The 144179-nt window shown below is 41.7% G+C and overlaps 5 protein-coding genes and 1 long non-coding RNA gene across 14 annotated transcripts in view; 5 read left to right on the top strand and 1 right to left on the bottom strand.

Annotated features, from left to right (window-relative positions):
* Nucleotides 1-10617, top strand: part of LOC111961299 (uncharacterized) — a 10983-nt gene extending 366 nt beyond the window's left edge. Inside the window, exons 2-7 of one of the 2 annotated variants that reach the window (XR_002876991.2) lie at nt 1-29; nt 603-707; nt 895-967; nt 2233-2278; nt 6519-6665; nt 7591-10617. The exon at nt 1-29 is cut by the window's left edge and continues 151 nt beyond it. This is a non-coding gene — a long non-coding RNA (uncharacterized lncRNA). Of the gene's footprint in view, nt 30-602; nt 708-894; nt 968-2232; nt 2279-6518 lie in introns of both variants that reach the window. The other variant, XR_002876990.2, reaches the window with a different exon arrangement.
* A 13748-nt stretch (nt 10618-24365) lies between these two features.
* On the bottom strand, nt 24366-61096 carry LOC111961296 (hippocampus abundant transcript 1 protein-like). Of its 2 annotated transcripts, none has more exons than XM_023983456.3 (12): nt 60937-61096; nt 48139-48237; nt 44133-44195; nt 43597-43724; nt 35897-36011; nt 35014-35232; nt 34713-34826; nt 34042-34113; nt 33551-33663; nt 33088-33185; nt 32456-32619; nt 24366-28877 (listed from the first exon to the last, which is right to left on the bottom strand). In XM_023983456.3, exons 1-12 carry the CDS (start codon nt 60937-60939, stop codon nt 28635-28637), a joined length of 1431 nt encoding a protein of 476 aa, XP_023839224.1. In that variant the 5' UTR covers nt 60940-61096; the 3' UTR covers nt 24366-28634. The 2 variants fall into 2 exon arrangements, with proteins under 2 accessions (XP_023839224.1, XP_023839223.1); XM_023983455.2 differs by lacking the exon at nt 60937-61096 and adding an exon at nt 50073-50422.
* Nucleotides 60460-86516, top strand: LOC111961298 (spindlin-W). 4 transcript variants are annotated; one of them, XM_023983458.2, is made up of 7 exons: nt 60460-60607; nt 67164-67223; nt 67772-67890; nt 78024-78069; nt 79776-80035; nt 80282-80515; nt 80881-86516. In XM_023983458.2, the coding sequence occupies exons 3-7, from the start codon at nt 67836-67838 to the stop codon at nt 81078-81080; spliced, it is 795 nt and encodes a 264-aa protein (XP_023839226.1). In that variant the 5' UTR covers nt 60460-60607; nt 67164-67223; nt 67772-67835; the 3' UTR covers nt 81081-86516. The 4 variants fall into 4 exon arrangements, with proteins under 4 accessions (XP_023839226.1, XP_023839225.1, XP_070296809.1 ...); XM_023983457.2 differs by having other exon boundaries at nt 67164-67254; XM_070440708.1 differs by having other exon boundaries at nt 67164-67890.
* A 246-nt stretch (nt 86517-86762) lies between these two features.
* Nucleotides 86763-88138, top strand: LOC111961068 (nucleoredoxin-like protein 2). The gene is made up of 2 exons (XM_023983191.2): nt 86763-87302; nt 87664-88138. Exons 1-2 carry the CDS (start codon nt 87001-87003, stop codon nt 87833-87835), a joined length of 474 nt encoding a protein of 157 aa, XP_023838959.1. The 5' UTR covers nt 86763-87000; the 3' UTR covers nt 87836-88138.
* A 4127-nt stretch (nt 88139-92265) lies between these two features.
* Nucleotides 92266-128983, top strand: LOC111961295 (chondroitin sulfate N-acetylgalactosaminyltransferase 1). Of its 3 annotated transcripts, none has more exons than XM_023983453.2 (9): nt 92266-92657; nt 99138-99254; nt 104555-105924; nt 114270-114486; nt 117367-117468; nt 123595-123773; nt 123954-124048; nt 124155-124236; nt 126904-128983. In XM_023983453.2, the coding sequence occupies exons 3-9, from the start codon at nt 105198-105200 to the stop codon at nt 127194-127196; spliced, it is 1695 nt and encodes a 564-aa protein (XP_023839221.1). In that variant the 5' UTR covers nt 92266-92657; nt 99138-99254; nt 104555-105197; the 3' UTR covers nt 127197-128983. The 3 variants fall into 3 exon arrangements, with proteins under 3 accessions (XP_023839221.1, XP_023839222.1, XP_023839219.1); XM_023983454.2 differs by having other exon boundaries at nt 99135-99254; nt 104661-105924; XM_023983451.2 differs by having other exon boundaries at nt 99135-99254.
* A 13912-nt stretch (nt 128984-142895) lies between these two features.
* LOC111961293 (phospholipid phosphatase 1) overlaps nt 142896-144179 on the top strand; it is a 39107-nt gene continuing 37823 nt past the window's right edge. For both annotated transcript variants that reach the window (XM_023983449.2, XM_023983448.2), the window contains exon 1: nt 142896-143404. In XM_023983449.2, coding sequence (XP_023839217.1) covers nt 143347-143404 — 58 coding nt within the window. In that variant the 5' untranslated portion in view covers nt 142896-143346. The remainder of the gene's footprint in view (nt 143405-144179) is intronic.

Genomic DNA, 144179 nt, shown 5'->3' with positions numbered 1-144179 from the left:
GGTCTTACCCTTCATCAGCCTCACTGGAAGTAAGTTGGACATTAATTGCGTAACATTACTGTTATCAACCTGCATGGCCTCCAGAAACTCACTGCAGTGAATTTGAGTTCGACTTTGGGTGAATTTATTCGGCTTTGTAATACGATTTCTTTTCCCTCTTTATCACACATTCGTCTACCCTGCATCATTTGTTTGTTTGTTTGTTTGTTTGTCTTAATTCACCAAAACAACATAGCCTAAGCCTCAGTCAAGCTGTTTCCTCAGCTGTTATCGCTCTGTCATTGAAAACATGGTTCTGAAGGAATGTGTTAAAACTGTGTTGCCAGTCTGCTGGCCAGCATTCTGGACAGTGTCTCCAGGGCCATCTTCAGTAGGCAAATGTTGTGAAACGTTGCGGATAGAAATGGCATGAATAGAACCAACATGATTCCTTATTCTACATGTCAGAGAGGCATGTCTGTTCTACATGATATATTTCTACCTGAACGTTGTACAACGCTGTGCCCTGCTGAACGCACCCCGGGGCTAAAGCCTGAGTGTAAATACAACACTCACAACATCCATATTAAACTTCTACCCTATGTCTTTCTCTTTTCCCGAAGGTCCAAAGCAGAGGCGAAACTGTTGTAAAAATGGTGGCGCCTGTATTTTGGCGTGCGGCGGGCATCCGTCATTGGCCGGAGCTGTGAATACGACGAACGCGTCGGGTAATTTAATTTCCCAATAATTCATATCCCAATATTTCTAGCCCTGTTTGACTGTGGAGGAAACACATATTTGAAGTCTAAAGTGATGTATCTAGCCTGTTTTGACATGTATCTCTCTGCTCTGCTCTGCTCTGCTCCCTGTCCCTGCGGGTGCTGTGGYATCATTCCCCATGGAGAGTGGATGCAGAATGGCTACTCATACTGCAGGTGTGGATTTGGGGTCCTGCACTGTTTCCCTCAGGTGTTCCATGAGGACTGTGGTAAGAAGACACTTTATGACACTGATAGAAGTTTTAAAAAATTCTCTCCAAAAACACACTGGCTTGTGCTTTTGAGGCTCAGATAAGAGAGACAGACCTTGTGGTGCAACTGGCATCAGTTGAAGAACTGTGCTCTCCATTTCATTTATGGCATTCCTATTGTAGCCTGCTGTTTGCTGATTGTAAACTAAAAATGGCATCATTCACATTTAAACATTAGCTAGCCGGTATAACCTCAATGGTATATCTGCTTAGGCCTTCTTACTTAAATGCTCCTGAGTGGCGCAGCGGTCTAAGGCACTGCATCTCAGTGCTAGTGGCGTCTCTACAGACCCTGGTTTGTATCATAACCGGCTGTGATCGGCGCACAATTGGCTCAGATTGGTTAGGTTTTAGCCGGGGTAGGCCGTCATTGGAAATAAGAATTTGTTCTTATTTGACTTGTCTAGTTAAATAAAAAATCAAATAAAAGCACAATTGTCTCAATTCATATCACCCAGACATGGTCTGTGTTGATRACAAAAGGAGTGGTCGAGCAGGTACCTTTGCTAATGCCTTTGAGAGGGGCAGGTATTATCAGAGGTGGCACTAGTTTGGCTGTGAATGGGTGATGATAAAAACCATTTGCACCTCACTGGGCAGCCAAATGGGCTCCTGTGGATCATCACAGGTTGCTGTTCTGCCCTGAAAAGCCACAAAATATTATTCCGAGGCCTGGTTTTCATGTCTGACTGTACGTCGGGAGCTTCATGAAATGGGTTTCCATGGCCGAGCAGCTGCACAGAAGCCTAAGATCACCATGAGCAATGCCAAAACGGGTCTCCCTGTCACCACCTCATGAGTCTCCCGGTCGCGGCCGGCTGCAACAGAGCCTGGTCTCGAACCAGGATCTGTAGTGGCACAGCTAGCACCACAATGYAGTGCCTTAGACCACTGCGCCACTCAGGAGGCCTGGAATGAGATGTTTGACGAGCAGGTGTCCACAAACGTTCATGTAGTGTATGTTTGTCTCTGGTAGTACACATTGTGACCAGTATTATTGCTTATTTCTTTACTGTTTTAAATGTATTCTCAGCAGAAACAAAGTTTCACTTTTTAACCAAGTTCTCTTTGACTTATTCACTTTGAACCATGTTCTCTCTGACTCATCTTATTAGTCGTATTTGCAGTTAAAACATCTGTTTACTGTTCCTATCTACAGGGACTGGGAGAGAGCTTGCGCGACCTGTGATTGTTGACCTTTTGCTTGTTTTCCCTTTTCTAAGATAAACGATTAGACCAGCCAATTTTTCACCAGCGTTGACGTTCCAGGTTGGTTTGTTAAAACTTGATTTTATTTTATTAATAGTCGCTGCTTGGTCAAAGCTGTTTGTATTGGATGTGATGGGAATGAAATGGGTTCATGTTATTAAAATTCAGATAACTTGATATTGACTGTTTATTTGTGCAATCATATTATCATAGAAAAACTGGGAATCTGGTATGGCTGATAAGGTTGACCAATAACCCAGGTTGTTTGATAGTTAACCTATACAGTATAATTTGCTGGCATAATTAATTGGAATGCAGGCAAACCAACAGAGATCCTATTATTGGATTGTRTAATTGTATTGTCAAACCCATAGAAAAAGTGTTTAATGTGTCATGGTAAAACAAAATAAATGGACTTAATAGTAATAGCATTTAATAGTAAAGAAATTGTAATGTGAATCAGAATGCCAGAGAATATTTTTTAATAATTGAATCTCAATTTTTAAGAGTTGCAATTAAAACTCGTTTCAACAAACAAACTTCCAATTGATTGGTTTTGTAAACCTCATTTGGCCCATTGTCTCTCCCAGCCAGTGCTGAAACACAAGGACTCCTCAAAGCTCTATTTTGTTATTTTATTTATCTCTGTTTTAGTTTCTGCAGAACATAACACAGATTAGATTTGGCACTGAGTTGTGACACAAGGGGAGGGAGAATAAAGTAGACTTTAAAGTTAATCAAACGTTTGTTGTCTTTGTGCTGCTATGCCCATGTCAGGACTGAAGGTCCACTTCCTGCTCTTCCGCTGTGACAGGCCGAACAAATCAAGGGGTCAGCCACTGAACACTCTTCAGAAATAGAAAGGGACATAGTTAGAACTCCCAGCTCACTGATGGCTCTCCTTCCCTGGCTCTTCCTCTGTCTACCAGGTCAACTGGATGTTGGTTCAATCAGCCTCAGCCAGACAAACCCAAAACCACTGATGGCTCTCCCTGTGTAGTGTGTACCAGGTCTGAGTAAACAGCCTCAGCTTAGACAAACTCTAAATCACTGATGGCTTTCCCTGTGTACCACGACTGAATGTTGAGACAGACAGACAGAGAGTTTCAGCGCTAAAACAGCATTTTGACTTACTTTCTTAGTGACAAGGAGCATTTGTGTGCCAGTTTCATAGATAGAGATTAAGCCTAGTCCCGGGCAGTCGTTTAAAGTATTTAAGTACGGCAGGTAGCCTAGTGGTTAGCGCGTTGGACCAGTAACCAAAAGGTTGCTGGATTGAATCCCTGAGCTGACAAGGTAAAAATCTGTTGTTCTGCCCCTGAACAAGGCAGTTAACCTACTATTCCCTGGTAGGCTGTCATTGTAAATAATAATTTGTTCTTAACTGACTTGCCTAGTTGAAAACATTTTWTTTTATTTTTTTATTTTAAGTAGTGCTTTAAAGTATTTTTGGGGGGTATCTGTACTTTACTTTACTATTTATATTTCTGACAACTTTTACTTTTACTTCACTCCATTCCTAAAGAAAGAATGTACTATTCCTAACATCCAAAAGTACTTGTTACATTTTGAATGCTTAGCAAGACCAGACAATGGTCCAATTCACGCACTTATCAAGAGAACATCCCTGGTCATCCCTATTGCCTCTGATCTGGCGGACTCACTAAACACAAATGCTTTGTTTGTAAATTATGTTRGAGTATTGGAGTGTTCCCCTGGCTATCCGGAAATAAATAAAAACAAGAAAATGGAGTCGTCTGATTTGCTTAATATAAGGAATTTGAAATGATTTCTACTTTCATTTTAACTTTCTATACTATTTAAACCAAATACTTTTAGACTTTTACTCAAGTATTATTTTACTGGGTGACTTTCACTTGAGTAATTTTCTATTAAGGTATCTTTACTTTTACGCAAGTATGACAATTGGGTACTTTTTCCACCAAATGTCCTGGACAAATAAGCGTTGTCAGTGAAGATTATTTTTGAAAAGGTGCTTCTTACTCGAGGACCCATGAAACTGTCTCTGTAATGCAATGGGGATTGTCACATATAAATTGACAGACTGTATAGGAGGCCCATGTCTTACTCTTTGTCATGATGGGATTGACTTGCTGGTAAAGAGATGGTAGCTAAATGCCCTGGACTAATCCCTCCATCCAACACATTGATTTATTGAGCCTCTCTCTCTCTCTCTCTCTCTCTCTCTCTCTCTCTCTCTCTCTCTCTCTCTCTCTCTCTCTCTCTCTCTCTCTCTTGATGAAGAGGATTTGCCTCTTCATCAACAACAAATGGTGACTCGAGCGCAGTGGAAGTCTCGACACGTTTTGGAATACCTGATGGTCAAATATCGACCTTTCCACCTCTCGAGGGAGTTTTCAGATGTTATCTTGACTGTTCTATAAATTACACAAGAAACAAGTAATATAGAATCATCAAATGAGCTAAAGGACCTCTATATCAGGTGGTGTGAAAGGAATGCCAGGAAAATCTTTAAAAACTCCAGCCGCCTAAGCCATAGACTATTTTCTCTGCTTTCAGGCCACTGTACTGGGGTAAAACTAGGCCCTCAAAAGAAGGCCTTATGAAATATACATAGTCTTAAACAATGCAATTTTAATGGCAACATATTCACTTAGGATCTCACTTGGTGAAGGCCAGAGGACTGAAAATGAATGAACACAACAACCATGTCTCTGTCAGTAGAAATCACAGTCATCGGTGGTACTGGTAACTAAAATTCATTCGAAAGGCAATATGAAAATACATGAAATATGCAAATAAGGCTTGAAACCCTACAGCAGGGCCATTTAATTCCGGTCCTGGAAGGAAGAAACATTTCTGGTTTGGGATTTTTGTATGGTTTTTCAAAAAAACATCCCATTTATGGTTCTTCCGAAAATCCGACCCTAAAAATGGTTCTCCTATGTCATCGCTCTCAAGAACCTTATTTGGTTCCAAATTCCGTCTTTATTTTTCAGAGTCTAGAACAGGCCCTCCTGAATCTACTGGGCCCCAACCAATGCCTGCTGACCTGGGAGCATATAGACTCAATACCCAGCAATGCTCGTGTCTGGATCAGTCTTGACAAGTCACGGCCAGATCTCATAACATGATAACACACATACCCTATTTAGGCCGACAGCTATCCYCACAAACATCCTTATAAACTCCTCGCTATTATAATGGAGATGGAGTCACAACTGATCCAGATTTTAAAAAAGGGGATTTTCTAGTGAGCCAATAGTAGTGAGATTCCACCATGCTAGTTTTGAGGACGCCGCCCACAATTCAGAATAAGACTTTAATCCATGTAGTCCTTCTTCAGAGATAGTGTATTATTTTCTTTTATCTCCTTCGCCCCACTGGCAGACAGGGGCGGAGTCAATGACCCTACTACACGTAATCATGAAAAGCTCTGAGATGAGATGAGATGAGATGAGGTGTGTGTGTGTGTGATGTGTGTGTGCTCGTGCATGTCTGCGTGCCTGCCTGCTTGCGTTTGTGCATCTGCGTGCCAGTGAGGGATTTAGTTTTGAAAGTGAAAATCAACTGAGTTTGTAACAGATTGAAGATGCCTAGGATTACAACCAAGAAATCTTTAGAATCGCATGGAGATGGACTCTTGCATGGGCAGACTGATCTCTCTCCTTCTGATTCAATGTCCTCTGAGGCAGGAGTCCACGGTGCAGTCAATAGATACATGTCAAGACTTGTAGAAACACATTTTATACAAGAATTCATGTGATCCATAAAATCGGTAAAGCATTTTACAGTTGAGATGTGAGCTGCACACTGCTTTATGAAAGGCAGAAGAATCTGCTTCTCCAAAGAGAATTGYAATCTTTCTTTGTGTATGATRTCTTGATTATTCCATAAGGGTTGAAGAGAGCATTAAATGAAAACAAGAAACATTAAATGCTTCTTCCTTATCTGTTATGTTTTGTAGTGTTTTATACCAAGAGCATGCGGGATGAAAATTAAATCGAAAGGAAGGGAAGGGAAGGGAAGGGAAGGAAGGAAGGAAGGAAGGAAGGAAGGAAGGAAGGAAGGAAGGAAGGAAGGAAGGAAGGAAGGAAGGGTAATCTTTACGTTGAAGATTCTCCTGTTACAGAAGTGTTTGTTTCATTGAACAACAAATATCAATGTACACAATAATTGATGTTACATTTTCAACATTCTCTAATGCATTTTCTAGTAGGCCTACATTACACATGTATTAAAAGCAAAGACCTTACACTTTCTTGACTTCTTTGTAAGGCCTGAACCCTAAAATGTATATTTTCTCTCCCTTCTTTAGGACAGTTGAGGGAGTTATTTGTGGAGGAGAGACGGTCCTATCTGGACTTGATAAGACAACATGAAAGATGCTTCCGTATCACCTCTGTAAGTGGCAACCCTTAGTCACTGGGCATGAACTCAGTGCTTCAAGTGGCTGAATTCTACAGTAAGTTGTGCTTCTCTTAGCAAGGTTAATAGGGGGTTTCGGAACTTAGCTGCCCTCCTCTAACCTCACCTCACAAACCCATTTAGAATTKTGAAATAAGCCCTTTGTCTTTGGTGAATTAATATAGGCCATATTGGATCTAATTCAGTGCACATTATATTTTCTTGTGAAAGCACATCAAAATGTTTGATTTTCAGAAGAGAAAATGATGCAAATGCTGTATTAATGCTTCTCTTTCAAATTGTAATGCGTTTTTAATCGGATCCATTTATGAGAGAGAAAGGGTAGCATCTAAATCTCTCTCTCACACCCTCTTTTCATCCCTATCCTCTCACTCTCTTTTTCTGGAAGGATCAGAGTGTCCATCCATTGTGACAGAGTGACAGTGGTGTATGTATCTGTTCTGTGGCAGTAAACAGAGGCAGAGMTTTGTAAACAGACCGGCTGGCAGCCAGGGGATGGGATGGGGCTGGCCGGTGGGAGTTCATCAGGCGCGGGGTCTGATKGTGCGTCCCAAATGGCACCCTATTGCCTATATAGTGCACTACTTTGACATGGGTCCATAGGGTTTTGGTTTTTAAAAAATGCACACTACATAGGCAATAGGGTACTATATAGGAAAAAGTGTGCCACTTGGGATGCACTTTAAGACGGGAWTCTAAACAACACAAGGAGGAGAGGATGGGATAGCAGGGGAGTGCTRTGTGACTTACACCCACACAGCAGACAACATTATACATCACACTGGCAGGGGACGTATTTACCCTTAACAAGCTGCTGGGGAAGGGGTTGGAGAGGTTAGAGAGAGAGGAGAGCGAGGGCGGGGGGGGTGTAACCTATAATGAAATTAAACACTTTTCCAAGATACTGTACTGGAATCTGTTTATGACCGCCCCCCCTCCTCTTGCTATCCCCTTTCTCTGAGGGTGAGGTCTTTATCTGTGCTCCCCTCCTTGAGGGTCCATGCCAGGCCCTGGCAATACTCCTCCTCAGGGCCATCTGGTTTCCTTCAAGATGCCAGCGGCTCCAGAGAAGAGGACCGTCCAGGGGAGGAAGAGAGAAGACCAGAAGGCTGTCACCAATTCTTAACCCCTGTATAGACAGAGACTTGTCAAAGAAACGCAATTTGATGTTATTTTAAAGGACAAAGAAATGTGCTTTTCTTTCAAAAACAAGAACATTTCTAAGTGACCCCAAACTTTTGAACAGTAGTGTATATTTGACAAGCACGTCCCTTATTCCACCACTTGGCACTGTGCGTACGCATGGGCACGACTGTACATACATTTATGCACACTCTCATGCAAACGGTCATATTGATACATCTCCCTCTTTGCGTGGAATTTATTTCAGGCATGGTTAACACACAGATGTGTGCCTATGCATGATTGGTAAATGAAACTCTGGTCTGCCCTAGAAAGCCTATGTAAATGACGGTCGCCAGAACAGCGAAACAAAATCAAATAAATGAGCCAAATCATAGGAATACGTGGATGATTTCAGCGCTATCACTATCTACTGGTTTTAATGTATATGGTATTGTCAGACGTAATGAATAGGCTTGTGGGTAACATGCTGACCCCACACCACTCGGGTCRCGCACGYGCCAGTGWTGCAAAATAAATGTACACATACATGTTATTCAATCATTGCACCCACACTGCTCGYGCGCCTCAGCGAGCGTCTGCGTGGCCAGGCGTTAAAATAGAAATTGCTTCTATTTGTGACGCTCAACACGCTGCAAGTCCGGCCTCTCCYATCTCCTCATTGGTTTTTAAGAGCATATACCCACGTGRGTGATTGAAAGATGAACTTAGGTCCACACTCCGGTCGGTTGTGGTAATGCTGTAAAGTTGGCTGCCAGCCGCCATATAAAGTCCAAGGAAGAAAAAGAAGCCTGAAGGAAGGAGATGACTAGAAACAAATTCGGTTTACCRTTTTATCTGTGGATTAATTGTCAGAGTAGAGGACCTTGTGCATTTCAGGTAAAATAACAATCCAATGTTTATATACCAGGAAAAATTTGCTAGCAACAGCAAGCTAGCTAGCTAAATTGTAATACATGTWTAATGCTTTTTGACCTGTCCCCAAATTAATATAATTGGTTCAGAGTTCGTTTTAATATTTCAATCTGCGTGTCCTGATCGCTTCTGGTGTGGGTGAACTAAATCAACGTGTGTAACGCGATGACRCACGTGCGCGACCAGTTTGGTAAGCATGTTACAAAGTAAATGGAAGCGGAATGAGAAAAAGGGAAGTTGTGGGAAACTAGGTTTTTGGTTTCACATTGGTTGTGTAAACGAATCCATGAGTTTCCTGACTGGTAAAACRGAATGTTTTATACACATTCTGAGAACTGAAGTGGAAGGGAACATTTCTTTTTTGGTTGCAGTGAGGTTCTGAGAATGTTTTGCTCTGGGTCCTTGAAAGTTKTCCTGTAAGGTTTTATTAACGCTCAGAGAACGGAAATTATAGGTTATTGGAAAGTAATTTAATTGAACATTACTAAAGTTTTTTCTTGTGGTTTTTATGTAACGTTTTCTTTACTAAATTKAAAGGTTATTTGGAGGTTTTTGAATAACCATCTTAAAACTTTCACCGGATTTTTCAATAAAACTTTAATAACACTACTAGCTCAGATACAGTAGGACACATTAAAATGTATTTGCTTAAGCATGCAAACATTTCTCATCAGTGAGCTTCAAACCTATGATCTTCTGTTCTCTATCCCTGGAATCAGTCTACTGTGCCACCAGGATGGAGCTAGCATGCCATGTGTTTTTATGCAAACAAAGCTGTTCATTTTAATCTATTCAACCAGACCCTATTTCAAAGGAAACAAGCACTCATTGAGAGCAGGTGTGGCCAATTAGTGGGCACGGCCAGCAAACCTGAACACACTTAACCAAATAGAGGATAGAGAGAGTTTTGTTGACGCTGAGAACGTAATGTATGTTTTTAATAAATAACATTCTTAGAACATTTTCTGAACATTACTAACATTTCTTGTGTTTTTTATGGAAATCTTTCTTCATGTTCTGAAAACGGGATGTACATGGYTTAAAATAACATTCTTAGAACGTTAACTGAAAGACACTAACTGTTTTTGTGTTTTTTATGGAACGTTTTCTTCATGTTCTGAGAAYGGAATTTAGAGATAATTGATGTTAATGTAGAGAAGTRCATTTTTTGGAACATTCCMAGAATATTGCCAAAATCTGACATAAAAGGGAACCATAGATTCTTTGAACGTTCTGAGAACATCGCTTAAATCACAGCATTTTTGGAGAACGTTCCCAGAATGTAGTAAAAATATTACATTTTTGTAGAATGTTCTGTGGAAGAACTGAAATTCCCACAGAAGAATGTTGTTTCTACTATTTGAGAACAGTCCCAATGTCAAACCAGTTGGAGAATGTTCATAGAACATTACCAACAATGAAATGAAAGGTGCAATATGCATAAATCGCTCCGCTATTTCCTGGTTGCTAAAATTGTAATAGTTTGCCTAACCTCACTAGGGTAGTCCCACCTCGTCAACAGCCAGTGAAACTGCAGGGGGCCAAATTCAAAACAACAKAAATCCCATAATTAAAATTCCTCAAACATACAAGTATTTTACACCATTTTAAAGATACACTTGTTGTAAATCCAGCCACAGTGTCCGATTTCAAAAAGACTTTACGACGTAAGCACACCAAACGATTATGTTAGGTCAGAGCCAAGTCACAGAAAACACAGCCATTTTTCCAGCCAAAGAGAAGAGTCACAAAAAGCAGAAATAGAGATAAAATTAATCACTAACCTTTGATGATCTTCATCAGATGACACTCATAGGACTTCATGTTACACAATACATGTATGTTTTGTTCGGTAAAGTTCATATTTATATCCAAAAATCTGAGTTTACATTGACGCGTTATGTTCAGTAGTTCCAAAACATCCAGTGATTTTGCAGAGAGCCACATTCATTTACAGAAATACTCAATAAACATTGCTAAAAGATACAACTGTTATGCATGGAATTTTAGATCCACTTCTCCTTAATGCAACCGCTGTGTCAGATTTCAAAAAACTTTACGGAAAAAGCACACCATGCAATAATCTGACTAACAGCGCTCAGAGACCAAAAACAACCCAAACAGATATCCGCCATGTTGTGGAGTCAACAGAAGTCAGAAATACATTATAAATATTCACTTACCTTTATGATCTTCATCAGAATGCACTCCCAGGAATCCCAGTTCCACAATAAATGTTTGTTTTGTTCTATAATGTCCATCATTTATGTCCAAATACCTCCTTTTGTTCGCGCGTTTAGCACAGTAAACAAATTCATGAGGCGCGATCTCTAGGTGCAGACAAAAAGTCAAAAAGTTCCGTTACAGTCCGTAGAAACATGTCAAACGATGTATAGAATCAATCTTTAGGATGTTTTTAACATAAATCTTCAATAATGTTCCAACCGGAGAATTCCTTTGTCTGTAGAATTGCAATGGAACGCAAGCTACTATCACGTGAATGCGCATGGTCAGCTCATGCCTCTCTGGCAGACCTCTGACTCAATCCCCTCTCATTCGCCCCACCCTCACAGTAGAACCTCAAAACAAGGTTCTAAAGACTGTTGACATTAGTGGGAAGCCTTAGGAAGTGCAATATCACCCCATAGACACTGTGTATTCGATAGGCAAAGAGTGAAAAACTACAAACCTCAGATTTCCCACTTCCTGGTTTGGATTTTTTATCAGGTTTCTGCCTGCCATATGAGTTCTGTTATACTCACAGACATCATTCAAAAACGTTTTTAGAACTTCAGAGTGCTTCTATTCAAAATTACTTAATTATATGCATTATTGGCGAGTAGCAGGCAGTTAATTTGAGGGCACGCTTATCATCAACAAATCCCAATGCTGCCGTACCCTAGTGAGCTTTCAGTTGTGGACAAACTCATGTAACCATCTAAACCGCTTGTGAAATATTCAATAACCAAATAATTTGTGTCGTGACATTACTTTATATTAATCTGATGACTGCTATCTCTAATTAACTATAACTCTGTTTAATTGTTACCCGATTAAATTATCACGTAACAAAATCATTAGGTTTGGGCACCACAAGAAGAGGTTGTTTAAAGAAGTTACCATCTCCCGAATAAACTCTATAAGTATATATCTTATTAAATTGAATAAACCGTTCCAATCTTATTAATTCATTACCCTTATCATCTCATCTTCTGAAACCAGTCAAACCTTGGAACTACAAAAACCCTGGCCCTTACTAACGATTCAGTACTACACAAATTGGTTCATTATTTATTTACTAGCTAACTAAATAATAACACAGAATAAACATACTCCCTTAATATATGAGACAAAGGTCGCTAGCAGAGTCGCACAATATTGTAGCTTTTACACAATGACATGGAGAGCGAGAGAGCGAAAATAATACACTTATCGTCGATACATTTCATAACTATTCTCACAGTAATCATACAGTTTGCACACGAACTGCCGCCCGATTGGAATAAGAAATCATGAATCTATTTACGTGCGAGTACCTTTGTTCGCTGTTTATCTCTGTCTGAACCAGGCCTTCATAGGAAGGATGTGGGTTGGCCTTTCAGCGGCACGCTTGTAAGGTTCTGATTGTCCAAAAGGGGTCTCCCCTTTCCCGTCTTCTACTGTTGTTCACTCTGGAAGATAGCTAGCTAGTCAGCCGTGCCGACGGTTGCCGACGGTTCCCATTGGTGATGAGTGTAGTAGGATAGTCTCAGCTAGATTTGCTTTTCTAGATATTTGACTCAAGAACGCTAATCAGCTGTACAAGTGATTGTCTTAAAGGGGAGTTTGTTTTCCCCCTCGTGTCGGTATTCAGGATTTGGATCACTTTGGACATGAGCTGCAGCTCGCCGTCTTTCTGGTCTAAAGGAAGGTGAGTTTATTTCTTCACCTCGTGTTRAGGTTCAACGTTCCAACCATTTCAAACGTGTAGCTCCCGCCTTACGTTTCCTGGTCTAAAGGTTGATTTCTCTCCCAAGCCTTTATGCACTCTGGTCAAAAGGTAACGGTTCCGTCAGTCTGACACGCTATCTGACCTCAMTCGGGGCGTGGCTATTAACTATGCACAGTTTATAGGAGATAGATTGTCTTATACCTCCTAAAAGCACATTCATATCTTAACAAAATTGCGTTAATTATTTTTCATATACAAAGTTAAGGATGGAGGCTTGATACCTTTAGTGTAAATACTTTAAGTTACAGTATTTCCTCCATAAACCTTTTAATGACATCACAAATAAAAACCAATATGACATTAGTTTTCTATAGATCATCTCCAACCATTCCCCACGTTGTTATGTTAGAAATATTGTTCCAGTATTCGCTTTTTGAATATGTTAAGAGTTTAGGTGGGAAAAAGTCTGTTAACAAAGAACATTCCTTGGTGAATTTTACTGGAGGGGGAGAAAGAACCCYCTTCTCCTGTAATTTACAACAGGGTGTGAACTGTCAAACCGGCCCAGTWCCCTCCTCCCCTCTTCTGTGGGTGAGAGAAGGTCTGGTTATTGTCAACCATTGCTAAGATGATCTGACCCATTGTGATCCTCACAGGACAGTCATGACAGTTGGTCCCATGTTTCATGAGCTGAGATAAAATATCCCATAAATGTTCCATAGGCAYAAAAARCTTATTTCTCTAAATGTTTTGCACAAATGTGTTTACATCATTGTTAGTGAGCATTTCTCCTTTGCCAAGATAATCCATCCACCTGACAGGTGTCGCATATCAAGAAGCTAATTAAACAGGTGCACCTTGTGCTGCGGACAATAAAAGGCCACTCTAAAATGTGCAGTTTTGTCACACAACACCACAGATGTCTCAAGTTTTAAGGGAGTGTGCAATTGGCATGCTGACTGCAGGAATGTCCACCAGAGCTGTGTCCAGAGAACTAAATGTTCATTTCTCTACCATAAGCCGCCTCCAATACCATTTTAGRGAATTTGGCAGTAAGTCSAACCGGCCTCAGAACCGCAGACCAGGACCTCCACGTCTGGCTTCTTCACCTGCGGGATCATCTGAGACCAGCCACCCGTACAGCTGATGAAAATGTGGGTTTGCACAACTGAATMATTTTTATCCCCTCTTTGACGGGGATGCTCATCTGCGTACTCATCGTTCTCACCAGGGTCTTGACCTGACTGCAATTCAGCATCATACCTGATTTCAGTAGGCAAATGCTCAACTTCGATGGCTGGAGAAGTGTGCTCTTCACTGATGAATCCCGGTTTAAACTATATTGGGCAGATGGCAGACAGCATGTATGGCATTGTGTGGGCGAGCGGTTTGCTGATGACAACGTTGTGAACAGAGTGCCCCATGGTGGCGGTGTGGTTATGGTATGGGCAGGCATAAGCTACAGACAACGAACACAATTGCATTTTATCGACGGCTAATTGAATGCACATAGATACCGTGACAAGCTCCAGAGCTTGTCAGAGCTTGAGAAAGGTAGTTAACCCACTGTTCCCTGGGTGCTGYGGATGTTGATTAAGGCAGCCCCCACTGACACATTTCAGTTGAATACATTCAGTTGGACAACTGACTAGGTTATCCCCTATTGTCGTGCCGTTCATCCACTGCTATTATCTCATGCTTCAGCATGATAATGCGAAGATCCTGCAACCATGGAGCAGAACATACCTGTCTATTTATGGAAAAATTACACTGATTAGCTCCTTAGTCATATTTCTGTTTACTCACTTACRTATGGCGCTGCCTACATGTACATATTACCTCAATTACCTCGACTAACCGGTGCCCYTGTATACCTGTACCCCCCYGAATATAGCCTCGCTACTGTTATTTTATTATTGCTCCTTAGTAATTATTATATCTTTTTTTACTTCAGTTTATTTTAATGAATACTTAACCMACAATGCAGTTAAGAAAAAAATTGTTAWGGGCTTGTAAGTAAGCATTTCACTGTATGGTCTACACCTGTTGTATTCGGCGCATGTGACAAATAACATTTGATTTGATTCCTATTTAGCAGATGTTATTGCAGGTGTAGCGAAATGCTTGTGTTCCTAGCTCCAACAGTGCAKTAGTATCTAACAATTCACAATAATACACACAAATATAAAAGTAAAAGAATGGACGAGCAATGTCGGAGTGGCATTGACTAAAATACAGTAGAATACAGAATATACACATGAAATGAGCAAAACAGTATGTAAACATTATTAAAGTGACTATAGTGTTCCATTATTAATGTGACCAGTGATTCCATGTCTATCTGCATAGGGCAGCAGCCTCTAAGGTGCAGGTTTGAGTAAACGGGTGGTAGCCGGTGTCACGACTTCTACCGAAGTCGAAGCCTCTCCTTGTTCGGGCGGTGCTCGGCGGTCGACSTCACCGCTCTTCTAGCCATCATTGATCAATTTTTGTCTTGTCTTCCTACACACCTGGTTTCAATCCCATTCATTACCTGTTGTGTATTTAACCCTCTGTTTCCCCTCATGTCTTTGCCAGAGATTGTTTTATGTTCAGTATATGTGTTTTTGTATTTGGTGCGCGACGGGTCCTCGTACCCATTTTGTTTCATTGTATTACATGGTTTTGGAGTTAAGTGTTTTATGTTATTAAACTACTCCATTTCACCACGTTTTGATTCTCCTGCGCCTGACTTCCCTGCCACCTATACACACGACTGTGACAGCCGGCTAGTGGTGGCTATTTAACAGTCTGATGGCCTTGAGATAGAAGCTGTATTTAGTCTTTACCTTTACTGACCTTGCCTTCTGAATAGGCCGTGGCTCGGGTGGCTGATGTCCTTGATGATCTTTTTGTCCTTCCTGTGACATCGGGTGCTGTAGGTTTCCTGGAGGGCAGGCAGTGTGCCCACAGCGATGCATTGGGCAGACCGCAYCACCCTCTGGAGAACCCTGCGGTTGTGGGCGGTGCAGTTGCCATAATGACAGAATGCTCTCAATTGTGCATCTGTAAAAGTTTGTGAGGTTCTTAGGGGCCAAGACAAATTTCTTCAGCCTCCTGAGGTTGAAGAGGCGCTGTTGCGCTGGGATACATGCCGATATACAGTATATAATGAATATGACATGGGTGGTGTGCAAAGCTGTCAGCAAGGTAAAGGGTGGCTACTTTGAAGAATCTCAAACATAAAATATATTTGATTTGTTTAACACTTTTTTGGTTGCTACATGATTCCATGTGTGTTATTTCATAGTTTTGATGTTGTCACTATTATTCTACAATGTAGAAAATAGTACAAATAAACTTTTGTCCAAACTTTTGACTGGTATTGTACATAAATTCTGTTAAGTTTTAGTTTTGGGGTTTTCAAGCTTTTTTTTCGAATGGGGTTTTCGAGCTTCTGAATCTGGTTGGTAAATTCTGCCAGTAACTGCCGATGTTTCAAATAGGCCTAGCTTGTGCATCACTATCACTAGCTATCATTAGCGAACAGGGAAGAAATACTGAGCACGGATTGTGACTGGGYCAAGCTAGAACAGCTTGTGAAGATTCTGGAGCTGTTCACAATCCACACTGACCAACTTCAAACTGATAGCCAGTCGTTGTCTGATGCCGTGCCATCTCAACTTTGAGGCACACTTGCAGTCAACTACTGTTGTAAAACAGTTGGCACAGGTCCTCCTGAAGTGACAGCACGAGTGTTTTCGCATGCATAGGGCAGTTTAAAACTCTGCTGTTAAATGAGTTCACTGAGGTGTGCAATTGTTTCAATTGATTATTATAACTTGTTGTAATAACCTGATGTAATGTATTTATAGCTGTCTTGTAGTTGTTTTTTATATTTTTTTGTTGTTGCTGTATTAATTAATGTACTTTCTGTCCTCAGGGCACCATTGTAAATGAGACAATGGTCTCAATTGGGTTCCCCTGAGTAAATACAAGTAAATCAAAATATATGGGACTTTGAGCAAACTGTTGCTGGGGACTTTAATAATATGATTTAAAGAATCCCAGAATTTCACCAACACATCGCCTGTGCCACAAGGGGAGAGAAGATGCTTGATCACTGTTATTCTCCCTTCCGAAATGACTACAAGGCCCTAGTAACAACATGAATTTGTGCATGAGACATAAAAAATATGGTGTGACTCGAGTTGACATCAACTTTGCGGAGGGGGGAGAGTTGAGGGACAGTCTGACGGTGACAGGCGGACCCTCTGATGCTCTCCCTCCGCTGAGACCGGCCACCTGATGCATGCACCATCAGTCCAGTAAAATAAAGAAACCAAATAATTTCAATGTATGCTCACTTATCTATGCATCACAAGTAATACAACAAATTGTGATCTATTAACAGTGTGATCACATACCTCAAGTTTTGAAATATAATTTCTAAATGGTTTGAGAACATTGGCAGGGCAATTCAAGCGTAGACAATATGCGGTGATAATGTATCGGGTCTATAGCCTACTGCACAAACCACAATGCTACCGAAATTGTTCATATTGCAAAGACTGGTTTTTAAGTGAAACCCTAACCCTAAATCTGAGTGGTAGATCTCAGCCTGCATTTTGACTCAGAAAGTGATCTCTGCTCAGAAAAGTTGACCACTGGCATAGAGGATGTTGTTCCTATGAAAGGCAAACCAATCACGTCCTCAGTGCATGCACAGACCAGCTGGCTAGAGTGTTTACAGAAATATTCAACCTCTCCCTATCTCTGTCCGTTGTCTCCATTTGCTTTAAGATGTCCACCATTGTTCCTGTACCCAAGGAAGCTAACTAAACTGACTACCACCCCGTAGCACTCACCTCTGTCATCATGAAGTGCTTTGAGAGGCTAGTCAAGGACCATATCATGTCCACCTTGCCCCGACACACTAGACCCACTACAATTTGCATATCCCCCCAACAGATCCACGGATGATGCAACCATCCTCCCCCACATGGACAAGAGGGATACTTATGTGAGAATGATGTTCACTGACTACAGCTCTGCTTTCAACACCAAAGATCACACCTTCACCCGGAGAGAGCACGCCACAGGGAAGTATCACCATTGTCCTCTGGGTCTACGGCTCCCTTGAATGTCTGCTTGCTCCTTAGGATGTATTTCCTCCCCTCTACAGATCCCGACCCAGCACCAGCCCAGGTTCCCGGTTCCTGTTCTCTCCAAGGACCGTGGTCCCAGCACCAGACCCAGAATCAGCCCGTGGTTTTCCAGCCCCGGGTCCATCCCAATCTCCAACCCGGCCACAACACCAATCCACTGCCACGCCCAAGCCAAACCCTGCCATAGCCAGTGCCATTTCCAGTTCACCACTAAGTGTGTTGTTGATGAAACATGTTTTACTAGCCTGAGGTATAATACTCTACACCGTCATTCATTTTTCACATTGTGAATTTAAAAAAGAAATCGAATTAATTGTGTATTTGTATTTATTATTGATCCCCATTAGCTGCTGCCAAAGCTACTCTTCCTGGGGTCCGGCAAAATTAAGGCCAGATATATCATTTTAAAAAGTGTGTGTGATTGGTGTAGGCTTACCTTGGCCTGATGTTTTTGATAGCCGGATGGTTCTCTCTCGGGAAGTTGGGAGTTCCCTGTCAAGAGAAGAGAGACAGAGGCCTGGCTGGCTTAGCTAGCCTGGAGCCTCAAATGGAGGATGCTAACAAACGTTTTCAACGCTGCAGGAGCTGTGTTTTATTTTGCTTTATTCCGGGACAATGTGGACCGCCCGGACTTTCAATGTAGCAACAATTTGCTTGCAGAGGACTACAGGGGTGAAGTGGTTACTCTTAGCAAACAAGTAGCAAACCTACACAAGCTACTGGGGAATCCACGTAGCCGAACGCCACTCTGGCCTGGTGGAAGTGTCGCCGCAGTGTCGGCTCAACAGCCAACTGGCCGGTACTCTGCAGGGATCCCTCCCAAAAGGGGTCTCCCCCTTCCATGGAGAATGGAGCTAGTAGGATGCTCCTGGATGACTTGGTGGATGTTCCTGTTCTCGATCCTACCAACCAGCCATGGAGACATATCACTCGCCGTGGAAGTCAAAAACTGCATCCTCTGGCAACGGGGGCCTCCTTGGAGATGTTAAGCCCAGACCGAACACAGACCAGAAACAGTTTCGCCACCCTGGATCAAAAGGTTCCGGTGCTGCCTTCCCTGGGGGCTTCCGATTCGAGGTCGGATCCGGAGGTACCTGCGCCTTCGTCCMCTGTTCTGTCTCCCTCTCTGGTGGCTTCTACCTCGGGTTCAGATCCTCATCAGACTTGAGACTGTCTGAGTCTCCGACCAATTCATCATCCACATTGGATACTACAGCTGGCTCTGGTCCATCAGGCCCACMTCCTCAGCCATTGCACCAGCTGTCATCATTGGTAGTTCTATGGTAAGAAACATTTTGGGTCCGGGGCAAAAACCCTGTTCTATCCTGGACCACGAGTACAGGACATTACAAGGCTGCTTCCGACCGTTCTACAACAGATGCCGGGAGCTGACGCTGTCGTAGTCCATGTGAGGTCAAACAACATTCGGAGGGCTAGCTCGGAACTTCTGAAAATGGATATTGAAGAACTAATTCTAGCACTGAGATTCAAAAAAGCGTAATAAAAAAATTATGTCAGGTCCGGAACCATCATTGGGCCACAGGTGTGAAAGATTCAGCAGGCTACTGGCATTACACACATGGCTAAAAGATTACTGTACCTGTTGCAATCACTTTTATAGATAACATCGACACCTGGACACAGAAGATGGCGAAGTCCAGTCAAATCATCTTGGCTCCTAGACTCTGTCCACCTATTTCAAGGCTGCATTGAGACAAAAACTTATCAAAGACCCAAGACCAGCTCAGTTAATCCCTACCATTGTGTCGCTGAGATGTCATAGTGCTGCAGCAAATGTACATTATCACAGGGGCGTTGGCAGACACAATGTAAGTAACTGAATTTATGTCCCTCTCACTGCCTCTGTTGATCCTACAGCTATTGTATGCAGTAATCATGTGCCTATGAACCAGCGTTATGCTGTTAGCACTGAGACAGTGTACGCTAGTAGGAAGTCCACTGTGTGCTGCTCACCCTGCACTATAAGCTCAAACATAAATAACACGAGCATGTCTACTTCTGATAAGCTTCCCAGTAAAGCATTAAAAACAWTCAAGCATCCCAGAAAAGTGCTACAAATAGCACACATTAACATATGTAGCCTACGAAACAAGGTTCAAACTATAACCAGTGCCTGCAACTTGGTTCAGGTTGTCAGTCAACCTACCAGGGTAGTTATAAACAGCACAGGAATGAAATCATCAAACATGTATTGATCACATTTTTACTAATGCGGCAGAAGTGTGCTTTAAAGCAGTATCCAAATCCATCAGATGTAGTGAACACAATATAGTAGCCATATCTAGGAAAACCAAAGTTCCAAAGGCTGGGCCTAATATAGTGTATAAGAGGTCATACAAGAAGTTTAGTAGTGTTTCCTATATTGATAACGTAAATAATATTTGCTGGTCTGTGGTGTTTAATAAGGAGCAACCTGACTCTGCAATTGACCCATTTATAAAATTGATTATTCCAGTTACTAATATGAATGCACCCATTAAAAAAATAACTTTAAAAACGGTTAAATCCCCTTGGGTTGATGAGGAATTGAAAAATTGTATGGTTGAGAGGGATGAGACAAAAGTAACTACAAATAAGTCTGGCTGCACAACTGAATGGAAAACATACTGCAAATTGAGCAATCATGTGACTAAACTGAATAATAAGAATAAGAAACTATTCTATGTAACAAGTCTCCCAGTCCCTGCCACTGAAAAACATATCCACGATTCTGCCACCACCATGCTTCACCGTAGGGATGGTGCCAGAATTCCTCCAGGCGTGATGCTTGGCATTCAGGGCAAAGAGTTCAATCTTGGTTTCATCAGACCAGAGAATTTTGTTTCTCATGGTCTGAGAGTCTTTAGGTGCCTTTTGGCAAACTCCAAGCGGTCTGTCATGTGCCTTTTACTGGGGAGTGGCTTCTGTCTGGCCACTCTACCATAAAGTCTGCTGCAGAGATAATTGTCCTTCTGTAAGGTTCTCCCATCTCCACAAAGGAACTCTACAGCTCTGTCAGATTGACCATCAGGTTCTTGGTCACCTCCCTGACCAAGGACATTCTCCCCCGATTGTTCAGTTTGGCAGGGCAGCCAGCTCTAGGAAGAGTCTTTGTGATTCCAAACTTCTTCCATTTTAGAATGATGGAGGCCACTGTGTTCTTGGGGACCTTCAATACTGCATAAATGTACCCTTCCCCAGATCTGTGCCTTGACACAATCCTGTCTCGGCTCTCTACAGACAATTCCTTCGACCTCATGGCTTGGTTTGGGACCTGTGGGACCTTTCCAAATCATGTCCAATTAATTGAATTCACCACAGGTGGACACCAATCAAGTTGTAGAATCATCTCAATGATGATCAATGGAAACAGGATGCACCTGAGCTTAATTTTGAGCCCCATAGCAAAGGGTCTGAATATATAAATAAGGTATTTTGAGTTATGAAAAAATATATATCTATAACTTTGAAAAATAATCTAAAAACCTGTTTTTCTGAATACTTTCTGAAGGCACTGTCTGTAGTGGTGTAATAATGTTATATGATGTACTGTTTTATCTTTAGTTTTTTTTGTGTGATGTAAGTGCCTTAATGTGTTTGGACCCAAGGATGAGTAGCTGCTGCCTTAGATACAGCTAATGGGGATCCCCAATAAATACAAATACAAACCCAGGTTTAACATTTAAAGCATTAGACCTCACTAAAGGCATTAGTCATACAAAAGTTATACTTAAATCTGAACTGGTTCTCTAGTAAATTAGTAAGAATGTCTCATCCCATGTTCAAAAAAACAAAAACAGGAGCTGATCGTGGCCTACCGGAGACAGAGGGAGTGGAGAGGGTGAACAGCTTCAAGTTCCATGGCTTGAAATGGTCCGACCACACCAACACCATGGTGAAGAAGGCCCAACAGCGCCTTTACAACCTCAGGTGGCTGAAGAAATTCGGCATGCTCAGCCACCCGAATCACAGTCTATTTGCTCTGCTACCATATAGCAGAGACAGTACAGGAGCATCAAAGCCGGGACCAAAACACTGAAAAACAGCTTCTATCTCCAGTCCACAGACTGTTGAACAGTTATCGCGACATTTCCTGTAGTAAGAGACAAAGAAAGACTCACTCACACAAAATGCACACACACACTTCATACACACGCAGACTCCTGCATTCACATATACACTCACAGGCGCATATGCCCATGCCCACAAACACACAAACTCACAGCCAATGCTGCTGTCCCATGTATATACTGTAGATACATTAAACACTGAAACGTTTCTATTATACTGCGTATTCATATAATGTATTCTTCACTTAGCTCATTCTAATATATCAACTACTGTACATTGCATTTTGTTACACTATTTACAGCTGAAGTCGGAAGTTTACATACACCTTAGCCAAATACATTTAAACTCAGTTTTTCACAATTCCTGACATTTAATCCTAGTAAAAATGCCCTGTCTTAGGTCAGTTAGGATCACCAGTTTATTTTAAGAATGTGAAATGTCAGAATAATAATGAAGATAATTATTTATTTCAGCTTTTATTTCTTTCATCACATTCCCAGTGGGTCAGAAGTTTATATACACTCAATTAGTATTTGGTAGCATTGCCTTTAAATTGTTTATCTTGGGTCAAACGTTTTGGGTAGCCTTCCACAAGCTTCCCACAATAAGTTGGGTGAATTTTGGCCCATTCCTCCTGACAGAGCTGGTGTAACCGAGTCAGGTTTGTATGCCTCCTTGCTCGCACACACTTTTTCAGTTCTACCCACACATTTTCTATGGGATTGAGGTCACAGCTTTGTGATGGCCACTCCAATACCTTGACTTTGTTGTCCTTAAGCCATTTTGCCACAACTTTGGAAGTATGCTTGGGGTCATTGTCCATTTGGAAGACCCATTTGCGACCAAGCTGTAACTTCCTGACTGATGTCTTGAGATGTTGCTTCAATATATCCACATAATTTTCCTGCCTCATGACGCCATCTATTTTGTGAAGTGCACCAGTCCCTCCTGCAGCAAAGCACCCCCACAACATGATGCTGCCACCCCCATACTTCACGGTTGGGATGGTGTTCTTCGGCTTTCTTCGGCTTGTTCTTCGGCCCTTTTTTCCTCCAAACATAACRATGGTCATTATGGCCAAACAGCTCTATGTTTGTTTCATCAGACCAGAGGACATTTTTCCAAAAAGTACAATCGTTGTCCCCATGTGCAGTTGCAAACCGTAGTCTGGCTTTTTATGGGGTTTTTGGAGCAGTGGCTTCTTCCTTGCTGAGCAGCCTTTCAGGTTATGTCGATATAGGACTCGTTTTACTGTGGATATAGATAATTTTGTACCTGTGTCCTCCAGCATCTTCACAAGGTCCTTTGCTGTTGTTCTGGGATTGATTTGCACTTTTCGCACCAAAGTACGTTCATCTCTAGGAGACAGAATGCGTCTCCTTCCTGAGCGGTATAACGGCTGCGTGGTCCCATGGTGTTTATACTTGCGTACTATTGTTTGTACAGATGAACGTGGTACCTTCAGGCGTTTGGAAATTGCTCCCAAAGATGAACCAGACTTGTGGAGGTCTATAATTTTTTTCTGAGGTCTTGTCTGATTTCTTTTGACTTTCCCATGATGTCAAGCAACGAGGCACTGAGTTTGAAGGTAGGCCTTGAAATACATCCACAGGTACACCTCCAATTGACTAAAAGTATGTCAATTAGCCTATCAGAAGCTTCTAAAGCCATGACATCATTCTCTGGAATTTTCCAAGCTGTTTAAAGGAACAGTCAACTTAGTGTATGTAACTTCTGACCCACTAGAATTGTGATACAGTGAATTATAAGTGAAATAATCTGTCTGTAAACAATTGTTGGAAGAACTACTTGTGTCTTGCACGAAGTAGATGTCCTAACCGACTTGCCAAAACTATAGTTTGTTTACAAGAAATTTGTGGAGTGGTTGAAAAACAAGTTTTAATGAACCTCCAACCTAAGTGTATGWAAACTTTCGACTTCAACTGTATATACTGGACTCTCATAGCTCACTGTAATATATCTTCTGCTGTACATATCATTCTTTGTATATCTTTTTGGTGTATATACGCGTAGATTGTATTTCAGTTGTTAACTGAATTCGTTCTGCCATTCATCATTTCTTGTTTCTAGTTGTTTGACATTTTTGCTGCACTGTCAGGAACTAATAACACAAGCATTCTGCACCCACTATAACATCTGCTAAACTGTGTACGCGATCTCTAAACTTTGATTTGTGTACCAAGCTGCGATCCTAAGTCTGTCACTTCATGTGACCAGCAGTCACCACGGAAAGGAATGTGAAGAGAGAAAGCTGTCACGTTACTGTTGCACCAAGATTTTTTAGGCGGGAATATAATTTCCTCAACTGATGATCTGAAACATAACAACTATCCTCAGCAAGGCATCATACATGTGTCTGCCTTGAGGGCAAACACCGTCCAAACAGACATTTCACACTGGCAGCACAAATCTCCGATCGGGGTTTCTATTGGGAAAATACAGTAAACTACACAGCACACCACTGCCACCAAGTGATCAAAATATGAACACACAGCTTTAAAAAAAAAAGTTAAGAGTACATTACTTCCGTCATGTTTTTTTTATTAATAATTAAACCATWTTTTTTTTTTAAGACAAGACATAAAATGTATACATAGCCCATGTACATCTCATTTGTTTGTGCTATCATGAGCAATAACATCCACTCCATGTACACCGTTAGTATTTACATATGCTCCGTCCCCAAATTGCACCCTATTCCCCATATAGTGCACTACTTTTTGACCAGGGCCCATAGGGCTCTGGTCAAAAGTAGTGCACTATATAGGGTATAGGGTGTCATTTGGGACGAACTTATAGTCATTTTTCTTATCTTCAAAAATGAACATGTTTACTTGTTAGGCACGTTTTGTATAATAACCCTCTCGTAAAGATGCTGGGTGCAGATGCAGACACAAAGAACACACGGTGGAATGTGTTGTCTCGTGGTTAGAAACCATCCTGCAAACAAAACTACGAAGTTGATGTGTTGTGATGGTAGCAAAGTCATGTTCTAATCATTTTACACCACACAAAACAACAAAAGATACTTCATGGGTGCATTTTAGATTTGTGGGCAATAGCATTCTTAAACTRTTCCAAAACTATAGCGGTCCTAGAGATATGTACTACAACCATTCCCAAGATACTTTCCCATAACATATACATTACATTACAATGCAATAGTCTTCATCATCGAATTCCTTATACTAATATACTGTACATAGTTCATTTTACTGTTACAGGCTGGTTACAATATAACACTGGAGGAAATTAAACAACAGTCACTCTGACTGAAAGTAGGGGAGAGCGGGGTAAGTTGAGAATTTCTTTACATTCCGCATCACTCCGGCAAGGGAAATATACAGTAGTGTTCTAACTAACAAAGATATCTACATATATTTCAGGATGTTGTGTATCCCTGGAAATAATYAGAATTMATGTAAATATTACAGTTTCCAAAACATAGCTTGTCCAAAGAATGTGGTCTCTTGGTACAATTTACACCAGGTATGGGGTAAGTTGAGCCACGGGACAGTGTGTTAAGCCGCTTTTAAATGTCTTTATTGAATTAAATGCTAACACTACCTTTTTAAAACCAAGTCTATGTTTATTTCCCAAACATAAACACAATCACCATAGMTTTTTTTTGTCTAGTAATCGTTTWAAGCATATTTTAACACAGGCTTAACACCTAACAAATACATTGACATAGGCCAGGCCCTGTTGTTATCTCATATCCCAGCGAAAATGCGTTGCATTAAACCTGTCAAGAAAACACTTACATTTGCTCAACTTACCATTGGATCAACCAATGGCTCAACTTACCCCAAGGCAAACATTTTGACTATATTAGCCCACACAGCTACAAGGATGCACTTTCATGCTTGTTTTAGGACCTCATATTGAAGCTTATAGAGACGCCAACTGATGTATAGAACAATCTTAAAATGATCTACTTTGCTTTAGATATAAGCATTATGAAACCTCGAACAATAAATTCCTTTGACTTCTTGAAAATCAGATTTTTTTTTATCTAGCTTGCTTATCACCTTTTCCATGTGGTTTCTTCCTTCACAGACTCCATTAAATTATKGCCTCTTCCTAAATATTTGGTAAATGATACATTTGTGTATGGTTTGCTAGAAACCCCTTTGGTTCAACTTACCCCCACTGTTTAACCTCCTTCTGACATCAATTTATGGATTCTTGGTCAAGATACTTCATAACAGGATTGGGGTTGGAGGTGACAGATGGTAAAGCTTTACCTTCTCCTGCTCACTTCAATAATGCGTACAGGTCCCATAGCATAGAAAACAAGGACATGACTGGCAACCCGTAAGGGCAAAGCAGAAGCACTGACACATTCTAATGTCTGGGCACAGGCAATAACCAATCAATTGTCTGGAATAAAACGGTATACCTAATATGCTGTCCATCATATCATTTCAGGGACAGTCAAGAAGACATGCTGTATGTGTAGCTGTGTCTTCCTGTCCCATTGGCCACTTTGTTTGAAATATAAATGCTTTGAAAAGTTCACATACAAGTATGACACATTTTTGGAACTTTCTAATATTATACTCTTTTCAAAATCCAGATGTCCCATGGACAGCTATTTACTGTTCATGCATTCAAACAGGAATCTCCTTCAGTAAATACTCAACTTAACACTGGCATGAGCCTCTTTAGATAGATAGGTCTAGAGTGCACATCTACTTCCTCATTCACATTAGGGAAAACAACTTGGCGTTGTTTTTCACGTGGGGGGAAATACTAGTTTCAAAAGCCTAACTTGTAGGAATACAGGACTACTACCCTTAAAGGTGCAATATGCAGAAATCACTTCGCCATTTCCTGGTTGCTAAATTTAGAATAGTTTGCCTAATTTCAGTTTATGTGACAAAACAAGCAACRCACAGTGTGGAGAATCATTGCACCATCTAAACCRCTGTGAAAACAGAAAAGAGAAGGATGATTGTGTACAATAATAACGTGCAACTCGTGTATTTGATCGGATGAAATAGCTTTCACTTCATTTATATTTTATAAACCCTGGGTTAGTTAAATTTGACTCTTGGGGTGTGAAAACTATTTGAGCTAACGATGGTTTTGCAGATRTTAAAATCAGACTTCAAAATAAGGAATTTGAAAGCTGAGGTAGCTAGTAACACTTGGACATATTTATTGAAGGAAAAAAAACAATGATTGAAATTCATGATTTTGTCACCCAAATAAAAAAAGGAAACCTCACCTTATATCCACCCCTATAATATACTTCAGAGTAAGGTTATACTTAAAAGACAATGAAGAATCCTCCCRAAAATTACAAAAAGAAAACCAGTAAAAATGTGTCTCACTCAAAGTTGAATATAATATTTTTTACTACCAAAGTAGCCTAGACATTTCGGTCAATATGTTGCAGAATGTTAGCAATATTATTTTTACAGCATGGATAACAGGGTTGGGTCAATTCAGGAAATACACTGAAATTCAAACTCGAATTCCAATTCTCTTCAATGCTTTTCAATGAGGAAAATGTGGAATACTTTCTAAATTGACTGGAATTGCCCCCAGCCCTGATGTATAATATCAATAAAATACATCATAAATACATCTTATAAATTATATTCTTCAAGATAAAAAACKTTTTTATACAGTAACAATCAAGATTTCACAGAATGAACAGAAACCGCAGGGCACTGCATGAAACCATAACCCTCAGTGACGATCATGGCATCATCAACACCTCAATTCTGCCTCCTGACATGAGGCGACATCCAGTAAGTATCCTACATACTGTAGTTCCATGTTCTCACCATACAGTAACACTTTTAGCAGTTTCTCTAGGAGCGGTGGTTCAAGTACCGAAACTCTTCACAATAAAGTGTGAGATGAGATGAGATCTTGGAGTAAAAAATTACATCAAGATCTCATCTTCCTATGCCAACTACTCTACCATCCTAATCCCCCATGTCTCCCCACAACCTTATAAGACAATGATATGATAAGTGCTCTCTGAAAAACGTGAGTTGTTGTAAGGCTTGTGAACAGAAGATCCCATGAAATATCGGACTAATATCTGAGCCCTTTTATTATGTCATAATCCTATGGCTGCTCATAGTGACATAGTTCCTCTATGAGCAGTCTTCTAAAGTAAATATGTTAAGTGTTGTTGACTACTGGCACAAGTTCTCCTTCTTGTATYGAAATGATGCGCAGCGGAGTTTGAAAATGCGTTGAAGCAATAAAATGCAGGGCACAGCAAGCTCTTTCCCTTCTACCTCCATTAAACATAGTGCTAAAAAAATAAAATAAAATCACTCAACCTCCCCAGCGGGCAAAGCTGGTTGAAATGGCATCATTACAACCAGATTACAACCAGTAACCAGTTTTGCCCGCTGGATCCACTATCTCCGCTATCTCTCCTTTCAGACTCTTACAGCAAAACAAGGTCCAGAGTCCTATAGGTGAAAAACTAAAAACACTGGGGTAACCATCCCCCAAAAGATCACAACATCATAAACAGTTTATCAAATCCTCTTAAATAAATAAATACTAGTTCCTATGGGGTAAGGGCGGAGACAGGGGCGTAGACCAAGGAATTAATGGTTGGTTGTGCAGTGCAGAGTTGCACACAAGATTGAGTTAGGTTAGCTAGGCCTCTGTCCCATCCCTATGCCCCTTTCTCTCTCTCCTCCTCCTCCATTGGGGATAGATAGGCTACATAATTGGCGTGTTGGGGTAGTTCCCATAGCTGGGTGTAACAATACCAAAGCCGCCTGCTGCCCTCCCTCAGTCACACGACGCTGTCCTGCAGCAGGGGCTCAAAGTCCTCATCGCTGGTCGGCACCTGCGTGTCCTCGTCGCTGCCCGGTAACGGGGTGTTGATGTGGACGCCGGCTAGCGTGGAGGTTTCCTTGGTATCGGCGCAGGTCACAACTGGAGGCTCAGTGTGTTCGGGTATAAACAAGGCTACTAGGAACGCCACGACAACCGTGCACGAGCCCAGGAGGAAGGGAGGGCCGGGGATCAGTGATTTCTGTATGGAGAGAGACAGTATATTATAGATATGAAGAGTTTGATTCCAAAAAACGATATAGCCATTTTCAGACATGTTGGCAAATTGACRTGAATTAAAAACACATCTTGTGAAAGACCTAGAGCTATAATTTTTTCATCTTACCATGACATGAGTTAGTGAAAACCCAGACATGACTTTGACCAAGTATACACCGACCAGGTAAATCAAGGTGAAAGCTATGATCCATTATTGACGTCACTTGTTAAATTCACTTCAATCAGCAGAGATGAAGATGAGGAGACGGGTTAAATAAGTATTTTTAAGCCTTGAGACAGTTGATACATGGATTGTGTATGTGCCATTCAGATGGTGAATGGGCAAGACAAAATATTTAAGTGCCTTTGAATGGGGTATGGTGGTAGGTGCCAGGCGCACCGGTTTGTGTCAAGAACTGGACRCCGCTGGGTTTTTCACGCTCAACAGTCTCTGGTGTGTATTAAGAATGGTGAACCACCCAAAGGACATCCAGCCAACTTGACACAACTGTGGGAAGCATTGGAGACGACATGGGCCAGCATCCCTGTGAAATGCTTTCGACAACTTGTAGAGTCCATGCCCTGACGAATTGAGGCTGTTCTGAGGGCAAAAAGGGGGGGTTGCAACTCAATATTTCGGAAGGCGTTCTTAATGTTTTGTACACTCAGTGTATACTGCAAGGTCATTTTATTTTAGAGTGACAAAATGCTATATATCCACCCCAAACAACAGAACTCCCGATTGGGTTTTAAACAGTTACATGTAATAAAGTAGGCCTATCTATACATGAATGAATATTAAATGATCCCAAACAGTAAGTCTGATTACATGTAAAATAGCCTTTTGAGTGACTAAAATATAACCCATAATCTTTTTGGGGGCTGGAAATGTTCAAACTAGCAGGAAGTTTGAAAAGACAGGCTGGGTGTGCGGGGAGGTTATATTYATGAGCTCGCCTTGACTGACAGCTCTTTGAAACGCCTATGTCAAGGAACTTGGATGCAGGGAGCAGTGTTGCAGTAAAATCGTCTCAAGCTAATTTGATGATACACAAACCAACTCAAACAACATTGAAATTGCATCTGTGTCAGAGTTTTAAACGATCCTTCGCCCCCTTYTGTTCCATGCTGCCTGAAGACCTAGCTAGCCAGTAGCTAGCTAACACCAGACACAGATGAAAGGGGAGACATGTATCTTTGCCATAGTTGAACAGGGCAAACCATTAATTATATTTTCTGACACCGTACAGTCAAATTTTGGCAGCAGTAGAGTAGCTATCTAGTAAAATAAACCACGCCCTTTCGCAAACACGCCTTCTCCGATGTTGGTTAGAATGTGGTACTTATTTAAATTAGGTAAAAGAATATCATGTTACCATTGGTGTATTAAAATGAGAGTTAGGGTGATGTCACCCTATCCCCTTAGTTGTCCCGCCTCCTGAATCCAACCAAGAATTTGACATGGGGGAGGGAACCAGTAACTTTATGATCAAACTTTATCAATGTAGAAGCAACAGTCTTGTTTCATACTTTGATCTGGTATCTTCCAAATATCATCCAATTTCATGAAAAACATGGTTTTGACTGTTCATGAACTTTAAACTAATCAATTTGATTAAACTATATTTTGCAAAAAGCCTATCACTGTCACGTTCGTTGTAGAAATGAGCGGACCAAGGCGCAGCGTGCGTAGAGTTCCACATATTTATTAAGGTGAAACTTCAAACAACAAATAAATAAACSAACGTGACAGAATATCCCACCACTACAGGACCAAGCAGCGTGCCATGGAGGAAAAGGAGAGCTGGACATGGGAGGAAATAATGGCCGGATGCGAGACCCTTCCTTAAGGAGTAAAAAATGTAAAAATGTGCTTAACAAGTCACATAATAAGCAGCATGGACTCACTGTGTGCAATAGTAGTTTAACATGAATTTTGAATGACTAACTCATCTCTGTACCCCACACATACAATTATCTGTAAGGTCCCTCAGTCGAGCAGTGAATTTCAAACTCCGATTCAACCACAAAGACCAGGGAAGATTGCAATGCCTCGCAAAGAAGGGCACCTATTGGTGGATGGGCATAAATAAAAAAGCAGACATTGAATATCCMTTTGAGCGTGGAGCATATGGATGGCAGGTAGCCTAGTTGTTAGGGCATGGGCCAGTAACAAGAAAGTTTCTGGATCGAATCCCCAAGCTGACAAGGTAAAAATCTGTCGTTCTGCCTCTGAACAAGGCAGTTAACCCCCTGTTCCCCGGTAGGCTTTGTGCAATTAACAAAAGTTTTGATGCATGCTTGTCTGCCCTGCGAAGATAGGGAAGGAGCACACTGGCTGAGAACGGAGGAGAAAAGCGCAAGGAAATCAAAAGATAGCAGTGGAAGATGTACAGATAACTCATCCAAACACAGCAGAAAGCTTACACAATATGATGCCCCGTCACCTTACTAATTTAGTAACTTACGTAGATAGCAAGCGAAACTTAGGAGTCACGTTAACGCAGAATTCGGGTTTTTTTAACACAGGAAATAAATATTAAATGTGTAAGAAATCTCTTGCCGCGTTTTGTAAACGCAGATCTAAAATGCTTCTTATTGTAATTTCTGCCCAGCATCAGACATCGTGCTTCTACACCTGCATTGCTTGCTGTTTGGGGTTTTAGGCTGGGTTTCTGTACAGCACTTTGTGACATCAGCTGATGTAAGAAGGGCTTTATAAATAAATTTGATTGAATGATGAATACTGTCTGAAGGCACTGTATCTAGAGAGTTGGGCCAACTTTTTTTTTATTTTTTATATTGTTCTAATTCTAGGCATTCAGAAACATAGCATTTAAAAAAAAAAAAAATCCCTGTGTAATGATAATCGGATGCTAACATGTCTGCCATAGAATGTTGTCGTGTCATGTAAATGCATCATAATGCAGAAAACCCAATGTCCCAACTCTCTATACACATGGCTCTGGATATAGCTCGTTTTGGTATGAAACAAGTGTGTCGCATATCGCGTTTAGCAAAAAAACAAACATTTTAAAGAACATCTAAAGTAAATGTTATAGAAGTATGAGAACAACCATAATTCATACACATAGACAGGGATCCCTGAGCATTCATTTCAGACAGCGACCCATGAGCATTCATTTCAGACAGCGACCCATGAGCAATTTCAATTCAGACAGCGACCCATGAGCATTCATTTCAGACAGCGACCCATGAGCATTCATTTCAGACAGCGACCCATGAGCATTCATTTCAGACAGCGACCCATGAGCAATTTCAATTCAGATTTTGTGTTTATCGTGTTTTGGGAATCAAATCCTTCAGACATAACTTATTTTTCTGCAGGAACTTGATTTCACATTCATATAAACACAAATAATATAATCCATCTCTGAMTAAAGAAACAGAAGGATTCAGGATTACAGCTAAGGAAAGATTGCAAGTGCTTACTTAGAAATAAATATGTTTTAAAGCTAAAGAAGATAGATGTATATGGCTAGTCTGGCTGGCCCTAGAGGCAGAATGAGAATGTGATATTGGTTTTAGTAATCCATTTACCTCAGCCGGTGGGTTTATAGGTATAGGGTCGATGGGGTATTCTCCCTGGATGGGGTCAATGGTGTTCAGCTCTACGTTGAACATGAAGAAGATAAGGCCATACAGTGCTGGGCCCAGACCGTTACACAGGCCCCGGATACCAGTGATCATTCCTTGCACCAGACCTGAGGAGAGAAAGGTTAGTAGTTTATTTGTCAGTAACGATATGTACCACATGTAGCTACATAGACCATCTGYGGTTCGTGGGCAGAACACACAAACAGCATGACATCACAGAAAACACAGCATATACCTAAACATCCATGAGGGTCTGTTTCTGATAAAAGTCTATTATTAAAAACAAATTCAAATGGACAACAGGATTTGTCTGCTATGAAATAAAACAGTCAACGTTAAAAACATCCATGCATTTATATGCTGTGATGTGTCTTAATTGAAAATGTTAGTAAAAAATGTCTCCAAAAAATAAATAACATTTATTCACTATCAAAAAAGGACAACAGAGGAGGAAAGGCAGTACTGTAGAGAACAGGATGAATGGATAGATTACATGGAGGAAAAAAGGGAATGACTTAGAGCAGGACAAATGGATAGATTACATACAGTAAAGGGCAAAAAGGGGAATGTTTTACCCTGCTTATCTGGGTCTGCGCTGTGGGACACCAGGGCGCTCACTGCAGGAAARGTGATACTAGACATGGCTGCTACTGCACCCGCAGCCCACATCATCCTAAAAACCACAGCGAAAGAGACACAGAGGAGACCGTGGTTAGCTACAGACWCATACAGTATGATACATCACTTAGCTAAATGGACCCACTCTAAGGAGTCGCACCCTCAGGACCAGCCATACAGAGCATGCTCAATGATCTTTGACAAAATCGATTCCCGATCCTSCTTCTCTTTTCTTTTCCTTTTAGATAGATTCTAAGATGAAGGAGAAATATATACCAGTAGCTACATAAACATATAGATTTTACATGTAAAACATTACTTAGTCGTTAGAAGAAAAAAAAATGTTTTGCTAACTGTATGTAGGACAGCTCTGTAGATCACACTCATACCACAGTGAAGAGAGAGTTAAAGGTGACCCACCATGGTTCTGCCGCAAAACCGTACCAGGCCAGCTGTAGAATCTGGAAGCCCAGMCCCAGTAGAACTGTGTTCTTGTTTCCGATCGTTCTCATCAAGACTGTCAGGATAAGTGTCTGCAACAACAAACAATCAATTAATCAAACAAATGTATTTATAATGCCCATTTTATAATCAGAAGTTGTCATTAGTGCTTTACAGATTGCTAATTCGTTTCTTCAGAAATATTGTATGCATAGGAATGACACGAGTTGCTACATTACATTAGAATGCTTTTCTTATAAGTAGGATAGAGTAGGGCAGCCTCAGGCTATGTCGACATGATTTACATCTAAACGTGGAGCTAGATTAAATACATTCCAAAGGACAGTCACACATTTGAACTGAGACACATGCTGTTAACCTAAGAACGGACTGTTCGTTAACACATTGCAGTTCCCCACAGACACAGTTAAATGGACTAGCAGAAGATCACCATTGCGTCAGATACATACCTGGGCTATGATGGAGAGGATTCCAACCACCCCGATGAACACCGCGATCGTTGCCGAAGAGAAGTTAATGACCTGAGTCGGGGTAGAGAGAAAAAAAGAAAGAAAGAAAGCGAGAGAAAAAGAGAGAAAGAGAAAGAGAGAGAAAGAAAGGACAGAGAGAAAAAAGAAAAAACGAACGAAAGAAGAAAAACAGCATTAGCGTCTCTTTCTCTCTTTGCTCCAAGGGTCAAGGGCAAAGTAACAGAACTATGCTAAATGACTAGCACTTGAATGTGCTCAATGGAGATAGAGCTGTACAAGTGGATCTAAAAAGAACAGCGAAAGAACACTCTCTCTAAAATTATAGTCGCTGTACTAAAACGAACTGAACCAGAGGTACTGAACCAGAGGTACTGAACCAGAGTTACTGAACCAGAGGTACTGAACCAGAGGTACTGAACCAGAGGTACTTTCAACACTGTGTCCTGAAATAACTTTGCTGTTCTTCATCTCTTGTTGTTGCACTTGTAGTTTATGTAGATGATGTTATCATTTGCAACCTGGCATGTCTTTCTTAATTGCCCCTAAGGGGATGAATAAAGTTGAATTGAATCTCATGTTTACTGCCAGATGGTGCAGGTAAATGTAGAGGAGTTGTCCTGCCTAAGATACGGGACAAGCTGGATATTTACCTGTCTAAGGTAGAGAAAAAAGCTGGAGTATTGGCCAGCTTCAGGTAGGTAGGACAGGAACACTGTTATACAGATGAGAAGAACCGTGGGATCCTTCCCCACTTTCCTCATCGACTGCAAACGAGATAGACCAAAGACTTTTAAACAACAGAGAGACAACAACGTCTTTTAAACAACAGAGAAACACCAAAGTCTTTAAAACAACAGAAAGACACCAAAGTCTTTTAAAAAGGACAGACCCTCATGAAACCATTAGCTGATGTAGCCTTCTCAGCCTAGGATGCCATGGCATAGCACTCACCTGGAAGGGGTCGGCCTGCTCCCAGGTGATGGGTGCACCCCAGGTGTTGAGCCTCATCTTCTCCGGGAGGGACTCTGGCACGGCCAGCAGGATGAAACAGATGTCTGCYAGAGCAACCAGTGTAGCCACCAACACCACCAGGTTGTCACCATAACACGCGGACAGGTACGCCCCGATGGCTGGACTCGTCACCAGGCTGGCAGCAAACGTAGCCGATACCTAGGGGACACAGGAGGAGAATTTAGTTTCAAACACACAGTTGTTTCGAGGTCAGTTTATATTTCATCATGATAGTCCACTCAGTGACAATTGTCACTGTTTTCCATCAAGTCCTTGTCGTATGTTTTGTGTTGTGTGTTTTTTAGAATTGTATTGGAGCCAATAGCTGTCAACGGCCCAATTGTCAGGGATGCAGTCATTTYTCACAAGTGGTTGAGCTACAAAGGAAACGGAATTTATGTTCATTCAAGGCCAGGGCTCAAAATACAAAGAGAAAAGGATGGGAGAATTCAATGGGATATGTTATACAACGAGCATTTGGCTGCACCTGCTACCATCTACTGATCTGTGTGCACAACCAAATAACTTTGATTTGATTYACTGCATGCTGTGACCTCAAGGGACCCATCACGACACAACAGTATTAGATATGAAAACCACCGTGTGAAGGATAGGCTTGCGGAAACATGACACTACCGGCATCTATTCTCAGCACAAAAGAGCACATTGCATGACCCTTGTAGAATTACGGAACTTGATCTTTACTCACATAACTGTCAGATAGAAAGGTAACATTATCCACCACCCTCTTCACCAATCAACATGGGAATCAAATGAGAAAGATACTGGATTTCATAATGAAAACATGTAAATAACTTTTTACCAATCCGTATGCTGTGCTTCTCTCATGCTCCTCCGTGACATCAGCGACATAAGCGAAGATGACAGAGAAGGTGACAGAGAAAGCCCCTGACATGGAAATCGCTGCAAAGTACCACCTGAGGGAGGGAACATTGTCAGTTAGACTCTTTTCAAACTGCCAGTCAGTCACATTCAAGCAAGTGCATTTCACACCATGTCCTTGACAAATAACATCAACAAATACTCATTCAGACTCTAAAGATAGAGATTCCGTGACCGATTCCATGACAGTCTTAAAGTGTTAACCAATTACAAATGCTGACTAAAATCTGTAAAAAACGATATGGTGGTGTGTGCATATGAGGGATAATATAGTATTTGAATCTAAAACAGCACTGTTACATTTGGACAAAGACTACACTCTTAGACAAAATTTGCGAGGGATAGGGTTCTACCWYCTGAAGATCCCTTTTTGGAAGACAATGGTTCTTTGTAAGGCAAAGGGTTCTACCTAGAACCTTTAATTTCCTAAGAACCGTTTTTTGGAAAAAGGGGTTGATGATTCTTTGTAATGTAAGAAAGATTCTTTGGAAGGCAAGAATTATTCTTTGGAAGGCAAGAAGGGTTCTACATACAGAGCATACTGAAAGTATTCACACCCCTTGACTTTTTCCACATGTTGTTGCGTTACAGCCTTATTCTAAAATGTATTAAATTCTGTTTTTTTYCCAATCTACACACAAWACCCCATTATGATGAAGTGAAAACAGGTTTAGACATTTTTGCAAATATATATAAAAAATAAAAAAACWGAAATACCAATTTACATAAGTGTTCAGAGCAATACTCAATACTTTGTTGAAACACCTATAGCAGCGACTACATCCTCAAGTCTTCTTGGGTGTGACATTACAAGCTTGGCACACCTGTATTTAGGGAGTTACTCCTATTCTTCTCTGCAGATCCTCTCAAGCTCTGTCAGGTTGGATGGGGAGTGTTGCTGCACAGCTATTTTCAGGTCTCTCCAGAGATGTTTGATCGAGTTCATGTCCAGGGTCTGGCTGGGCCACTCAAGGACATTCAGAGACTTGTCCTGAAGCCACTACTGCRTTGTCTTGGTATTCCTGTTGGAAGGTGAACCTTCGCCCCAGTCTGAGGTCCTGAGCGCTCTGGGGCAGGTTTTCATCAAGGATCTCTCTGTACTTTGCTCCATTCATCTTTCCCTTGAGCCTGATGAGACTCCCAGTCCCTGCCGCTGAAAAACATCCGTCCTCAACTGGCAGCTTCATTAAATACTACCCGCAAAACACCAGTCTCTACGTCAACAGTGAAGAGGCGACTCCGGGATGCTGGCCTTCTAGTCAGAGTTGCAAAGAAAAAGCCATCTCAGACTAGCCAATAAAAAGAAAAGATTGGAAAAAAGTGTTACGGACAGACTAATCTAAGTTTGAGGTGTTCAGATCACAAAGAAGAACATTCGTGAGACGCAGAAAAAATGAAGATGCTGGAGGAGTGCTTGACGCCATCTGTCAAATATGGTGGAGGCTATGTGATGGTCTGGGGGTGCTTTGGTGGTGGTAAAGTGGGAGATTTGTTCAGGGTAAAAGGGATCTTGAAGAAGGAAGGCTATCACTCCATTTTGCAACGCCATGCCATACCCTGTGGACAGCGCTTAATTGGAGCCAATGTCCTCCCACAACAGGACAATGACCCAAAGCACAGCTCCAAACTATGCAAGAACTACAGTGGGCTCCAAAATWACTGGCACCCCTRGCTGGCAATGCACAAACAATACTTWAAAAAATGTAAACAATATAATTATTGGGATAAACTCAAAATACCAACATGTGAGAAATATTGTACTTTATTAATGTTTCAATGGAACCAACCAAAATAATTTATTGATTTTTATCAATGTCCTCCAAATCAAGGTTTCACAATTAATGGCACCCTTAAAGATTATTGTAAATAACATCTACCAAAATTAAACCACAAATTTAATTCTACTTATTTAAGTTTATCTAAGTCTTAAGGAACTATATTGAGCCATTACATCACTTCCTGTTTCAGTACGGTATAAAAATTAGGTGACACATGCATTTGCCCACAAAGCACCTCTGCGCCACTGTAATATGCAAGGCATAAATGTATACTGTAGCTAAGAAAGTAATACTAAGTGTATGTTGTGTAGTAAGCTGTTAGTAGCCCATGTGTCTCACCCTAATAATTTGGTCTANAAAATGTAAACAATATAATTATTGGGATAAACTCAAAATACCAACATGTGAGAAATATTGTACTTTATTAATGTTTCAATGGAACCAACCAAAATCATACAATTATTTAATACAAAATAAATTGAACCAAAATCAAGGTTTCATAATTATTGGCACTCCTCATTTAGTACTTAGTGCCACCACCTCTGGCAAGGATAACAGCATGGAGTCTTTTCCTGTAGTGTTTGACAAGGTTAAGGAACACATTTGGAGGGATTTTGGACCATTCCTCTATGCAGATCCGTTCAAGATCCTTCACATTCTTGGGTTTGCGCTTATCAACTGTCCTCTTCCACTCAGCCCACAGGTTTTCGATTGGATTGAGGTCCGGCGACTGAGATGGCCATGGCAGAACATTGATTTTGTTTTCACAGAACCATTTCTGTGTGGATCTTGAAGTATGTTTCAGGTCATTGTCTTGTTGGAAAGTCCACCTACGGCCAAGTCCCAGCCTTCTGGCAGAGGCAACCAGATTGTCAGCCAAAATTACCTGATACTTGGTGGAATTATTTATGCCGTCAATCGTAACCAGTGCCCCTGGACCTCTGGAATTAAAACAACCCCAAAACATCACTGACCCCCCTCCATATTTCACCGTGGGTATGAGGTTCCTCTCCTTGTATGCATCTCTGTTTCGACGCCAAACATGCTGAAGCTGTATCTGACCAAAACGTTCAATTTTGGTCTCATCTTACCAGAACACCTTCTTCCAGTCATAATTTAAATGATGTTTGGCAAACTCCAAGCGCTTGCGTTGGTGTCTTGGGGTCAGAAAGGGCTTTCTTCTGGCAACCCTTCCAAAGAGCCTGTGGTTGTGGAGGTGGCGTCTGATGGTGCTTTTTGAAACCTGGTGACCCCAAGGCCTGCAATTCTTTCACAGTGATTCTTGTGGATTTTGTTGCTTCTCTCACCATCCTCCTCCCTATCCTGGGGGGCAAAATGTATATGCGTCCTCTACCCGTGAGGTTTACAACTGTTCCATATCTTTTGAAATTTGTAATAATTGCCCTGACAGTGCTCAGTGGTATATTCAATTGTTTGTGGATCTTCTTGTAGCCATTACCAGATTTATGAAGGTCTACGACCATCTGTCTCTTTTGAACTGCCAGTTCTTTTCTTTTCTTCATGATGTTGGATGACAGCGGGATATTGCATGTGTGTCACCTAATTTTTATACCGTACTGAAACAGGAAGTGATGTAATGGCTCAATATATTTCCTTAAGACTTAGATAAACTTAAATAAGTAGAATTACATTTGTGGTTTAATTTTGGTAGATGTTATTTACAATAATCTTTAAGGGTGCCATTAATTGTGAAACCTTGATTTGGAGGACATTGATTTTTAATTAAATCAATAAATTATTTTGGTTGGTTCCATTGAAACATTAATAAAGTACAGTATTTCTCACATGTTGGTATTTTGAGTTTCTCTCTATAATTATATTGTTTATATTTGTTTAAGAATTGTTTGTGCATTGCCAGTCAGGGGTGCCAGTAATTTTGGAGTCCACTGTATTTAGGGAAGAAGCAGTCAGCTGGTATTCTGTCTATAATGGAGTGGCCAGCACAGTCACCGGATCTCAACCCTATTGAGCTGTTGTGGGAACAACTTGACCGTATGGTACGTAAGAAGTGCCCATCAAGCCATTCCAACTTCTGGGAGGTGCTTCAGGAAGCATGGAGTGAAATCTCTTCAGATAACCACAACAAATTGACAACTAGAATGCCAAAGGTCTGCAAAAAAATTGCTGCAAATGGAGGATTCTTTGACGAAAGCAAAGTTTGAAGGACACAATTATTATTTCAATTAAAAAACATTATTTATAACCTTGTCAACGTCTTGACTATATTTCCTATTCATTTTGGAACTTCATGTATGTTTTCATGGAAAACAAGGACATTTCTAAGTGACCCCAACCTTTTGAACGGTAGTGTATGTGTGTATATATANTTACGGATTGCCTCTTATCTACTTGTCGTTCACTTATGCCATAGTTTGTACATCTCAATTGTCAGTAGACATCACATTTGTTTAAGTAAGTCAGCTATATCAGCTATGTTTTTTTAAAAGGCAGTAAATGAGGCTGATTTAACTGTTTCACTGCCAGACAAGGCTCTGCTGAAAGCCAGGTGTAGCAGTGGTAAGGTGTGGGGACTCTGCTGTTGGGACTCTGCTGTTGGGACTCTGCTGTTGGGACTCTGCTGTTGGGACAGCTTTATGTAGGCCCTAACAGTTTGTGGGCACCATTTGTCACCGTTATAGTGCAATTAATGTATTGTTTAGTGTTGTGTTGTGTTGTGTAGTGACTTTGCTGGCTTGCATCCCACATTTTTTTGTTGCCCCACCAAGATTTACATGCTAAAATCGCCACTGACCTGAGCTCAATTTTGAGTCTCATAGCAAAGTGTCTGAATAATTACGTAAATAAGGTATTTCTGTTTTTAATACATTTGCAAAATTGTCTAAAAACCTGTTTTCGCTTTGTCATTATGGGGTATTGTGTGTAGATTGATGAGAATTTGTTTTTTTTAATCAATTTTAGAATAAGGCTGTAACGTATCATAATGTGGAAAATGTCAAGGGGTAAAAATACTTTCCAAATGCACTGTATGGACATACGATTAGGATGCTGTGTATAGCATTTTAAGATATTACAACAAAATATATAAATAATATTTGTCCAGCCTTTGCTGCTATGCTTGCAGATGTGCATGATATGCTGCGCCCCTAATCAAAAAGTATTTAATAACGTAAAATAACCAAAATGTAGCTATAGGTTGTTGTAACATTTAAACTAAAAGCATGTTTTACATTTTTTTGCACTGCATGGATCACTTGAGCGGTGCAAGGCAGCATCGCTGTATGGTGCACTCAAAACGTACTGTAGTTGAGTAGCCAACTTAGGCTACTGCTCAAATGTTGCTGTCATAGGCTTACATTTTTCTCTTTTGCATTTGTTTTGCTGCAGTTTAAAAAAATATATATATATATACATTCTTAAGCTTTAAAAACTGAAGCCAGTCTGCAACATTTTAGTAGCCTAGCTAGGACTGTGAGCGTGTGTCTGTACACTTTCCCTCCGCTGAGCGCTGTAAACGGGACACATGAAGAGCAGCACAGTTGAAGTTGAATTATGATACGAACACATCAGGCTGTAATTTCAAAAAGTARAACTGTTGACTCATTTATACTCGCTTGCTTGTGTGTCCTACTTGGCCCGCAGGCCTTGTGTTTTGACACATGTRCGCTAGCCTATCTGCCATGTTATGACTGACTTGTGATCATTGCCCTTGCTAGTGTGATTGTATTGTATCTAGTTAGAGTCGTCCGTTTTTGTTAAAAATATTGACTCACTGAAACGGTGTAACCCGAATGGGTGGTGGCAGCAAACAATGTACCAGGCCAGCTGTGATTTACAACCTGATAGCAAAAAAAAATTGGACTACCAAGAAATGTGTTGGTGAATTATATTAATCATGCATTGAACTGCATCGATCTATTCTGTCAATAATGCCTTACTGTACTGGGAATTTGATATTTTTGACTGATATTAGGATTGTCTGTTTCATACTGTATATGCAAAGTAGTTAAAACACTGTCAGTTCCAGTTTAAATACTGCCTAAGCAGTCGTATTTCCCTCAGTGTTTCAACCGTAACATCAGGAGTTTGAGTAATCTGRTYAATTTWAAAAGATARGTGTGAGAATGTTTTAATAAGCAGAGTTGAGTGAGAKTGTGTTACTTTTACTAGAGTAAAAGACTCTAAACCATGCCAATTATTATCATATTTCCCAGCATGCTSTATTGCAGGTAGRTTTTCAGAATTGTTWGTTTCAATATCTGTATTTTTGCATGTACAGTGAATGGTTGATTCATATTATGCTAAACAAAGATAAAAAGCATGCATTTTTATAAACTAATCCAAYCTGTTAGTAGTTGGATTTATTGTACCCGTTACTGAGATGATTGTTCCAGTTTAGAAGATTTATGTAGACTCTTCCCTGCCTTAGCAGTAATTTTGAATGCAGACTGCTAGTGATGTTACGTTTGATAACGGAGSYCTGAGACATGCGTCKAAATTGTTAAGCAGTTTACTTCGAAGCAGTGTGCCGGTATCAATTTTTCAGACTCACGTGATCAATGACGYCCRAAGCTTTGTTTAGTCAAACAAMCACCTGAATGCTTTGATATTGGTTTCGGTAGAAAACATAAAGGCTACCCTGCGTACGGGCTGCTGTGTTTGGGATGTCATCTATAATAATTTGGCTGCTCTAAATTCTTTTGACCAGCAGGTGCCACTAGTGTACACTGTGTTGATCAAAGCCTTGAGTATAAACCTATTTTCGACACAATGGGCTGGATAGCCTCAATGCTTCAAGAAGCTTAGTTTCCYCATCACTAAAGATTGAGGGTGATCAAAAGTTTCAATYGTGAGATATCCTCACTCTGGCTGRATTCCAACAGGRATTACACTTCACTTTCCAAGTGAGCATAACGTGCCTTGCAGGCCTGATGTGGCCTGTAAACAAGGAGTTTCCTAACACCAGTGTTAGGGTATAACTAGGCCCTCAAAGATAAGGCTTTTGATATACGTAATTTATTGTCATAAAGACTTTTACCTTTAAAGGCTAATACGGCTGGTGCAAGCACTCAGAGGGTTCTAGGAAGAACCCTTCAAAGATTAAAGGGGTCTTAGTAGAACTGTTAATATCAAACCAAATCAAATTTTATTGGTCACATGCGCCGAATACAGGTGTAGACCTTACCGTGAAATGCTTACTTACAAGCCCTTGACCAACAATGCAGTTCAAGAAATAGAGTCAAGAAAGTATTTACTAAATAAACTAAAGTAAAAAATTAAATAAAAAGTAACACAAAATAATAACTTGGCTATATAAAGGAGGTACCGGTACCGAGTCAATGTGCGGGGGTACAGGTTAGTTGAGGTAATTTGTACATGTAGGTAGGGGTAAAGGGACTATTCATAGATAATAAACAGCGGAGGGTGTCAATGTAAATAGTCCGGGTGGCCATTTGATTAATTTTTCAGCAGTCTTATGGCTTGGGGATGGAAGCTGTAATAGAGGGTTCTAGGAAGAACATTTCAAAGATAAAAGGGCTCTCGTGGTACCTTTCATCAAGATTTCTAGGGAGAATCTTTAGAGGATAAAAGGGTTCTAGGTAGAACCCTTCAAAGATGGTTCTAGGTAGTACCATGTACAGGGGGTTCTATGAATAACCATACATAGAGGGTACTAGGTAGCACCAAAAAGGGTTTCCCTATGAGGACAACCCGAAGAACCCTATGTGGTTTTACTTTCACTTTTTTTCTAACTGTAGATTTCATGTTTAAATGTGCTTATTGTTTAATTCTAATCAGATAAACAATGAATACTAAACCAAATCAAACAGTGTTTTTTTCCTCAGCAGAAGGGCTGTCTTACCAGGGACTCAGTCTCATAAGCGGGATGGGGGCGCAGGTGAAGAACACAGTGACCAATAGGAAGGGCCGTCTTCCCCACACGTCTGACAAGGCACCAATCAGAGGGGCGCTCATGAAGGACAGAAGACCCTGTTGAAGAGGAGGGTGAAGAGAGGAGGAGCCTCTGTTAAAATTGTCATGGTTACCGGGAACCCATAATGAGAAGCCTCATTCTTCTTTAGTGGAAATGAGAGCGAGTTTGATTACAATCATGTTGCAGCACAAAAATGGCTYGTTTCATGGCATCCTGAAATGACCTATAATAAACCTACAATAAACATGCACTTGATATGAAATAATAAGACACTGAAAAAAGATCAGCTAGAGTACACAGAATAAAGAATGTGCAGCTTTTGTTCAACTGCTCAGGGATGCAACTCTATGGGGGGTCCTCTGTAGCATAGAGGTGATCAATAAATTACATAGTTGGTTCATTTTTGGGGAGATATACTGTTCGTAGTCTTTGCTAAATAGTTATTTCTAAGCATGATATCTTACCTTCACCCCTTGAATGAGACCATTCATCAGAAACGTGTGCTGTGGAAAAGTTTCATGTAAAACCTGCAAAGAACAGAAAAACCACAAACATCTTAAACAGGGCTGTTCGATGGAAAGGCTGCCAAGAAACCATAACAGTCACAGACACACACACACAAGCATTTTAACAAGCCAAGAAACCTACCCTAAAAAACAACACAGGTGCGTTTTACTAGACCATTCCATAGGGAAGGTAGACAGAGAGGGAAGGTAGACAGAGAGAGAAAGCGAGTACAGAAAGATGAAGAGGAAAATAAGAGCAAGAGAAGGATGACTGTGTAGTGTCAGAAAGAACAAGATAGAGAACGATAGAGAGAGACCTATAGACAATTAGTATTTCTGTAATTCCTCATAACCTTCTTTCTCGCCTCCTTCTCAACCGTATTGTAGGGAAGGGCCCTCGGTCCCAATGWGTTTTGAGAAGATTTATCTCAGTTAACCCAGAACACTCTGGGTCCATATGTGTTAAGAGAAGAGGTAGAATGAGGATCGGAACGGAATAGGAGTAAAAAGCTCCACCCTGTCTCTTTGCAAGTTACGGGCAAGTCTATGGGCCAAATGTCCCCTCCTTTCCCGAAATTTGGAAAGATGCTAACACCTGCGAAGTCATGATTTGTCCAAAGCACCAGAACAAATGCTGCTACTTATCTCACGCATTCCCTTGTATCGTGACAGACCTACGGTACCATTTACAGTTGAAGTCAGAAGTTTACATACAGGTTGTAAACTTTAAAACTCATTTTTCAACCACTCCACAAATGTATTGTTAACAAACTATAGTTTTGGCAAGTCGGTTAGGACATCTACTTTGTGCAAGACATAAGTAATTCTTCCAACAATTGTTTACAGACAGATTATTTCACTGTATCACAATTCCAGTGGGTCAGAAGTTTACATACACGAAGTTGACTGTGCCTTTAAACAGCTTGGAAAGTACAGAAAATTAAGTCATGGCTTTARAAGCTTCTGATAGGCTAATTGACATAATTTTAAGTCAATTGGAGGTGTACCTGTGGATGTGTTTCAAGGCCTACCTTCAAACTCAGTGCCTCTTTGCTTGACATCATGGGAAAGTCAAAAGAAATCAGCCAAGACCTCAGAAAAAAATTGTAGACCTCCACAAGTCTGGTTCATCCATGGGAGCAATTTCCAAACGCCTGAAGGTACCACCTTCATCTGTACAAACAATAGTACGCAAGTATAAACACCATGGGACCATGCAGCAGTCATACCGCTCAGGAAGGAGATGCATTCTGTCTCCTGGAGATGAACGTACTTTGGTGCGAAATGTGCAAATCAATCCCAGAACAACAGCAAAGGACCTTGTGAAGATGCTGGAGGAAACAGGTACAAAAGTATCTATATCCACAGTAAGATGAGTCCTATATCGACATAACCTGAAAGGCCACTCAGCAAGGAAGAAGCTACTGCTCCAAAACCGCCATAAAAAAGACAGACTACGGTTTGCAACTGCACATGGGGACAAAGATTGTGCTTTTTGGAGAAATGCCTCTGGTCTGATGAAACAAAAATAGAACTGTTTGGCCATAATGACCATTGTTATGTTTGGAGGAAAAAGGGGGAGGCTTGCAAGCCAAAGAGCACCATCCCAACCGTGAAGCACGGGGGTGGCAGCATCATGTTGTGGGGGTGCTTTGCTGCAGGAGGGACTGGTGCACTTCACAAAATAGATGGCATCATTAGGGAGGAAAATGATGTGGATATATTGAAGCAACATCTCAAGACATCAGTCAGGAAGTTAAAGCTTGGTCGAAAATGGGTCTTCCAAATGGACAATGACCCCAAGCATACTTCCAAAGTTGTGGCAAAATGGCTTGATGACAACAAAGTCAAGGTATCGGAGTGTCCATCACAAAGCCCTGACCTCAATCCTATAGAAAATTTGTGGGCAGAACTGAAAAAGCATGTTTGCAAGGAGGCCTTACAAACCTGACTCAGTTTCACCAGCTCTGTCAGGAGGAATGAGCTATAATTCCCCCAATACATTGTGGGAAGCTTGTGGAAGGCCACCCRAAACATTTAAACCAAGTTAAACAATTTAAAGGCAATGCTACCAAATACTAATTGATTGTATGTAAACGTCTGGCCCACTGGGAATATGATGAAAGAAATAAAAGCTGAAATCAATCATTCTCTCTACTTTTATTCTGACATTTCACATTCTTAAAATAAACTGGTGATCCTAACTGACCTAAAACAGGGAATATTTACAAGGATTAAATGTCAGGAATTGTGAAAAACTCAGTTTAAATGTATTTGGCTATGGTGTATGTAAACTTCCGACTTCAACTGTATGTTTACGTAGTCTGTCCACAAGATATTATGAAAAGACGGATGCGAGGAATCAAGGCCATTTTGTTTTAGAAAGAGCCCTACACTCTTAAAAATAAACGTGCAATAGGAGAACCATTTGAGGGTGTCTGAATGAACCATAAATTGGATGGTTCTTTGAAGAAACATACAAAAATGCAAAACCAGACATGTTTCGGCCTTCCAGGACCAGAATTCAATAGCCCTGCTGTAGGGTTTCAAGGCCTATTTGCATATTTCCCACGGTGCCTTTCRGGTGAATTGAATGAGTTAGCACCCATGACTRTGTTTGCTATTGACAGAGACATGCTTGTTGCACTTATCCAATTTCACCCCTTAGCCTTTTCACCAATTGAGATCCTAAGAGAATATGTTGTCATAAAAYGTTRTAAAAAAATKAAACATATTTCATAAGGATTTWTTTTTCRGGGCATAGTTTTACCCTAATACAGTGGCCTGAAACTCTTGGTATACAGGCCACATTAGGCCTGCAAGTCACATTATGCTGGCTTGGAAAGTGATGTGTGATTCTGGCTTGCAAAGTGATGTGTAATTCCCATTGGAATCGAGCCACAGTGGGGCTAACCAACATTTGGGATCTTTTTATCCATCTGCAACCTGCATCCAGAACTATTTCCAGGGTTGGGAAGACTAAAATATGAGACTACCTTAAACATCTAATCTGGAACAACCATTTCAGTAACAGATGCAATAAGTCCAAGTAACAGATTGGAATAGTTTAGAACAATTTTTGTTATTTATATTTGAGTAGCTTGATATCAATTAATCAATCAATGCACATGCAAACACATAGGTATTGAAACAAATCATTTTTTTTTAAATCAACCGTATAGATCATGCTGGGAAATATGATAATGATGTGCATGGTTTTGGTTCAACTCTGGTTATTAACACCAGTACTGAGGATATTTTAACCCACTGAGTGTTAATTTAAATCTTTATTGAATTCTTRAATCAACACAAAAAAATTCAACAACCTTTCCAAATTCTGAAGAACCCGTAGATGCCACATCAAGCACCCCACACTTAACTCAAAGGTTATTTATCGGACAAGTGTTCTTAAAGGAACCTTAAGAGCTGAGGAAGAAACATTTAAGAACCTTAATTGTTTTCAGTGTAGATCATTCCACGGAGGGCTGAGTGTMAGCGRGTTTTCACTCCTCCCTTGTACYTGATTCATTCATTAAATTCACTAATTAGTAATGAACTCCCCTCACCTGGTTGGCTAGGTCTTAAGTGAAAGGACAAACAAAAAAGCTACAGAAAGTAGGCCCTCCATGGAATGAGTTTGACTCCCCTGGTGTAAATAGACCTGGATAGACCTAGCTAGCCCAATTCTGATATTTTGCCAAATTACTGTCAAAAGAGCTTATCTGATTCATCAAAATACCAATTACTGGGAAAAGATCTGAATTAGACTGATGTGTAAATGGGAAAAGATCAAAATTAGGCAGAGGCAGTCTAATTCTGAYGTTTTATTACACTMATTTGTCTTTTGACCAATCGCATCAGATCTTTTCACATCAGCTCTTTTTCAAAGCTGATCTGGTTGGTCAAAATACCAATTCGAAAGATAGGCAGATAGGCAGGCAAGCCAGATAGAGATGGAACTCACTGTCAGCATTGGAGTGGTAAGGAGACCCCAGGCAAAGAACTCCAGGAAGATGACCACCACAGCATGGGAAACACTGGGTCTGCCAATACCCTGGCCCGGCTGCAACACACAGTAAAGAATGTCAGCCATTTTAGAACATATTGTATTCCATGTTAAAACATACACTATGGAAATTAGTAGCTCTTACAGTGTTAGAAAAATGTAAACAGTGTTTCAAAAAGGTAAAAATGATCAACAACCACCATTTCACCATAAACACAAAGCATATAAAAAACATTATCAGGACCCTGTGAATGGGGTTGCTGTATTTGAATGCCTGGACTTATTTTGACAAATGCAGTCTATTCTTTTGGGAASCAGAAATACAATATGCACTATTAGGAAACCAATTTACTAAGGCAAACATTTATTGAGCTACACTCTATACTGTAGATCGTTCTTCTGAATGAGATGGTCAAGAGGAGTCCAAACACAAAAATGATCAATAAAAAAAAACACTGCTTCTCTGTTAATATGAATCAGTCACTTTGCTATTTGAAGACATCCACGTGGCCATTGTCTCCCAGGACATCCCTGAGCAAGGACAGACAGCAGTGGTATTTGAGGAAGGCAGTGGCATAGAAAAGATAGATAGATTAGCACAGGCCCCTAGCTACTTCACAGCACAGTGTGAGGCAGCCTGCAGCTTGGGAAGCTTGGGACATGGCCGTTACATAACAGTGGAGACGAGATGGGCCCSCCAATTCCCTATTCCTCACAGTGAGTGCACCAAGTTTTCTGTGTGTATGTAATATGTATGCGTGAGTGAGGACTGGAGGAGATTGAGATGTGGTTGTGTTCTCAGCTCGCTGTCACGCAAAGAGCAAATCACGTCATTGTCACCTAGTCTAAACTGAGAAATTAGACGTACATTGTAGCCAGGCCTAATGGAGATTGAATCACTGTTTGCTTACCATGCTGTGAAAAATAGACTTAGGCCTAAACGTTAATTTGTGTTGTTTGCTACAAATAAAATCACTGATCTAAAATGAATATCCCAATCCACTTTGCTGTGATAGCTCAGATTACATAATAGAATAGAATCTTGTTTATTTTTATATTGGGCCATCTGTAATTTTGTTTTTGGTCCAGGTCCCCTTTCCTTTCCAAGGAAACACCATGGTAACACCTTCTATGGCCCTCACAGCTGGCTATTGGCTAGTRTTCAGCCTATGAGGAGGTTTAAATCCGAGGGCACTGTGGGATACACAACTTGCCTGGAGCACCTCCAACATCATCAACACCAACAGTTCATGAAAGGATAGAGGTCACTGCAATAAAAAAGTGTTTTATTTTTATTGCAGGGGATCTGGACTCTATTATCTATACCTATAATAAACAAATAGGCCTTAAGCATTTTTTTCATGGCAATATCATGATTATGCACCAGTCTATGAATATGAKTATGGAATTATCATGCAAACAGATTGCGTTGAGAGGCASCCGGGGATGTTATGTAATACAGTAGGCTAATGGCAGCGGCAGKACAATGTTATACAGTCTTCATTCAATAAGCTATCTGCAGCTAGGCCTTCTGAAAGACGCAACCCCGATATATTACCGGACGCGTCCTTCCAATAGAGGTTGCAATGTACCCATCTCCTATCACTATTGATCATCTATTAACAAATTGATACAAATGTCAAAGCTGTTTGGCAATAGCATTACGGAAAACTGTGGTGCACTGTACGCTGACAGAGCCGTTACATTTTTCACAAGGTACAGTATCTCGAGTGCATAATGTCCGCTTATGTCATAACCTGCCGCTACCGCAGGCGCACTCACAGCTGATGTTGCATCCTTTGCCGTTTATGTGAAAATCGGTTACATTGTTACATACACATTCCCGGTTACAATTGGTAGGATACCGAAATAAAGACGATTAATTCACATACCGTGGGCCCATCTTTCATGATAATTTTCTTGACCAACACTATACGGTTGGTACCCTGATGATCTTTCTCTCCCGGAGCCATCTCCTCATTACATTTTACCGGAGTTACATAGAATCCATGCTGCGTAGGGATCTTCGGTGCACCCGTTTCGTCCAGGATGCCTTCTGATTTAGCCTTGAAAGGCTAGCGGTTATTAAATGACGTGTTTATAACCCAGTAGCACCAACCGAATTGACAACACCGGCAACTGTACAAAATGGATATTGCACACGTCAACACGTCCTCTCGAATCCCTCTCTGTGCCGAGGACAGCGCACTATGCGATTGAATTTTAGAGAGGAGCTGAAGGACTGACTGCGGATCAGTGCGCGGTTTAATGGCGTCATTTTATGCATCGGCTTGATGTCGGCTGAAGGTTGGAAAAGCTGGTCTGAAATCAGATTTATGSCTAAGCAGCGCTTCTTTCTGCAGCCACAGTAGACTACGGGGAAACCACGTGGCACTTGTCTATTARGGTTTATTCTCCCTCTGGTACAAATAAAACATTAATTTGTGGTTAAATGTATTGAACTGAAAGTACATGACCTAATTATGGCCTACTCTGAGAAAACATGAGCTGTGATCAATTATTCAAAATAATATAATTGGGAGGCTATATGACGACTCTATGAAATATGCTGCATGGAATTCTATTGTTGTATTCTTACATTCACTGTCAAAAAAAAGGTTATGCGATATCCACTTGCATTCTATTGACAAATCATGCAGTGTCTGTTTTTCTTCCATGTTTTGAATTGTAGGCTATCAGGTGTAGCATTCACAAGGTCATTTTTTCTTCTGATATATTTCTATTCCATGCCCATGAAGTGTGTACTAGGTGGGTAAGTCATGYGAAATAAATTGCTTTACTTTGTGCTCCATGGGGTCTGTTTGTGGTCATTGCTAGGGTTTAGCCAGCAAACTCTACTAGGATCACCTAAGGCAAATTCCTTCTCCTCCACAATACGTATGGTAAAGCAAATCAAATAACATCTTTAGACCCACTTGTGTCTGTTTCTATAGACAGAATGGCCTTAGCAAGTGGACACAGGGTTGACAAGGAAACAAAAGGTGAACCGCCAAGCCCCAGGTAAGTAAGTGTCTCACGGACGGACGGACGGACGGACGGACGGACGGACAGACAAAAATGTATTCCTCCGTCTTCTGTAGGAGGACCTGTCAGTATATCTGAATTACTTCTACATGCTCACAGTTTCAGTATAATTCTACTCTATGAGCTCAACAAAACACATGCAGGCTATGACTAATACCCTTGGTGATGGCTTGGTTAAATCATAATTCCAGCCTTCTTAAAAATGCACTGTGATATGATTATATGCATGATTACTCACTTCACTTTACAAGTTGAATTGTGTTGTAGTTTCACCCACTCACATCACATGGGAGGTGATGCCACAGAATGGTAAATTATATACTGTATACAGCATCTGAACAATTAAATACAATTGTCAGACCACGCTATTACTGTATGCTGTTTGTCTTCAAATCAATCACGGACATATTCATTGACACATCAGTTGAGATGTACTACATACCTTACACAGCCATATACTGTACATATATCTATTATCAGATATATATATATATATCTGATATCTATTCTCCCTCCACAGTGGGGTTAAAGGCAAGCGCTACCTATTTGGAGGAGATGTCCAATCTGCAGGCTGGAGAATGTCTTTCYGCACTCTTAAAATAAAGGTGCAAATTGGAACCCAACTCCAGTCCTCRAGTACCTCCTGCAGTACACATTTTATTGTAGCCCTGGACAAGCACACCTGRTTTAACTTGTCAACTAATCATCAGGCCCTCAATGAGTTGAATTAGGTATGTTTGTCCGGGGCTACAACAAAAATGTATGCTGTTGGGGATACTCGAGGACCGGAGTAGGGAACCACTGCCATAGGGGAACCATTTTACGGTCTCTGAAGAACCAGAAATGGGATGGTTTCTTTTTGAAGAACCATACTAAAAATCTAAGTCAGAAATGTTTCTGCCCTCCAGGACAGGAATTGAATAGCCCTGCTTTAGGAGTTTAAGCCTTATTTGCGTATTTCCCGTATTTTGCGTATTTTGAATTAATTTTAAAGTTACCAGTACCACTCATGAGTCTGTTTGCTAGTGACAGAAACATGGTTGTTACATTCATTCATTTTCAGTTCTGTGGCCTTCACCAAGTGAGATCCTAAGTAAATACATTGTCATAAATGTTTTATTCTTAAACACAAAGCAATACATATTTCATAAGGCCTTCTTTTGAGGGCCTAGTTTTACCCTAACACAGTGGCCTGAAACTCAGTTTACAGGCCACATTATGCTGGCTTGCACACTGAYATATAATTCCTATTMGAATCCAGCCAGAGTGGGGATATATTACAATTAGCATTTTTAGTGTCCAAGCTGCAGGCTGGCGAATGTCTTCCTGCATTCTTAAAAAKAATTACTGCCAGAGTTGGGTACACAACAACATGAGACTACCTTAAACATCTAAACTGGAACAACAATTTCAGTAACGGGTGCAATAAGTAACAGATTGGAATCGTAAAAAGAATTATGCTATATACTGTATATTTSAGTAGCATTAGATTAATTAATCAATCAATGTGCATGCAAAAACATAGATAATGAAACAAACAATTCTAAAAATCAACCTCCAATAGAGCATGCTGGGAAATATGATAATAATTGGCATGGGTTTGGTTCACGTCTGGTTATTAACACCAACACTAGGGTTCTTTACACCACTGAGTGTTAATTAACTCTTTACAGTGTTAATTTGACTTCTGAATCAACACTCTCTGCTACAGCACAGCTAACGGTACAGGAGCACCAACTTTGGGACCAAAATGCACCTGAAAAGCTTCTACCCCAAAGCCATAAGACTGCTGAACAGCTAATTAAACGGCTACCCTAACTTTCTGCTTTTCACCCCTTACCTACATGTACATAGTACTTCAATTAATCACCTAACCAAACCTACATGTACATATTACCTCAATCAATCTCCCAACTACCTCGTACCCCAGTACACTGACTCAGTGCCGGTACTCCTTGTACGTATATAGACTGTATATAGCCTCGTTATTGTTGTKTTATTGTGTTACTATTTTATTTGTATGTATTTGTTAATTTTCTTATTTTTTACTGCATTGTTGCGAAAGGGCTCGTAAGTAAGCATTTCATKGTAAAGTCTACACTTGTTGTAGTCTGTGCATGTGACAAATAAAATATGATMATTTTTTTAGCGTTACACTGAAAAYYAACACCAGTTTATACTGGCCAATTTCCTGTGTACTATGAAAKGGMCACCTCTGTAGGYTTCCAAACATTTCAAGAACCTTTAAGAATTCTGAAGAACAGTAGATGCCACGTCAAGAACCCCACACTTRACATTTTTTCAGTGTGGAGTCTACTGCTTTGACATAGGTAAGCTTACAGGACAGGGCAGGGAGTCTAGTCTGTCTACTCCTGGGTTGATAAAGGGAAGGAGTGTAGACGATAGGAAGAACACAGCCTCAACTCTCAAAGATGAAGGCTAAAATAACTGATTAAAASCCAGCTTCTTTGCTACTTCATTTTTGCCAATGTCAACGGACGGGATGRTGGATCTTAACTCCCCAAATGAATGACAGCAACTTTGAAAGAGTAGTACCCATAGCATTCATTATTTCCACGGGCCTTGACCCATATTCAGGATCTTTAGGGTGGGATTGTAATGTTCATTACTGAGTTTGCTGTACAATTTATCATTGCTAAAACTATACAGTCTGATACACAGTCACATTATACAACGCCTCTCCCCCATGTGACCTACTTGTTGTGTGTATGTACTGAAATGTATATGTGTAACTGATAGATGCACACGCGACATAGAAATTCTACCAAATATAATTTACAGAAACTTGTTACAAATGACGGAATCATCCATGATTCACCCAAATGTACAGTTGAAGTCGGAAGTTTACGTACACCATAGCCAAATACATTTAAACTCAGTTTTTCACAATTCCTGACATTTAAACCTAGTAAAAATKCCCTGTCTCAGGTCAGTTAGGATCACCACTTTATTTTAAGAATGTGAAATGTCAGAATAAAAGTAGAGAGAACGATTTATTTCAGCTTGTATTTCTTTCATCACAGTCCCAGTGGRTTAGAAGTTTACATACACTCAATTAGTATTTGGTAGCACTGCCTTTAAAATTGTTTATCTTGGGTCAAACGTTTTGGGTAGCCTTCCACAAGCTTCCCACAATAAGTTGGGTGAATTTTGGCCTAATCCGCCTGACAGAGCTGGTGTAACTGAGTCAGGTTTGTAGGCCTCCTTGCTCACACACACTTTTTCAGTTCTGCCCACAAATCTTCTATAGGATTGAGGTCAGGTCTTTGTGATGGCCACTCCAATACCTTGACTTTGTTGTCATCAAGCCATTTTCCCACAACTTTGGARGTATGCTTGGGGTCATTGTCCATTTGGAAGACCCATTTTCGACCAAGCTTTAACTTCCACACTGATGTCTTGAGMTGTTGCTTCAATATATCCACATAATTTTCCTCCCTCATGATGCCATCTATTTTGTGAAGTGCACCAGTCCGTCTTGCAGCAAAGCACCCCCACAACATGATGCTGCCACTCCCGTGCTTCACGGTTGGGATGGTGTTCTTCGGCTTGAAAGCCTCCCTCTTTTTCCTCCAAACATAACAATAGTCATTATGGCCAAACAGTTCTATTTCTGTTTCATCAGACCAGAGGACATTTCTCCAAAAAGTACGATCTTTGTCCCCATGTGCAGTTGCAAACCGTAGTCTGGCGTTTTTAATGGCAGTTTTGGAGCAGTGGCTTCTTCCTTGCTGAGCAGCCTTCGGGTTATGGCGATATAGGACTCGTTTTACTTTGGATATAGATACTTTTGTACCTGTTTCCTCCAGCATCTTCACAAGGTCCTTTGCTGTTGTTCTTGGATTGATTTGCACTTTTTGCACCAAAGTACGTTCATCTCTAGGAGACAGAACACGTCTTATTCCTAAGCGTATGACAGCTGCGTGGTCCCATGGTGTTCATACTTGCGTACTATTGTTTGTACAAATGAACGTGGTACCTTCAGGCGTTTGGAAATTGCTCCCATGGATGAACCAGACTTGTGGAGGTCTACAATTTTTTCTGAGGTCTTGGCTGATTTCTGTTGATTTTCCCATGATGTCAAGCAAAGAGGCRCTGAGTTTGAAGGTAGGCCTTGAAATACATCCACAGGTACACCTCCAAATGACTCAAATGATGTCAATTAGCCTTACAGAAGCTTCTAAAGCCATGACATCATTTTCTGGAATTTTCCAAGCTGTTTAAGGGCCCAGTCAACATAGTGAATGTAAACTTCTGACCCACTGGAATTGTGATACAGTGAATTATAAGTGAAATAATCTGTCTGTAAACAATTGTTGGAAAAATTACTTGTGTCATGCACAAAGTAGATGTCCTAACCAACTTGCCAAAACTAGAGGAAGCAAAATATTTTAAGCATATGTTATCATTTCAGTCTCCTCCATCTCCACTAACTGAAGTTAATTGTAAGGATTTATTTTTCTATTAATAACGTCAAATTAACAGCTGTAGAGAGAGACTCATGTGAAGGCCAAATTACAKAGGAGGAGTTTGTTGATGCAATTAAAGCCTTTCAGTCTGGGAAAACTCTGGGGCTGGATTGAATACCATCTGAGGTGTATCAACATTTTTTCCATGAACTCAGAGGTCCGTTTTAAGCATGTTTTAACCACTCCTATAAAAATGGTAGACTATCAGATACTCAGCAAGAAGGTACATATAAAGATCCAGTCCACCTAAAAAACAGGAGGCCCCTTACACTTCAGTGTTGTGATGCAAAAATTMGAGCAAAATGCATAGCGCATAGAATAAAAAAGCATTGTCGGATATTATACATCCTAATCAAGTTTTTTTACATGGACGATACATTGGAGATAATATAAGACAAGTACTAAAAACAACAGAACACTATGAACAAATTGGGAAACCGGGCATAGTACGAATAGCTGATTTTGAAAAAGTACAACTAGAATTTATGTATTTGAATTTGAATACCCAGCAACGATGCAGTTCTTGACACAAACGGGTGCGACTGGCATCTACTACCATACCCCAATCAAAAGGCACTTAAATKTTTTGTTCACCCTCTGAATGGCACACATACACAATCCATGTCTCAATTGTCTCAAGGCTTGAAAATCCTTCTTTAACCTGTCTCCTCCCCTTCATCTAACTTGATTGAAGTGGATTTAATAGGTGAAATCAATAAGAGATCATAGCTTTCACCTGGATTCACCTGGTTAGTTTATGTCATGGAAAGAGCAGGTGTTCCTAATGTTTTGCACACTCAGTGTACGTATTTGGTGGGAATTTAAAAGATTTTTAATACTTAGGTACTTCTTTGCAATCCCATTACACTTTTACATCTTTCTTCAACTTTAGCAATGTGTTATTCCCTCTCTGGAATAATGGGCCGGGTGCAATGCACGCTGACACGGTCACAAGGTGTACGGTGTTTCCTCGTGACACATTGGTGCGGCTGGCTTCCGGGTTAAGCGGGCATTGTGTCAAGAAGCAGTGCGGCTTGGCTGGGTTTTGTTTTGGAGGACGCACGGCTCTCGACCTTCGCCTCTCCCGATGAGACAAGACTGTAACTACCAATTGGATACCACGAAATTGGGGAGAAAAGGGGGTAAAAGTTWWWWWWAAAWTWWTTAAAGGTGATAAATCTGACAATGGGCCTTAACCCTAATTTGCCACATGGGCACCGTACTACTATGCCTGTCCCTGTAACACAACACAGTTCACTGCACCTATCCAGTGTGTGACAGTACAACATGTATTTATATTTGTTATCCCAGGAAGAATGACGAAAGCTTTGTTTGTGGTTTGGTATTGCAGGAACTACAGGAAATGCTTGAGAGACACAGAGCCCAGAACGAGACCTGGCTATGTGCTCAGGCAGAGGAGAATGACAAGGAGAGAAAGGAGCTGTGTAAACTCAGGTTTTTTTGTGGTAACACCACCTTCACACCCAGCAGTACAAACATAAACAGACATGTAACATTTCCAGGCCATTCTAAATCTTGGTACGAAACATAAGAGACAGATTATGAAAACATTTATTCTATTCAGTTTTATTTATAGTGGATTATCGGCATTATCGGTCTTTGGGGAGWGTGTGACAGTCGTACCTTCCAGCACTGGGCTATAAGAAAATACCACTTGTTCAGAAAAGGTAGCCGTCCATCTATGAATACATCAATGTGCTTTTAAACTGAGGTATACTGTAAAAAGCCATGGGGCWATCGTGAATGAATTTTCCTTTTCGATTTTCAAGTAGGAAGTTGTGCATGAGCAGGAGAAACTGAAAGAAGAGCAGGGAAACATCCAGAAATGYAGTGATCAGCTCCTATCCATCATGCAACAGTTCAAAGGTATGTAAAGACATATGTTTCCATGGCAACCACCTGGAGGAAGCAGATTGCCCATGTTTGTGAGTGTGAAAATGAAAAACCAAAGGGGTCAACTCAAAAGTCTCTGTGAAAAGGAAATGTGACATTCATTTGTCTTTTTCCACTGGTGTGTTTAAATAGTTAGCATTTTGCCCATAGCTGAGATTAACTTTTGTTGTCTTTTGCCAAATAGTCATAATATTTTAGAGAGATGTGGGACAAAGGGATTCTTTTGACCCTGTCAAAAGAACAAATCACTCATGGCATAACGTTTAAATCTTTGGAATTCCTAGTTGGGCATTTCAAAGTAGGTCTGTATCATAATAGGCCCAGTGGCGACCCCTCATTCAGGACAGGTGGAGCGGCAGCCAGGGGAAAATACAGAGCATAGGCGTTGGTAATGTTCTCTAGTTGCGCCGTGATTGGCTCAGTGTTCTGCCACTCATGGAGACAATACGTCACCGCAGAATCTACAGGGAGTGCTAGGCAGTTCAAGTCGCCTTGGGTGCTGCCATAGATTTACATTAGAAGTGCCCATCCATAAAGGCTCAAGGTCATTGGCCACAGATAAAGTGACGTCAAATCACATTATATCTACCATAGCTTTGATTGTACTGATTTTGTCAACATCATACTTTCAAAATCTCAGCTAGCAAGCTAGACAAGCAGTCATCATCATGAATCAGGTCGACAATCTCCTGGGAAATCCTTTTCAATCCTTGTCATATGATGAGAAATGATTGATTAAACATATCGGTGCTCATCGGCCATTGGACATACAGTAAACATTACACAACAAGTTGGAAATCGCAAATTCAACAATGAGTGGTTTGGTAAGAATCAGTGGCTAACTGCAAGCGTTGCAAAGCAATCAATATTTTGCTTCCCCTGCCTGCTATTTGGTGGAGAGGGTGTGTGGTCCAAGTCTGGGTTTAAGGATTTAAAACATCTGTCTAAAAGGGTCTCTTTTCCAAGCTTAAAAGGACAAACATTCACACGCAACACCATGGGCCWGAAAAGTTTGAATACATTGACCCTGTCAATCCAGCATGAYTTCTGCCACATTCAAAACAACTGTAAACTCGGAACTGGGAAATCTCAAGACTTCAGTGAGTTCAAGACAACTGGGAACTTGGAAAGAAACCGGCTCCGACTGGGAAAATACGTTTTGAACGGTCATCCAACTCGGAACTTGGGCCTTCTAGAGCTCCGACCTGAAGATCACTGACGTCATGATTCAACCTTGTTTTTTTCAAAGTTCCCAGTTGTCTTGAAAGCACCATAAATCCAGAAAAAGACATTGATGACAAAATCTGCACACAAGAAGGACCCCTTCCTGTTCAAGTGAGCACAGCACAACGGTGAATCCAAAAATGTCTTGTATGCTGCTGCATATATGATGTAATATGCTAGAGAGTTATGTATACTGTAGCTAAGAATGTAATACTAAGTGTATGTTGTGTCGTAAGCTGTTAGTAGCCCATGTGCCTCACCCTAATAATTTGGTCCCTTTCCCCCTCCGAACTTAGCCTACTGTTCTCACTTGGTGGTGCAAGCTTTCTTTGTCTGCTAATATGTCCCCTTTATGTATCCTATGGTTCTGACTTGGTGTACAGGGAGAAACTGTAAGAACAGMCCATGTTCTGAATTCTGTCACTGTACATCTCAAAAGTTGAAAAAATAATTATATTGACTTCGTCTATCTTAGCTCGCTTATTAATGTCTTAATCAAAATTACGGATTTCCTCTAATCCCCTCATTGTTCTCCTATGCCATAGTCTGTACATCTCAAATGTTATAAGCCTTTTGCTTATATAATGTAGGTCTATCTCATTAGTATCTTAATCATCATWTTAGGCAACGTTGGAATGATTTCATTGTTTTCTTTACTTTGTGTATTATAATTAGCTTGTGTTTTTCTTGATGAGAAGGAGATACTATATAATGTTGTTGTGTCTGTAACCATGTTTGCAAGTGACAGTCTCTTCCCATTCMAAAAAWAAWAATCAACAAAAAGTTCAGTAATAGACCCATGTAATTCCAGTTGATATTGTGAGGTTGTTTTGTTTGTGCAATGTGCTGTCTGTGCGTCGGTATATTGCATATAAAGTGAATCCTCATGATTGTATTTTCCTTCCTTTTTAGACAACATAGGCCAAATAAAATACCTCAAATGGTAGGCTAACCAAGAGTCTCTCTCTCTCTCTGTGGTGATTTAAARAATAGYAAAGTTAAGGCCATATTTCAGAATTTATCTGAACTAACATCGATCTGACTTTCTGTCGGTGTCCATTTTGAAAGTGCTGACCGAATAGGCCTACCTCATTGCAGCTTGTTTGCTTGCACTTGCTTATAATTAGAGCTAAGTGTTAATGATATAGGAAKAAACATTAWGAATTTACTGAACATAAATGTAATAATGTTTGTGTATGGTTCAAAAGTCAAAACTAGTTTTGGCGTTCATTATTATTGAAGGAGAATGCGGTTCTTATCGACTTACACAAATCCACATGGAGTCAGCAGTAACCATATTTGTTTAAGCAAGTCAGCCATATCAGCTATGGTTTTTAAAAAGGCAGTAAATGTTGGGACAGCTTTCTTAGGCCCAAACAGTTTGTGGGCAGTTTGTCACCGTTATAGTGCAATTAATCAATTGTTTTGTGTTGTGTAGACTGGTTGTCAATTAAATAGTTTACTCAAATAGTTTTCTTGTCCTCAAGTTGTTCCGAGCCCTGTCGCAGTCACACATGCGCAGGTGCAGAGCTGTCGGTTCGGGGAACGCGCAATGACTCACTATTTTGCAGGAAGATGGAATTTACTGCGCAAATTGTTTCTCGTGCTGTAACACTATTTGGCAGCGGAAGAAGAGGGGAAGGTTTTTGGCCGTAGAATCGGTGTTGCCATCAAACGGAGACTGGCTTGGCACAGGGGACAAACGGGAGACGAAAATATCCTTCATATCTTGCTATAATTTCACAATAAAGCGGGTAAGATATCCCGACAGACAAACATCTATTGTCAGACAGGAAGCCAACCACAAATATGCATTCGAAAAGGTCTCTATGCGCGCGTAACATGGGTTTTCAAAATTGGGGTGGAAAGTAGGCTGGTTTGAGTCATTTTTGTTTTCACTTGAAAATGTGTTTCTTGTCAGCCAGAGTACAGTACATCCTTTGKTCGACTGTGCGATTTTAGTACTTACTCTCCCCTCTGCTGCAGGGAATGTAAATAATAGTAATACAATATGGCTGCTGCAGCCACTAACGTTAGCTAGTGTAGCTAATTRTGCGCTGTTTGCAGACTGCATTTTTCTTACCATTTCAAGACAATGACCACGTTTACATGCGCACAGTATTCCTGATAGTAGCTCATATCCCGCTTAAAGTCAATTTAGGCTTGATCCGAAAATGTGGTCGGAGGCTTAGTATGGAGGGCGTGACGCAATTGCGTAGTCATGCAGAGGCAAGTCAAACTCTGTACCGCATCGCCTTGCCCTTCCGAACTATGCGGAGTGCKCCGTATAGTCCGCATCGACATGATTGGTTGACGGTAGGTGGGGGCGGTACATCCTGTATAAACACTAACTTCCCCGACAACTTCCTTCACAATTGCTCTGCTCTGCTAAGCGCAAGAAGTATGAAAGCCTTGACATCTGTGGAGGCTGCATCTCAGTAAATGCYGTACTGCCACAGATGTCTGATTGACCAATCAGAGCCTTTTAAGGTCATATTCGGGATAAACTGTTTACATGAACCTTTGATATACTGTTTACATTAACCCTTGATATCCTGATCATGAGTATCCCTGTAACCATGAATAAACAGAATTTTCCTAATTTAAGTATATGGGTTAAATTTAATAGTAACTGATATATGGACCCTGACTGTTTGCCTATAACCTCTCACATGTAACGTAATATAACATTAACTCCTCCTGATTTATCCATTTCTTGCAGAGAAATTATATAACAAATGTTAATTTTGTCTTGGGAACAGGAGTGGAGAAATATATATWTTTWTTTTCTTTCAGCATCTCTTGAGAACATGTGAATGAGTGTGTAATGTGTAATCATTGACACTGTTATGCAAGCAGACAGTATTTCAAATAAAATTTTATTGGCCACGTACACAAATTTAGCAGATGTTATTAAGGGTGTAGCGAAATGCTTGTGTTCCTAGCTCCAACAGTGCAGTAGTATCTAAATCTATTCACAACAATACACACAAATCTAAAAGTAAAAGAATGGACTTTAGAAATATATACATTTTAGATTGAGCAATGTCGGAGAGGCATTGACTAAAATACAGTAGAATAGAATACAGTATATACATATGAGATGAGTAAAGCAGTATGTAAACATTATTTAAACATTATTAAAGTGACTAGTGATTCCAAGTCTATGTATATAGGGCAGCAGCCTCTAAGGTGCAGGGTTACGAAGCCGGCTAGTGATGGCTATTTAACAGTCTGATGGCCTTGAGATCGAAGCTGTTTTTCAGTCTCTCGGTCCCAGCTTTGATGCACCTGTACTGACCTTGCCTTCTGGATGATAGATATGTGAACAGGCCGTGGCTCGGGTGGTTGATGTCCTTGATGATATATTTGGCCTTCCTGTGACATTGGGTACTGTAGGTGTCCTGGAGGGCAGGTAGTTTGTCCCCGGTGATGCATTGGGCAGACCGCACCACCCTCTGGAGAGCCCTGCGTTTGCAGGCGGTGCAGTTGCCGTACCAGGCGATGATACAGCCCGACAGGATGCTCTCAATTGTGCATCTGTAAAAGGTTGTGATGGTTTTCGGGACCAAGCCAAATTTCTCCAGCCTCCTGAGATTGAAGAGGCGCTGTCGCGCCTTCTTCACCACACTGTCTGTGTGGGTGGACCATTTCAGATCGTCAGTGATATGTACGCCGAGGAACTTGAAGCTTTCCACCTTCTCCACTGCGGCCCCGTCAATGGGGATAGGGGCGTGCGCCCTCTGCTGTTTCCTGAAGTCCACGATCAGCTCCTTTGTTTTGTTGACGTTGAGTGTTTTGATTAGTGTTTTTAGTGTTTTGATTAGCCTAGTCCTGSTATCTAATGGTAAAATCTGAGTGACATAGGGTGGATGGTAACAAAACAGGCTTCTCCTTCACCTTGGCGATCATCACTTCAATGTAACTGACTACATACATGGCTTGGATACATTCCAATAATACACATGAAATCAGTGTCATCAGGGTCTCTCACTGTTGCCATGACATCCTCACACCAGTGGGAAGAAAGAGTTTTTTTTTTTTTTAGCTACAGTACCAGTCAAAAGTTTGGACACACCTCCTCATTCAAGGTTTTTTCTTTATTTTTACTATTTTCTACATTGTAGAATAAGAGTGAAGACAACAAAACTATCATGTAGTAACTAAAAATGTTAAACCAATCAAAATAGATTTTAGATTCTTCAAATTAGCCACCCTTTGCCTTGATGACAGCTTTGCACACTCTTGGCATTCTCTCAAATAGCTTCACCTGGAATGCTTTTCCAACAGTCTTGAAGGAGTTCCCACATATACTGAGCACTTGTTGGCTGCTTTTCCTTCACTCTGCGGTCCAACTCATCCCAAACCATATCAATTGGGTTGAGGTTGGGTGATTGTGGAGGCCAGGTCATCTGATGCAGCACTCCATCACTATCCTGCTTGGTCAAATATCCATTACACAGCTTGGAGGTGTGTTGGGTCATTGTCCTGTTGAAAAACAAATGATAGTCCCACTAAGCGCAAACCAGATGAGATGGCGTATCGCAGCAGCATGCTGAGGTAGCCATGCTGGTTAAGTGTGCCTTGAATTCTAAATAAATCACTGACAGTGTTACCACCAAAGCATCCCCACACAATCACACCACCTCCTCCATGCTTCATGGTGGGAACCACACATGCAGAGATCATCCGATCATCTACAATCATCTAAGACATGGCGGTTTGAACCARAAATCTCAGATTTGGACTGAAGATTTCCATGAAGAGCATGGATTTAGTTTTACTAGCATTTAAAAGCAATTGGAGGCCATGGAATGAGTGTTGTCTGGCATTGAAGCTCGTTTGGAGGTTTGTAACACAGTGTCCAAAGAAGGCCAGATGTATACAGAATGGTGTCGTCTGCGTAGAGGTGGATCAGAGAATCACCAGCAGCAAGAACGACATCATTAATATATACAGAGAAAAGAGTCGGCCGAGAATTGAACCCTGTGCACCCCCATAGAGACTGCCAGAGTTCCGGACAACAGGCCCTCCGATTTGACACACTGAACTCTATCTGAGAAGTAGTTGGTGAACCAGGCGAGGCAGTCATTTGAGAAACCAAGGCTATTGAGTCTGCCGATAAGAATGCAGTGATTGACAGAGTCGAAAGCCTTGGCCAGGTCGATGAAGACAGCTGCACAGTACTGTTTTTATCGATGGCGGTTATGATATCGTTTAGGACCTTGAGCATGGCTGAGGTGCACCCATTGGTTGCTGCAGGGAGCCTCCCGGGTTGGCGCAGTGGTCTAAGGCACTAGCTGTTTCACCAGAGACTCTGGGTGTCGAGCCCAGGCTCTGTCGCAGCTGGCCACGACCGGGAGGCCACGGGGCGGCGCACAATTGGCCTAGCGTAGTCCGGGTTAGGGAGGGTTTGGCCGGCAGGGATATCCATGTCTCATCGCACACTAGCGACTCCTGTGGCGGGTCGGGCGCAGTGCACGCTGACCAGGCGCTAGGTGTACAATGTTTCCTCCGACACATTGGTGCGGCTGGCTTCCGGGTTGGATGCGCGCTGTGTTAAGAAGCAGAAGGCGGCTTGGTTGGGTTTTGTTTCGGTGGACGCATGGCTCTCGACCTTCGCCTCTCCGAGTCCGTACGGAAGTTGCAGCGATGAGACAAGACAGTAACTACTACAATTGGATACCACGAAATTGGGGAGAAAAAAATAAAGAATTGCCAGGTGGAAAGCATTGCCAGCCGTAGAAAAATGCCTATTGAAATGATCGATTATCGTAGATTTATCGGTGGTGACAGTGTTTCCTAGCCTCAGTGCAGTGGGCAGCAAGGAGGAGGTGCTCTTATTCTCCATGGACTTTACAGTGTCCCAAAACTTTTGGGATTTAGTGCTACAGGATGCAATTTTATGTTTGAAAAAGCTAGCCTTAGCTAGCATATCGATGGGGCATATCGATGGGGCTATTCGATGCTAATATATATAAACATCAAGATGTCGCTCTTGCTGCTGGTGAGTCTGATCCACCTCTACGCAGACGACACCATTCTGTATACTTCTGGCCCTTCTCTGGACACTGTGTTAACAACCTGCCAGACGAGCTTCAATGCCATACAACTCTCCTTCCGTGGCCTCCAACTGCTCTTAAATACAAGTAAAACTATATGCATGCTCTTCAACCGATCGCTGCCTGCACCTGCCCGCCCGTCCAGCATCACTACTCTGGACGGTTCTGACTTAGAATATGTGGACAACTACAAATACCTAGGTGTCTGGTTAGACTGTAAACTCTCTCCAGACTCACATAAAACATCTCCAATCCAAAGTTAAATCTAGAATTGGCTTGCTATTACGCAACAAAGCATCCTTCACCCATGCTGCCAACATACCTCATAAAACTGACCATCTTACCGATCCTCGACGATGTCATTTACAAAATAGCCTCCAACACCCTACTCAATAAATTGGATGCAGTCTATCACAGTGCCATCTGTTTTGTCACCAAAGCCCCATATCTACCCACCACTGCGACCTGTACTCTCTCGTTGGCTGCCCTCGCTTCATACTCGTCGCCAAACCCACTGGCTCCAGGACATCTACAAGACCCTGCTAGGTAAAGTTCAGCCTTATCTCTGCTCGCTGGTCACCATAGCACCCACCCGTAGCACGCGTTCCAGCAGGTATATCTCACTTGTCACCCCAAAGCCAATTCCTCCTTTGGCCGCCTCTCCTTCCAGTTCTCTGCTGCCATTGACTGGAACGAACTACAAAAATCTCTGAAACTGGAAACACTTATCTCCCTCACTAGCTTAAGCACCAGCTGTCAGAGCACTCACAGATCACTGCACCTGTACATAGCCCATCTATAAATAGCCCAAACAACTACCCCTTCCCCTACTGTATTTATTTATTATTTTGCTCCTTTGCACCCCAGTATTTCTACTTTGCACAATCATCTACTGTCAAATCTACCATTCCAGTGTTTTAATTGCTATATTGTATTTACTTCGCCACCATGGCCTATTTATTGCCTTTACCTCCCTTATCTCACCTCATTTGCTCACATTGTATATAGACTTATTTTTCTACTGTATTATTGATTGTATGTTTGTTTTACTGCATGTGTAACTCTGTGTTTTTATATGTGTCGGAACTGCTTTGCTTTATCTTGGCCAGGTCGCAGTTGTAAATAAGAACTTGTTCTCAACTAGCCTACCTGGTTGAATAAAGGTGAAATAAAAAAAATACTAAAATAATGCAGAACGCCACAGGATGTTTTTATGCTGGTCAAGGGCAGTCAAGTCTGGGCCTGATTTATGCAGTCTCCTCTGAACAGTTGATGTTGAGATGTGTCTGTTACTTGAACTCTGGAGCATTTATTTGGGCTGMAATTTCTGAAGCTAGTAACTATAATGAACTTATCCTCTGCAGCAGTGGTAACTCTTCCTTTCTTGTGGCGGTCCTCATGAGAGCCAGTTTCATCATAGCGCTTGATAGTTTTTGGGACTGCACTTGAAGAAACTGTCAACGTTCTTGAAATTTTCCATATTGACTGACCTTCAAGTCTTAAAAGTAATGATGGATTTCTCTTTGCTTATTTGAGCTTTTCTTAACATAATACGGTCTTGGTCTTTTACCAAATAGGGCTATCTTCTGTATACCAACCCCACCTTGTCACAACACAACTGGTTGGCCCAAACGCATTTATAAGAAAAGAAATTCCACAAATTTACATTTAACAAGGCACACCTGTTAAATTAAATGCATTCCAGGTGACTATCTCATGAAGYTGGTTGAAAAAATGCTGTCATCAAGTCAAAGGGTGACTATGGCTACTTTGAAGAATCTCAAATATCAAATATATTTAGATTTGTTTAACACTTTTTTGGTTACTATATGATTCCATATGTGTTATTTCATAGTTTTGATGTATTCACTATTATTCTACAATGTAGAAAATGGTACAAATAAAGAAAAACCCTAGAATGAGTAGGTGTGTCCAAACTTTTGACTGGTACTGTACATCTTGATGATTTAGCCCACAATATTTGGGGGGTCTGCTTTGGTATGAAATGGATAACCAAACACAATGTTTTTCTCTTTTTTGAGATTATGTGCAAAATTAGTCTTTTAAAGTGACTCAATAGAATTAAGCAATAAGGCACGAGGGCGTGTGGTATATGGCCAATATACCATGGCTAAGGGTTGTTCTTGGGCACAACGCAGAGTGCCACGGCTGTCAGCCAATCAGCATTCAGGGCTCGAACCACCCAATTTATAATCACCTTTATATAATAATTTATTTTGGTTTGCAGGTCTTCGCAGAGACCTGATGTGACCGTCATCCCTGAACAGAGACATCCGCCTGCTCCGAAGTCAGTCCTCTACCATCCGTGGACAATCTGRGTTGAATACCATAATCCGTCCCTATCCCTTTTTTCTGCTTTCACTGGGTATCATAGATAGACGCTTTACTTTTTAACTCCCTCCCTCCCACTGGGCAAAAACTGGTTGAATAAAAGTTGTTTCCACTTCATTTCAACCCCAAAAAACAATATATTAACGTTGAATCAACGTGGAAAACTGATTGGATTTGCAAAAAGTCATCAACATAAGAGCATTTTGTAATTTTTTCACTCAACTTTTAACCTAAATCCAATGACATGGTGACATTTTTTGTTGGTTTCATGTTAGTTGACAACTCAACCAAATGCAAATCAAAACTAGATGTTGAACTGACGTCTGTGCCCAGTGGGCAGTTTCCATTTTCTGAATTGGTTGCCATATAGATTTTCACTTTCTCACTTCCTCTGACTGGACCCACTGGATTCTATTAAGATTTATTCCCTGGCTGTTGTCCATCTCTCTGGGCTATTACATAAATCATTAATGTTTTCAKTACATTCATATTTTTATACCCCAGACTTGGTACCATAGATATTTTCACCCTAGTCTGGCAGCTCGGCTGCTCCCCTATATGCTGATGAATGAAGACCCAATTCAGGAAGAGCGCGCCGGGCCAGCGATCCAGAGCTGATGCAGGTTAGTTTGGCTTTAATCAGGCTCTTTATAGATTTGTTTGCGGCATCCCAAATGGCATCCTATTCCCTTTATTACTTACTTACTTAGCCTGCTCCTTTGGGAGCATAGACCATCAATGACTCCTCTCCATCGCACTCTGTTCTAGTGTTGTATGGTAAGCTGAAATGTCTGTACTTTTTTATACTAGAACATGAGAAACGGTTCAGTACTAGAATTTGTATTATTTTCGGGTACTTCTGTCAAATGTCGTCTACTGATTTGAAAGAGGATCAAGTCTGTCTATCAGCGCAGTCGAGGTCCCCTTATAGCGCGAGAGCACCGTGCCTGCTCCACTTACTCATTGCTAGCTCTARCCTGTCCTGAGGAACCACTGAACTCACTGAAGTCTGGGCTGCATCATGTTAGCTCCCCACTCATTCGGCACAGATGTTAKCACACTTGAATAATGCAAAACGGCATTTAGAAATGTTGCAACTGTTTTGCGAACTGTATTTAACAATGGCATTACAGGCGAGAGCACTTTAAAAAATACAATATTGAAGATACCGGTAGCTTCCAGCTTTGTAGGCTAACTTCCCTTGCTAGCTTACAGCTGAAGCTAACATCAATTCACTGCCCTAGTACTTAGTTTGTGATAATATGCCAAGCGTAATGCAAAATATGCTGATTTCAAAGCTGATTGTCAACACAAACCATAGCTACAGTCATTGCCCAAAACTTTATTCACTTTGTCTCCCTCGCCTGCTACGCTAGGTTACGTCTTTCCTGTCTCTCTCATTGTGTGTGTGAATGTACCACCTCAAGGCTTACTATAAAGCAGGTGACAGCGCGCCTTATTTGGTAATGGTCTTGGTAAGTGGAGTGTGCCAATATAKTTTTGCTTGATGCTTCCTTGACTAGACTACTGACATTACCCAAAATTCAAAAGGCAGTAAGGCACATTTCCGCATATGACCAAATTCAACATTCTTTCTTACCCTTTCATACACATCTATGTGCTTTTGCGAAGAAAAAAAAACATGTAGGCTATGAGGATTATACCTTTTATATTCGTAGCTACATCCATCGTAATAAGAAATAGATGACAATGGTAGTCATCTCAATTCCTTGTATTTTTTATCAACTACTATGACTGATTGGTGGCGCAGTCCGCTAGGACAGTTGGCTCATAGTTCAATAGATGGGTTAGCTGACAACGTTACGAAAACTATATGCACGCTTCAATGGGGCAGAAGTCAGCATGTTGTGACTGGATGGCCAGATTGCTAGAAAGAATGACAAGAAACTGCCATGTGGGGAAATCGTAAGTGGCTCGTTTCATCTTGTTTTTGATACTAAAGCTGTGTTCGAATACAAATACTAACATACTGTATACTACATACAGTGAGGGGAAAAGGTATTTGATCCCCTGCTGATTTTGTACGTTTGCCCTCTTCTAAAGAAATTATCAGTCTATAATTTTAATGGTAGGTTTATTTGAACAGTGAGAGACAGAATAACAACAAAAAAATCCTGAAAAACGCATGTCTAAAATGTTATAAATTGATTTGCATTTTAATGAGGGAAATAAGTATTTGACCCTCTCTCAATCAGAAAGATTTCTGGCTCCCAGGTGTCTTTTATACAGGTAACGAGCTGAGATTAGGAGCACACTCTTAAAGGGAGTGCTCCTAATCTCAGCTTGTTACCTGTATAAAAGACACCTGTCCACAGAAGCAATCAATCAATCAGATTCCAAACTCTCCACCATGGCCAAGACCAACGAGCTCTCCAAGGATGTCAGGGACAAGATTGTAGACCTACACAAGGCTGGAATGGGCTACAAGACCATCGCCAAGCAGCTTGGTGAAAAGGTGACAACAGTTGGTGCRATTATTCGCAAATGGAAGAAACACAAAAGAACTGTCAATCTCCCTCGGCCTGGGGYTCCATGCAAGATCTCASCTYGTGGAGTTGCAATGATCATGAGAACGGTRAGGAATCAGCCCAGAACTACACGRGAGGATCTTGTMAATGATCTCAAGGCAGCTGGGACCATAGTCACCAAGAAAACAATTGGTAACACACTACGCMGTGAAGGACTGAAATCCTGCAGCGCCCGCAAGGTCCYCCTGCTCAAGAAAGCASATATACATGCCCRTCTGAAGTTTGCCAATGAAAATCTGAATGATTCAGAGGACAACTGGGTGAAAGTGTTGTGGTCAGATGAGACCAAAATGGAGCTCTTTGGCATCAACTCAACTCGCCGTGTTTGGAGGAGGAATGCTGCCTATGACCCCAAGAACACCATCCCCACCGTCAAACATGGAGGTGGAAACATTATGCTTTGGGGGTGTTTTTCTGCTAAGGGGACAGGACAACTTCACCGCATCAAAGGGACAATGGACGGGGCCATGTACCGTCAAATCTTGGGTGAGAACCTCCTTCCCTCAGCCAGGGCATTGAAAATGGGTCTTGGATGGGTATTCTAGCATGACAATGACCCAAAACACACGGCCAAGGCAACAAAGGAGTGGCTCAAGAAGAAGCATATTAAGGTCCTGGAGTGGCCTAGCCAGTCTCCAGGCCTTAATCCCATAGAAAATCTGTGGAGGGAGCTGAAGGTTCGAGTTGCCAAACGTCAGCCTCGAAACCTTAATGACTTGGAGAAGATCTGCAAAGAGGAGTGGGACAAAATCCCTCCTGAGATGTGTGCAAACCTGGTGGCCAACTACAAGAAACGTCTGACCTCTGATTGCCAACAAGGGTTTTGCCACCAAGTACTAAGTCATGTTTTCCAGAGGGGTCAAATACTTATTTCCCTCATTAAAATGCAAATCAATTTATAACATTTTTGACATGTGTTTTTCAGGATTTTTTTGTTGTTATTCTGTCTCTCACTGTTCAAATAAACCTACCATTAAAATTATAGACCGATCCTTTCTTTGTCAGTGGGCAAACGTACAAAATCAGCAGGGGATCAAATACTTTTTTCCCTCACTGTATTACATACTATTAGTTCATTTTAGTATATTGTAAACGAACAGTATCCTTTCAGTTGATCATATTAGCGCTTCGCCTGTCTACCTGAAGTTGATGCTGTTGCTATGCAACCTATTGCTAGCTTGTTAGCATAACAAATTACTAGCTAGATATTTTACGGTTTCGGGTTTGTTCGTAAATTCAATCCAGAGCGTTGTCAGATTGTCCATTTGCAAATTCAGAACGTTTCGCTCTTGGAGCGTACACTGGACGCTCTGGCCGAGGAGTTGGGTTGATCCGAGCGAGTGTTCTCACCTCACAACGGTAGTCAAGCACCCAAGTTAACGTTGGCTAGCTTGCTAGCTACTTCCAGACACAAATGAGAGAACACCTCACTCTGACTATTTTACTCGCCCTAGCAGAGCTGGTTAKGCTGTTTTAATGTTATCCAGAGCGTTGGTGACTGTAACTGTGCTGCTGGCAACAATTTAATTACGCTTGTTTTTGCAGACGTTTACTGACACTGGCCATTTTCAATAGGCGTTGAGCGTTTGTAAATCCTTCAGTAATTCTGCGCTCTGGCACACTCATACGAGAGTGCTCTGAAATCGGAGTAGATAGCCAAAATTAACAATATCCATTGAGAACTCACAACGACTATACCACTTAGCTAAGAATGACGTGAATAATCAAATCAATAAATGTTGAGTAGTTAGTTAGCATATAGTTAATATACTGCCTGGCTGTAATGACTTTCGTCGGTGGAAAGAGAGGAGGACCAAAGCGCAGCGTGGTACGTTTCCATATTTATTGGAATACTTTTTCAATACGAACAAAAACAATAAACAGACGAAAACCAACGGAGCTACAGTCCTGAACTAGAGAACATAGAACACATGAATGCATGAACAGGAACAATCACCCACAAACCAATAGTGAAAACAGGCAACCTAAATATGGTTCCCAATCAGAGACAACGTAAAACACCTGCCTCTGATTGAGAACCATATCAGGCCAATAAGACAAACCTAACCTAGAAACATAGAACATAGACTATACCCACCCAGCTCAGGTCCTGACCAACTAAATAAAGACAAAACAAAGGAAATAAGGTCAGGAACGTGACACTGGCAAGTTCATTGAAATAGTAGCCAACTAATGTTAGGTAACTAACTAACATACCGATACATACTGTTGTAATGCTATGCGGTTCGTAAGGATAACAAACTAACTAACAAATTGTCAGCCAACATAACGTGTAACGTAACTTATTTGAAAAGTCATTACTTTATGACATTGCTCAACATTTTCTTAAACATTAGTCGTAATTAGTTAAAGCAATGAATTTTGTATCCACTCTCTTCAACTTCAGCTGCATATTTTCCGCCATTTTCTTCAAATCTGAAAACATTGTGAAACCACGGCCATTTTCTGAAGAATTTCATTATGGGCCCTAAAAGCACAGAAATAGTGTCGACTGCTTGAATTCTTCGTATTTTGGCGAAATTAGTACGACATCCGGGAACTTTTGGAATACTAACTATATCCATACTATGACCAATAAGCATACTACATACTCAATTTATGTCACAAATAGTACAGTTAGTGTAGTGTAGATATCTTATATATATATATTTTATCCTTTATTTACAATATTCATCCCATGCCGACACACTTTGAATTCTGAAAAGTGAAAGCATACCTGTGAGAGAGATCGCCCTGGTAGTAGTTTTTATGTTTTTTATGTAGTACCCACGACCAATCTGTGAGTTAATTTGACCAAAAAGAGCTACTGCATAAATACTACAATGCGGGTTGGATTGAACTAAGCCCCCCCAATTGAGCCCCTAAATCTTAATTTTCAAGGGATGATTGTTATTTTCTTTCCAACACAATAAATGTTAGTCCACATTTCAACAATTATTTTTTGCGCCCCATGTGGGATTCGAATTTACACTGCAAGTGGCAATAGGTGTCAGGAACTCAGGAACTTGGCGCCTTACCACTGGTTTCCAACTAGTTACCACAGCCACAAAGTCAAAGTTGGCTATAGCGTAAAAATGAATGAAAACAAAAATTAGGCATACGTTAGGGTTGTGTTAGGGAAAGGTTAGCAGTGTGGTTATGTTAAATTCAAATTTTAAGAAGATAAGTTGTAGAAATAGGTGGCCTGTATGACTTGTGACGACCCATACAGGGGCTAACTCTCCTAACTGCCCAGTGCCGTATTTGCTCGCAATGCACATAATTGTATTATCAGAGCATGCCAGTGGACCTCTGGTAAGTAGGCTATGTTTTATTGAGAAAGTGTTGGGATCAGGTACTACTACGTTTACCTTGGTAGGCCGTCAATGTAAATAGGAATTTGTTCTTTAACTGACTTGCCTAGTTAAATAAAGGTTAAATAAATAAAAATGAAATACCCCCAAATGAATATTTATGTGCAATTCTCCCAACCCACAACTTCTCACCTGAATTACTTTTTATTTTTTACATTTTAAGGCGCAAAGGCTTAAATTGGGGTTGAGAGTTACCCTTTAAAGAGACAGCGCACACTTTTATATAAAAAAGATATTGCTTTCTATGCAAATGTCGTTCATCAGTAGGCTACTGCGGATGAGTAGCCTAGTCAAACTGCGCGCTGTTGGTCAGTGTGCGAAGCGAGAGACAAGCGGCCTATTCCTATTCCTTGCACATCTGCGCATGGCACCTCCAGCATTCAAATGCTTGTAAAATGGTTGCGTAATATTAGGCTTTATTAATTGAGTGACAACCACTGTAATTGGTTATTGTTATCAAATGCTGTTGGAAAATTGTGTTTTACCGGAATAAAAGAAAGCGACCAGAGACACATATCTCATCTGGCTATAGCCTATATACAGTGTCTTTAGAAAGTATTCACACCCCTTGACTTTTTCCTAATTTTGTTGTGTTACAGGCTGAATTTAAAATTGATTACATTTAGATTTTGTGTCACTGGCCTACACACAATACCCCATAATGTCAAAGTGGAAATATGTTTTTAGAAATGTTTACAAATTAATAAAAAATGAAACCTGAAATGCCTTGAGTCAATAAGTATTCAACCCCTTTGTTATGGCAAGCCTAAATACGTTCAGGAGGAAAAAGTTGCTTAACAAGTCAATAAGTTGCATGGACTCACTCTGTGAAATCATGTTAACCCCTATTATTGTTGAATGACTACCCCATCTCAGGGGCGAAAATCTGATATCAACCTTGGAGGGGACAATTACATGAAATTTTCTCAGGAGCAATTCCTGAGGGGGACACCAAAAGTAGTGCTGTAACACATAGACTATGTTGTAATATGTTAAATGTATATTGAGGGACCATAATCACTACTACTGGATAATTGTTAGGTACAGTAGTTAACTGAAGGGTTGTCCCAACTTGTTTAAATCATTATAATACTAATAATAATAATAGTTATAGCAGTGTTCCTTATCAGTGCAGTGTTCCTCTCTCTTGAAACGTCAACACTCTGTTTGCAAGAGTTTGCGGTTCTATAAATTGTGGGTGTGGCTGATATGGTTTTGTGTCATCACTGAGGTAACTGGACGATGCTGTGCCACTGTCCGCTATACTGGTGCTGCTGGCAACAAGGGTGACACCTGGTCCTGCCGTGGCTGTGACACTGTCCTCTGAAGTCTCTCTCCTTGGCTCTTTCCCTTTCACCACCCTCACTGACTCACAGTCTGTCTCCTAGAAAAGAAATAAGGTGTTTGCTGTACTCCTAACTACCGGTACCCAAAACTACACAATTAATCACAACAGCAATACCATTGCCTTAAACAAATCTTGGTTCAGTCACCAGTTTAAGTTGAGAGTGGGGGTATCCATGGCATTTTCCAATTATGTCCCTATTTTACAAATCAAAAAAATGGAGAACCTTTCATAATGTTGCCAAACAAAGACTCAACAAACTTACCTGAGACTCCCTGTCTCTGCCAGTCTGTCCCTGCATATCTGTCCCCAGCTCTGCTGTCTGTGTGCCATCTGTTGCCTGCTCTGCCTAATGACATCATTGTGAAACATTTCCATTAGCATTTCACTTCTTTCTTATGAACATTTTATCAACTGGTCTTTGAGATATTAGGCTACTAGAGTTCTTACTTTGCGTTTTGGTGTACTGAAAAATACTCTGATGTCCGTCTTTTTACTTTTTTCTGACATTTTTCTACCTGGCTGGCTGGCTGATCGGTCTAGCTGCACACACACATTTACACAACACATGCTGCAACGTTTTGAAATTTTAACATAGTTTGTTTCATATTGGCAGGCTTCCAACAATAGCTGAATTTGCAAAGCTAGCGAGCACCAATTCCGTTTCTGTGGTGTTTGCTATAATCTTTGCTACCTGGTTAAAGGTGAAAAAAATAAAAAATTCACTAGCGACAATTTAGCTTTTGCAACGAGACCATTAAATATATTTAAGACAATGGTATAAGAGAGTGTAGTTCTGTTCAGTTTGGACTTCAGTTTATCGCTAACCTTATCACAGGGACTTTGAAGCACTACAGCTGCATGCTAATCTTGGAATAAACTGACGATAGCAAATATTCCATCTTTGACGACGCCACATAAATGGAATAGGTACTAGCTAGCTTGATAGTTAATGTTTGCTTTAGTTTGCGCGCTAGCTCTGCAAATTCAGCTAGTGTGTGAACCCTGCCAACATAAAAATATATATACATTGCTAAGGCGCGATTGACTGGATTAACCTCACGTCAGTTACGTACATTGAGTGCCTTTCGGACAGTAGATACGAACCCTCTATTACCTTGCCAGCTAAAGAACTGGCAGTGGATCAAACCATTGTGAGGCAAAGAGCGGGGGGGTCACAATCTTGTGAAACTTAAAAACGCGCTATTAAGTGTCTATAATCAGCACAAGTGCTTTCATTGCGTATTATTAATATTATTGAAATTACATAGTTATGTTTACAGTGATATATTGGGGGGGACAAATCATATTTTTCCCAGGATGGGGGGGTCGTGTCCCCCCCGTCCCCCCTGGGATTTCCGCCTATGCCCCATCTCTGTACCCCACACATACAATTATCAGTAAGGTCCCTCGGTCGAGCAGGGAATTTCAAACACAGATTCAACCACAAAGACCAGGGAGGTTTTCCAATGCCTCGCAAAGAAGGGCACCTAAAAAGCAGAAATTGAATATCACTTTGAGCATGGTGAAGTTATTCATTACACTGGAGGGTGTATCAATACACCCCCTCACTACAAAGACGCAGGCGTCCTTCCTAACTCAGTTGTTGGAGAGGAAGGAAACCGCTCAGGGATTTCACCATGAGGCAAATGGTGGCTTTAAAACAGTTACACGGTTTAATGCCTGTGATAGGAGAAAACTGCGGATGGATCAACAACATTGTAGTTACTCCACAATACTAACGTAAATGACAGAGTGAAATGAAGGAAGCCTGTACAGAATAAAAACTTTGTCCTTAATTTAAAGCATTATGTTTGGGGCAAATCCAATAGATCACTGAGTACCACTCTTCATATTTTCAAGAATGGTACTGGCTGCATCATGTTATGGATATGCTAATCGCTGCCAAAGGTGATTCTTACATGTATTGACTTGGGGTTGAATGTAATCAAGATATATTAGTGTTTTACTTTTCATGTATTTTCTTAAAATTTTTTGAATTTTTCTTCCACTTTGACAGAGTATTTTGTGTAGATTGTTGACAAAACAATTACAGTTAAATACATTTTAATCCCACCTTAACACAAACTGGAAAAAGTCAATGGGTGTGAATACTTTCTGAAGGCACTGTATACCTGCTGAAATTAGATTTAATTTTGATTGTTCAGGTTCACCATCAGCAATAGTTTTGGTAGTTTTGCTTAAACCCAGTTCAACATTTTCACACATACCAACAAACGGATGTGATCTTCTAGTGGTCCCTGCAGTGTACGCTCAAACCGGTGTGATTASAATGCTTATTTAGAACGTCCAGTTTCGATTGACGCAGCAGTCAGCATTTGAGCTAGCCACATTTTGCACAAACACAGAAAGTGCAAATCAATCCCAGAACAACAGCAACGGACCTTGTGAAGATGCTGGAGGACACAGGTACAAAAGTATCTATATCCACAGTAAAACGAGTCCTATGCGTAGTATTTTATTTTTTTCTCAGAGGCACTGAGTTTGAAGGTAGGCCTTGAAATACATCCACAKGTACACCTCCAATTGACTCAAATGATGTCAATTAGCCTATCAGAAGCTTCTAAAGCCATGACATGGTATATAAGTGAAATAATCTGTCTGTAAACAATTGTTGGAAGAATTACTTGTGTCATGCACAAAGTAGATGTCCTAACCGACTTGACAAAACTATAGTTTGTTAACAAGAAATGTATGGAGTGGTTGAAAAACGACTCCAACCTAAGTGTATGTAAACTTCTGCCTTCAACTGCAATTAGATTGGTAAAAACGAAGTCAGTGGTTGTATAATTGATCAATTAATTCATACATGACTATCTCTGAAAAAAGATGAACATCAAAAATTTAAAATGTAATGATACCTCAAAAGATCTGTCTGGGTCAAGTGCCATTCTGTGACTTTGGCGTTTTTTGTTGTTGCTGTGGTATCGTTTGGGAATCGAGTGTTGTGATGGTATTGAGTGTCATGATACTTAACCTGGTATCAAAGTCAAAATTCTGCTATTGTGACAACACTATTCTTTTCTGGGTAGTCTTCTCCAGCTCGTTCCACTCCAAGCCGGTTCTCCTTCCTTGTATCTGCCTCAAGCTCCCACCTCCAGGTGTTTCTCGACACCCTTTTTTCCTTTCACCAGCCTTGTGAGTTCCAGGATCCAGCTTGCCTGGTGATGTTGGAAACACCTGGACACCTATTCCCTTTATAGGGCACTACTTTTGTTTCCTTAATAATGCACTTCTTTGAACCAGGGCCCATAGAGGCTTTGATCTAACATAGTACTCTGTAGGCCTATAATAGGGAATAGGGTGCCATTTGAGGGGGACAGACTTTGTGGTTTGCTTTTGTTGTCTTCAGATGATAATCAGGTACATTTAGCCTACGTATAAGAGTAGAGTAGGCTAGCTACTGAATAGATTTACTCCATTAATTTGCATTAGAATCGTTTTTTTTAAATGTTTTTGTTTTTAAGGGCACTCGGGTGTTTCTGCAAATATGAAGAAAAAGAACTCCCACAAGTAAGCCAGGAATCCTCTACTTACTTACCTTAGCTATGATGTACCCTTTGTGATTGTGCATTTGTAAAACATTCAGCATTCGACTGTTTTGAATAGACATTTTGCGTAGTAGGCCTATTAAATGAACGGCTAAAACTATCTGCAGCTTACTTTTGACTATKTAGAGAACAGTGGTGCTTGGTAAGATACATTAATTATTTAGTCTAGTAGTGCCACGCTGAATACCTGATACTGGTCTTTAGTGGCCTGCTGAAGCGAATACAGGGCTAGTATCAGCTGTGCAGTGACACACTACCATGGTATGGCCAGTACTATATTCACACTTCAAAGTACACAGTCTTTACGGGTCTCATGTAGACAGATCCAGGGAATGAAAGCAGATCAGAGTACACACTTGACTGTATTATATTGCCATGGGCTACAATGCATATGGAAAGTATTCAGACGCCTTGACTTTTTCCACATTGTTACCTTACAGTCTTATTCAAAAAAAGAATAAGTCCTTATCAGTCTACACACCATACCCCATTATGACAAAGCAAATACAGGTGTGTAATTTTTTTTGCAAATGTACTAAAAATAAAACAAGAAATAACTTATTTACAAAGTATTCAGACTCGAAATTGAGCTCAGGTGCATCCTGTTTCCATTGGTCATCCTTGAGATGTTTCTACAACTTGATTGGAGTCCACTTGTGGTAAATTTAATTGATTGGACATGATTTGGAAAAGCGCATACCTGTCTATATAAAGTTCCACAGTTGACAGTGCATGTCAGAGCAAAAACAAAGCCATGAAGGTCTCTCAGACCATGAGAAACAAGATTCTCTGGTCTGATGAAACCAAGATTGAACTCTTTGGCCTGAATGCCAAGCGTCACGTCTGGAGATAACCTGGCACCATCCCTACGGTGAAGCATGGTGATGGCAGCATCATGCTATGGGGATGATTTTCAGCGGCAGGGACTGAGACTAGTCAGGTTCGAGGGAAAGATGAACGGAGCAAAGTACAGAGAGATCCTTGATGAAAACCTGCTCCAGAGCGCTCAGTACCTCAGACTGGGGCGAAGGTTCACCTTCCAACAGGAATACCAAGACAACGCAGTAGTGACTTCAGGACAAGTCTCTGAATGTCCTTTAGTGGCCCAGCCTGAGCCTGGACTTGAACCCGATCAAACATCTCTGGAGGGACCTGAAAATAGCTGTGCAGCGACTCTCCCCATCCAATCTGACAGAGCTTGAGAGGATCTGCAGAGAAGAATGGGAGAAACTCCCCAAATACAGGTGTGCCAAGCTTGTAGCGTCATAACCAGACTCAAAGTTGTAATCAATGCCAAAGGTGCTTCATCACAGTACTGAGTAAAGGGTCTGAATACTTATGTAAATTTGATATTTCCGTTTTTGCTTTGTCATATGTGGTGTTGTGTGTAGATTGATGAGAGGAAAAAATGTTTTTCAATTTTAGGATGAGGGTGTAACGTAACAATGTGGAAAAAGTCAAGGAGTCTGAATACTTTCCAAATGCACTATATATATTTAATAAATTAAATATTTTAGGCTATTTGATGTACTATAAAATGGATCCAGTTAGATTAGTAGCTAATGTAAGGGACTGACAGCCATCAGGTTTTCACCCTTTTCATTGGCTAAGTGTATGTTTGTTCCCCCGAATTCCCCTTTTTCATAAGTTGTCTGAAACATCGTTCAGGAAACAAAAGAACAGCATGGGCCCCAACAAGGCAGTGTCGTCGGCGCCGCGGCGGAACATGGTGGGCTGTCGTATCCAGCACATCTGGAAGGAGGGGAGCGCTACGTCTCAGTCACAGTGGAAAGGCACGGTGCTGGACCAGGTGCCCGTCAACCCCTCGCTCTACCTCATCAAGTACGACGGCTTCGACTGTGTCTACGGCCTGGAGCTGCATAAAGATGAGAGGGTACAGGGCCTCGAGGTGCTCCCTGACCGTCAATGTAAGACCTTGGTCTATGTATACATATTGTTTATATTGATTGATTGTCATTTGGTGTTGATTGATTAGAGTTTCTGTTTGTGCTCTAATGGTGTTACACGTTCATGGTGCTCCTAAAATGTTCATAACATGAATTGTGAGTTTGATCGTTGATATTCACGAGTTAGTAAGTTTTCCAATGTATAAGTTAAACATGGCAAATAAACGTGAAACTAGATGTTACCGTGTACCATGTACTCTGTTGCAGCCTCTACGCGCATCAGCGACGTCAACCTGGCTGACACGATGATAGGGAAGGCAGTGGAGCACATGTTTGAGACGGAGGACGGAACTAAAGACGAGTGGAGGGGCATGGTTCTGGCCCGGGCACCCATCATGAATACCTGGTTCTTTATCACCTACGAGAAAGACCCCGTCCTGTACATGTACCAGCTCCTAGACGACTACAAGGAGGGAGACCTGAGGATCATGCCTGACTCAAGTTAGTCCTGTCCTTAGAGTTAGGCTGCACTTCAAAATGACAATAGACCACTCTCTTGATTGTAAGACTGCTTAAAGCTAAGATGTGTGTACGAGTTTATGAACATTTTATAAGCATGCATGAGCMTTTATAATGTCTATACTCGCCTGATGATGGGTGGGTGGGTTGCTTTTCATGATGATAGCAGGCTACTCTCTCTTCATGATAAAAGCTTTGTGTTCTTCATTGTCCAGGTCTCTCTTGTAAAAGAGATTAACCAGGTTGAATAAATAGATAGGTGAACATGTTTGAGTTTCCAATGATTTTCCATAAATAAATTACATATGGCAAATTAACTTAAACTTGTGTTATTGTTTGTCTCTTAGATGACGCTACGCCTGCGGAGCGGGAGCCGGGGGAGGTGGTGGACAGTCTGGTGGGGAAACAGGTTGAGTACGCTAAAGAGGACGGCTCCAAACGAACTGGCATGGTCATCCACCAGGTGGAGGCCAAACCCTCTGTATACTTCATCAAGTTCGACGACGACTTCCACATCTACGTCTACGACCTGGTCAAGACCTCCTAAGGGCCACCTTTGACCTCTGACCCCTTTTCACACTACTGAGCCGAATCGAGCAGTGCTGGTCTGTTTACGTGTCCATCCACCATTGCTGAAAAGGACTATGTGGGAAAAATATTTCATAGAGAGCCAGTATAGCCTGGTTCGGGTCAGCACGGTAGTGTGAAAAGGCTACTGGATCACTGGGCCCAGAGGACAGGAGGCCTGTCTGGGGAGTTAACGATGGATGCGTAGGTTGTGGGGAAACTCTACCATGCAGGAAAGACGATCAACCACCACCATCACCACATGGAACCTTATCTTATCCACCAATTTTCCCAAAATATCTCTTCAACGTTTCATGCAAATACTTCTTTGAGATGTGACAGACGGACAACTGGATTGGATATTTCACTGAAGCCTTTGGATTTCTACTCATGAAACATCTCTGATAGCTCTAGTCAGAGAAGAAAAAGGGGGCACTGTGCATCTGAATTAGTGGCCACAATTTGTTTCGTCAACTGTCTATCCCCTGTAGTTGAGTGATCCTATGGATACATCCCATCAATCTCTAAGGGAAAGGACAGGGAAAAGATAACAAGCCTTATATTTGCACACTGCATATAAAGTTAGTTGGCATCTCATTCGATTATTATCAGTGATTTGATGACCAAACCAGTCATAGCAATGTATCTCCTATATATGTGTGAGTGTATGAGCTCTTGTGTTAATTATTTTGTTGTACATGCAGTTCTGGAGTCCCCCTATCTTACAGTGGTCAGTGACTACAGTACTTGGGTTTGTTTCAGTTTCGTAGAATCATTCAAACCCTGACTATGATTACATTTGTTTCTTTGTAATGTTGAAAGATATGCAACAACATATGCAGTGAGCAAAGAAATGTGTGGAAGTTATGAGAGGGAGGTGACCAGTGTTTTAAAAGGATACTTTGGGATTTTGGCAATGAGGCCCTTCATTTACTTTCCCAGAGCCAGATGAAGTCATGGATCCCATTTGTATGTCTCTGCGTGCAGTTTGAAGGAAGTTGCTAACTAGCGCTAATGCAATTGCTAACTAGCGTTAGCATAATGACTGGACGTCATTGACAAAATCCCAAAGTAACCCTTTGATTCAAACGTTTTATTTTTTTCCAAGAACTTGTTTACTTTATACTGTATTTAATGTATATTCATAGAAAATAATAGTTTGATACAGATTTAGTTCTATCACAGCACTAATTTCAAAAAATCTTCTTAGAAGATAGAGGATTTAAGAGCACTTGTTTGTTTTAGTTTTTTTGTCTGAAAGGACAATTATATTTTGATAATCTCAACAACACTATTCAAAAATGGTTAACCAGTGAGAGCGTTAATCTGTTGTCCTGAGAAAGATTTTGTTTAATATGCCTTGCCAAATCCCTCGATCCTTTTAATTAATTATTCATTCATAATAACAGCAATAATTATTCAGATAATAATTGTTTATTGTTGTTCCTGTATTCATATGTTTACAACAGTTTGTTTTGTTGGGGAAATCTATTTTCGTTACTTTTTTACTTGTCATACGTTACTTAGAATCATCACATTCTTCTTGACCTCTGTGTTAAACACACTTTCTGTTTAATTGTCATAGTAACATTTTAGTAAACTGTTTTCTCATGCCTTTTAAAAACTGAAGACGGTATGGTAAAAGCACTGCAAAGTAAGACAATTATTTAGAAGTGAAAATTCCATACCAGCTCCTCAAAAGTGTTCTAAATTCAGCAGTACCACTACAACAATACTAGAGTGATTTTCGAAACATTTTCACACAACTGTTAATACACAAGAAGTATTCAAAACATTAAATGCAACACCCACTTTATGGAGTGCATGAAATATTGTACTTGACGAACGGTTACTCGCCCTGAAAGAGATTTTTATTTGCTGTGTGTTTGTGTGTGTGTGTAACCAAACTACATGTTCCACCAGATGACCTCTTAGTATGCTCCTTTAGGGACGTTACCCGTTGTCAGAGAAACAGTGGGCAACTAAGTGGTCTAGAACCTCTAAGATACAGATGTTGTTAATTAGTTAGTAACGTAAACGTTCCATGTGACTGTAACTCCCAACACTCCACCCTTACTGCTTTCTCCATGCCCTCCATGACACTGAAGCAGTGTATGTTCAAATGCAGTCTCTGAAGAGGGGTAGTACTGTTCTTTACAGTATTCTGCGTAGTAACAGAACAGATTAGCTGTTGTGACTGATTTTGAGATTAAGTCCCTCTGTTAGAGGAGTAGCTAATGCTAACTCTAGGTTATACACAAAGTATGACTGAATGGTAGCTTTAGAGATGGATAGAAAAACCTGAGAGTATGTATATCGGTTATAATAAAGATGATAATTTTAAGACCCCGTACAGTATAAAGCCCCTCTATATCAGAAAAGCTACACACAAGTAAATATCTTCTATAACCTGTTGTATTCCAAACCGCAAACTGACTTGTGTTTTATGCAAGATGTCACCTTCAGAAAACAATTGAAAGTGTTCGATGAATTTGCCTTTCACACTTGCCTACTGTAGTATTGTACTGTGTTTGATGTCAGTTCATTGTGGGATAAAAAACAGACCTTACTTTTTGCATGAGTAGCGAAAACAGAACTGTAAGTGGAAGTTAGTGTGAAATGTGAGATGTATGTGTGTATCTCTCATTTTATTTAAGTTTTTCTATGATATATTCAATGTGTTTCTTATTGTGACATTCCCTTTTTTTTTGCATTTCTAAAGAAAAACAGTCATTTTTTGTATTCCAATTTTTTACCCTGCTCCGCTATAGGATCAAACTCACTGGTGTTGTATGTGGCGACAACAGAAGGGCCACAGGGTGGTGGTGTTACACAGTATTTGAGGGATTATATCCTTCACATACAAAACTGATGTTGTCCAAAATAATTATTTATATTTATCTCTTTTGAGTGCCACAAGGAAAATATGAACTCAAAGAAAAAGGCCTTATAAAATTGGTAGGGGTGGGGAAATGTTTATATATAAATATAGTATATATATGGTGTGTAAGTGTATGCATGTGTGTGGATGTATAAGGTAGGTAGCACATCTTAGTTACATATCCATGGAATAAATAATGTACATAGACATTTTTCAGAAAAATACACTACAAAAGTATGTGGACACCCCTTCAAATTACTGGATTCAGCTATTTAATCCACACCCGTTGCTGACAGGTGTATAAAATAGAGCACAAAGCAATGCAATCTCCATAGACAAACATTGGCAGTAGAATAGCCCGTACTGAGGAGCTCAGTGACTTTAAATGTGTCACCGTCATATAAGTCAGTTTGTCAAATTCTGGCCATGCTAGAGCTGTCCCGGTCAACTGTAAGTGCTGTTATTTTGTGAATTGGAAACGTTTAGGAGCAACAACGGCTCAGCCGTGAAGTGGTATGCCACACAAGCTCACAGAGTGGGACCGCCGAGTGCTGATGCGCATAAAAAATGTCTGTCCTCGGTTGCAACACTCACTACCGAGTTCCAAACTGCMTCTGGAAGCAAGGTCAGCACAATAACTGTTTGTTAGGAGCTTCATGAAATGGATTTCCATGGCTGACCAGCCTCACACAAGCCTAAGATAACCATGTGCAATGCCAAGCTTTGGCTGGAGTGGTGTAAAGCTTGCCGCCATTGGACTCAGTGGAAATACATTCTAATGCATAACTAAATGCATAACTAATCACGCTTCACCATCTGGCAGTCTGACGGACAAACCTGGCTTTGGCGGATGGCAGGAGAACGCAACCTGCATAGTGCCAACTGTAAAGTTTGGTGGATGGGGAATAATGGGCTGGGGCTGTTTTTCATGGCTCGGGCTAGGCCCACTAGTTCCAGTGAAGGGAAATCTTAATGGTACACCATTCAATGACATTGTAGACGATTCTGTGCTTCCAACTTTGTGGCAACAGTTTGGGGAAGGCCCTTTCCTGTGCACAAAGCGAGGTTCATACAGAAATGGTTTGTCTAGATCAGTGTGGAAGAACTTGACCGGCCTGCACAGAGCCATGACCTCAACCCTAATGGGATGACACCTTTGGGATGAATTGGAATGCCGACTACGACCGCACTAATGTTCTTGTGGCTGAATGGAAGCAAGTCCCCACAGCAATGCAACTTCTAGTGGAAAGCCTTCCCAGAAGAGTGGAGGCTGTTATAGCAGCAAAGGGGGGACCAACTCCATATTAATGCCCATGATTTTTGAATGAGATGTTCGATGAGCAGGTGTCCACATACTTTCAGGCATGTAGTGAATACACTGAACAAAAAATATAAATGCAGCATGCAACAATTTAAAAGCTTTTACTGAGTTACTGTTCATGTAAGGAAACCAGTCAATATAAATACATTYATTAGGCCCTAATCTATGGATTTCACATGACTGGATAGGGGCACAGCCATGGATGGGCCTGGGAGGGCATAGGCCTACCAACTTGGGAGCCAGGCATACCCACTTGGGAGCCAGGCCCACCAACTGGGGAGCCTGGGCCCAGCCAATCAGAATTTGTTTTTCCCCACAAAGGGACTTTTTTAAAGACAGAAATACTCCTCAGACGATCCGACATGTGATCAAGCCGGATGTGGAGGTCCTGGGCTGGTGTGGTTACACATAGTCTGCGGATGTGAGGCAGGTTGAATGTACTGCCARATTTTCTAAAAAGACAGTGGTAGAGAAATGGACATTACATTTTCTGGCAGCAGCTCTGGTGGACATGCCTGCAGTTAGCTTACCAATTGCACGCCCCCTTAAAACTTGAGACATCTGTGGCATTGTGTTGTGTGACAAAACTGCACATTTTAGAGTGGACTTTTATTGTCCCCAGCACAAGGTGCAGCTGTGTAATGATCATGCTGTTTAATCAGCTTCTTGAAATGCCACACCTGTCAGGTGGATGGATTATCTTGGAAAATGAGAAATGCTCAGTAACAGGGATGTAAACAAATTTGTGCATACAATTTTAGAGGAATACGCTTTTTGTGCRTATGGAACATTTCTGGGATCTTTTATTTCATCTCACGAAACATGGGATCAACATTTTACATGTTGCGTTTATATTTTTGCTCAATATATATAATTAGGGTTTTCATCTCTCAGTTACACTTAATTGTGTTTAAAAAAAATAAAAACGATATGATTTATATGGCCCCTTTTGGATGCTGTTGCTCTTTAATAACTTTGTAAAATACAGTGCAATTGGATGGTTGCAGATACATGTAATGTATAGTTGATTCTTCATGTTCGTTGTTGTCTACTTGGCTTCTATTGACCGCATCATCTTTTATTGTTCTGAAGAATGTAGATAGTTAATTTTATTTGAATTTAGAGGTATACACACATTTAAAAACATGTACTTTTTATACTTATTATGTAAGTATCCATATAACATTTGATCAAATTAAAACTATGTGAAGTTGTATGTTGGTTTCTCTCTTTGTGGTTTCTCTCCTTTTAGGGATGACAGACTGTGGTATTTATCTTAAAGGAGTTTACTACCGTCATACTCTAGTCTAATAGATAGTATGTAATATTCATGAGGCTATTTGTATTGTGTAAATTTTACTGATTGTACCTTTAAATAGTTCTGTAGAGGACGGAGGACACTGATTGGCCTCGCGAAATGTCAATCAAATTGCCTGTTTTTTTAGCCAACCAACAACAGCAAGCGTCACACAGCAGTGAGTACAGTTTGTTATGACCACGTTATGACCGGTAGTAAAGTGATACAAATAGTGATTGAACACTGAAAACTATGACAGCGTTGTACTTGGACGAGTGATTAAGCGTCTTGCTTCAAAGTAACGGTTCACGGCGAGTATAGCTGCAACGGTGACCGTCCTGAACTGGTTTTGGCTACAGTTGCCTAGTTCGTTACTGTTGCGCGTGTTCACTGACCCGACCATGGTGGAGGTATTTGTTGGGAAAACTCTCCTCAATAAAGAAGGGGATCTTATAGACCCAGAAGAAGCTCTCAGGAATAAAGTAGTGGGAATATATTTTTCTGCCGGCTGGTGCCCGCCTTGTCGAGATTTCACCCCTATTCTATGCGATTTTTACACGGAACTTGTCGAGGAGAGCGAACCACCTGCACAATTAGAAATCGTTTTCATATCTTCTGACAAGTCGAGTGATGATATGGTGGAGTATTATCATGACATGCACGGAGATTGGCTGGCCCTGCCTTGGACGGATCAATACAAACAGTAAATTCGTATGACTGTCTCATCTTTCATGTAGCCTATTCCCATTTGAGTTATTGGAAAGGGATAGTATTGATAAACATGTTTGAATTGATTTTAGGCCTATATACTTTCCTCCACTGTCTAGCCATATTACAGCGAGTGTAAGCAACAGGCTTTGTAAGAGGTTTATGGGTCACCCTTTGAGGGATTAGGTTTAAAAATAGGGTAATGTCTCTACCTGCCTGATGAGACAAGTGATTGGAGCTCAGCAAGGCTTGCCTACTGTATTCCTCTGCTAGATTGGGACCTGTATTTTGTATGGTATAATCCATATAGTTATAAAGTCATGATTATGCCCTGTGCTCTTCCACTTTCCCTTCAGTGATTTAAAGAAGAGATTCAATATCACAGCGGTCCCTAAGCTGGTGATTGTGAAGGAGAATGGAGACGTGATCACAGACAAGGGAAGGAAACAGATCCGGGACCAGGGACTGGCCTGCTTCAGGAGCTGGTTGGAGGTGGCCGAAGTGTTCCAGAACTTTAACGCTTTATAGACATTCTAGAGTACATAGTTATGCATAATAGAGCACCTTCCTTCTTCTGACTTACAAAAACAATTATTTTTGAACAATAGTGGCAATACTAAACTTCTGCACTACAACAAAAATTGGGCTTTTTTTCTTAAATAGGCTTTTATAATACCAGCTAGAATAGAAACAATGAACAGACATGAGTGGCTTATATTTTCAGAATACATATTTTGAGGTGTTCGGCTATTTTTATATTTTGTTTTATATGACTTAAAATGCACAATAATTAAATCCTTTGCTGTCTGTTTACAGTGTAGTTATTGTTGACTGTGGAGTCTTGTGTTGTTGTGTTATGTATGGAACATTCATGTCACTGTCATCCCCCAGTGTGCCATTAGTATGCTTCTAGGAAAGCCCATAGGATAGTATTTCCAGCTTAGCTAATACACCCGAGTCTCACTCCTCATTGCCTTTGCACCTCTTTGCATTGAAGCATCATTTTGTTTAACTTGTAAATTGGCAAGCTCCTCAACTTCAATTACGATAGTCTAGTCACTCAGCACACATCCCCGTCTCTGTAGATTAGATTGTTTTTAAGGTTACCTAAGGGCCTCGTTGTAATCATGCAAAGCAGGCTCCAGAGATTCTATCATGACAAATCATGTTGATGTACGTGAATTGAATAATGTCCTCTTGATGACTGTAAACGAACAAGGTAATGCTAATGTCTTTGCACTTTATTTCAGGGATTTTATGGCAAGTTCACTTAATGCCTCAAGATGTCGCCATAGACTCACCTGTGAGGCTACATCCTCAGCTATGGATTGATTGAAACAGTATTACCTCTAGTCCCCTCCTAGGTTGTATGTTTTTCAACCTTATTTTGTGAGAACATTTATTGGAAACAATGTCCTTTTAAAATCTTATTCTGAGAGAGTTGCTGTTGCGGTATGTCAAACAGGGAAACTATAGTTCGAGGGCGATTTGACCAAATGTTCAGCTGAATTTGACTCTTTGAAGTAAACGAGGCTTTACAAATTGGAGGAATTTTGCATTAAACAAATCTCTCAAAATGCCATTGGCATAGCCCTTGCTAAGTAAGCTCCTCCCCTCCGATACATTATGGTCTGACTGAAATACTGCCTATATAGTGCTGAGTGGGCCATTCGGTCTTCGGGTGAATATTTTTGCAATAATGGGCAATTATGTCGAATCTGTGGAAKAAACTTGCCGTCCTTACTCAACTGAAGTGCCTTTAGGTCATCGTCTTGACCATGAAAATGTCTATTTGGGCTTTGATGACATTTTTTCTTGTTGTCAAGGTGGGCAACAGGTGATCAGAGCTACCTTTAGACCTTGTTCACCGGTCTGACATCTGCTCTATGTAACTGTAGCGAGCTGCCACCAATTTAGTCATTAAAGAGGCTTGAACTAGTGAGCATATGATTACAGGGCGAGCTCACACCTGTGCCATATAGGTCAAGACCTCTGGGCAGAGGCCATAGTTTGCTCATGTAGGCTTCCGCGAAGCTATAGTCTTACCAGGTATGAGGCAAAGAGTCCCTCCGATGCTAGACAAAACTGACAGTCTACGATATTGTTTAGTTCTTCTTGATGGGACCATGATATATCACTTTGCCCAGAGAGCAAACTAAAACCCCTTCGGCTGTTTGACCAGTTTACACTGCTTGAATGCATGGCACACAATCACTTGCGCTGTCCTCAGAGTATGCGCAGACCAGCTGGCTGGAGTGTTTACGGACATATTCAATCTCTCTCTGTCCCAGTCTGCTGTCCCCACTTGCTTCAAGATGTCAACCATTATTCCTGTACCCAAGAAAGCAAAGGTAACTGAACTAAATGGCTATCGCCCCAAAGCACTCACTTCTGTCATCATGAAGTGCTTTGAGAGGCTTTTTTTTGCTTCTTAATTTTTGAAATGTAACCTTTACTTAACTAGGCAAGTCAATTAATAACAAATTCTTACTGACAATGAGAGGCTAGTTAAGGATCATATCACCTCTAACTTGACACCCTAGACCCACTTCAATTTGCTTTCCGCCCCAATAGATCCACAGACAACGTAATCGCAGTCACACTGCACATTGCCCGATCCCATCTGGACCAGAGGAATCTATGTAAGAATGCTCTTCATTGACTATAGCTCAACATTCAACACCATAGTACCCTCCAAGCTCCTCATTAAGCTCGGGGCCTGGGTCTAAACCCGGCCCTGTGCAACTGGGTGCTGGACTTTCTGGCGGGCCGCCCCCAGGTGGTGAAGGTAGGAAACAACACCTCCACTTCGCTGATCCTCAACACGGGCCCCATAAGGGTGCGTGCTCAGCCCCCTCCTGTACTACCTGTTCACCCATGACTGCGTGGCCACGCATACCTCCAACTCAATCATCAAGTTTGCAGATGACACAACATTAGTTGGCCCGATTACCAAAAATGACGAGACAGCCTACAGGGAGGAGGTGAGGGCCCTGGGAGAGTGGTGCCAGGAAAATAACCTCTAACTCAAGATCAACAAAACAAAGGAGCTGATCGTGGACTTCAGGAAACAGCAGAGGGAGCACGCCCTATCCACATTGACGAGATCGCAGTGGAGAAGGTGGAAAGCTTCAAGTTCCTCAGCGTACACATCACTGGTGATCTGAAATGGTCCACCCACACAGACAATGTGGTGAAGAATACGCGACAGCGCCTCTTCAACCTCAGGAGGCTGAAGAAATTTGGCTTGCCCCTAAAAGCCTCACAGACTTCTACATATGCACAATTGAGAGCATCCTATCGGGCTGGATCACCACCTGGTATGGCAACTGCACTGCCCGCAACCGCAGGGCTCTCCAGAGGGTGGTGCGGTCTGCCCAATGCATCACCAGGGGAAAACTACATGCCCTCCAGGTCACCTACAGCACCCGATGTCACAGGAAGGCCAAGAAGATCATCAAGGACATCAACCACCAGAGCCACAGCCTGTTCACCACGCTATCATCCAGAAGGCAAGATCAGTACAGGTGCATCAAAGCTGGGACCGAGAGACTGAAAAACAGCTTCTATCTCAAGGCCATCAGTCTGTTAAATAGCCATCACTAGCCGGCTTCCACACTGTTACGCAACCCTGCACCGGCTGCTGCCCTATATACATAGACTTACTGCTTTACTCATCGCATATGTATATACTGTATTCTATTTTACTGTATTTTAGCCAGGGTCACTCCGACATTGCTCAATCTAATATTATATATTTCTTAATTCCATTCTTTTACTTTTAGATTTGTGTGTATTGTTGTGAATCATTTTAGATACTACTGCACTGTTAGATACTGCTGCACTATTGGATCTAGGAACACGAGCATTTCGCTACACCCACAATAACATCTGCTAAATATGTGTATGTGAGCAATAACATTTGATTTGATTTGCTTGAGTCAGACTTCCCAAGTATCCAAATGAACTGTCTGACCGCAACCACTGCTCTGAGACCTGTTCTCAGTGTGCTTCGAGACACAGCCAGTGGGATTGTGTGAGTGGTGAGTGCAGCCCTGATGAATAAACCACTATTTTGTAGCTGCGGATGTAGTTTTCCTACCGCTGCTCAGCTCTGCTTCTAAACCGCATTGTCAACAGAACAGAGTTGCAACAGGAGGACCTCAGTACTTCCTTTTCTTAACTGACAAGAGACTCGTATTACTGAAGATAATGGACCTGATTTTGGGACCAAAATGGATTAGGCTTTTATCCATCAAATTGATCTTGATTTATTTCCACATGCATGTTAGCCAAGAACAGTAGGCCTACGTTTGATATTTCACCACCGCAGTTTTACTTGTTCATACTAGATCAAAGGACAGAATCGAGTGTGGAGCGCTTTATAGCATGCTTGTGTGTCAGGGGCGTTTCTCAACTCTCATCTCCCCGATTTCTTCACATGGGATTGTCAAGTCTATTTCAGGGCCAGACCAAATAAGATACACAACAAGTTACGCAACTGAAATTGTGCATAGACAAATCCAGATTCACATGTCTAATGCATTTAGAGATTCAATCAAATAAGACTACTTTCTTGCTGGTCTGTGTATGAACAACCTGGTCTCAGGGAATGTCGTATTATTCTGTAAGTATATTCGAGACACTCCATTTAGTATGATATGTTACGTTTCGTATGGTAGGCCTATGTATTAATTTGTGGATGTCCTTCGCCCATTTCCATGATATGTTATGAATTACAATTCATATTATATGTCACGAATTTGCAAAACGTACAATAGGGGAAGGGTTAGCTAACATGCAAAATAGAGAAAAAGTACTAAGTAGTTGAAAAGTTGCTAATTTGTTCAAATGCTAAAGTTGTCTGCGATGACATTTGAACCCACGACCTTTGGGTTGCTAGACGTTCAGGTTGTATGCCTACCCATCCACCTACCCATCCATCCACTTTAGAATTTGCTCTAACAATCTGTTTTATGTAACCATACCAAACTTACTTTATCACACTAATTTGAGTGTACCGGATTTATGTTTACTATGTTAAGTCTAGTCTATGAGACCAGGCTGGTATGAAAGCCAGTAGTGTTTCTTATGCTAATGACATGCTGGATCAGGTAACAACACATCCATTATGTGAGTTGCTAGAGGAGAGGCGGAGGAATCACCGGGGCGGACTCGCGGATCCTGTTCCTGTCAGAGTATACATACACACACACACACACACACACACTTTAAACTCGTGTTCACGGACTCAGGAGCTCGAAGACCGGTCCAGGTTTGGGTACCGCACCGTGCGCTTCAGCGAACCCCTCCGCTGGAATTATGAGAAATGGATGAATGAAACTGAAAGGTACGTAGAGATTACAAAGATTATTGTTAAATCTTGTCTGTCTAAAGCGTGAGATTGCGATGCTGTGGGTAAGTAAGATACACTTTGCCATTGGTTGGCTATTGTTTGAGAGTTGCGGTTAATGTGAGCACATGTTGCCATGTACACACAATTAACTGTTCACATTAGGACGTTTAGAGTCTCTTTACTTGAGTGTAAGATTTGGTGAGGAAATTGTGTCAGTTTTAACTAGTCAGTTCAGCCATTTCAATTTGTACAATTATTTGGCGTGTGTGTGTGTGTGTGTGTGTGTGTGTGTGTGTGTGTGTGTGTGTAAAGAGAGGAGACTCCTTGAATAATGGTGTCTTATTCATTGGGACAGGATAGTGGGATGTTTTCTTTTAAACGATGGGAGGGCAAGATAATATTGGGAAGAGAATGGACTAATAGAATATGGATAGGCTGGAGTGGAAATGGGATTGTGTCTAATGAGATGAAAGAGGGTAGTGTTGGAATGAGATGAGACAGTATCCTACTCTCACTTCTCCAGCAGTAAGCTATAACACACACACACACACACACACACACACACACACACACACACACACACACGGGGGGAGAGAGTGATGAAGTGTAAATCAATAACTGAACAGGGAGAGGTCATGATTTCAATTAGTTTTGTGCGCAGTCATGCACCCACACACATTCAGTGCATTCGGAAAGTATTCAGACCCCTTCACTATTTCCACATTAGGTTACGTTACAGCCTCATACCCCATAATACCCCATACCCCACATAATACCTCATACCCCACACAATACCCCATAATGACAGAGCGGAAAAAGGTTTTTAAAATTTGACAAATGTATAAAAATAAATTTAAAAAATCACATTTACATAAGTGTTCGGACCTTTTACTCAGTACTTTGTTGATGCACCTTTGGCAGTGATTACAGCCTTGAATCTTCTTGGGTATGATGCTAGAAGTTTGGCATGCCTGTATTTGGGGAGTTTCTCCCATTCTTCTCTGCAGATCCTCTCAAACGTTGTCAGGTTGGCTGGGGAGCATCACTGCACAGCTATTTTCAGGTCTCTCCAGAGATATTCGATCGGGTTTAAGTCCRGGCTCTGGCTGGGCCACTCAAGGACWTTCAGAGACTTGTTCCAAAGCCACTCCTGCATTGTCTTGGCTATGTGCTTAGGGTCGTTGTCCTGTTGGAAGGTGAACCTTCGCCCCAGTCTGAGGTCCGCTCTGGTGCAGGTTTTCATCAAGGATCTCTCTGTACTTTGCTCCGTTCATCTTTCCCTCGATCCTGACTATTCTCCCAGTCCCTGCCACTGAAAAACATCCCCACAGCATGATGCTGCCACCACCATGCTTCACCGTAGGGATGGTGCCAGGTTTCTTCCAGACATGACGCTTGGCATACAGGCCAAAGAGTTCAATCTTGGTTTCATCAGACCAGAGAATCTTGTTTCTCAAGGTCTGACAGTCCTTTAGGTACCTTTTTAGCAAACTTCAAGCGGGCTGTCGTGTGCCTTTTACTGAGAAGTTGCTTCCGTCTGGCCGCTCTACCATAAAGGCCTAATTGGTGGAGTGCTGCAGAGATGGTTGTCCTTCTGGAAGGTTCTCCCATCTCCTCAGAGGAACTCTGGAGCTCTTTGAGAGTGACCATCAGGTTCTTGGTCACCTCCCTGACCAAGACCCTTATCCCACGATTTCTCAATTTGGCCAGGCGGCCAGCTCTAGGAAGAGTCTTGGTGATTCCAAACTTCTTCCATTTAAGAATGATGGAGGCCACTGTGTTCTTGGGGACCTTCAATGCTGCATAAATGTGTTGGTACCCTTCCCCAGATCTGTGCCTCAACACAATCCTGTTTCTGAGCTCTACACACAATTCCTTCGACCTCATGGCTTGGTTTTTGCTCTGACATGCACTGTCAACTGTGGGACCTTATATAGACAGGTGTGTGCCTTTCCAAATAATGTCCAGTTACAGGTGGACTCCAATCAAGTTGTAGAAACATCTCAAGGATGATCAATGGAAACAGGATACGTCTGAGCKCAATTTCAAATGGTCTGAATACTTATGTAAATATTTTTTTATTTTATTTTTTTATATAAATTTACAAGCATTTCTAAAAAACAGTTTTTCCTTTGTCTTTATGGGGTATTGTGTGTAGATTGATGAGGGAAAAATAATAATTTTAGAATATGGCTGTAACGTGACAGGCACTGTACATACACACTCATCCAGCCAGCCCACCCGTCTCTTGTCATGCTAAATTCTGATGACAATTGGGGAGGTTAGCAGTAAAAGATTAAAGTCGTGAGAGACTAAAGTGTCAGTATTTGGGTTGTTTCACCATAGATTTACCACATCACAACATCAGATCTCCTATAGCCTATACCCGCAATTCTGCTCTCTTACAATTCAACCTCTTGATTTTAATCAGGAAAGTTGTGGTTAAGTCCCTCACTGCTAAAATATTTGTCCATAAAAAATCCTGTTGTTTTCTAAACCATGAAAATCCCAACTGGGATTGATTTAAATGTGTTTTTTATGAATGATTTAGTCAAATATTTTAACTATGAGCACTGGCAGTCAAAAATTAGCCACGTACTATTTTCCTTAGTAGTGTCAGACCCCACGCTGTAGCAGTGAAATGACTAGTAGTCACTTGCCAAACACATACACTACACTACTAAAGTATATGGACACCCCTTAAAAATTGTGGATTTGGCTATTTCAGCCAAACCTGTTGCTGACAGGTGTATAAAATTGAGCACACAGCCATGCAATCTCCATAGACAAACACGGGCAGTGAAATGGTCCGTACTGAAGACCTCAGTGACTTTCAACTTTCAACGTGGCACCGTCATAGGATGCTACCTTTCCAACAAGTCAGTTCATCAGATTTATGCCCTGCTAGAGCTACCCCGGTCAAGTGCTGTTATTGTGAAGCCTCTGGAAGCAATGTCAGCACAAGAACTGTTCATCGGGAGCTTCGTGAAATGAGTTTCCATGGCCGAGCAGCCACACACAAGCCTAAGATCCCCATGTACAATGCCAAGTGTCAGCTGGAGTGGCGTAAAGCTCATCGCCATTGAACTCTGGAGCAGTGGAAACGTGTTCTCTGGAGTGATGAATCACACTTCACCATCTGGCAGCCAATGGACGAATCTGGGTTTGGYGGATGCCAGGAGAATGCACGGGGGCAACTGTAAAGTTTTGGTGGAGGAGGAATAATGGTCTGGGGCTGTTTTTCATTGTTCGGGCTAGGCCCCTTAATTCCAGTGAAGGGAAATCTTAAAGCTACAGCATACAATGACATTCTAGGCGATTCTGTGCTTCCAACCTTGTGTCACAGTTTGGGGAAGGCCCTTTCCTGTTTCAGCATGGCAATGCCCCCGTGCACAAAGTATGGTAATGCCCCCGTGCACAAAGTGAAGTCCATACAGAAATGGTTTGTCGAGATTGGTCTGGAAGAACTTGACTGGCCTGCACAGAGCCYTGACCTCAACCCAATCCAACACTTTTGGGATGAATTGGAACTCCGACTGCGAGCCAGGCCTAATCACCCAACATCAATGCCCGACCTCGCTACTGCTCTTGTGGCTGAACGGAAGCAAGTTCACGCAGCAATGCTCCAACACCTAGTGGAAAGCCTTCCCAGAAGTGTGGAGGCTGTTATAGCAGCAAAGGGGGGACCAACTCTATATTAATGCCCATGATTTTGGAATGAGATGTTCAACGAGCCATGTAGTGTATGTTGTCCACTTAACTTTCTGTTTAGGAGGGTATGATTTACCTTAGTGAGATGCTCAATACAACAATACATTATATGTCTGCATCTGTGTGTGAGTCCAATGTCCATCTGTTAGAGATGTACTGTTGTTTACTGTGTGAAATATTCACTAGTTAGTCCTCTACTGGCCTGCTGGTGGTGCTGATGTGACGTTTAGCTCATGTTACACAGATCAGGTGTTAGTCATCCTCTCTCTGAAGTACAGTCCATCTCTGAAGTACAGTCCACTGATATACACTCAATCGCCAGTTTATTAGGTACACCACCCTGTTCAAGAATATAATTCACTCCTACAGACAGTAAGTCATGTAGCCGTGGCTTGCTATATAAAGCAGGCAGACAGGCATCGAGGCATTCAGTTACTGTTAGATGGAATGTTAGACTGGTTAAAATGAGTAACCTCAGCGACTTTGAGCGTGGTTCCAGTTTCTCAGAAACGGCCGGCCTCCTGGGCTTTTCCCACACAACCGTGTCTAGGGTTTACTGAGAATGGTGCGACAAACAATGCCTGGTCCGACGAATCCCGGTTCCTGTTGCATCATGCTGATGGCAGAGTCAGGATTTGGCATAAGCAGCATGAGTCCATTGCCCCATCCTGCCTGGTTTCARCGGTACAGGCTGGTGGCGGTGGGGTAACGGTGTGGGGAATGTTTTCCTGGCACACGTTAGGTCCCTTGCCACCAATTGAGCAACATTTTCATGCCCCAAAGAAATCAGGCTGTTCTGGAGGCAAAGGGGGGTCCAACACGGTACTAGATGGGTGTACCTAATAAACTTCACCAGGACCAAATGGGTAGTAGTGCACTATATAGGCATTAGGGTGCCATTTGGAATATACATTTTGAGTCCATCTGGCCAGTGTGATTTATCACGTGTTCATTATGATCAGTAGTAATGTGATCTCCACAGAGATATGTCTCCATAATGACCAGATTTCAGAGGATGAGTCGCCCTCATCGACCCAGCTCCACACACACACACCAGCTCTGGCCACATACACTAACTCCACCTCTCATTGTGTTATGTAACCAGTAGTCTTGGCTACCAGTCAAGTGCACATGTATCCACACTGGCTCCATTCACTGATCCTATTCCCAGATCAGTGAATGGAGGCTGGCATTGCTGGCCAAAGTATTACACCGTTTTCTTGGAAAAGGTCGCTGGAATCTGCGCTTTAATTTGCCAGAAATCCGGTCCGTCATGTATTTMACGGGCAGCTGGAAAGCGGAGGGGAAAGAAGTGTGTGGGGGTGCATGACAGTTTGTGCGTGCGTGTGATCTTGCGTGCATGTCTTTTGAGTGTCATACAGCCATGCCATCTGTGCAGATAAGACGTGACCTGCGGCTAGATGGTCATGCTGAATGAGCTCATCTGTTTTCAGGCAATCATCGGACACGGGTGGTGAGTGCCAAGGCACTGAGGGCAGAACACACACATTTAGTACACGTATAGTATATTATCACTGAAAACTATAGGCTGTCACAAGCACCTCCCCAACCTCCTGCCCCTCTGAGTGTCAGTGACGATGGGATAGGAAATCGATAATATAGACTAGGGCAGGGGTATTCAACTCTTACACTACGAGGTCCGGAGCCTGCTGGTTTTCTGTTCTACCTGATCATTAATTGCACTCACCTGTTGTCCCAGGTCTAAATCAGTCCCTGATTAGAGGGGAAGAATGAAAAAACGCGGTGGAACTGGCTTTGAGGTCTAGAGTTGAGTTTGAGGGGACTAGAGGAACAACCAAAAGACAGCAGGATGTGGGGTTTGAAGCCCAGAGACACTGAAATCAAGCCCAGCTATCCCTTCTCACACATTATTTAAACAGTTGTAATTATAGGGATGGATTTTTGTGCAGTATTAAAAACATTGTGACTTTTTATTGTGATGCACTAAGGATGTGCCCTCTAATTTTCCTCATCTGTGCATTGTTTTATGAAAGGCAACTTTATAGTGTTTATGGTTCAAGTACCACTGTTTTAGGCAAATATAGATTAGTACTTACGTTGCTGTGGAAAAGTATTTGACCACTTTCTCATTTTCTCTACTTTTGCATATTTTATGATACTGAATGTTATCAGATCTTCAACCGAAACCTAATATTAAATAAAGGGAACCTACTTTTTCACAGCAATGTACATGCAGAACTAATTGCACTATTTGTAGTACCTATAAAGACACAGCCTAGTTGAGAGAAGCTGTGAGCATCTGGAAGAATGTGAGGGTACACATCGATTGTTTCAATACCCAGGTATGATGTTATGTTCTCTTTGTGTTTACTAAGTATAGGGTATAGGTCTACCATTTGAAATACTTTGTGACTTTGTTGTATGTCAATGTGTGCTTTTGTGTGTACTGTACATCGATAGAGAGATGGAGTGTGCAACTGAGAGATGTGTTTAGTGTGTAGCAGAACAGATGTTTTTTTTTTTAAGAGCTGAGTGGGCCAGACGGTGGGTAGGGTAGGCTAGGATACGGCTTGGGTCTGGCACTGAGGAAACCAGCTACCAGTAAGCCTAATCAAGGGGAAGGAGAATCACCTGAGGGCCAGAGAGACATCAAAAAGCCCCTTCTCTACCTCTAACCCTCCCTCTCTTTCTCTCTCTATAGATCACTCTAGCTCTCTTTCTCTCCCCTCTCTCTTTCTTCCTCTAACCCTGTCCTCCATTTTTTCCTTCTCTCTAAAGCAGGTTTTCCAAAAACTTGGTCCGAAACGTGCACCCAGGACTGCTCTCCAATGACATCTGGGACTGGTTTTGCGTGCTCTCCTCCTTTCTCTCAGGGATGGACCTGATGATGGGGTTATGGTAAGGCAGTGAAACCAGGTGGCGCGGCCCGGCAGCCCCACCTGGAGCTTTTCCTGTATGTCACAGTAGAACATCCTCCTTTTACCACGACCAGTTCAGACAGATTCGCTGTAAAAGCCTATGTACGTTCCCTAAGGGAAAATAACAGAAGAAATACAGAGATCACAGAGTATTTTTAATAGGGTCAGAATCATGCCTTGTGGTGTGTTTCTGTGGTTAATTTTCTTGTTTATAGTGATTACAGACCGACCACTGCTTATGCCTTACGGGGATGTATGTAACGAATGTGTCTTGTTGAAATGATCACTATGGTAAATTATTGTACATTCTGCTTCATGATATTAGTAACGCACGTGGGTACACACACACACACACACACACACACACACACACCACACACACACACACACACACACACACACACACACACACACACACACACACACACCACACACACACACACACACACACCACCCAACACACCACACACACACCACACACACATTGAACTACTGTTTGTACATTTGGAGACTGCTTGCATGTAGGCCTATGTTTCCAAGCCGTGTGCTGTGCACGATGGAATCATACTTCACACTTCACAGAGACAGTCTCTTCTACTGAGGAGAAAAAGAAGGCTGTCAGAAGCCCTCCCGCCCCCTCAAACCTCCAATCCTCCCCATCCTCCCAAATCCTGCCTAACCTCCCAAATCCACCCAAACCTCCAATCCTCCCAAATCCCTCCCAAACCTCCCAATACCACCCAAAATCTCCCAAACCTCCCAATCCCCCCAAACCTCCCAAATCCCTTCCAAACCTCCCAACCCTCCTCAAACTCCCTCAAACCTCCCAACCTCCCTTCTCTGTTTCAGGAGTTATTTCTCCTGCATAACTGTGACTGCTGTCTGGGAATGGGCCAGAACGTGTCACTATTTATAATAATAATGCCCCCCCCCCCACACAACATTCTTCCCTCCCCCAGGTACATGTAAATATTAGTTTGACGTAGCCCCAGTACATTTAACATTTTTAAATCCGACTAACTTAGCAGACGCCCTTACAGTAGTAGGTGCACTCATTTTCATATTTTTCTCCTTCATACTGGTCCCCCATGGGAATCAAACCCACAACCCTGGCGTTGCAAGCGCAACGCCCTACCAACTGAGCTATACGGGACTATAAAGACACACACACCACCACCTCCCACCCACAGAACGGCGAGCACAGTTCCACGCCACTCCACCACCAATGTAGCCAGGAAGCCGCTCTAACAGGGGGCGTCGCTTCTGTGCCAAAGCCAGATGCCGCTCAGCGTTGAACACAGGAGGCGTCCCAATCTGATCATCGCCCGCCCGACTCGCCACCTCACCTCGCTCTCTTTTCTGCCGTTCCCTCTTTTCCCTCGCTCGCTCTCTATCAATCTGTTTTTCCTCTGTCTGTCTGTCTGTCTGTCTGTCTGTCTGTCTGTCTGTCTGTCTGTCTGTCTGTCTGTCTGTCTGTCTGTCTGTCTGTCTGTCTGTCTCTCTCTCTATATCTATCTATCGCATTTTTACATTTGTATACAAGCGTTTATAAATCTTTATAAACACTGTTTGCGTAATGATCATATAATGATTCAGATTTAGCCACTGTGTAATTAAATATTCTGCATAAACATGAATCTGGCTTTACTGCTCCAAAGGAACAAACCAATCACTCTTAGTCATGCAAATCCCGGGAGAGAGTCAGAAACATGAGCAGAAGTAACAGCAGTAACTGTAAGACAGAACCCACTGTGGTACGTAACTATTTAGGCACAACAGCACAAATCAGAGGTGACTAAACTCATGTAAACTGTGTCACCACAGTTACTTCTCTCTGATTGGACAGTGGCCACTGCTGAGATGAGATGTGCCAAAATGAGAGAAAAAAAGGCACATCATTTCCTGACTGCAATACAATGCCAGTTTGTTTTACTTCAGTTGGAAATTAAGTCAAGACTTGTAGGTCAGTTGACAAATTAYCCGAGTTCTCAGAAGTAGATGTAGATGTTAGGCGTTCTTTAGATGTTACTTTTCGTAATTATCTTATTTGAGTTTCACATGAGGGTTACATTGTACTAAATGTAGATAGAATCAGTATGATGATGCTGTAATTTAATAATAAATCATCATTTAATTATGAATGTTAGAGAAGAACACGTCATCCCGTAATATGATTTAGAGGTTATTATGAATGTGCTACGTAGAGGTTATATATTGTGGTATGACAGCCCTGTCCGTTCCCTTAGGGAGTTAAATGACAACCAGTGAATCTATCCATTGACACAGTCAGTGAGAGTCAGTGGTTTGGCTGTGAGTCACCATTCATTCAGTCTCTCCTCCCAACCCCAGTCCCTGGCTCTGTGGCATGGGAATCYCTGTGCTGCTAGAAGGATGCCTGGTAATTAGAGGCTATATGGACTCACAGGCTACATCTCAATAGTCGTAACGTCACATCCTCTTGTCTCCTTTGCAGTTCATAACATAACCAGGCAGGTGAAAGTTCATTTCTATTATTCAGGCTCCCCCCACATTGTTTTCACTTATTTCAGTCAATCTCAGACCAGCAATGATGAAGGAGAGGAGACAAGAGGAAGAAGCCACTTTAGATTCTTGAGATCTAAAGTGGCCATGGCGCTGTTACAGGAAGGGCAAAGTCATCTGGGAACTTTTTTTCAATGGTGTCTACGTACGTAGCACATTCATAATCCCTACATAATGCATTCATTTCGTAAATGCTTATGTAAACATCGGCGACTGGTTTGACCCAGCAGCCCAGGCACAGAGCACAGGACCTATACAGCCCGGTATTCTGACATAACTGGTCCTTTCATTAGTAGCAGGCTGCATTGAGCCTACCGTTTAAAGTGTAATATTTGGACACACCTACTCATTCAAGRGTTTTTCTTTATTTGGACTATTTTCTACATTGTAGAATGATAGTGAAGACATCAAAACTATGAAATAGCACATATGGAATCATGTAGTAACCAAAAAAGTGTTAAACAAATCATAATATMTTTTATTTGGCTCTCATGAGGACCACCGCAGGAAAGGAAAACCCAGAGTAACCCAGGTGTTACGAATCCCGCCGAAGATGGTGCCTCTTCCCGTTCGGGCGGCRCTCGGCGGTCGTCGTCTCCGGCCTAYTAGCTGCCACCRATCCCCTTTTCTTTTTTCCTTTAGGTTTGTCTGATTGGTTACACCTGTTTTGTGTTTAGGGTTAGGGGGTTATTTAAACCCAGTTGGCCCGCCGTCTTTTGTGCGGGCTTGTTATTCTGTTGGTTGATGGTGATTTTTTCTATGTAGTGGWTTCAGTCTTCTTTTGATGTTGGACTGTATTTTTTGACGCGCCCTGTGTTGTGTGGCGTAGCCKTCTCATAGAGTATTTCTGGGTGAAATAAATATTTCCACTTGCAAAGGAACTACCCTGTTTTCTGCACTTGACTCCTTCAATTCACCATTGAAATTGTGACACCAGGATAAGTTCATTAACTGCACCCCCAGATTGCAGCCCCAATTTTTTTTCTCTCACAGAGTTCAAGTAACAGACACATCTCAACATCTCAACATCAACTGTTCAGAGGAGACTGCGTGAATCAGGCCTTCATGGTCGAATGGCTGCAAAGAAACCACTACTAAAGGACACCAATAAGAAGAAGAGACTTGACAAGCAATGGACATTAGACCGGTGGAAATCTGTCCCTTGATCTGATGAGTCCAGATTAGAGATTTTGYATGAACCGCCGTGTCTTTGTGAGATGCAGAGTAGGTGAACGGGTRATCWCCGCATGTGTGGTTCCCACCGTGAAGCATGGAGGAGGAGGTGTGATGGTATGGGGTTGCTTTGCTGGTGACACTGTCTGTGATTTATTTAGAATTCAAGGCACACTTAACCAGCATGGCTATCACAGCAATACGCCATCCCATCTGGTTTGCACTTAGTCCCACTATCATTTGTTTTTCAACATGACAATGACCCAACACACCTCCAGGCTGTGTAAGGGCTGTTTGACCAAGAAGGAGAGTGATGGAGTGCATCAGATGACCTGGCCTTAAACAATCACCCGACCTCAACCCAATTGCGATGGTTTGGGATGAGTTGGACCGCAGCCAACAAGTGCTCAGCATATGTGAAGCTGGTTGAGAGAATGCCAAGAGTGTGCAAAGATGTCATCAAGGCAAAAGGTGGCTACTATGAAGAATATAAAATGTATGTTGATTTTTTTAACCCCTTTTTTGGGTTACTACATGATYCCATATGTGTTATTTCATAGCTTTGATGTCTTCACTCTCATTCTACAACGTAGAAAATAGTAAAATAAAGAACAACCCTTGAATGAGTAGGTGTGTCCAAACTTTTGACTGGTACAGTATAAAATAGATCATTGTGTGGTGAGTCAACAGGGAGATATGCGTACAGACACACTAACTGCACAGTAACTACACTCACAAACACACGTGGATCCGTGCTTCCATCGTGCACAGCACACACAAATAAACCATCACCTGCACAACACGTGCCCACAGGCTTGGAAACATAGGCCTACAGGCAAGCAGTCTTTTTCTATCTCTGTCCATACAGTCTTCCTTAATGTGATTAAGGAAATTTTCTTGTGGATGAGAGAGAAAGACAGAGAGACAGAGAGAGTGTTTGTGTGGGTGTGTAAATGGCCCATTTTCTTGTTTTGTGTTTGCTTGTCTCCTACTGATCCAGTTGTTCCACAGTGAGAGGAGAGGCAGGCAGAAGTGTCCACATACGTCTACAGTCCTTAATGCTTTTAGAACAGCCCCCATAGTGCCACACTGTCATCACTAGCAAACATTGTTATTCAGCAGTTAAAGGGATTGCGAGATGCTTGGCTTGGCTGTGTCGCTAGGTAGAAAGCCATGCTTTCAGTTCATATCAAAGTAAACATTTCAAATTGAGTGGCATGTTTTATAATCTGAGTTAGATATTGAAACTACTTTCCTTCCCTATATCCTCATGCAATAGACCTTAGACCTCATGCAGACCTCTAGCCCTCCCATGTTTATGACAATTTTTTTTATCTCTGAAAATAAAACATCACAGATTTATACTGCACTTTACCACAAGGTGAAGCTCTTCATTTACAGAGAGCCAAGCAATCGTATATACCAAGACATATGTCTAGATGAAGGAGATTTGAAGAAATTGATTATGATGACTATGGGATGTTAATGATAGTGATGATACCATATACTCATGAACCTTAACTGCGCTTTCATACCAACTGAGTTTTCTCTCTCTCTCTCTCGAAGGCGACTCATGGAAGATATATACATCATGAAGAAACTGCGAACAACCCAAAATGTTCATTCACTTTCTTTTAAGGGATGTGGTTTGTGTTCTCACTCCTCTATGCAGTTTACTCAATCAGGTCCAGGAAGACGAATCATGTGTCATCACCCCTCAACATGAGTCCAGTGGAATAAACAACGAATCCCAGACAGACATTCTCTCAGGGGCCTGTAATGCAGCATCAGACATGAAGGAAAGAGCAGGGTGCACAGTGAAAGTAGTGGGACCATATGTGATGTGAGTCACTGATGAAGTCACTGATGAATGGCGTCTGTTACCAATGACCGGATCGGAAATAGAAATAGCCAGGTTCTGGACCTCGTCAAACCTTACTGGGCCCCAGCCAGGGGCGAAGGAGAAGGGGACATGACCAATGGGCCTCACCCTTGACCGCAAACATACGGATGAGGAATCCAGACAATGGTATGAGCAATGTTGAGATGTCCCTTATAATGGCCCAAATGATCATTCAGGCGGATCTTCTTTGGTTAGTCAGACATTAATATCAATCACAAAGACAATCATATTTTAGTGGGCGGTGAGACTGCTGGAGGGTAAGGTGTGTGTGTGTGTGTATCCCTGGATCCTCTGGGTAATAGCGGGATGCTGCGGAGGGGTCTGCTGGCCTGGGTGTCCCGTGTGGGCGTGCTATTGGTCCTAGTGTGCTGCTCTCTGTCCCTCCTCTACGTCATGACCTGCAGCCCCCACTCCGAGGACAACCTGGTGAGCCACGCCCTGCCACACCCAGGGCTGGGGGTAGGGGCAGCAGGGGGCACAGGGGCGGCTCAGAGCGGATCCCCGGGGCGGGAGGACTACCAGGCCATGCTAGCGGAGCGTGAGGAGCAGCACAAGCTACACATGGCGAGTCTGAAGAAGCAGATCGCCCAGTTAAAAGAAGCACTGCAGGAGCGTAGTGAGCAACTCAAAGGAGTTCAAGAGACAATGGAGCGGGCGGCAGGGAGAGGCCAGGGCGGACAGTCCCCAGGAGGAGGTGCCCTCGGGGAGGGGGGCCAGGGGCCTGGGGCTGACAGGAGCCACACAGACCTCCAGGAGTTCCTTCGCAGTCAGCTGGGCCGGGCGGAGGTCCACCAGGGTACTAGAATACCCAATGAGTACGCCGTGGTGCCCTTTGAGAGCTTCACCCTGCAGAGGGTGTACCAGCTGGAGATGGGCCTGACAAGGCACCCTGAGGAGAAGCCCGTGAGGAAGGACCGGAGGGATGAGCTGAGTGAAGCRCTGGAGACAGCCCTGCGGAGCCTCAACACACCCCGAGACGGAGCAGACAAGGGCCACACCACCAAGGTCTAYTCACCATCAGACTTCATAGAAGGTGAGTCACTAAGCTCCATACCAGAGCCATATGTATACAGCCATAATGATATGTATGTATAATTGGGGAGGACGGGCTCGTGGTAATGGCTGGAGCAGAATAAGTGGAATGGTATCAAATTGGTGCCATTCCATTTGCTCCGTTCCAGCCATTATTATGAGCCATCCTCCTCTCAGTAGCCTCCTGTGTWTGGCATATATACAAGGTTCTGCTCCACACTATTGTACGACAGCTTACAATAGCTACATTGTGGAGTGGCTGTTGAACTATTGGAATACTGACACGGTTGTAATAAAAATGATATGAAAATGATCAWAACAATGAATTCACCAAATTGAACTCCAGCCGGAAACAAATAAATAATCAGCACATCCTCATTTCCAACGGAGAAAATCTAACGATTGTTTCTATATTTTCTCYGGTAAACTACATCCGTAACGAACATGTTCGTGTGTTCCTTCTTGTTTTTTCGTTGTTGTTGTTTTGCTTTGCTGTGCGATAGCCATAATAGAGGTGCTGAAGAGCCACAGCCAGGATATCCAGCTCGTCCTGCATGATTTGGAGTAGGAAATGAGTAGAGCTGCTTTCCATTCAGTGTGTAGCATCTCTACAAGCTCAGAGAGGGTGTACGCTTCCTCTGAAAGGTCAACATCTTTACTGGAGCCATGTCGGACTAATTCCTACGTGTACCTGGGAGAGGGAAAGTGTGTGTGTGTGTGTGTGTGTGCCTGCCTTTGCGTGTGGTGTCTATCTGTGTCTGTCTGTGTGTGTCGACATACCAACAATATACTGAAAACCCATAATTGTTTATGTACCTCTATCTCTCCCTTGAAATACTTGTTCAGGTATCGGCTCTTAAACATACTCATAAGGAATTAAGAGTTTCTTTCCAAAAGGCGATATAGAATAATAGTGAAGACATCAAAACGGTGAAATAACACATATGGATCATTGTAGTAACCAAAAAAGTGTGAAACAAATCAAAATGTATTTTAGATTCTTCAAAGTAGCCACCCTTTGCCATGATGACAGCTTTGCACACTCTTGGCATTCTCTCAACCAGCTTCATGAGTTATTCACCTGGAATTAATTTCAATTAACAAGTGTGCCTRGTTAAAAGTGAATTTGTGGAATTTCTTTCCTTCTTAATCCGTTTGAGCCAATCAGTTGTGTTGTGACAGGGTGGTATACAGAAGATAGCCCTATTTGGTAAAAGACCAAGTCCATATTATGGCAAAAAAAAGCTCAAATAAGCAAGAACTTTGAAAGTTTCTTCAAGTGCAGTCGCAAAAACCATCAAGCGCAATGAGGAAACTGGCTCTCATGAGGACCGCCACAGGAAAGGAAGAACCAGAGTTACATCTGCTGAAGAGTTCATTAGAGTTAACTGCATGTCAGAAATTGCAGCCCAAATAAATGCTTCACAGAGTTCAAATAACAGACACAAAATGTGTGGGCTCTCCTTCTCCGTGGCCAACGTGAGTAAAACATTTAAACGTGTTAACCCTCGCAAGGCTGCCGGGCCAGACGGCAACCCTAGCCGCGTCCTCAGAGCATGCGCAGACCAGCTGGCTGGTGTGTTTACGGACATATTCAATCAATCCCTATCCCAGTCTGTTCTCCCCACATGCTTCAAGATGGCCACCATTGTTCCTGTTCCCAAGAAAGCTAAGGTAACTGAACTAAATGACCGTTGCACTCACTTCTGTCATCATGAAGTGCTTTGAGAGACTTGTCAAGGATCATATGACCTCCACCCTACCTGATACCCTAGACCCACTCCAATTTCCTTACCGCCCCAATATGTCCACTGACGATGCAATCACACTACACACTGCCCTATCCCATCTGGAAAAGAGGAATACCTATGTAAGAATGCTGTTCATTGACTACTGCTCAGCATTTAACACCATAGTACCCTCCAAACTCGTCATCAAGCTCGAGACCCCGGGTCTCGACCCCGCCCTGTGCAACTGGGTCCTGGACTTTCTGACGGGCCACCCCCAGGTGGTGAAGGTAGGAAACAACATCTCCCCGCTGATTCTCAACACTGGGGCCCCACAAGGGTGCGTTCTCAGCCCTCTCCTGTACTCCCTGTTCACCATGTCTGTGAGGCAATGCACGCCTCCAACTCAATCATCAAGTTTGCAGACGACACTACAGTGGTAGGCTTGATTACCAACAACGATGAGACGGCCTACAGGAAGGAGGTGAGGGCCCTCGGAGTGTGGTGTCAGGAAAATAACCTGTTTAAGTTTTAAGTTCCTCGGCGTACACATCACGGACAAACTGAAATGGTCCACCCACACAGACAGTGTGGTGAAGAAGGCGCAACAGCGCCTCTTCATCCTCAGGAGGCTGAAGAAATTTGGCTTGTCACCTAAAACATTCACAAACTTTTACAGATGCACAATCGAGAGCATCCTGTCGGGCTGTATCACCGCCTGGTACGGCAACTGCACTGCCCTCAAAGGCAAGGCTCTCCAGAGGGTAGTGTGGTCTGCACAACGCATCACCGGGGGCAAACTACCTGCCCTCCAGAACACCTACAGCACCCGATGTAATAGGAAGGCCAAAAAGATCATCAAGGACAACAACCACCCGAGCCACTGCCTGTTCACCCCGCTATCATCTAGAAGGCGAGGTCAGTACAGGTGCATCAAAGCTGGGACCGAGAGACTGAAAAACAGCTTCTATCTCAAAGGCCAGCAGACTGTTAAACAGCCATCACTAACATAAAGTGGCTGTCAACATACAGACTCAAATCTGGCCACTTTAATAAATGGACTTAATAAAGGTATCACTAGTCACTTTAAATAACGGCACTTTAATAATGTTTACATATCCTACATTACTCATCTCATATGTACAGTTGAAGTCGGAAGTTTACATACACTTAGGTTGGAGTCATTAAAACTCGTTTTTCAACCACTCCACAAATTTCTTGTTAACAAACTATACTTTTGGCAAATCTACTTTGTGCATGACACAAGTAATTTTTCCAACAATTGATTACAGACAGATTATTTCACTTATAATTCACTGTATCACAATTCCAGTGGGTCAGCAGTTTACATACACTATGTTGACTGTGCCTTTAAACAGCTTGGAAAATTCCAGAAAATGATGTCATGGCTTTAGAAGCTTCTGATAGGCTAATCGACATCATGTGAGTCAATTGGAGATGTACCTGTGGATGTATTTCAAGGCCTACCTTCAAACTCAGAGCCTCTTTGCTTAACATCATGGAAAAATCTAAAGAAATCAGCAAAGACCTCAGAAAAACAAGTCTGGTTCATCCTTGGGAGCAATTTCCAAACGCCTGAAGGTACCACGTTCATCTGTACAAACAATAGTACGCAAGTATAAACACCATGGGACCACGCAGCCGTCATACCACTCAGGAAGGAGATGGGTTCAGTCTCCTAGAGATTAATGTACTTTGGTGCGAAAAGTGCAAATCAATCCAAGAACAACAGCTAAGGACCTTGTGAAGATGCTGGAGGAAACGGGTACAAAAGTATCTATATCCACAGTAAAACGAGTCCTATATTGACATAACCTGAACGGCCGCTCAGCAAGGAAGAAGCCACTGCTCCAAAGCCGCCATAAAAAACTGCACATCAGGACAAAGATCGTACTTTTTGGAGAAATGTCCTCTGGTCTGATGAAACAAAAATGTAACTGTTTGGCCATAATGACCATCGTTATGTTTGGAGGAAAAATGGGGATGCTTGCAAGCCGAAGAACACCATCCCAACCGTGAAGCACAGGGGTGGCAGCATAATGTTGTGGGGTGCTTTGCTGCAGGAGGGACTGGTGCACTTCACAAAATAGATGGCATCATGAGGGAGGAAAATTATGTGGATATATTGAAGCAACATCTCAGACATCAGTCAGGAAGTTAAAGATTGTTTGCAAATGGGGCTTCCAAATGGACAATGACCCCAAGCATACTTCCAAAGTTGTGGCAAAATGGCTTAAGGACAACAAAGTCAAGGTATTGGAGTGGCCATCACAAAGCCCTGACCTCAATCCCATAGAAAATTTGTGGGCAGAACTGAAAAAGCGTGTGCAAGCAAGGAGGCCTACAAAACTGACTCAGTTACACCAGCTCTGTCAGGAGGAATGGGCCAAAATTCACCCAACTTATTGTGGGAATCTTGTGGAAGGCTACCCAAAACRTTTGACCCAAGATAAACAATTTAAAGGCAATGCTACCAAATTCTAATTGAGTCTATGTAAACGTCTGACCCACTGGGAATGTGATGAAAGAAATAAAAACTGAAATAAATCACTCTACTTTTTTAATGACATTTCACATTCTTAAAATAAAGTGGTGATCCTAACTGACCTAAGACAGGGAATTTTTACTAGGATTAAATGTCAGGAATTGTGAAACACTGAGTTTAAATGTATTTGGCTAAGGTGTATGTAAACTTCCGACTTCAACTATATGTACTGTTCCATACCATCTACTGCAACTTGCCTATGCCGCACGGCCATCGCTCATCCATATATTTATATGTGCATATTCTTATTCATCCCTTTACATTTGTGTGTGTAAGGTAGTTGTTGTGAATTTGTTAGATTACTTGTTAGATATTACTGCATTGTCGGAACTAGAAGCACAAGCATTTCGCTACACTTGCATTAACATCTGCTAACCATGTGTATGTGACCAATAAAATTTGATTTGATTTCACTATTATTCTACAATTTAGAAAAATGATACATTTGTAACAACAAATATTTAAAAATAAAATGACTCAATACAGTAATATGAGATCTATATGTAAAACATTTATATTTGACATTTCCGTCATTTAGCAGAATCACTCTTATCCAGAGTGACTTACAGTTGGTGCATTCATCTTAAGCTAGGTAGGGGAGACAACCACATATCACAGTCAAATATAGARTATACGAACATTCTAATCCAGCTAAACAATGGATATATAGCGTTTTGCAAAAAGAACAAATTTTTTAATACACACCTAAAATCTATGAACTAAAAATCTGAGAACAGTAATATTTTACACACATGAAGGTACCCATAAGCAATCATTTCTGGTGAAAAAAAACACGTGAAACATTTGGTAGATATAGCGTTTTGGAAATCAACTCTTTGAATGTGTTTTGACCCTGTAGATAGCCAATTTGTTCCTGAGTAATCCAAAGAGTACTCTGTAGTTGGGCGTGGCTGTGTAGCAAGTAGCAAACAACAACCATTGTTCAACAACAAAAATGAAAGCGGCCGTGTAGGCTAGTTAATGAACTGTCTTCATATTAGCAATGAAGGTCTCCTTGCCCGTCCTTTTAAATGAGTTGTACCAGTGGACAAGTACCGTTTCATTCACTCAGACAACTTGAAGCTTGTTGAGATGCTGACGATTACAAAGGGAGCATTAGAGCCCTGCCAATTCTCAGTTAGCGAGCCGCGACTGAACACAAATACCGAACACTACCCATTGGCTGCACTGAATGGTGTTTTTCAGGAGCTGCCCTGGGTGGGTTTGCTCAGCTGTCGTACAGAAAGAATGAGAGTGGGGCAACGAGACAACAAGGAATAAGCGGGACAGAGTAGAAGGGGAGAGAGAGCGAAGGAAACGCGAGGGAGAGACAAACTAGAACAAATTAGAACGCAAAAGAGAGGGTTTGGGTGGAAATAGAGTGGTACAGATGTAGGATCTTAATTTGAGCCAGTTTGCTACAGCAGGAAAATAATCATGCAGCAAGAGGAAATGTGAATTATTATAGCTGCTTTTAGAGGCAGCCCAGTTCTAATCTTTTTTTTCACTAATTGGTCTTTAGACCAATCAAATCAGCTCTGAAAAAGATCTGATGTGAAAATAGATTTTTTTTTAAATGTAACTAGGCAAGTCAGTTAAGAACAAATTCTTATTTACAATGATTGCCTACTGGGGAACAGTGGGTTAACTGCCTTGTTCAGGGGCAGAACGACAGCTCACCCTGTCCCCAGATTTAAGAGAAGATGGCTCTTATCACAGGAAGTTAGTCTTACCACTATCGGACTGGGGATCACAAGCTATTCCGCTCGGCTTTTGCAGCTTCCTGTGTTTCTATCGGTGTAGTTTGAGCGGGAGAGTACAGTAGCCTGCAGTATGAGGATTTTGGTACTGCACTAGATTCTACTGCATTGTTGCTTGACTTAAAAAATCCTGTTTATTCTTGAAGTAATCGAAAGTAGAACGTTTTGAAATGGGAATAAAGTACAAGCATTTTCTGTAGAGAATTCAAATAATTATTTCGGACAGAATTTTGCTTTCGTGATGACAAACCTCACACACTTGCTGTATTTTTGTTCAGTCCAGTCATGTCATCTTTGGAACAAGAGGTTTTGACTGACAATGCACAGCTGTGAAGGGGGGACTGAGTAAACTGTATTGTTGTTGAGTGATATGTCTGGGTATTAACTACTGTGAGGCGTTGTAAATCCAGTGTGAGTATGATCTCTATGCATGACCAGTCTCCTTCAGCTGTCGTAGTGGCAGATGGCCCAGGGCCCCAGCCAAGTCCACCTAGGAGCAGAGAGGAGAGGCCGGGGATCTTTACAGTGGCCTGAAATGCCCCTTCTGTCCATCTCTCTCTGGGCATAAAAATGCCCTGTCATAATGCCCTGTCTGTCGTTCCCTCTCGACCCCCCCCCCGCTCACTCTCAATTCATTTTCAATGTCAATTTAAGGGGCTTTGGTTTACATTACCAAGCAAGTGATATAGATACTAAACATAGTGAAATAAAAAAATGTGACATTACAATCAATAAAGACATTCAAATGTGATATTATGTCTATATACTGATGGGTTCTGACTTCTAAACTTGAAATATTGAAGGGAGGGAGAGCGGGAATGCAGAACGTGTTTTGTTAGACATCAGGTATCCTATGGAAAGGAGAAGGGCCACAGTCTGGTACAAGTCAACAGGACAGCGTCAGTTGGGGGAGGAGTGAGGAATTTGGGCCGAGGTCAGGTCAGATGAAGTGAGAAAGAACATGCATCACTAACGCCCTGTCTAGCAACCGAGATGTTGGCTGTCCAGATGTGTAAGGAGGAGACTCAGCATAGGAGGCAGGTTTAAAAACGAGCTTTTCATAGTTGCCCTTCACTTTTTACCATGTTATTGAACCTAACAGTACGGTGTTGTGATGATGTGCAAATAGTTAAAGGAAAATAAATACACAAATATAGTCGTATTTACGATAGTGTTTGTTCTTCACTGGTTGCCTTTTCTTGTGGCAACAGGTCACAAATCTTGCTACCACGCTGTGGTATTTCACCCAATAGATATGGGGTTTATGAAAATTGGATTTGTTTTCGAATTCTTTGTGGGTCTGTAACTGAGGAAAATATGTGTCTAATATGGTCATACATTTGGCATGAGTAAAGAAGTGCTGCTCATTTCACCTCATTTGTGGCAGTGTCACGTAGCCTGTCTTCTCCTGAGACCAGGTCTGCCTTCGGCGGCTGTACATAGTCAAGATTTCCTTCATTTGGGTCAATCACAGTGGTCAGGTACTCTCTCCTCTCTGTGTCTGTCTTGTCTGTCTGTCCTGTCTTGTCTGTCTGTCTGTCTGTCTGTCTGTCTGTCTGTCTGTCTGTCTGTCTGTGTCTGTCCTGTCTGTCTGTCTGTCTCTGTCTGTCTGTCTGTCTGTCTGCCTGCTGCTGCCTGCTGCCTGCCTGCCTGCCTGCCTGCCTGCCTGTCGTCTGCGCTGTCTGTCTGTCTGTCTGTCGCCTGTCTGTTTGTCTGTCTGTCTGCTGCTGTCCTTTCTCATTCCGTGGGCCTGAATTGCCCTGTATTTCTCCTCTCTCCCTGGGCTTGAAATGCCCTTTCTCTCTCCCTGGGCCTGAAATACCCTGTCTGTCACTCTCTCCCAAGGTCTGAAATGCCCTGTCTGTTGCTCTCTCTCTCACTTAAATGCCCTGTCTGTCCCTCTCTCCTTGTCCTGTATCTCTCTCTCTCCCTGAAATGCCCTGTCTGTCTATCCCTGTCTCTCTGGGTCTGTCTTAAATACCCTGTCTGTCTCTCTCTCCCATGGCCACACAGCCAAGGACTATCCTTCTCTTTTCGAAAAACTTTCAGTTTCAGGCAGCAAAGTGGAGAAAATATTCACCAGTTGACAAACCCAGACAGATTATCCACGATGCACTACTGGATAGCAATCAACATTATAACAACAAATAATCAAATAAACTGAACTGCAGTTCAGCTGTGTGTGTGCGTGTGTGCATGCATGCGTGCGTGCGTGCGTGCGTGTGTGTGTCTGGATTTGACAGCCCTGGTGTGTGCATGTGTATGGGTAAACTCACTCTTCTCCCTTCCCCAGGTATCGCTCGGACGGAGAAGGACAAAGGCACTCTGTATGAGCTCACCTTCAAAGGGGACCAGAGCCGTGAGTTCAGGAAGCTGGTTCTGTTCCGTCCCTTTGGACCGCTGATGAAGGTGAAGAACGAGAGAGTGGATACGGCTAACGTCCCCATCAACATCATAGTGCCCCTCTCCCAGAGGGCCGACAAGTTCAGACACTTCATGCACAACTTCAGGTGAGAGCCACTCAGTTATTCATGCGTGTTATTGGCCCTTTCGCCCCTCTCCTCTTCCTTGTAACTCTTTCCCCGGGTTGTTGTGGTAAATCAGAATGTGTTTCCGGGCAACCTACCTAAAAATAAAATAAAGGTAAAATTAGGGTTAATAAAGAAATTTTAAAAAGCATGTTCACTTGTATTAACTATGATAATGTTAGGCAATAACCGGGTTAAAGGGAACGAGAAACAGAATATACAGTAGTTATCCATGTTTGACATTCCTGGTTTGTCACAGCAGTAAGGATTCAGAATATACAGTGGGGCAAAAAAGTATTTAGTCAGCCACCAATTGTGCAAGTTCTCCCACTTAAAAAGATGAGAGGCCTGTAATTTTCATCATAGGTACACTTCAACTATGACAGACAAAATGAGAAGAAAAAAAATCCAGAAAATCACATTGTAGGATTTTTTATGAATTTATTTGCAAATTATGGTGGAAAATAAGTATTTGGTCACCTACAAACAAGCAAGATTTCTGGCCTCTCACAGACCTGAACTTCTTCTTCAAGAGGCTCCTCTGTCCTCCACTCGTTACCTGTATTAATGGCACCTGTTTGAACTTGTTATCAGTATAAAAGACACCTGTCCACAACCTCAAACAGTCACACTCCAAACTCCACTATGGCCAAGACCAACGAGCTGTCAAAGGACACCAGAAACAAATTGTAGACCTGCACCAGGCTGGGAAGAACTGAATCTGCATATGGTAAGGCAGCTTGGTTGAAGAAATCAACTGTGGGAGCAAATTAGGAAATGGAAGACATACAACCACTGATAATCTCCTTGATCTGGGCTCCACGCAAGATTACCCCCGTGGGGTCAGAACATGATCCACAAGAACGTGACAAAAATCCGACACACGGGGGACCTAGTGAATGACCTGCAGAGAGCTGGAGACCAAAGTAACAAGCCTACCATCAGTAACACTACACCGCCAGGGACTCAAATCCTGCCAGTGGTCAGAAGTGTCCCTGCTCTTAAGCCAGTCACATGTCCAGGCCCGTCTGAAGTTGCTAGAGAGCATTTGTGATCCAGAGAAGCATTGGAGGAAGTGTCATATGGTCAGATGAAACCAAAAAAAGAACTTTTTGTAAAAACTCAACTCGGTCTGTTTGAGGAAAAGATGCTGAGTTGCATCCAAAGAACACCATAACTACTGGAAGCCATGGGGGTGGAAACATCATGCTTTGGGGCTGTTTTTTCTGCAAAGGCCAGGGACGACTGATCCGTGTAAGGAAAGAATGAATGGGGCCATGTATCGTGGATTTTGAGTGAAACCTCCTTCATCACTAAGGGCATTGAAATGAAAGTGGCTGGGTCTTTCAGCATGACAATATCCCAAACACACCGCCCGGGCAACGAAGGAGTGGCTTCGTAAGAAGCATTTCACGTCCTGGGTGGCCTACGCCAGTCTCCCAGATCTCAACCAATAGATCTTTGGAGGGAGTTGAAAGTCCGTGTTGCCCAGCACCCCAAAACATCACTGCTCTAGAGGAATCTGCATGGAGGAATGGGCCAAAATCCAGCAACAGTGTGTGAAAACCTTGTGAAGACTTACAGAAAACGTTTGACTCTGTCAATTGCCAACAAAGGGTATATAACAAAGTATTGAGATAAACTTTTGTTATTGACCAATACTTATTTCCACCATCATTGCAATAAATTCATTAAAAACCTACAATGTGATTTTCTGGATTCTTTTTCTTCTCATTTTGTCGTCATAGTTGAAGTGTACCTATGTGAAATTACAGGCCTCTCTCATCTTTTTAAGTGGGAGAACTTGCACAATTGGTGRCTGACTAAATTCTTTTTTGCCCCACTGTAGGAGGTAAAGGTTCTGTTTGTACTCTGATAGCCACGGCATGTCTGTCTGTTAGAGACTCTTTCATTCCTGTAATTTGTTACACTCCTGCACAGCTGCTTATCAAGGCTTTGAGGGGGGGGGTTTTCCTGGCAAATCCTGCTTAGTAGCCGTCTTAAACCCGGCACATTAAACTGCCCCCTGGACTCAGAGGAAACCTGTGATATAGTGGTGCTGTTCATGCTGTACAAAGGTTCCCTGAGTCGCTGAGCAAACGCTTTGGTCTCATCCATATTTAAGGGAGGAGGTGTGTGTGTGTGCGTGTGTGTGTGTGCGCATTCACGTGGAGAGAAGAGGAATGTGAGGTCGAACTGACAGTCTTTCAGAAGCCATGTGACTCATTTACTGAGCACAGCATATACATTTGGCGTGTCTCCATCAGAATGTCTGCTGCTAGAGTTCTAGAATGTCACACTAGTGCTGGAGATCGATCGCTCTAGGCTTCTKTCTGGTGCCAGGTCCTCATTGTGGGACTCCTATATAAACGTAACATACTGTATGTAGCCTGTGCATATACCGTATGCACCAGTGGAGGCTGGTGGGAGGAGCTAAAGGAGGACGGGCTCATTGTAATGGCTGGAATGGAACCCATGGAACGGAGTCATACATGTGGTTTCCATAAGTACAATGTGTTTGGTACCCTTCCATTAATTCCATTCCAGCCATTACAATGAGCCCGTCCTCCTTTAGCTCCTCCCACCAGCCTCAACTGGTATGCACCTACCCACCTACTCTCTGATCTTGCTGTAACCCCATTTTGAACTGACCTCTTCTATCGTTACAATATGTGTTTTCCTTCAAATACTTTTGAACTTTTTGTCTCAGCCTACCTAGCGAAAGTCTGCTGAAAGCAAAACAAATGATTTCAACCTAGGCTACCTTTCCCCTTGGCCCTCTCTGTACTGGGATTGTGTATAATAAGTCCCTTGCTCTGTTTGATTCATTGTTTCTTCATGTGTTTGTGTGTGTTGTTGCAGAGAGGTGTGTGTGCGGCAGGATGGCCGTGTTCACCTCACAGTGGTGTATTTTGGGAAGGACCAGATGAATGAAGTCCGGAGCACTTTGGAGAACACGTCTAGGTGGGTGGAAACACACAACAACACACCCACACATGCTCACACATGCACAGATGAGCAAACATGACTGTATGCTTAATTTTTTTTATTATTTTATATTCATAAAATTGCTCGGAGAAATGATCTAAAAATGATAGGGGTCAGAATTATTGACACCCCTGTTTTCAATACTCCAGCACCCTCCCCTTCCGAGGATAACGCCACTGAGCCTTTTCTAAAATGTTTTATTAGATTGGAGAAAACATTGGGAGGGATCTTAAACCATTCCTCCATACAGGATCTTTCCAGATCTTTGATATCCTTTGTCTGCTCTTATGAACTACCCTCTTCAATTCAACCCACAGGTTTTTAATGGGGTTCAAATCCGGAGACTGAGATGGACATTACAAAATGTTGATTTTGTGGCCAATGAACCATTTATTTGTGGATTTTGATGTGTGCTTGGAGTTATTGTCTTGCTGGAWGATCCACTTGTGGCCAAGTGTCAGCCTCCTGGAAAAGGCAACCGGGTTTTGGCTAAAATATAATGGTTCTTGGGAAGGGGACAGTGCTAGAGTATTGAAAACAGGGSTGTCAATCATTCTGACACCCATCTTTTTCAGATGTTTTGTGTTAAACAAAATGTCTTTCTCTGAGCAATTATATTAATTTTAAATAATGTACTTAAAAAAATATGTGAGCATACAATATAGCTCAGTATTTGTAATATTTATTTTATACTGTCTTTTTTGCTCATTTCTATCAAGGGTGCCTATAATTATGGACCCCACTGTACAACCCTCCCACCCCCCCCACACACACACACACACACACTCTCTGTCTCTCTTTATAGCAACTCAGAAACCTCAGCACCGTCTGATGAATAATGTAGGAGTGTGGCCACCCGGAGGCACTCAGTGACCTCTGCCAGTGTCGGATATTACAGGCCTGGGATCAGGGCTGACAGCGGTCGCAGTGAAATTAGTGTATTGCCCGCAGATACAATTACAGGTCCAGGGTCAATTTGAGATCGTCTTGTGGGTGAAATGAGTTCACATGGTACTCTGGTACTGTGCTGATTATCTGGTAGGTTGCCATGGAGACGCTGTGCTCACCCCTGGCCGGATGGTTTGCAGGGGTAGAAAGAGAAAGAAGGAGAGAAAGAGGGAAGGAGAGAGAAAGAGTTGCACACCTCATGCTAGGCTTTGAGCTGGTTTCAGATGTCACACGACAGCTTTCTCTCTCTCTCTCTCTCTCTCTCTCTCTCTCTCGCGCTTTCTCGCTTTCTCGCTCTCAATGACAATGAGGCCGACAGTATTGTCTAGAAAGAGAAATCTGATGAGAGCCAAGGTCTTTCGCTCAAAGATATCTCATTGTCAACAGCTCTCATGTCTCTGCGAATGGCCTGTGATGGAGTGAATAGTTAAAGGGAGAAAGGCAAGACGGTGTCCTTGTACATTCTCTCTGAGACAGTGACCTCCGCTGCTAATGTGTTGTCTCACTGTGCAAGGGAAAGAGCTGTGTTAGTCCTTGGAGGATTTGTTTCGCTTTGCTCCCAGCAAATACCATAGACACAGCCTGTGTGTAACAAGACATGTGTTGATACCTGTTATCTACACAGTCTCACTCAACTAGTTCACAGACAACTGAGCACTACAGTCCCTCGTTCCTGCTAGGCTTTGTGTATCACAATTACTCTGATAACCAATATCTTAACAGCCATAACAGTCCCACGATTGAGCTCACATCAGACCTGGGTTCAACTAGTAATTGTGTACTTTCAAATGATTTAGCTGTGTTTTGTGAGCTTGCCCTGGCACTCCAGGCAGACTCAATCAAACTCTTTAGAGTAACACTATTTGACACTGGGTCTGCTACAGTTCAGGATGGAGCTCACATGATACCAAAACATATCTACTGTGTCAATCATGGTCTGTCCTCTTGCCACCTTATAAACAGCTCTCTTGTTGTCAATCGCCATGGTTACGTAACACTTCATCTGACTCTGGATCAGACACTTTAATCAAGCGCTGATCTCCTAGAGTGAAAGATAACAACATCCAAACTCCAATCTCTCCCTGTTCCTTTTTCCCCCCTGTTGAATTGGTCTGAATGGTTATTGATTTGTGTGACGGTACAATTATTCCATGGGCGACGATCTGAATCCTGCCTGCCCTTATTTTAGCTTTGCCGATGTCAATGTCTGTTTCCAACAGCAGGCACCGCATGGATCATTTGCTGCTGCTGCTGCTGCTTCTGCCCTGTCTAAATCAAAGTCATCCTTCCCTAGCCAAGGACTATTTGTGTTCATAATCACAGGGGCAAGCGCTGTATCCAAGTCAGTTAAATCACATCATCAAAGTGGAGAGACAGAGCAGGTTGAAATACAGTTACATTCCTTTTGCTCTATGTTAGTGAGCTGCACCGGGACCACGAGACATGATTATCATGTCGAACACGCTTCGACCACTAACTGTCCGTCACTCCAGTATTGAGATGGACAGAGACACACCGAGCTGTTTGAAGAGTGGGGGAAATCGATAGACATGAATAAATGAGTGTCCATGAGGGAGCGAGGAGAGGAGAGGAGAGGAGAGGAGAGGAGAGGAGAGGAGAGAGCGGAAGAGGAGAGCGTTTTGAGCCCAGGGTGATAGCTGGATGCCTGTGAACCACAGGTGTCCTCAGAACATAAACACCAGCCCACCAGCTAGCAGCGTACAGTAAATGCTAATGCACCATTCCCACATCTCCACAAAGGGATCAGCTCCTCAGGGAGACAGACAAAGCACTGCATCCTTTCAACAAAAAAACTTCATCACAGGGTAGTGTAGGATTTCATATGGATGACACAATATTTTGGCTTCTCAGGAAACTGGAAGCCGGAGTGTGTTCTTCCAGTGTTTCCATCCAATGTTGATGTTGATCCACATAAAGTAAATTTAAATCTGCCTCTCATTATGCTCTGTTTTCTCACACACACACACACTTAAAAACCACTTCAACCCTGCTTAATGGGGCCTTGCCTGAGGCCTGCGTCTACACACGTCTACATTTTTAATGACCAGTACTGATGATGTTTCTTCAAAACATTTGACTGAATCCTAACTCTCCAGGGTCCTCCAAAACACTAGAGGCCCCGGGTGTCAGACAAATGGGCGGTGAGTGCTCTCACTCAGACACACACACACACGCACACACAGGAAGTGAGACTCCTCAGGGTGTTAACAGTAGACAGAGAGGGGTCTTGAACTCCTCGTTGAAGATTTCCCCTCCCTGGAGGCAGAAGACAGGACAGGGCAGACAGACAGACAGGAGCTCCTTCCTGTGCTTGTTTGACATGGCAGTACTGAGGATGGCTGGAAAATGGATAGAAGGATGTAGGGAGAGGGGGAGAGAGAGAGGTGGGGGGGCTTTCCCAGACCAGCACTAGACAGACATACCAAACCAGGATCACAAAAGGAAATATCCAGAGTGTGTTTTGGCCTGAGGCTTGGGGCTGCTTGAAACACAGTGGAAACACTCCAACAAGCAACCTGAATCCTAAACTAATCCCACTCCTACCCACAACTAATGTGATTTGAATTAAATCATGTTTGCCTGCTTTTAATTACTCTGGCCCACATACATATTTAATGCTTTTTTTTAAATATATAATTTGTTGTTTAAAAGGTATTTATCAAATGCGGGAACAAACTCCCACGGGGCTTGGCAAACAATGTCTTAATGTCCTAAGAATTTCTGGCGACTTAAAAGATTTTGTGCACCTTGAATAAACAACAGCTGGCTGGGAATTCTAGTGGCAACATTTACAAGCATACATTCTGCACTAGTATGAGTTTTAGTATGTGAGTATGGTAGGCATGCATGTGTGCATTTTTGCGTTTGTGGGTGTATCTGTGGGTGTCTGTGTTTCTGTCTGTTTATATTTGTCTGCCAGTCTGTCTGTCCCTATGTCTGCGCACACCAGCCAAAACGTGGGTGTATCTGTTCTGGCCACACCAGCCAAAACGTGGGTGTTTTTGTTCTGGCAACACACCCACGTATTGGCTGGTATCTGTTTTAGCCACACCAGCCAAAACGTGGGTGTATCTGTTTTAGCCACACCAGCCAACCTGTGTGTGTCTACGCAGGATTAAGCTCATGTACACTGGTCCTAAATCTGTTTTCTTTCTGACAGCAGATATAAGTCGGTCTCCATACAGATTAATCTGAAATCAAATACACAGTTGATCTATTCCAGAGCCAGAGTCCCCAGGAAGGAGAGAAGGAGCCCTTACCTCTGGTTCAGTTTGGCTAGATGCTGATAGAGAGATGATAAGAGACGGGGAGAAGGACTCCGTACTGGGAATWGCCTACAGGCTATAGTGTCAGACTGAACTACAGATGCCGTATCTTGATTTGACCCAGTTTCTCACAGCAGGAAAATAATCCAGCAGCTACAGGAAATGTGAATTATTATGTGGATTATAATGAATGTAAAAAATAAAATAAAAATTGTAGGGGTTGATACATTTTTCATTAGGGCAAATTCATTATGACAAATTGTCGGACTCAAGTAAGACTAGCTGTCGCCATTGGCGTCGGCRAATGGGTATCCCAATAAATCAAATCAAATCCAGTCTCGTATTTTTAAACCTTCAATACACTACAAGTTTGCATTTCCATTATGATCAAATTAAGATACGGCATCTGTACTACAACTGTCACGTTGCCTCCCGCCGTATAACTACCTTGGAGTAACGTCTAAGCCTGCAGTGCAAAGCTAGAGATCAGGCCGCAACCATTGTCATCTTATAGCCACCATTCAGAACTATCACACAGTGCTATAGCGGACTATGAACCCCATAATAAAGGCACATGAATCAAGTATCAATATTATATTTTAATAATAACTCGATAATTAAAAAAAAAAACGGATTATGTTCCTCATGTTCTTTGATCTGCTGGTGGGCTACAGTTGAATCTATGGGTTATCTCTGGAAATAGTATCCGTTTATCTTCTGCTACCAGACCTGTGAATAAAATACACCACAGTACATCATCATTTATGTCACAGATTAGTAATTATGTTCTCTTTTTAACTGGAGAGTTGAATTTATGATCCATTTTGGGCATGAATATGTGATCATGTGAGAGCGTTCATTAATAATGTATTAACAATTTTATAGTGTTCACATCTCAAACAATTAATTGCAACGTTTTCTTGCTATTTCCCCCCAGTGCAAGGCCCAAGGTTAGGAATGGATGTATAATTTATCCTGATGGATCCTGCTGTGTGTGTGTGCGTGCGTGCGTGCGTGCGTGCGTGCGTGCGTGCGTGCGTGCGTGCGTGCGTGTCTTTGAACTCCCATAGCGTCTTTGCAGTCCCCTTCTCTCTCTCTCTCTGTCTGTCTCTGTACGGTAGCAGGCTTGTTTTTGAGTTGAGCCCACAACGTGCCACTCTATCCACAAGGGCATAATCCCACACTAATAAAGGAACATCAATCAGTGGTTGTTTACCGTGGGTGGATGATAATAATGCCTAAAGGAGGCTGAGATGTCACAAAACACATTTGTCACGTTGACAGAGTAAGTAGCATATTAACTATGTAGGGCATACTGTAGGTGCCATTTGGGACTCACCCATCATGTAGCCACTTTACAGACCTGATCTTATTAGTTCTGCTGTTGTCAAAGGGGAAATTAGGTTCGCTACAGTATACGAGGGTAGTGTGTGTGTGTATGTGTTGTAGTTAATGGTACAGTACGAAGACAGAGCTGTGTATATTGTACGCGGTGTCTGTATTCGGACTCAGCTGGGCACTCTGCTCTCATAAGACCCATTAGACACTGATGAATTAAGCCTGTCCCACTCCCTCTACTAAATTAACTTTAAACCAATGACGCTAATTCATTTTTGGTCCATTTTGTTTTCCACACTCCCTCCCTCTAGTGTCCATTGGGTTCTGTCTCTGAATCAACCTCCGATTTCATCTCCAATTCTGTCAAATTCTCTCTTCCCCTCTCTCTCTCTCTCTCTGCTCCAACCTCTCCAACCTGTTTGCATATGAGTTTCTTTCGGAGAGGTTGGGTTAAAGCAGAAGATACATTTCTGTTGGACATTTGTGTATWAAAGGAAAATAAAGTATTCTTCTTCTTATCTCTCTGCAGGGAGATCAACTTTAAGAACTTCTCCCTGCTCCAGCTAAATGAGGAGTTCTCCAGGGGGCGTGGCCTGGATGTGGGCGCCAGGGCGTGGAAGGGAGGAAACGTCCTCCTCTTCTTCTGTGACGTCGACATCTACTTTACCGCCGACTTCCTGAACACCTGCCGTCTCAACGCTCAACCTGGTACAAATCCACATCAGTGCTATGTTCGGCGTGGGCCGCTGTGTCTTTGGTTTTCTAACAAAGCTGAGATTTGAATGAAATAACTGTTGAGATGTCGTTTTGTGTTAACCACTGGTAATTAATACTTTGGAAATCTTAGATTTGTTTGGTTACATTTTCATGTGTTTATTTCTTCCTCAGGCAAGAAGGTCTTCTATCCTGTTCTGTTCAGCCAGTATAACCCAACCCTAATCTACGGCAATCATAACCACATCCCGCCAGTTGAACAGCAGCTGGTAAGAAACCTGCTTTCGCAGATGTCCTCGGAAATATGTACAAAGAGCACATTTTCTTACGTTAAAGATTTGCCTGTTCTTTTGTTGTTGTTGCTATTTTTAATAGGTGATTAAAAAGGACACCGGATTATGGAGAGACTTTGGCTTCGGAATGACGTGCCAGTACAGATCAGATTTCATCAACATCGGTAAATATCATGTTACCGTGCTCATCGCTGGTATATTGTCATATCCAAACCATCTGCAATAGCATTATGGACTCAAACATATTGGCTCTCAGGACAGGTTTTGCCTCAATACATTTTTCCACCTCAGTCGAGGCCATTCGATGAAGTCACAGGCTATAAACTATGATGTACATAAGAGTCGTTTCTGGACGGTGTCTGCATCCCAAATGGCGCCCTATTCCGTATATGGTGCACTACTTTTGACCAGGGCTCGTAGGGCACGCGTGTCTAGGCCAGAAATACACACACACACACACAGAGAGATAGACAGAGATTTGACTGTTTGTCATTGTAATTTCATTTGCCACTGGCAGAACATTAATATTACTGTGGAGGGAGACAGAGGTACAGCATCTGTCTGACCTTAATCTCTCAGGAGAGAGACACATCGTACTACAGTATGACCTATAATACATCAAATACTCCTTGCAACTCTAGGGTGAGTGATTTGAGATTTAGATGTGATGTGATGCGAATAGTAATGAATAATTAATTTATCTGTGAATGAGATTTTCACCCAAAGTAGAGAGAGATGAAGGGAGGTAGAGAGAGGCACAGACAGAGAGGGAGAGAGAGGCACAGACAGAGAGAGGAAAATAAACAATGTGCTTCTCACAGTGAGATGAAGAGAAGAGACTTCAAACAGAGGAGATATTTTTTGGCTCTGGTGCACACACAAATAAACAATTTCCAACTTCCTGGTCCGGTTCATTGTTTAGCCCCTCAGCACTGAGCAGTCTGCAGTCATCTTAAAAAGAGAGAAAGAGAGAAGGGGGGGGAGAAAAACCGCACTCATGCATAAATAAGCAAAACATGATTACCCGTGTCACCTAGGGTATGAAGAGGATGTAGTCCAGTTGGTTGGAAAGAACTGGCGTCAGCGTCTTCCTTCCTCTGGAAGTCAAGTTAGGGCACGTTCTGAGGTTCTATCGCAATATTTCATCACGCCACCGCTGTCATATCATCAGACCCCATGCATTATGCATGTAGAAAAAACTGGAAGAACATAATACACTGAGTGTACAAAACATTAAGAACACCTGCTCTTTCCATGACACCGACTGACCAGGTGAATCCAGGTGAAAGCTGCGATCCCTTATGGATGTCACTTGTTAAAGTCACTTCAATCCGCGTAGATGAAGTGGAGGTGACAGGGTAAAGAAGGATTTTTAAGCCTTGAGACGACGGAGACATAGATTGTGTATGTGTGCCGTTCAGAGGATGAATGGGCAAGACAAGAGTTTGAAGTTCCTTTGAATGAAGTATGGTAGTAGGTGCCAGGCGCACCGATTTGTTCAGAACTGCAATGCAGCTGGGTCTTTCACGCTCAACCGTTTCCCATGTGTATCAAGAAAGGTCCACCACCCAAAGGACATCCAGCCAACTTTACAAAAGTGTTGGAGTCAACATGGTCTAGCATCCCTGTAAAACACTTTCAACACCTTGTAGAGTCCACACCCTGACGAATTAAGGCTGTTCTGGGGTGGGGAGAGCGGGGGGGGGGCAACTCAATATTAGGAAGGTGTCTTAATGTTTTGTAGACTCAGTGTATATAGATTCAGAGTGTTTTAATAGTCACATGTACAGGGTTGCAGGTGTGTGATTGCAGGGTACAGTGAAATCCTTAGGCTAAAGGGCTCCAACATGCAGGACTAAGTGAAATAAAATAATGTAAAACGGTAATAAAAAACGACAATAGAAATAGAAGCCCTATATAATAATAACAACTGTAGCAGTGATAAATAAATACATGTCATTGGGGGGGGGAGCAGAGTAAAGACTGTTGAGGGGGTGGAAGCAGAGTAAAGACTGTTGAGGGGTGGAAGCAGAGTAAAGACTGTTGGGGGGGAGCAGAGTAAAGACTGTTGAGGGGGTGGAAGCAGAGTAAAGACTGTTGAGGGGGTGGAAGCAGAGTAAAGACTGTTGGGGGGAGCAGAGTAAAGACTGTTGAGGGGTGGAAGCAGAGTAAAGACTGTTGAGGGGGTGGAAGCGAGGTAAAGACTGTTGAGGGGGTGGAAGCAGATTAAAGACTGTTGAGGGGGTGGAAGCAGAGTAAAGACTGTTGAGGGGGTGGAAGCAGAGTAAAGACTGTTGAGGGGGTGGAAGCAGATTAAAGACTGTTGGGGGGTGGAAAGCAGAGTAAAGACTGTTGAGGGGGTGGAAGCAGAGTAAAGACTGTTGAGGGGGTGAAAGCGAAGTAAAGACTGTTGAGGGGGGTGGAAGCAGAGTAAAGACTGTTGGGAGGGGTGGAAGCAGCAGTAAAGACTGTTGGGGGGAGAATGATCATTGCGTGAAATAAACAACAACAAAAAGTTACAATATACATATTTACAACTGCAACAGTGATGAATGTCGTTGTGGTGGGGGCAGAGTAAAAGTCCGTTGGAGGGGGTGAATGTCAATAGGGGGAGTAGAATGGAGGGAGCAGCAGGAGAGAAGAACGTCATAGGGGGAGTAGCAGGTAAGATAAGGGAGAGTTGAGGGGCACGTGTAGGGGGAACGGGTCCAGGGGGGGGTCGCGGGGGGATGTCCATAGGGGAGCTAGCAGGGGAGGAGCAGGTAGCTGACTAGTGGTGGCTATAAAGCAGCCTGATATAGTGAGTTTATGAGTTCATGTCTCTCCTCCAGGTGGTTTTGACGTGGACATCAAAGGTTGGGGTGGTGAGGATGTTCACCTTTACAGGAAGTACCTGCACAGCAACCTGCTGGTGGTGCGTTCCCCATCGCGGGGCCTCTTCCACCTGTGGCACGAGAAGCGCTGTGCTGACGAGCTGCCCCCGGAGCAGTACAGGATGTGCATGCAGTCCAAGGCCATGAACGAAGCCTCACACGGCCAGCTGGGCATGCTCTTCTTCCGACACGAGATCGAGGCACACTTGCGTAAGCAGAAACCCCAGCGGTCCATTGCCAAAAAGACATGAGGGAATCACACAGGAATCTAGACTACAGGAAGAGGGCATGACAGTATGACAGTCATAGACAGTGAGGGGGTAACAACAACAAAACAGAGATCTTCCGTTATGAACAGTGATGACATAACAGTACTGACTCACTATAGAGGAAAAACACTCCAATATATCCTCCCTTTTGTTATGCCAAAAAGGGCCTAACAAAATACACCTAAGACGCCTGCCGTTACTTGAAGTGCAAGCACTGTGAAGACAACAGTTAAAAGGGCCAGCAGAAATACTTGTATTGACTGCTCCTCTGTGTTTTGGTCTAAAATCATGTGCCTCGTGTTGACTGACTGACAGCTGGTTTTAAGAATCATGACGTGGCATTGCTGGTTTCTTGAAGGAGGCTGGAGGAAGACCGGAACAAGATTTCCCTGTGTCTTACTAGAGCCACCTTGTGGACAGGAGGAAAACAGCATGTCAGTGAAGGGAATGTGGACACTAAAGCTCAAGTCATGTAACCTGGTTACGTGACAGTGCACTCAGACAGATGGTCAATCAATAAATGAAAACAGGTGTTAGCGATGCTTATTTAGCGAGCCAATGACAACAATGGAGGSACATGGACACTGTGAGACATTCATTATTTCTCAAGCTCCACAGAATCGTTATGGTGCTCTGCTTTTTCACGAGTTTTACTAATCCTACCCGCATGTGCTTTTATGTGGTTTTTCATCATCAAGAATCAAAACAGCACAGTATTGTCTTGTTTTGAAGGGTCAAAATATATATAGTATATTTTTTACACTAAGCAGTATTATGGTTTGCAGTTTGAGAATGAAGCTACATGTATGAGGAAGATTGTATGGCCCTGAGAGTAAATATGGGTACAGTGTCCTTTGTTTTGAGTATGGGCTAACATTGAGCAAATAATATATTTTATAATAGATGTATTACACTTCTGTTCCATAATTAAGTTATCCAGTGTTCAAATTATAAAATGATTTTCACACTTTTGTTGGAAAAAGAAAAAGCCTTGCTCCCAAAAAATGCTTATTTATTAGTAACAATTGTTAGCTACATCACTTATTTGCCTATTCTTTCTTAGAAGCAGAAATGACRGTGGCTTGACACAAGTCTACATGAGCCAAATTAAGTTTAGTGGTTGTGTAATGCGTCCATGTCTACAGAGCACTATAGACCAGGACAAGGAAGGGTAAGAAAAAGCCAGTATGAATGTGAAAATAAAGACAATCTGAAATGTAATGTTAATATGGAAAGAGTGTCTGGTATTTGAAAGGGGCAAATTGTTTTGACGTTAATCCTGATGGACTTCTACTGAGAGTATTCCTTAGAGATGTAGCCTATAGATACATACACTTTCACAGGATTGACATTCACAGCGAGTGACAATGCCTTTAACGAGTTCACTTATTCGTCTTCAACTAACTATTGAGAGATTTGATTTAATTCCCAGGTTTTTCAGTTTCAAGAAAGCACTTGGGTTGCTTCACATGGAAGAATTTGTATGAACCTACATTTGTGTTGGATGACCAAAACCTGTAAAAAGAGTCAAGAGGATGCATCTTTTAATTGTTTTACATTTTATTGTTTCATGAAAGGATACTTCTATCTGTTAATAATACTTTCAACTTTCCTGATGAAGTTCTTGATTGATTCTCAATTCATGCCCATGTTTTTTCTTCATTTTTCTGTTCGAAGTGTTGTCTACAGTTGAAATAAACATGTATACTCATTTTGAGACCCTTGTAATAGTTTGAAATGAAGAAATAAAATGATATTCTGGTCTGATGCTTCTTCACAGATTTTATTTGACTCCRGTATGTAAAAACTGCAGTAGTCTGTGATATACTCTACTGTAACTCTACGCTATACTTTCTTCTCTACTCACCTGTGGTGCAGCCTGCGAAATGTCTAAAAAAGACTCAGTGGTATTGTGTAAGGATGTACACAAGATGGTTGTCACGTCATTACATTGTGTTCAGTAGTAGATGGAAGCATTGCATCCCAGTCGAGGAACCAAAGTGCCAAAAACCTATGAACAGATACTGTATGTTGGCTATGAAATAGATGTTGTGGAGAGTTGTGTGTGAACTATGGGGTGAGCCAGGGGTCATTCATCTCCCCTGAAAGAGACATGAGCTCATCTAGAGGCAACAAAAGTCAAACTTGGGGGGGGGGGGTCTCTAAATATTGATCATTTGACCAGAACGCGTGCCGACAGCAAGATGCATCAATCTCAACGGAGAATGCATCATATTGAGCAAAACAGCGCCCCTCCGTTGCTCATGTATCTGATGCTGCCTGTCCAAAAATAGTATGAAATGTTACACATGCTGAGCCAGAGGGGCGCTGTTTCGCTCTCTCATACTGTAAGCTTTCTCCGCTGAGATAGATTCAGCCACATGCGAATTGAAGGAAAATGATGAAACATTATTTAAAGTTGTTTTTTTWAATTATTATTGTTCACATTGTTGGGGAAGCATGGCTTCCCTTGGGTTCTATAAATGCACGCCGCTGTAGTTGGCCTAATGAAAATCGCTGAATGTCATTACACTTTTGTAACAGATGTCTCTTTCAATTCATCAATTGGTCCGTGCACAGTGCACTGTTTTGGATGCTGGAATTATTTTGGAGTAGCCTACTTTTTGAAGTGATTTGTTCGACAATCAGCCTAGTACATTTTTACCATTAAATGACTTCTTTCCTATTAGGCCCATAAAGAATTTACAGTGCCGTGGAAAAGTATTAGCCCCCGTTCTGATTACTCTATTTTTGCATATTTTTGATACTGAATGTTATCAGATCTTCAACCAAAACCTAATATTAGATTAAAGTAACCTGAGTTTACAAATAAACAAAAACATATATATACTTATGTTGCTTATTTAATTAACAAAGATATGCAACACACAATTCCCCTGTGTGAAAACGTAATTGCCCACCATAACACTACCACCACCATGCTTGAACGTTGGTTTAAGGTTATTTCTGTGGAATGCAGTGTTTGGTTTTCACCAGGCATAATGGGATCCATCTGATCCAAGAAGTTTACTCGAGTTTTCCAAAAAGTAACTGGAAGCACCTGGATTATCATCAAGACTCTTGAAAGAATGTTCTATGGAGAGGTGAATCTAAAGTATAACTTTTAGGATAACATGGGTCCCATTATGCCTGGCAAAAACCAAACGATGCATTCCACAGTAAGAACCTTATACCAACGGTCAAGCATGGTGGTGGTAGTGTGATGGTTTGGGTATGCTTTGCTGTCTCAGGACCTGGACGACTTGCCTTAATAGAAGGAACCATGAATTCTGCTCTGTATCAGAGAATTCTACAGGAGAATGTCAGGCCATCCGTCTGTGAGCTGAAGCTGAATCGCAGCTGGGTCATGCAGCAAGACAATGATCCAAAACACACAATCAAGTCTACATGAAAATGGCAAAATAAAATGTGTTCATTTGAAGTTTTGGAACGGCCTAGTCAAAGTCCAGACCTAATCCCAATTGACATGTTGTGGCAGGACTTGAAACGAGCAGTTCGTGCTTGAAAACCCACAAACGTCGCTGAGTTAAAGCAGTTCTGCATGGAAGAGTGGGCCAAAAAATTCCTCTACAATGACGTGAGAGACTGATCAACAACTAGAGCACAACCAGTTATTGAGTGTAAGGGGCCAAYGACTTTTTCACACAGGGAGTTTGTTTATGAAATAAATGAAATAAGTATGTCATTGTTGTATTATTTTTTCATTTGTTCCCTTTATCTAATATTAGGTTTCGTTTGAAGACCTGACAACATTCAGTATAAAAAAATATGCAAAAGTAGATTTGAAAGGGGGCAAATACTTTTTCACAGCACTGTATACCCAATAGAGGCTTCCCCTAATGTCACAGTATAATTTATACATTATAGGCCATTTGCAACCTGAGACTGACATTCAGTGCATCCTGTAACATCCGATTACAATATATAATGTTATTTTATCAATTCGATTTCCTCACCTCCTGCATCCTCTCTCCACCGTCCTCTTGAACAAGGTCAAAGGTAATCGAGGAAAGTCGGCGAGGAGAGGGAACTTGCATGGAAATGCACTTGCTTGACATGAGACGGTCCTTCTCCACTCGTGCGTCATTAGGCACATTACATTTACAGGGGTGGATCCCAAAATAAACGGGTAAAGTGATCAAAACAAATGAAGTTAGTTGTGCAAGACATTTTATAGATAAAACAATAAGTAGCATGTTCTTTTTAATGTAACTTTTTGGGCCACCCGACCAAATTCAACACAACTGATTGGGTCAAACACATTAAGAAGGAAAGACATTCCACAAATGTACTTTTAACAAGGCACACCTGTTAATTGAAATGCATTCCAGGTGACTACCTCATGAAGCTGGTTGAGAGAATGCCAAGAGTGTGCAAAGCTGTCATCAAGGCAAAGTGTGGCAACTTTTAAGAATTTAAAATGTATGTTGATTTGTTTAACACTTTTTTGGTTACTACATGATTATACCATATGTGTTATTTCATAGTTTTGATGTCTAAATAAAAAAATATAAAAAATTAAAAACCCTGGAATGAGTAGGTGTGTCCAATCCTTTGACTGGTATTGTACATACACAAACATCAATGACATCACACCTGCCCAGACCCATCTGCTCACACCCATCGGGTATCTCACTGCACCCTCATATGTCATCTCTTCAAATATGCAGACAGACGTATTAAAAGTACATTTTAATACTTCTGACAGCAAACTTTCTAACTCTGCCCATGACTTTTGGACTAAAGCATTCCCAAAAGGAATGGATTTTGAGTCCTTGTTAGTTTTACACTTAACTTCTTATGGCCGCAGGGGCAGTATTGAGTAGCTTGGATGAAAGGTGCACAGAGGTGCCCAGAGGAAACGGGCTGCTTCTCAGTCATAGTTGCTAATATTTGCATATTATTATTACTATTGGATAGAAAACACTCTGAAGTTTCTAAAACTGTTTGAATTATGTCTGTGAGTATAACAGAACTCATATGGCAGGCAAAAACCTGAGAAGTTMCACTTCCTGTTTGGATTTTTTCTGGGGGTGCTAGATTTTCAACCAAGCTCTCATTGAAATTACAGCGAGATATTGATGAGTTTTCACTTCCTACGGCTTCCACTAGATGTCAACAGTCTGTAGAACTTTGTCTGATGACTCTAATGTGAAGGGGGGCCGAAGGAGACAGGAATTAGTCACCACTGCCACGAGCTGACCATGCTTTGACCACGCGCGTTCACGTGATAGGCATCTCCGTTCCATCGCTCAACTGAAGTCAATCTAATTCTCCGGTTGGAACGTTATTCAAGATGTATGTTAACAACATTCTAAAGATTGATTCAGTACATCGTTTGACATGTTTCTACTGACTGTTATGGAACTTTTGGACATTTTGTCACGTTATAGTGGACGCGGTTTGTGACTTTGGAATTGTTTACCAAACGCGCTAACCAAAGTAGCTAATTGGACATAAATAACGGACATTATCGAACAAATCAAGCATTTATTGTGGACCTGGGATTCCTAGGACTGCATTCTGATGAAGTTCATCAAAGGTAAGGAAACATTTATCATGTATTTTCTGGTTTCTGTTGACCCCAACATGCGGCTAATTTGGCTATTGTTCTGAGCTCCGTCTCAGATTATTGCATGATTTGCTTTTTCCGTAAAGTTTTTTTGAAATCTGACACAGCGGTTGCATTAAGGAGAGGTATATCTATAATTCCATGTGTATAATTTGTATTATCATCTACATTTATGATGAGTATTTCTGTTGAAACGATGTGGCTATGCAAAATCACTTGATGTTTTTGGAACTATTGAATGTAACGCGCCAATGTAAACTCAGATTTTTTTATATAAATATGAACTTTATCAAACAAAACATGCATGTATTGTGTAACATGAAGTCCTATGAGTGTCATCTGATGAAGATAATTAAAGGTTAGTGATTCATTTGATCTCTATTTCTTCTTTTTCTGACTGCTATCTTTCGCTGGAAAAATGGCTGTGCTTATTGTGGTTTGGTGGTGACCTAACATAATCGTTTGTAGTGCTTTCGCTGAAAAGCATATTTGAAATCGGACACTTTGGTGGGATTAACAACAAGATTACCTTTAAAATGATATAAGACACATGTATGTTTGAGGAATTTTAATTATGAGATTTCTGTTGTTTGAATTTGGCACCCTGCACTTTCACTGGCTGTTGTCATATCGATCCCGGTAGCGGGATTGCAGCCATAAGAAGTTTTAAGACATGACTCTGCCATTGTGCTGTAGAATGTGAATTTTGTCTAGTGTAATAATTGCAACAATGGTTGGAAAAATGACTTGTGCCATGCATGACTTTATTCCCTTTTCCTCCAGTGACTGTCTGATCAGAATGTATTTACTTGCGTTTATCTATTAGATTAGCAGACAGGTTCTGGACGAATCAAATGGACCGGCCATGCATTTTGATCTCCTTCATCCCCTGTGCCCTCAGAATGTTTATTTTGGTCTGATGGTTCCACAGTTTGAAGATTACCATGAGCAGGTGTTTATCYTTCTTCTGCGGATCATTCCAGATCTTCTGGTGATATATCCATGTCAAGCTCCTCCGATATCAGTTTGACCACGTAGCTGGAAATGTCTCCTTTCTTCTCGTCTTCCGGTATGGACAATATTCTCATGTTGTTTGGTCTCATTCTGTTTTCTTGCTGGTCCAATTCATCTTCTGAAGTTTGCAACCTTTTTTCAAAATGCTAATTTTGTTTGTTCACGTGCACGCCTTGTTTGTGCATGTCTGATACAATAGCCTCTACTATCTTTTCGAGCAAATTCACTTTTGTAATAACAAATTGAAGCCGTTTGTTTGTTTGTTTTGGTGTGCTTTGTAAACATTTTAGCTACGTTTCCCTGGATAGCCTTTGACAGTTCATTCCTTTCTTTTGCCTCTCCAAGTTGCTCCTTGTCTTTTCCTCTGGGGGAAGACATGCCTTGTTGTATTCGTGTCGCCACGCCGCTTTACCAACTGATTTGATCGCTGTTGTACATAACTGATCGCTCACTTTCCCAGTTGCTTGGGGATATGTKGATTTATCGATTTTAGAGGCTTCATTTAAACTTTGTTGTCTGGTTTCTATATAAACTCAGCAAAAAAAAAAAAAAACGTCCTCTCTTTTTTGCTTAAGGCAGCTCCAAAATGCAGGTTTTTCAGCCTAGCTCAGTCCTTTCTGTGGTGGTGGGGCAGCCAGCGGAAAATACGGAGCATAGGGGTGGGTAATGTTCTCTAGTTRCGCCGTGTTCTGTCACTCATGKGGACAMTACGTCACCGCAAAATCTATGGGGAGAGCTCGAAAATTCAAGCCCCTTGGGTGCTGCCATAGAGTTATATTAGAAGTGCCCATCCAAGAAGGCTCAAGGTCATTGGCCACAGATAAAATTACGTCAAATCACGTATATTTCTACAGTAGCTTTGATTGGACTGATCATGTCAACATCATACTTTCAAAATCTTAGCTAGCAGTCATCATCATGAATCAAGTCGACAATCTACTGCCAAATCCTTTTTAATCCTTGTCATATGAAGAGAAATAATGAAGAGAAATTATAGATAAAACGTATCGGTGCTCATCGGCCATTGGACATAAACATTACACAAGTTGGAAATCGCAAATTCAACAATGAGTGGTTTGGAAGGAATCAGTGGCTAAATGCAAGCATTGCAAAGCAWTCACTTGCCTGCTATTCAGTGGCGAGGGTGTGTGGTTCCAAGTCTGTTTATGTGCCCTTGAGCAAGGCACTTAATCCTAACCGCTCCTGTTAGTCACTCTGGATAAGAGCGTCTGCTCTATTACCTAAATGTAAATGTATTGAGCCATCATCAATACAGCTCATCAATGAATATGCTTAATGATCTCTGAGCCTGTTATATGTAATGTTGTATAGGCCTAGGCCTATTTATTTTCTTGATTGTTGTATGTAAAATCGTCATGCATTTATTTTCTGTCTATCTAGGCAATACAGGCTGGTTTCTTATCGGATCACCYTGGAGTGGACGCCGAGTGGAGAACATCTAGGTTGAGGCCAACGACGGCTACTCCCAGCCTCTGTGGTGGCAACAATTACATCTAACTGCCCTGACCCCAACAGCAGCAACATTGGATTCAAGGAAGTTGAGGAGGCTCATAGCGTCTTATACAAATAATATTTTCAAGAAACAACATTGTATTTCCCCAAAAATTTAAATAAAGAATTTGTTATTTTAAAACAACAATTTCACAGTTACGCCATTCACACGTCACTCAGCATTAGTTACAAACATGTTCCTGAAGAGCAACCGTCTTGTAGGTTTTCACTCCAACAAGTGAGCTTGATTAGGGTTGGGTTGGATTGAAATCCTATAGGACGGTAGCTCTCTAGGTACAATGTTTGAGAACTGCTGGGTTATATAAAACACAGGGAAAATCCCAATTGCATACTCCTTGCATACTCTCTCCTTTTCAAAACACTTTGGATGAGAAAGCCAGAGGACCTCTGGCTTTCTCATCCAACGTGTTTTGAGAAGGAGACGAGGAGAGAGAGGACGTGAGGAATTTGTAATTGAGATCTTCCCACAGAATCCTACTCTTTACTCCATGTGTTGGCTCACGCCTGTTCCAAAACTTCACCTGATGCACCGTAGGGATGGTGCCAGGTTTCCTCCAGATGTTAGGCTTGGCATTYAGGCCAAAGATTTCAATCTTTGTTTCATCAGACCAGATAATTGTGTTTCTCATGGTCTGAGAGTCCTTTAAGTGCCTTTAGGCAAATTCCAAGCGRGCTGTCATGTGCTTTGTAAYGAGGAGTGGCTTCCATCTGGCCACTCCACCATAAAGGCCTGATTGGAGTGTTGCAGAGACGGTTGTCCTTCTGGAAGCTTCTCCCTTCTCCACAGAGGAACTCTGGAGTTCTGTTAGAATGACCATCTGGTTCTTGGTCATCTCCCTGACCAAGGCCCTTCTCCCCGATTGCTAAGTTTGGCCAGGCGGCCAGCTCTACAAAGTCTTGGTGGTTCCAAACTTCCTTAATTTAAGAATGATGGAGGCCACTGTGTTCTTGGGGATCTTCAATGCTGCAGAAATGTTTTGGTACCCTTCCCCAGATCTGTGCCTCGACACAATCCTATCTTGGAGCCCTACGAACAATTCATTCGACCTCATGGCTTTTTGCTCTGAAACATTGATTCCTCCTTTAAAAGTTGCGMGTTTACACCGCAGGACTTAGAGGTACCCAGTGGCATGGCTTCATTRCTCCAGACCACCACAAGGGGGAGTTAGAGCAYTCATTATGCATTTRRGTCCCAAGGTTTTTATATGACCAATCATATCGAGTGGTTCCAATGACAAATTTGACGTGAACCACCMGTCCCTGGTGACTTTCTTCAGCCAAGATGGCTGACAAAACATTACAGGGAAGCAAATGTAAGTAGTTATAACGAGTCAAGCAAAAAAAATACAATTGAGAAGAATATGTGAGTGAATGTAGAGACAAACGATTATGCATATTTTTTGTCATAAAGTTCATTTACAAAAATCACTATTTAGCAAGTTTTTTTTCAGTCATATCCAATACCAAGTGAAAAAACACCATTATTTGAATGATGTTGTGTCTGCATGTATGTATTACAATTATACACTTCAACAGTGTTTACCACTCCTGCTCCTGGGACGTCAATGATTACACATTGTAACTATGCAAAAGAYTAGAAACATGATTGATTTGTAATTCATATATAGAGARTAAAAAACWGTACATCCTGCCAGCACGCCCACAAGCGTGCTGAATGACGCGTGGAAGAGAGCGAGGAACGAGATGGGAGTAACAACCCAGGCTATTTGCTCTGAGACCTGCATAATAATGTAATGAAACAAGGAGGGAGCAGGTTTCGAACCCTCAACATTCTAGCCCGAAGTCCAGCACGCTATCGACTGTGCCCAAATGTATTAATTAGGGTTGAAGCCGATTGTGGCTAAAAACACTTTATTAATTGGAATCTTTAACATGTGGAAAGGGGATAAAGTATTATTATTAGTTTTTCACAAGCATAGCAGGATGTGCTATTAGCTGAACAATGGACAATTCAACCTTTACTAAAGAATTGTCTAATAGCCGAGCTATTAGCCCCCCCCAACTTGAGCTAGGTGTGAACACCCAAACCCCCCCTCCCCAACTTGCAACAAATCATTTGTATCTATCGATCTACCTACACACGTATCTACCTCCCCACGGTTAATGTTCTGGGGAAAAAAATATATTTATATGTCGCGATCGTCGTTGGAAGCATACTCGGACCAAAGCGCAGCGTGATCTGGCGTGATCTGGGTTCCACATATTTATTGAAGTGAAACTTAGAACAAGACAAAATAAAGAAACAACGAAACGTGATGTCAATGAAGTGCTAAAAGGCAACAACACAAAAACAATATCCCACAAAACACAGTGGGGAAATGGCTGCCTAAATATGATCCTCAATCAGAGACAACGATAAACAGCTGCCTCTGATTGGGAACCAACATAGAACTAAACAACCTAGATAGGAACCCCCCCTAGTCACACGCCGACCTAACCAAAATAGAGTAACAAAGGCTCTCTATGGTCAGGGCGTGACGATATATATATATCATGGCTCCCGAGTGGGGCAGCGGTCTAAGGCACTGCATCTCGGTGCAAGAGGCTTTACTACAGTCCCTGGTTCGAACTCAGGCTCTATCACATCTGACCGTGATTAGGAGTGCCATAGGGCGGCGCACAATTGGCCCRACGTCATCCGGGTTTGGCCGGGGTAGGCCTTCATTGTAAATAAGAATTTGTTCTTACCTGACTTGCCTTGTTAAATATAGCTTCAATTTAAAAAACAACTGGCAGCAACCGCAGCGCAATTAATAGGAGGTGAACAGTGGCTGGTGCTGAAAATATAGCTAACTTGTTATGCARGTGTTGCACACCAACAGATGGAGAAAACCTACACCAGTCGAGCAATTCATTTCAACAATAATCTTCATTTTAATTTGACTTTACAAACAACAAGAGGGCTTTATAGGAGTCTATTTCTTCGGAGCCCAGACCTATATAAAATAACTTAACTGGCTGAAGTAGGCTATGAGGCTTAACAGCCTAATAGAAGTAGGAGTTATTTATTAGGCCTACTTACAATTGCAACTGGTCAAAAATGTAGCAKCCTACATAAAACTATAATTTAAAGACAAAAAGTCTGCACGTTCGAACTAAAGAATGGAACTAATAATTAAAAGCGCACATTTGTAAATCCCAAACTCTAAAAGTAATTGGAAAGGTAGATACAAATGTGTGGCATTGTGGTTACAATAAAAAATGTAAACAAGATGCTTTGTCTTTGCAGGTGTAGCCCATCATGCAAATGTTTCCTATTAGCAGGACAATATACTTTTTATAGCCCGGCTACTGTTGTGAAAATCCCTCAACTTGCAATGTATTCGATGCTTAAGTACTCTAAAGTGTTACATTTTTAACTCAAAACAGCATTTCTTCATCAACATCTTTATGCTTTCGTTAATCTTCTTGATCTTCTTCCTTTTTTTCTGTAGCAATTTTGAGCAAATTGTTGATTTGTCTGTGAAGATGACGTRATTGAATGTCTCGCCAGCTTTGATCCATGCCTTGGCCTGCAGGACGCAAAGTTCTTTGTTTGTCAGACGAATCACTAGAATCATTGACTCACTCACGCGTTGAAAAGGGCGAGGAACGAGATGGAGTCACAATCCATGCCAGACACACCTGTGAGCTCTGGAACTCCACCTCCGACAGGCAGAGTCAACATACGTGGCGGGTTTGTCAGGTCTTCGGTTCACCCTGACATTTCCATTCCTCTTCTGACAACTTGACCAACTGCTCACCAGGCACAGCAAGGACCGCCCGGACCGTTATGCTGTTCTGCTATTCCAAGGATGTGTAACTGAAGAGAGATTCCACGAGTGGGCACAGAATACATAGCCTTCCCGCTGTGGATGTCTATTTCAGCACTGTTTCACGCTGCTCTGAGACAAGCATTGAGAAATGAAAATGTTCAAATATTCCATGATATTCTTAAGATATGTGTTGACTGAATATAAGCAAGTGATGTCTGCTAAATAATCAAGTTAGGTTTCTCCAGAAATAAATAATTCAAAATAACAAACTGGCTTTATTTACAAATTAGAGAGAATGTCTCACCCCCATGTTCAAGAATTGCCTTTTTCTCGCTCACTCTAGGTTAAATGAAAACGAAATCTCAAAAATATCGTTAATTTTTAAACAAAGCGATTATTATTATKAATTYATTTAGAATTACATAAAAGCCCCTTAGATATTCTCWGATATTCTCACAGACGAATCATTGGGTCGAACCTACAGAACAGTACAAAACAAGCGAGCACACATGGTTAATGTTCTGATAATTTAAGAAAAATAATATAYATATAACATTTCTCACCAAGCCTTTCCATAAGTCCACGCAAGTTTCTTCAACTRTCTTCTGACTGTAATTAGAGCGAAAAGCCTACAACTATTTTAGCACCGTTTCGCGCTGCTCTGAGGCAAGCATGGGGACTGGTCTTGATAAATCAATGAGATTTTTATTTTCACTTAATCTCCGTTTGGGTATTGGTTAGACRATAATTAGAAAATTAGRGTGCAGAAATGTTATGCTCTTAGTGTAACCTTTATTTAACTAGGCAAGTAAGTTAAGAACAAATTCTTATTTACAAGGACAGCCTACTCCTTCCTCGTGCCCTGCGGGGATTCTTTAGCTAAATAGCCCAGTACTGTACTGCCRACTGTCACGTTGTACAGCGCCATATTTTCCATTCCATCCTGAGGGAAACCCAGAGAGTTTTTGTTTGTCTTGGAATAGAAAAAACATAATACGAATCAAATKAATTAAGCAAGCACCAGTTAAAGGTTTGGACATACGTACCTACTCATTTAAGGATATTTTTTATTTTTACTATTTACTACATTGTTGAATAATAGTGAAGACATCACAAYTRTGAAATAACACCGGTCTCCCGCGTGCCCTGCATTCTGTAGTACAGACATGGCCTGCTCTCCCTTATGTAAGGAATTAGGCACCTTCCCATGTTTACTACAGTATGTATTGTAGACTGCACAGTAGCCTAATAAACAAATAAACACATTTCATTAATAAAATAATGATGAAAAAAAGACTCTTTCAAAATGCAGAGGTTGATTTAGTTATGGATCCATAACGAATGACTATGGGAATAAATATCACTGATTTACAGAAATATTGGAACAAAGTTGTCTAATGACGGCAGACATTTTTGAATCCTCCAATCCTGTAGCCTATTCCCGACCGTCATGTTGTACAGGGCCATATTTTCCATGCCATCCTAACGGAAACCCTGAGGGTTTTGTTTTTTGTTTTTCTCTGAATAGAAACACCATAATATTAATCMAATTAATTAAGCCAAATTTCTTAAAATCAATCCCATATACTATGTTATTACAAAAAATGTTTTAAATTCTCTGGTAATTCCAATACAGAATACTATCAAATGCTTCTCAAAGAAGCCCTCTGGTGGTCAAACTAGCAATAACTTGAAGTAACAGAAAAAAATGGCTGACAATTAAATCACGTGCCACAGAATGCTGCGGCAGCACGCAAGGTGTGCCGCAGTATGATGCAACTTTTAAAGGGGGAACCACTGTATGTACTGTCAACTGTGGGACCCTAAATAGACAGGTATGTGCCTTTCCAAATCATGTCCAATCAATTGAATTTACCACTGGTGGACTCCAATCAAGTTGTAAAAACATCTCAAGGATGATCAATGGAAACAGGATGCACCTGAGCTCAATTTCAAGTCTCATAGCAAAGGGCCTGAATACTTATGTAAATAATGTATTTCTATATTATATTTTTTATATATTTGCAAAATATTCTAAAAACCTGTTTTCACTTTGTCATTTTGGGGTATTGTGTGTAGATTGATGAGGGGAATATTTTCATGCATTTTAGAATGAGGCTGTAGCGTAACAAAATGTGGAAAAAGTGAAGGGGTCTGAATACTTTCTGAATGCACTGTATTTAATGAGATGATTAGTGATTAATTTACATTTGTCCCTCATTTAGAAAATGTATTTTCAGTCATATCCRATACCAGGTGTATCAAACTCCGTTATTTGAATGATGCTGTGTCTGCATGTATGCAGATAGACAGACTAGAAATGTTTTAATAATTTCATTTTTTGGGGTGAAGCTTGCCACTCCCTTTAGCACACAACATGCTTCGATTCACCCTGTCACAAGGAGATGTATGGCTGATTTAAGAAGAAACTGTCAACCCTGTTACGTTCAATCCTCTTACTTTATTTGGTACTTAATAGGCACTTATGATAGTCAAGTTGATCATGTGCTCTTTTTATGACCGAATGTTAAAATTAGTGGAATAAAAAATTWAAAAAACGAATTTACACTTCTCAAAAGGCCCAGAATTAGTGGAATGACCCATGCCATGTTAGGGTACTAGGGGGTAACTAGCACCCCCTAAGACCAATGTTGAATTGCTGCCACAAAAAATAAATGTTTGGTATGTGCATTTAACCCATTTAACCCAACACACTCATCCAACATATTACTAACGTTACTTTACTCAAAAATGATCTATATWTTTCTCTCTAAACAAGTGGATTATTTATCTTAAGGCTTTCCTACTTGTATATTAAAAAAATATATATAGATCTAACTTCATTGGAATATAGCTACAACTTTTTCAAAATTTACAAAAGTTACATCAACTTACCACAAAATTGTTTTGTTGAAATATCTCCAAAAGTTGTGATGACACAGTGGACATTTTTGGTTGAGCAAGAGCAGCGGCAGCCAGGGAAATTGTTGGGGAAATAATTTGGTGACATCTTGTGGTCTTAATGTGAATTACATGGGGGGGCAGTTACCCCCTAGTACCCTAATAATGGTATCGAGTGAGAATGACTAACAAAATCAAATGGGGGCCCTCTGGAGGTCAGGGCCCCTGGGCACATGCCCTGTGTGCCTGGTTGGTACTCAGGCACAATTACTACAAGTTTAGACAGCTGGCTAGACTAACTACCAATCTGAAAAAATTGTTAGCTGACATGGCTAATTGAGTGACTGTCAGTGACTGACATAACAGGAGACAAACTGCTGATGCACAACCAAATTTAGAAATTGCACCTGGTGTATTCTACTATTCCTACTCTCAATAGTAAATTTAGACCCAAATGAGTCACTTATGCTTGGAATAAGGCCTGGAACCAGCCCCGACTACCGGTTATGATTCCTAAAGCACAATCAAATGTTCTGGATAAATTATATATTTCCATCTGAGTTAAAAATTCAAGCTATACAATATTGATGAGATGTCTTGGCAATGTGTATCTATAAAACCAATACAGCTTTGTGTTGCAAACCATGCTTTGCATTTAACCTATCAAACAGCCTGTGTAGATTATTTTCTTCCTGATATCTGTGTGCCTTTTCCTCAATTAGTTATTAAAGGACCATAATAACATTGCTACAGTAACTGAGAAAAGTAACACAGCAATGGGACAGATTATTAGAGTAGGTACCGAAAGGGGACGTGACCAGTGTTCTCATTAAGTGCTGGCAAGCAGGCGATAGGCTCTTATGTTGATCCTCGTCAGCTGCTATCATGAAACCCCACTGTGCCCATGGCTTGATGTGCAGTCCGGTACAGAACTCTACCGAATAGTTTACGCCGTTGGCCAAGCGATTTTGAATGAGACGGCAGAGACCGTCTAATTTACCTTTRATTGGAATTTCGATGCGCGCTATAATTCGGTAATTCCAAGGGAAGATCGGCTCTGCATTCCGTGTCAAATTACGGCGACTAGGCTATCTGTCGCCATTAGGGTAGCCTTCCAATGGTAGGCTACTCGATTGACGGGGTTTAATAATCTTTTTAGGTAGAAGTGTAGTTTTAGTCTGAGATCTGCGGTTTGCTGATAGGTTTGGCTACTGCGCTTTCAAGGATACGACAACGACACGTCCAAGGAGCAATTGACTCGTGCGAGTGTTTTTTCTTATCTGTGTCCACGAGCTGAGGAGAAGAAGCCGCAATCATGTTCGAGACGAGAGGGATTCCTTTTATTCTGCTTGACATAGCCTGTTTAATTATCGGTATGTATCTGGTTGACATGACTTGCGTATTATATTGTTACATTGTAATGAGTTAACCTTGTTTCCATAATGATATTTTTGACAATCACTGTCACGTGCATGCATAGGCTATTACGTTGGGAGACCATGGGTTTGAGATTCGATGTTTGCCAGACATTCGGACCTTCAAACTTMAATAGCTCGTTAACGATTTGAGGTACATACCTCAGGTTAAGCTCTCTACGAAGGCAAAAGTTGTACAACATTGCACAGGTCTTATTTTTATAATCATATGGTAACGGTGTAAGCAGCGTGACTCACCATCAATGCAACCAGTTAGGGACCGTCGACAAAGTACATGATCACAATATTGAAATGTCAATATGTCTTCAACCACATGACTTAGCAACATAATTTCAGTTGTTCATTATTCCTTACAAAGAGAGGTATGTTGCACATCCGTTGGTTTTGTCAAAAAATTCTTCAATTAAAATATATATATATATATATATAATTTCATTAAAACAATTCTCACAATTCAATAGCTCCTTGATCACATGACCAAGGYACTTGGTAATATTGGCACTGAACACAAGGGCCACTATTTTCAAACCCCATAGATCCTCTGTTATCCAAAGGTTAGCATTGCTAACATGTACATTTAAAATCCCATAGAGAATGCTAACTAAGTTCTAACGAGCGCATTGCAAGCATTTTATACAGTCTCTGACTTAAAGTATTCGCAGGACAGACACCCCAGTTCATAAAGTTATACAAGTAACTCAAAAATGCTACT

Source organism: Salvelinus sp. IW2-2015, linkage group LG4q.1:29 (assembly GCF_002910315.2).
Source record: "Salvelinus sp. IW2-2015 linkage group LG4q.1:29, ASM291031v2, whole genome shotgun sequence".
Taxonomy (NCBI): domain Eukaryota; kingdom Metazoa; phylum Chordata; class Actinopteri; order Salmoniformes; family Salmonidae; genus Salvelinus; species Salvelinus sp. IW2-2015.
Note: the sequence above shows the minus strand (reverse complement) of the source record. Positions and strands in the feature narration are given on the sequence as shown.

Coding starts and splice junctions, on each gene's coding strand:
- LOC111961298 (XM_023983458.2), top strand. CDS start 67,836: ATGAAGACCCAATTCAGGAAGAGCGCGCCGGGCCAGCGATCCAGAGCT. Junction 78,070..79,775: donor AAGAAAAAGAACTCCCACAA/GTAAGCCAGGAA, acceptor AACATCGTTCAG/GAAACAAAAGAACAGCATGG. Junction 80,516..80,880: donor GAGGATCATGCCTGACTCAA/GTTAGTCCTGTC, acceptor TTTGTCTCTTAG/ATGACGCTACGCCTGCGGAG.
- LOC111961068 (XM_023983191.2), top strand. CDS start 87,001: ATGGTGGAGGTATTTGTTGGGAAAACTCTCCTCAATAAAGAAGGGGAT. Junction 87,303..87,663: donor TGGACGGATCAATACAAACA/GTAAATTCGTAT, acceptor CTTTCCCTTCAG/TGATTTAAAGAAGAGATTCA.